At 43.6% G+C, this 114,633-nt stretch overlaps 3 protein-coding genes across 3 annotated transcripts; 2 read left to right on the top strand and 1 right to left on the bottom strand.

Moving 5' to 3' along the window:
- Window positions 1–2,379: 2,379 nt before the first annotated feature.
- On the bottom strand, window positions 2,380–19,322 carry LOC104045828 (transmembrane 4 L6 family member 1). The gene is made up of 6 exons (XM_064439733.1): window positions 19,222–19,322; window positions 16,016–16,198; window positions 11,301–11,366; window positions 5,805–5,950; window positions 4,861–5,047; window positions 2,380–4,346 (listed from the first exon to the last, which is right to left on the bottom strand). The coding sequence occupies exons 2-6, from the start codon at window positions 16,184–16,186 to the stop codon at window positions 4,326–4,328; spliced, it is 591 nt and encodes a 196-aa protein (XP_064295803.1). The 5' UTR covers window positions 16,187–16,198; window positions 19,222–19,322; the 3' UTR covers window positions 2,380–4,325.
- Window positions 19,323–36,519: 17,197 nt separating this feature from the next.
- Window positions 36,520–69,504, top strand: HEPHL1 (hephaestin like 1). The gene is made up of 20 exons (XM_009505409.2): window positions 36,520–36,689; window positions 45,830–46,074; window positions 46,873–47,085; window positions 48,923–49,102; window positions 50,108–50,362; window positions 51,395–51,563; window positions 52,287–52,426; window positions 52,594–52,725; window positions 55,396–55,607; window positions 56,049–56,199; window positions 57,410–57,622; window positions 59,286–59,499; window positions 61,108–61,247; window positions 61,962–62,102; window positions 65,430–65,536; window positions 65,984–66,206; window positions 66,941–67,080; window positions 67,700–67,859; window positions 69,143–69,223; window positions 69,302–69,504. The coding sequence occupies exons 1-20, from the start codon at window positions 36,520–36,522 to the stop codon at window positions 69,502–69,504; spliced, it is 3,489 nt and encodes a 1,162-aa protein (XP_009503704.2).
- A 3,555-nt stretch (window positions 69,505–73,059) lies between these two features.
- PANX1 (pannexin 1) lies at window positions 73,060–100,065 on the top strand. The gene is made up of 5 exons (XM_064441359.1): window positions 73,060–73,352; window positions 83,462–83,601; window positions 92,910–93,133; window positions 94,143–94,813; window positions 96,848–100,065. The coding sequence occupies exons 1-5, from the start codon at window positions 73,172–73,174 to the stop codon at window positions 96,931–96,933; spliced, it is 1,302 nt and encodes a 433-aa protein (XP_064297429.1). The 5' UTR covers window positions 73,060–73,171; the 3' UTR covers window positions 96,934–100,065.
- The last annotated feature ends 14,568 nt before the right edge of the window (window positions 100,066–114,633 follow it).

The following is a 114,633-nucleotide window of genomic DNA, read 5'->3' as shown; positions in this document are numbered from 1 at the left end:
AGACACTTTCCCTTCTGGAGAAGTAGCCAGGATATTCTAGTATATCTCCAATGGTTCTGAGTATCTACTTGGGGGATACTCAGCTGAGCTCTTACTCTCCTTATTACTTCACCTTGATGGAAAAAACTCTGACATGGATGCTTGATAAAAATAGAGGAGTACCTGGAAGAAAGTGAGGAGTGCTGTGTACCAGGCAAGTTTTCTATCTATGGTGGAAATTATCTGCACCATGGTGAGCCCATGCAGCTACCTAGCTTTGAAACTAACTGACAGGAAGAAATAAAGATGGACAAAACAGTGACCTCTGATCCTAAGATAAAGCTCTTGCCCTGCCTTTCTGGGTTAAATGTGCTACATTATTGATGACAATCTTTAGATGGCCCTCTGTGGCCCATGGGCTCAGGAGGAAAGGGGGCTGTGAGGTAAGAGAGGTCCAGCAGGGAAGGGTGCTTCTGAAGGTGGTGGTCCCCTGTCACTCCTCTGGAAAGGGACAAGCACAGTGAGCTGGTGCTCTGTAGGAAATGAAAGAAAGTACTCTGAGAATCTGGAAAGGTAGTTTTTGGTTGGTTTTGGTTTTTTTTTAAATTATTATTTCTTTTGGGATTTTTTTTAAGTTTCTTTGCAAAGAAGTGGTTGCCTGTGAGGAGCTGGGGATATGGCAGTAAAGCAGAGGCTGTGGCACAGGGAAGTCTGCGGGGACCAACCTGTCACTGGTTTGCTTTGCTCTGCTCACCAAGAAAAACCAAGCACTGGGGCCTGAGGCATCTGAGCTATTTGCATCAAAATGATCTGTCAGTTCCTCTTGAAATGAGATGGTATGAAGTAGTCTGTGGTTTCCAGCCCAGGTATTTGAATCATGTCCTTGATCCTGGCAGCTGAAACATCATGCCGTTTGTCTCCAAACATTTACAACTTTTCACATGGAGTACTTGGTCTAAAGTTTGATTTCTATTCCAAGTCAATCCCAGGAACACTTTTTCCTCACGTTGTAAGTATTATCTCTTCCAGCCAACACAGATTTGCAAGTTGCTGAGCTGCTTGAGTTTCAAATGCAGAAGAGAGAGGGATAATTTGATTAGGAAGTAACACATTTTTACTCTTAAGAGAACCTGTGTGGTGAGACTGCACAGTGAGTAACAAATATAAAATTAAACAAAGATTTTGTCATTATCCTGTGTGAGGTTTTGACCATTATTTAAGATTGGTAGATTTAGAGAAGAAAGATTGGTAGGTAGGTAGGTAGGTAGGTAGGTAGGTAGGTAGGTAGGTAGGTAGATAGATAGATAGATAGATAGATAGATAGATAGATAGATAGATAGATAGATAGATAGATAGATAGATAGATGGAGGATGGATGGATGGATGGATGGATGGATGGATGAATAGAGATAAAAGATAGGTATAGAAGAATATTATGAGTTCCTTAGTTTTACTAAATTCTTCCTGTATACAATACGTAAAACATTTCAGAGACAGATTGGCTCTTTTCCTTTGTTAGGAGATTTCACTGAATTAATTCTTCTCATTTTGGAAAAATCCAAATTAAAATCCATGGTAATACTAATTCTGAAACATGATATTTTATCTTTAGTCAAGCCAACTCTCTGTCCAAACTAAAATGATTGCTATTAGTATTATGGAGCCATTTTCTTACAAGTCTCTCTGTAGCGCTTGGTGTGAGGAGCTGCCCCTGTTGCAGTGTGCCAGCCTGCTCCCAGAGAAGGCTCTGGTGGCACCTCTGAGAGCTCAGGCTTTGATACACTTCTAAAGGCAATTCGGGGGATCAGAAAAGCCATGAGCTGAAATGATTTCACCTAATTTTAGCCACCTTTAGGTATCTTGGCTAAATGAATTTTTAGCATCCTTGTGTTCGCAGGAGACAGGTGTTTGCTTTGGTCACCCACACCTCTGTGTTTCTAGCTCCACCTGAGCTACTTGGGTGTCTAAAGATCTGTGAGGGGTTCTCAGGTGTGACACAAGACACATGGGAGATTCTTGCCACCTTGACAGGCATCTGGAGGCTGATCAGGATGCTTGTTGCACTTCAGGTGGCACCAGATGCTCCTGTCTAGGGTGGACAACTGAATCTTGCCTAGAGGAGCTATTCCTCCTGCCTGCTTTAGGCATCTCTTTCAGTATGGCCTGGGGAAAGGCTGCCCCTGTCCATGGACTATGTGGCTTGATGCCTATCCCAGAAAAGGCTTCTTTTCAGTGGTTCATATTAGAAAAGATGAGTTTCACTCCACTTTCTGTGTTAGTCCATGTCTTTTCCTACCAGAGCTAGTCTGAAGTCACAAGTCCTTTAGGTCACACAAATTGAGCCAGAAAATAACTTCAGAATAATGATATTTAATATTTACATATATCAGTGAGGCCAGTGATTGCACAGTTGACAGGACAGAGACACTAAACTTTCCCAGGGCAGGTCAGCTTGGAATGAGCAGATGGCAGCAGTACAGTGCATTTACCTCCCTTGCTGGAGGTGGTGTGTGCCAGTGGGTACCTCTCCCTCTGCTGGTGCTGGCACAGCCTAAACTGGCTTTATCATAGAGATGAGAGTCAGGGAGGCAAAACTAAGGGATGAGAGTAGGGCTTATTGATATTTAGGGGTTGCAAAGATCTCATAGAGACCCTCTGCTGATGAAGGGGTCTTGGTCTGGCTACATGCTGAATATCCTTCCTTGTAGCTGCCTCCTTGACTCTTCTTGGTTGGCTTTATTTTGATGTCCACTTTTTATAGTAGCACTGTTCAGGCTTCACTGCTGACAATGAACATGAGCTTTTGAAGCCACCTGGCAGGTTTGGATGCACCTAGTCATGATTGCAGACTTCAACAAATCTTCTGCTTTTTTTACAGAATGTACTTTTAAGTTTTATGGTAAAATTTCCTGCCTCTAGGGGTGAAGCTATGCTCCAAGGAAGTGTATATATGCTCCTCACCTCAGCACAACTGGGATTTTCTTCCCCATTTTGTATAAAGGGTTTTGTGTGCTGCATTAGAGGACAGCACAACCAACCATGTGTATCTGCAACAATTGTGTTCAAATACCTTGCTCCCATGCTACAATGCAGAAATAGGAACAACTTTTGACAGATAAAACATAAATGTTTCTCTTTGAAAAATACATTCAGATATTCATAACTGCATTCATGCCTTCAGGATGGATAAAGACTATCTTAAAGTTTGGCTGACTCAAGGAATTCAGTGGCATGTCCAAGAATTAACCTTTGAGGAAGTCACCAAAATGATGGAGTTTCTGAAATTTGCCAATCAGGGACTTTAGCGTCAAGGGCTTGATCTTGAGCGATGATGGGGAGTTATGCAGTTCCTTGCTGGGATTACTGTTGCTGTAACACTAAGACTGATGCAATTTGTTGCCTTTTAGATTACATCTCTTATTTGTTACTAAGCTGCACATAATTACTACCTTTATTTATTTAATATTTATCTTTGCCAGTTAATTGCTTGTCCATGTGATCTATTCTAGAACAGCCCTGCAAACCTGTGTGGAAATTGGTGAGACTCATATGCAGTCTTGTGAGGGAAAAACTGGTGCTGAGGTTTTTCTCCTTTTAGTTAAACTGGACATTGTTGAACTCTTGCTCCAAACCCTACTGTCTATATTGACCCAAATGGCCCTCCAGGGCTATGATGTCTCTCAGATGCACCTGAAGAACTGATGTAAAAGTGCGCTGGACTTTGTCGAACAGGATAGCAAGCTACCAAATGAGCAGAAGGGGTTTTGGCTCCAGGGTGGTTGAGGGAGGCTGAAAAGCTGTGTGCTTCTGTTGCCTCTGCAGTATCACAAATGCCGCTTGATAAACTCTCTACACATACTAATTTAAAACTGGCAGTGCCTAGGTAGCAAGTTAATAGGAACAGACAGGTGAGATCAAGGTGGTATTTGGAGGGGATGGGAGGTTATTTACATCCAGCCAGAGAGACCCTGCTTTGACCAGCTGATAAATGCATATATTAACAACAGTTCAATTTCCCATATACACAAGGGGGTAAGTGGTGAGCTTTGATCTGGGGACGTTTGTGTTTTATGCACAAGTACAGCAGTCAGGACCAGCAGAGTACTGTTTTTGCCAGTACCTGAGATTTAGTAGGAATATTTAGAGAGAAAAATTTGGAGTTTCAGATCTAAATGATCTCATCTTTTTCCACTTTGATTTCTTTATAAAATATTCATTTGCCTCATGAAACTCCTGAACATTTTGGGCTTTCTTTGTCATCGCCCCATAAATACAGCACAGCGCACTATCCTTATTGTGTATGAATCGGAAGCTTGGGGCTTGTCCTGGCATTCCCTGTAGATCATTCACATTCCAGAAATATTTGTCTGAAAGGCAATGAATGAAAGATGATTAATTAATATTCCAGAGGGATATCAGACTTACTGCAAGCATCCCATACAATGAAAATAAACAGTGAAAAGGAAGCAGTGGTGACAAATGAAACTTGAAAGAGGTTTTCTTCTATTTTGTAAAATGACATTTTTACTACTGTTGACCAACTAAAATGACCTCTACTTCTCATCTCTCTCACTTACAGATGCTGGGGAGTCATTGCACTTTATCAAAAAGACTACTTGAATGGGAACACAACCATGCAACTGAGTATGTCAGTGCATCACACTCCTCCACTGTTTTGAAACATCTAAGGACCAGGTTATCCCTGACTACAATGTCAGGGAGAGAGAGAGAGTATGCAAATGCATCTATACTGCCTCAGGTCCCTGGAGGAGCTTATTCAGGGGCAGTGCAGATCACTCTGATCATGTACCATTCCCAGATCCTGACAAATAAAAGTGGTAAGAATGTAAAGCACTCTGATATCTTTTACTGCATACCAACCTTTCTTTTCCTCATACATGAGCCACATATGAAGCTGGTGAGTCCACTGATGAGTTGAATAAAACAAAGAATAGCTTCAATCACACCAATGGCCAGGAGAATAGAAAAAAGGATGGTATTCCAAAGGACAATGTTTTCAGGTTCTTTGCAAATGCTCCACATTGTCTGGTTGAACAAATAATTGTCTCTGTGGTAGAGAAAAATATTTGGCAATGAATTAGAAAATAAAAATTCAAGAATGCTTTCTGTGTTTTCTGGTATTACCTTTTCTGAAGTTGATTGCACAAAGTGAGTCTCAAATTCTACTATAATTGGTAAAAGCTGGTGATTCTCTTCATAATTGCCATTGCAGAGGTGCAACTGATGTCTAGGGAAGAGACCCACATCTGCACTTCGTTGCATGCACAAGAATCCCCTTTTTGTTTTATGGCAGTGCTAATAACTAAAGGGAAAGAACCCTAATGGTTTTAAAATATGTCTCCATATTCTCCATTCCTGCTGTAGTATCTCAGCCTAGTCCATCCATCATCTCTGGCTCTGGCTTGAATAGTGTGGTTGCCAAGGTTAACTTTAAAGAGTTAGAAAAGATTTTTGCTTTGCTTTTCAGAATTAGGTAAAGTAGACTCAGCAGCTTTATGTGGCATACTGATTGCACATTTCCTTTTGACTCCAGTGGGAGTCACAGCTCCGCAGCCTTTTGAAGGCGTAGTGCAACTTGCACAAGGGGCTGCTGACAAGCACAACAAAAGCAACTTGGAAAGCTTGCCCAAAGATGATCCTTGGTCAAAGAGATGACCAGCCAGAGCATGCTGGCTCAGAGAAATGTGAATTTCTTTGTAGACCAGGTGGACCATCAGTTCACTTTGGAAAAATTCAAATTTCCTATAGAAAGAAGGGGGGGATTAGGAGAAGCAAAGTTGGAGGCGCCTGTAAGTCATACTCACTCCAGAGTATCATTCCTGAAAGGGTAGAGGTATTCTCCATCACCTGTGTCGCACAGAGGGCCCCCTATCAGCCCCAGTGAGGAGATGACCGCACAATACACTCCTCCTGTGAATCCCAGCACAGCCAGGACCACTGACAGCAGCATCTGAAAGGGAAAAGACCTTCAACATCATATGCACAGAGGCATTGAACAACATGTAAAGCTTACATTTAATAGGGAAGGAAACGATCTTTATTTCTTACTATATGCTGAAACTCATAATAATAGTATAATATTTGTGGGAGTAAAAAATAGTTTACTTTTTCTGACTAGTGCAGCTATCTTAGATGTGAAAGGATTTCAGACTGTATTTGTTTTGCTTTTAAAAGCAGGTAAGCCCAGAGCTTTACTTATTCAGAGTTTTATACTTGACAAATCAATTATGAAAAATCTTGTGGTCTTCTTTCAAGAAGTCAATAGGAAGCCAGTACTGGCTTCATGTGGTCCACATCATGTGCCTTGGCATTTCCACCTCTTCACCAAGAGCACCTTTCTCAGCCTTTGTATCAACAGAAACTAGCAAGCAACTACTGAACCAGGTATGAAAGCAACAGAAGATGCATTAGTTGCTTTTGCTAATTGATGAGGAATGAAATAGAGCCTTTCTTCTTGCCGCTTTCCTTCATTTTGCAACAGCATGATATGTGGTTACCACTGCTCATGTTGAGAAATGTAACTGTGCTGCATGTGGCAACAAACCAGTGGTGACTTCAAATTATATGTAATGCACCTGTACATTTTACATTGGCCACTCCCACAGAAACGTTACTTTTACTCTGTTTTGGGGTAGTTTTCTATTAATGGCTGGAATGTATCTGGTTGCTGCTTGTATATAGAAACAAGAATTTCAGGTGGGTGCTACTGGTGGTGTATCTGAGACAGGATTCCCACTAGTCTTGTTAAGTGTCCCCGCCAGTGGTTGTTCACAACTCTGCCAAGAAGGAGAAGAGAAAGGGAAACTCTGGAGCAGACTGAGAGAGCCAAGGGAAGACCTGGGCTAGGGGCAAGGCAGCAAGACTGCCTCGGAAGCAGGGCAGAGGCATGGCTGAGGAAGCACATGGGAAACACTCCCATCCAAGACTTGGGTTTGAAGCCAAATACCTCTGGCAACGTTTCCCTGTTGCCAGCAAATACCAGTGAAACCTAAGAGCCCATAAGGAAGGTAGAAACCTTCTCCTAATGCCAGCTGCTTCACAGAGTGCTGCATTACAGAGTCAAATGGAAATATCCACCATCCACATTGAAGATTTGTGACATAATCTTGAAAAATATTCACTGTCCAAACTTGTTCAAGCTGGTGAATGCAGTTTCCAACTTGCCAGCCAATTACATTACTGCTTTCCATACAACATTGCACGCTGCCAGTGTGTATGAATTGACTCATTTTGTGGATCCTTTTGCCTCTAAAGCAATCCTTGACTTAAAAGTTGCTGGGATTTCTCATGAGATTTATTTCATCATAACTGATTAATAACTCTGTCTTTTTGCAAAGCTGGACACTCTTTTTTGTCTTTATCTGCATGTTGGCTGAGTTGCCTCTCAGCAGAGCTTCATTGTCAGCAAAATGTAGGTAATTTAGTATATTGTCTCAGACCAAAGCAGTGCTGGGTTGTAGCTGATGCACTGTCTCTCAAAATAAGATCACCAGCCATGCTTCACGGTGAAGGTGAGTGACTGATACTCTGTCTGACACTCCTACCTATGCTGAACCACTTCTCCCCACCTATTTTCTCATTTACTTCAACTGTGCATTCTCCAACTTGGTTGAAGGATCTTAATTATGCTAATGATTAGTTTTAGCACAGTATGGATATCCCAAAAACAATTACAATAGGAAAAGTCAAATGGTCCTTTGCTACTACTATGCTCTATGATAGTGATTAGTACTAGTAGTACTCATCAGTGCTATCTTTGATGACTATTCTTTGACACATGATTTTCTCATTTGAAATCTGCTGGCTGTGTGGCTATCTTCATCTCAGCTATTTCCTTTACTGTGCACACGTTTATATAGACAAAGACTACTTGTCACTGAAAGGGGAGTCTGAAGTTGCTTCAGCTGTTAAACTGGCTTTCCTGGGCAGTTTCCAGACACACAGTGGCATTTCCCCATTGTATTTACTCTTCTGGAAGCTTGTCCCATATTCTATGGAAAAACAACAATTTTATTAACTATCACATAATCTCAACCTTTCAGATTTTCCCTAGCTGTACCATCTTCATGTATCACTTCTTTCTGAAATTTTTTATTTCCCGATTTGTATCTTCAGTTGCAACATGAGGTCTAAGCTGGGATGCCTGAGTTTGTTGAAATTAGTTACCCATGGTGTTGTCCTGTTTTCTACCTCTTGCAAAGGTTTAGCTGATTATTTTTGCTGATTTTCTTTTAATGTTTTCCCTGCTTTATCCTTCACACAATTGGATTGTCTCTGGTGAGCTGATGAAGACTTTTAGCATTCATTCTTTGAGAGTTTGCATCAGCTGCTTTAATGAAATTACCAAGTTCCTCCTGTCCCAGCTTGTGCTGCTCTTTATCGCTGTGGTTCTTGTTTCATGCACATTTCTTCCTTCTCTGTTTCTTTCTTTGGAGGTGTTGGTGTTTTGTTTTGTTTTGTTTTTTAAATGAATATCCTGTCTGACTATCCAGATATCTTTGCTTATCTAGGTTTGTTTGTCTGGAAAGCTGCTATGGCTATTCTTGTTCTACTAGTAACTGTTAAGGAAGGCTTAGGGATAAGTACTAGAGTCTGTTTGCTGATGCAATGACAGAAGCTGTATTTTGGGAGGTCTTTTTTTCCTCGTTGTGCCAGTGCAGTAGATACCTTCAGATGTGTACATGCTAAGCTGCAAGGCATGGAAGCTTTCTAAATCTGTTACTTTCCAAAGTCATTACCCCATAGTGCAAGGACAAGAAGCCATCTAGGTATGTTTGCAGGCAACAATTTAAAATGGATTAATCAAAAAGCTTACTCAATGCAGCACATAATCACTGTGAACTGGAGAACTCAATCAGGTGAATAAAAGGATGAGAAATTTAGTAATTATTTTTACTGTTGATACTTCAGCAGCGTGTAAAAGCCATGATGAAGGCTGAAACTATTAAACCAGGGATTGAACAAAATATAAAAGAACAGAGTCCCTACCCTGAGGAAGATGGCTATGTTCTGATTGAATAATAATTCTGAACAGTATTAGTTCTCTAGCCTTTTTTTTTTTTCCTTATGAAAAGCAATGCTGAGTATTCAGTGTAAATTATAATTTTATACCTAAGGTCCCCAAAGCAAAAAGGTAGACAAACTAACCTTTGGATTACAGAGACTCCTGAATAGCTCCAATGTGGGCTATTTCCCTGCCAGTAGGTAGAAGTTGGTGGACAAGCCACCAAGAGCTGGGGACCCCATATCAGGTCCCCCCAGACCCACTTTGCAAGGAGATCTGGGACCTTGGGAAGCTGCTGCCATCATGCATGTTTGAACCAGTCCCAGGGCTCCCCGCTATCCTCTGGGATAACATACTTAAGAAGAAGAAAAAAACACCAAACCCTGTGCAAGAGCAGCCAGGAGAGAGGAGTGAGAATATGTGAGGAACAGCTCTGCAGACACCAAGGTCAGTAGAGAAGGAGGGGGAGGAGGTGCTCCAGGCACCAGAGCAGAGATTCCCCTGCAGCCCCTGGTGAAGACCATGGTGAGGCAGGCTGTCCCCCAGCAGCCCGTGGAGGTTAGCGGTGGAACAGATATCCACCTGCAGCCCATGGGGGACCCCACGGCAGAGCAGGTGGACATGCCCCAATAGAGGCTGTGACCCCATGGGAAGCGTGTGCTGAAGCAGGGTCCTGGCGGGACCTGTGGCCTTGTGGAGGAGGAGCCCACAGTGGAGCAGGTTTGCTGGCAGGACTTGTGACCCCGTGGGGTACCTGCACTGGAGCAGTCTGTTCCTGCAGGACTGTGCCCATGGAAGGGACCACACTGGAGCAGTTAATGAAGAACTGCAGCCAGTGGGAAGGACCCACATTGGAGAAGATCCTGGAAGACTGTTTCCCATGGGAGGGACCCCATGCAGGAGCAGCGGAAGTGTGTGAGGAGTCCTCCCCCTGAGAAGGAAGGAGCAGCAGAGAGAGTGTGTGATGAACTGACCGCGACCCCATTTTCCTGTCCCCCTGTTCCACTTGGCGGGGAGGAGGTAGAGAAAATTAGGAGTGAAGTTGAGCCTGGGAAGAAGGGAGGGGTGGGGGAAGGTGTTTTAAGATTTAGTTTTTATTTCTCATTACCCTACTCTCATTTGATTGGCAATAAATTAAACTAATTTCCCCAAGTCAAATCTGTTTTGCCCATGACAGTAATTGGTGAGTGACCTCCCTGTCTTTATCTCAGCCCATGAGCCTTTTATAATATTTTGTCTCCCCTGTCCAGCTGAGGAGGGGAGTGACAGAGCGGCTTTGGTGGGCACCTGGCATCCAGCCAAGGTCAGCCCACCACACATGTCCTTTGGGATGTTGACATACTAATGAAGAATGTTATTTTGATATTATGAATAATTAACTTAAATAAAACATCTTGAAGAGGTAAAAGGCTTCTCATGGATCAAACTAAACATTAATGAAGAGTACAGAAGAGACATGCTTTATTGTATGGAAGCTCTCATTCCAGGGTGCTTCTGGGAAGGAAGATAAGTCAGTTTCTAATTCAGTTTATTCTTGCTAATAATGATAGCCACATAGAAGTCTGTGCCCAGGGCTTGAGGTTTAATGGAGATGCCTGTATTACATGTTGCTTTATAATATTCTTAATTATCAAGGGAAAAAGTCTGTCTGGCCTTTCTTTGGATGACAAAGAGCCCAAATTGCCTTTGCACCTTTCATGTGCATAATGCTTGGGCAAATGCTATGGGTCAAAGCCTTCCATGGGGAGCAGCCTCCAGGAAACGGAGCTTGGTCCTTAGTGCCAGCAGCAGCTCAGGCTTATAGCATGGGCCTGCAAAGTAGGGGACCTATCTGCCCATGCAAAGGTAAGCAGGGATGAACCTGTGGAAAAGCAAATTGCCATGGAAGGGTATGGAGGAAACAGGACCAGATGAAAGCATAAGGAATAGGGAGCTGTCTCAATCTTTAGGATAGCCTTGAGCAGGAGGAAGCTGGAGCTGCACTTTATGTTGGGTGAAGTAGCTTTGTCCCCCTCTGCCCTCAGTGATGTGGCTAAATGCTCCAGTACCTGCCCTGGCTGAGTATGATTTCCCTCATATCAGTGGCTGTAATATCATAACATTCTGGTTGGCTAACTGAGCTCTCAGCCCCAGCCCAGGGACGCTGTAGATCAAGATCTTCTTCTGCATTTCCCTGACAGGGCTGTTGATGGTGATGTGGTGGTTTGTCATTGTATGTTCCCACCTGCCGAATAGCCATTTAAGAGCTATTGTGCAAACCCTATAGTGCCATTTCAACACATAAATATCCACTTACCCCACATCTGTTAGCGCAACATCCTGCTCTGCCTGCTCCCAGCATCATGAATGCCGGCAAAATAACCTGTGAGAAAAGCACAAGCTTATTTGGTGTGCAGTACTTCTGTTGGGGTGGTTTTAAAGTCTAGGAGCTGGGGCATCATATTCCTCAAATGCAAGCCACCTTCTGCCTTTTCTCTGTGAGTTACAGCTGCTTAGATGTTGGTGCTTGCTGAAAAGTAACTCAGGAAGAAGCGTGGGATTACAGCTAGAGCTGGCTGGCAAGTTTCTGGTAGAGTAATTCTGGCTGCTGAAGCTATACTGCTTCTTTTCAGCAGGGGTTTGTTGTTTTTTTTTTCAGGAACAAACATGTCAGTTTGAGAAAACAGAATTTCTGCTCAGGAAAGAGGCATCACTGGAGTAAGAATTATGCCAGTTTAAATCTTCTGAGCATCCTGCTCTGGATTATAATTGGGAGATCAGTCTTAAACTTCCTGAAATACATCTGACACTGGCTCTTTTATGCTAAGCTTCTGGAAAACCTACAAAATAGACTTCACTCAACAGGGAACTCCCAGGACACATCAGCTTTCTCTATGGTAATTATCAGGTGGAGTTGGACTGATACGATGGAGTCAAAAATCATCTGTGTCTCAGGATATGATACCAGCTTACAGAGGCACTCTGAAGATAGGAAAAGCTGCATTTAGTTTGGTAGCTAGAGGGCAAGAAAGTTTTTGTGGGTCTAGCTGTGCAGCCAGAGCACTCCTGCTGCCTTATGTCTGCCCACCACTGCTTGTGCAGTGCACTGAAAGAGCAACACAAGAAAATGAGTATTTGAGAAAGTAGGAAATTATCCCAATGAAGTTAATGAAAGGAGAACCCCCTAAACAAACAAATAAACAAAAAATGTAAAAGCTGTAAAAACAGCCTGACTAGATGTTGGAGAGATATTGTCACATGTAGGGTAGAAAGAGCAGAATGTCCACAGTGAATGAAGCCCGGGTAATTTATGTGTGCAGTATGAATATCTCTGTTAGACTGTATAGGACAGTGTTGTGAAACCTGTTTAGATTTGCAGGCTCCTAAATATTTTTCAGCAGATTTTCTCTCCATTGCCCTTTATGTACACTCCAGAGGCAGCCTCCAGCACCTGCAGTTGTTAACGGACCACAGCTGCAGTCCTGCTGATGTAACGTATTGAGGTTAAAAAGATATTCCTTTTCCTGGAAAGAAGTCAGCTTTTAAATAATTCAGGTGGTCCCCAAGGCAGCTTCAGCCCCAGCATGCCACTCTCTGGCACTCAGAAGGAGAGCTAATACTTCTGCCCATCAAATCAACACTCCCTTTCCTCCAGGGCCATCTTTCTTCTTTGGAGGTTTCCCATCTAAGCTGTGAACACCTTTGTGTTGTTTATTAGCCTGGCTCAGGATGAAGGGTTTGCTTGGCAGCTTTCCTTATTTGCAGTGCCTGATTATTTGGGCCCAATGTTATTCAATATCTTTATAAGTGATCTGGATAACGGCATCAATTGTAGCCTGATGAAGTTTGCTGATGACACCGAGTAGGGAAGTAGACACTCCAGAAGGGAGAGCTGCTCTGCAGGAAGATCTGGATAGGCTGGAAGAGTGGGCCAGCAAGAACCTTATGAAGTTCAACAAGGACAAGTGTAAGGTCATGCACCTGGGAAAACATAATCCAGGAGTGCAGCACAGGTTGGGATCCATCTGGCTGGAGAGCAGCTCTGTGGAAAGGCACCTGGGAGTCCTGGTGGACAGGAAGCTCAACATGAGCGAACAGTGTGCTGCTGCAGCCAAGAAGGTCAACAGGATGCTGAGTTGCATCAAAAAGGGCATCGCCAGCAGAGATAAAGTCATTACCCTGCTCTACTCAGCACGTGTCAGGCCACACCTGGAGTCCTGTGTACAGTTCTGGTCCCCTCTATAAAAAAAGGATGTGGACAGGCTGGAAGGGGTCCAGAGAAGGGCCTCCAAGATGATCAGAGGACTGGGAAGCTGCCATACGAGGATAGGCTGGGAGAACTGGGTTTGTTCAGCCTTGAGAAAAGGAGGCTCAGAGGGGATCTCATCACCATGTACCAGTACTTAAGGGGCAGCTACGAAGAAGATGGAGACTCCCTTTTTGCAAAGAGTCACATGGAGAAGGACAAGGGGGAATGGACACAAGTTGCTCTTGAGGAGATTCTGACTGGACATGAGAGGGAAGTTTTTCACAGTGAGGACAGTCACCCATTGGAATAATCTCCCCAGGGAAGTGGTTGACTTGGCCACGTTGGACACTTTCAAGAGTCGTCTGGACAGGGTGCTGGGCCATCTTGCCTAGACTGTGCTCTTCCCAGAAAGGCTGGACTAGATGATCCCTGACGTCCCTTCCAACCTGGGATTCTGGAATTCTGTGATTATAAACACCTGTCTTTTGACATGGGAATGAGAATTTGCTAGATTTGGCTGTTGTCAGTAAAATGAGGGCTGCACATGAGCCATGGCTCAGTTAGGCTCTTCCCAGTGTGGCACATAGGCTTTCCATCAGGAAAGACGTTACTATGATGCACAGAGCCAGTCTTCCTCTCTTTACACCCTAAACTTTTGAAAGAAGGAAATTGAGAGGTTTTCAAGTCAAAATTCCATTAGAGAATCAGCAGAGGAGGAGGAAAGGGTGGGGTTGGCTGATCAGCCAAAATGCGCACTGATGACCTAGGTATCAGCCTATGGATGAAGTTCCAATGTAGAGGCAGGTTTTCTGGCTTGCAGAGCCAGGCCAGGCTGTTATGAAATTAATCCCACAGTCCTGGCTCCAGAGGCTATGTCTTGGCTATAGGCAGGTTCTCCAAGGTTGGGCAACCTGTTGGCATGACTTTCCTGAGTTTCCTTTGGGGAGAAGCTGGGTGTATGGGGGAACACAGTGCAGCCCAGTCTGGCCTCACTGCAGAGTCAGGGTATGGCCCAGGCTCCAGTCATGGGGCACTCTTGCTCATTGCTTAGCTCCCTAGGAGGCCAATAAGCCAGTCTCATTTTTCCATGCTTCCAGCACCTGGAAAATGGAGCTGATGATAATACTTTCTTTCCTCTTCTCTTCACCTGTGGGCATTTGTCATGCTGTTTTCTGGAAAACATGTACACCGAGCAGCATTGTTTGTGGATCAATACTTCTAATGCTGTGTTTTGAAGGTCAATGCAAACTTCTCCTCCCTCTCCATACATTTTTGATGTATGTAGTGCTGACCAGAGGCAAGCCTCTGTGGAAGCTTTAAAAGAAGGCACATTTTCAATGAGCCTGTGACATCTCATTCCTAACATCTGCCTTTCCTTTCATTGAACGCCAATGACTCCTGGGCTTGCAGTGATATGAATTTTCCATAGGTCTCTCATGCAGTTCCACTTTTTCCTTTAGGGTTCCTTCCACAAACTCATGCTTACGTTCAAGCTCAGCATGAGTAATAGGCCCAAGTGGTAGCTGGAAGAAGAAGCAGGCAAGCTGCTGGTGGAGAACAATTTATTGAATGACCTTATACCGTGTTTCTGCTTTGGGAAATATGAGTCTGAACCACATCCATTGTAGCTTTTTCATAGACATAAGTGGTAGCTGCATCATTGCCTGACTGTGAATGAGATTTGCTTTTCTCTAAGTTAATTATTCTTAAACATTCTTTTTATTGTTTTTTTTTTGACGTGCAGGTGTCCAGCTCTGTGCCAGTTTACCATCTGCCTAGGCTGCATAACAGCCAGTACTTGTCATATGCATGTTATTTGCTTGGCTTTTTATCTGCACTTGGGTGAATAATTGGAAGAGTGTAAAGGGAGCAAGATTTCTAATGAATTGGAAAGATCCATATTCCCAAACATGTTCACTTCTAGTTATGGGTATTCACATAAAAGTGATCTTTCCTGAGTAGTGGAATGGAGAACTGGCTATAGAAGAGCACATACAAACCAGATCAAACCCAAAAGGAGGTAGGTGGGTGTGTGGGAACACAGGGGCGTTTGAGATTTAAGCCATCTGCAGCTCCACACTCATTGAGTGTTAGCTGGGTCTCTAATGAACACCTACTGAAACATATTTCTATCCCCCCCCCCCCTTTTTTGTGAATTATGTGAGCACAAAATCACTTAGAGGAGTATCAAGGAGGTGCAGCCAATAGTGAAAAGTTTACCACCTCCAACTGAGATTAGGTCCTCATCTTTGCTTTGACTCATGGAGACATGAACACCCATGTGTCCCTTCTCCATAATGAGAATTCAGCCATGTTGCTTCCACCTGACTTGGAGTCCTGACATTTATTTCAGGAATAGCTCGTATTCCTATGATTAGGGACTTTTCAGTCTTGAATGTACTTTCTCAGTGCTGATCCCCAACTTCCAAGGGGAAATTTTTCACAGTGAGGACAGTCACCCATTGGAATAATCTCCCCAGGGAAGTGGTTGACTTGGCCACGTTGGACACCTTCAAGAGTCGGCTGGACAGGGTGCTGGGCCATCTTGTCTAGACTGTGCTCTTCCTAGAAAGGCTGGACTAGATGATCCCTGAGGTTCCTTTCCAACCTGGGATTCTGTGATTCTGTGATTCCATGATTCCCAGTTAAGCTGCTCACATGTTTATGCAAAAAACACTACTATGACTTTTTCTTTGTTAATAGAGGTTTTCTTAGCCCTGAATTTGAAACAAAACAAAGCAAAAAACACCTCATAAGAAACAGTAGCAACACTTCTTTCTTACCAGTATCCCAGCTCCCAGAATGCCATGGAAAAACCAGACCAGGTCGGTTATCTCACTGAGCTGCAGAACTCGTCTGTTGGGGAAGTACAGGAGGATGTTGGAGACTATGGCACATGCCGCCAGTGGGAACAGGGTGATCCCAATGCATCTCGAACACTTCCTTGTGCACATGGTAGCTCTCTGCTGAGGAAAGATGGAGGGAGGTTTGGATTACTGCAGCACAGGGAGCATGGGATTTCAGCAGTCTTCTTCTTTAATGAAAGAAGAATAGGTTTTGAAGCAAGGAATTTTCCAGTTACACAGATGTTCATGTTACACAGATAATCCTGTTCTACAGAGCCTGTTCCCTTCAGAGACTTTATTTAAAACAGAATGATTAAAAACTGGAATGTTTGACTATATTTATTTAAAATCGCCAGTACTAAACGTGTTGGTATGAAATGAACAGAGTATTTCATTTTAGTTGTTAATGGACAATTGTCTGTCTATTTGGAACATCAGTAACACAACCACAGCCACACAAACTGATACCCTGGCTGGCAGACTTCATGGTGGGACTAAGGCCTTGGGTGGAAGGGGAGGTGGCTGCACTGGGTTGTCTGGGACCACTGTCTTTGGAAGCTGATTTGAAATCTTTTGCAGTGAAGGTCGAGAAGAGCAGGAAATGACTGCCAGGAAGGCCATAGAAATATTTAACACTGCCTTGGTACTGGGGCAGACTGGGAAGCCTCACCAGGGCCCCTGCCAGCTGCATTTTCTCTATTTCAGTCTAAACTACACCGTCAGCAAGAATTGGAGAAACTTTCATTACTGTTTCCTGTGACGTGCTTATTCTGCAGATAAGGGTAGATAAGGCTGTGAGTTACAGGGCTGTTTGGCACCCATGCTAAAATATCTGAAAAACTGGAAGCACATCTAATCCTGTGGCTATTTGCTTAACAGCAGGTCACAAAACCATCCCACATAATTTTCAGAGATCTGCCATAATGTGCAAAACAGCAGCTTAATATTTCACAGTGGACAGGCCCTACTTTTAAAATCAAGGTATTGTAATTTAAAATCAAAGAATCAACATAAATGAAGCACCGGTTGAAAGGGATCTCTGCAGGTCACCAGTCCAACCTCCTGCTGAAAACAGGATGACCATCAACACTAGGTTGCTGTGTCAGCCATGGCTTTGCATTGCTGAGCCTTGAAACCCCCCAGGGATGAAGCTACCAACATCTCTGTGGGTGACCTGTTGTACGGCTGCCTCAACCTCTTGGTGAAAAGGTCTTTCCTCCCAAGCCGTAAATGTGACTATTTCTCCTCATTATATCCTCTCCCATCACTCCATCACCTCTGTCACTCCCTTACAAACTTGATGTAGGCTGCTATTAGGTCCCCCTTCAAAGTGAGCAACCCCAGCTCATAATGCACTCACGCTGTGATCTCTAGCCGAAGAGAAAAGGCTGATCAATAAAAAAGCGGATCCACAAAAATTTCTCCACGTCAGGTTGGAAATTCCAGACTATTTTAACTGAGATTATTGAACTTTCACACTGCCATTAACTTTATGGCATAAACTAACCACAGCTTCTTAATGATGTTTTATCATAGCTTCACTCCAGCTCAAGGCTTTCAAATGCATAAAAATACAAAATGTCAATCTGCAGGTTTCTGTTCTCAGAGAAAGCTGACAGTTCATGACAAAGGTGCTGTTGCTTTACCATGAGCAAATTATAAAATGTAAGAGAAGGAAGATAATCTGGATACACACCATTTCAGTACACACGCGCACCCATGCACGTGCACATGCCTACGCTTGCTACATGCAAGTAGTTTTTGTAATAACCAAGGCAGTAAACAGTGAAATGTCCCTCAATTTAGTCATGTACATTGGCTAACCTGAAAGTTTTGTGACAGAAGTTGGTCTGGAGAAGGTATTAAGCGGGCTAGGAGTACAGAAATCAGTTGAGGTTGGGCTCCCAAGCAAAAAAGCCCAGGTGAAAGACAGTATGAAGATATTTGAGAAAGCCAGAGACAGGCTGAAACCAGCTTCATTGACAGAATGAAGAGAGCAAAGACGTGAGGTAAGGCACAAAGACAGACCGATGTCCTCAGACCTCTGTAACTGAGAGGGAAAACACTGGCTTTATGGGGTGCCATATATTGCTGTGAGGTAGCTGTGACTGCCAGAGATTTCTTCTGAGTTGCATTTCAACAGCAAAAAACTTTGCATTGTTCTCTGCTGGTAAGAGTTTATTAAGGGCACTGTGTTTATATGCCTTATTTTCTGAGCACTCTACAATCATGTTATACTTTTTAATACAGGTTTAAAACAAGTTAACTGGCATTAAGTTATTCCAGAAGGGAGTGTTTTTAACGGAGGTTCTTCTTGGTTTACAGTAATTTCCTATTGTTTATATAGTGCTCAAAATTGGGCAGGGCATTTGCAAGCCCCAGCTCAAAGAGATAAAAATCTAAGCAGACTAAAAATGTGCAAATGAAAGATGAAGCTGGGAGGGAGTGGAGGGAAATGGAAAGAATATTGGCTATTTCACCCATCTTTCTCTCAAATGCCCGATGGATTTGCTATTTTTTCATGCTGTGTTCTGCCTGTCTGCTTTCCCATCCCATTCCAGCTTTTGCTTTTCCATACATTTGCCCAACTTCACCTACTTTCCCCCTCCGCTTCCCAGAGAGAGGCAAACAAGCACAGGCACAGCCTGGCCTCCTTCTATAAAAGCTAAGTCTAGTAGGTGAGTTATAAATTCTCTTCTGCATCTTTCACACATAGCTGGAGGGCCCAATTCTTGCCCGATGTGAAGGAACATGACGTTTCTTTGCCTGGAAGAACTGGGGTTTACAGCCCATTCTCTCTGACCTATCTCAATACCACTTCAAACCGCAAGGAGAACTTACCTAAACATCAATCACCAGACCTAGTGAGAGCCTCTACCATCAAAATCAATGGCACTTTGCTGCCTGTGTACATCAGAGAATCTGACTGTGTTATTACAGCTTAGGAAAACACTCTGGATTGCCAGAAACACTCAAAACACATTATTAATTCAGCAAACAAAAGCACTTTCTACAGTTTCATTAAGCAAGGCAGCCACATTATTATTTATTATTAAATTAGAGCATGCTTCTAATTTTTAACTTGGGTTTTAGAAAGTTTTGCTTTTTAATGCTGAGGGAAGCAGGTAAATACCTTTGCTTACCTTCTATTCAGGGCTAAGATCACCTCCAGTCTCCAGAGGTCCCCACAGCCAGCTTCAGGCTTTCCAGTTCCCCTCTCCTGGAGCGTGTGGACTGAGGGAGACACGACAATGTTTTCGGGCAACAGTGCCTATTAAACAAATAGCTGTTTCTCTCTGGAGAATGAGGAAATACCCCAAGTTATCCCTGGTTGGCCAGTGTGAGGTTGGCGTGCTACCCAGTGTTATTGATTATTTTAAGGCAGTGTTCCAGTGGTCAATGCCTCGCCCCCCTGGGACATACAGATCCAAGAGTTGTAGGCCTTGTTACTGCCACAACCATTTCAGCCATGCACAGTTTGGCAGAAGAGGAAAGGCAGGACACTGCAGGAGTACAAGCAAGTGAAGAGGAACAACAAGCACGTGGCACAGCAAAGTATGGCAGTCCATGTGGAGTCATCTGCACAAAAGTTGGTACTGTCTTTGCTCCAAAGCGTGCTGCTGGGAGAGCTGGGTGGGGAGACTGGGGACGAGAAGGGAAGGAAAAAAATTCTCAATAAGACCAGGGAAAAAAGAGGGAGAAGGGCAGAAAGGCTGGAGAGAAGGGAGAGGTGTGACCAAGAGAAGAAAGAAGGAAAGAAAAACAGAGTTCCAAGGATGAAAGCATGGGAATACGGAAGAGAAACTGAAGACTCACCTTGGCAAAGGAGAAGAGAAAGGTAGAAAAGACAGTAGCAATGGGCCAGAAAATGAAAAACACAGCAAAGTGTTTGAAGAAATGTTAAAATTAAGCTGGGAGAAGATTCATACTGAGGAAAGAGGGATGTAACCATGTTCTTTTGTAGAAAATGTAATAGTAATAACTGTTAAAATAGGTTGAAACACTAAAATATATAAATACATAAGTTACTCAGTAGGTTAGATTTGTCCCCAGTCATGCTGGGAATATGTTCAGCTCTCTCTTCAACCGAAAACATGTCCACTCTGGCAGGCACCTGCCGTTGCTTTGTTCTCAACATCCAGATGGAAGGGTGACGTGATCACAAAAACATCAACAAAAGGGGCATGGAGTAAAAGCAAAGATGCAAAATATTCCACCCTCCACCCCAACATTTCTCATCATCATTCACATCTTTGGAGAAAATTTTTAACTATGAAAGAATGGTTGTGTAGGGTGGAATTAATCTCACATCACTGTAGTTGTCCATGAGGTAGATGTTACCCTAGACTGCCTTTTTTCCTAGAGAGAGAAACAGACACTTTTAAGGAAAAATTAGCCAGACCTATTTTAGGAGCTTCTGTAGGGTTACAATAAATCATTAAATGGTGAAAGAATCTCAACATTTGTTCAGACCTAAATGTTGGCATCTGTGGTCAGATGAATCCCACCCATGAGGACTACCAGTGTGGCAGGGTGGCTGGAAAAGCACAAGGAAAAGCCTGGGACTTCAGTCCCCAGGTTGCATATTTAATACCACCAGCATCAGAGGACGCAGGGGAGGTTGTCTTCATCACTGACTCACAGCTAGTGAAAATCTTAAAAAGCCCATACAGCAGTCTCAGGCAAATAAACTTCATTACAGTACAAATGGCAAAAAGGAGGGAAATTGAACTGAACCCACTGAACACAACGCCCCAAACTTCGACTAACATTTCACCATGTTTTAGGTTGTGGTGCTTCAACCCCAAGAAAAAGAAACAAAGTAAGTCTCAGACAGTCTTCAGAAAGGGCAAAGGCTCAAGGTCTAATGGCATTTAAAGAATTTAAAGAAATAAATTTAGAACAACTTGAAGACTATCAGCAATTTGCACTGACAGATGGGGCACCTAGGGGGTACCTGCCAGGCACCGCCTTTCCCATCCTCACATAGCTAACTCTCTCCTTTGGGCTCAGCATCCTTGATTCTAATTCGGCTTTCCGCTGATTTTGCCCAGCTCATAGCCCTTCAGGGCAATGTGCCAGGCTCACCTCTGTAGTTTCTCATCTGTACCGTGTTCCCAGCACTACACATTCCTTTACTGACCTTTTTAAGTTTCTTCTCTTCACCTTCCAAAGCCTATCCCATAGGCCTACCATACTTGATTTATCACTTATCATTTAGTCTCTAGACCGGATACCTAGACTTGACTGTCTTTCTTAATCTCAAATACCTCTTAGTGCCCTTCTCCACTGTATGCTTAGTAGTTTTCCAAGCAAGTGCACAATGAGCAGAACTGATATTATATTAGTTTTATGCTTTTCTGTTTGCCTACAGCAATCTGTTGTCTTTTATTATACTACATAGTTTTTAAGCTGTTTGGGACAAATTCAGTGTTTCAACATAAGTTTGTGCAACACTCTGCACTCAGGGGCTTAACCAATGTCTAGTGCTTCTAGACATTACAGAAAAATAAAAATAGTGGTAAGCTATATTAAACACATTTCTCCTACTGCTTCAAGAATATGTTTAGATTTGCTGTTGCTGAGTAGGATCTAGATGCAGTTTTTGATGAGAAATGACCTAAATTCTTTTGAAGAGTGCAGAGGTCTTCAGTACTTGTGAGATTTAATGAGATTTCACAGTACTATAAAATTATGACCAAGGGAAAAACTTACTTCTCATTCCTGAACAGGATCTTGGTGGTTCATTCTGAAATGCAGACCTCTGAGTGCAAATGATGCCACTCAGTCTCTGCGATTTTGAACCAGTGCTCTGGCCTGAAATACTGCTCATCGTGGGCTACAGAGGGAATGACAAGAAGAAGAGCACAATAAAAGCCTGTATTAACTCCAGAGAGCCTGACTCCTATCTGTTTTTCTGAAGTGAAGTCCTAAAGAAATGAAAAAACCCCAGAAGCAATAAAATACTTAGGAAAACTGAATTTTGACTCTGAAGTGTTTAGTGGCTTAGTGTATACAATTGTGTACATCTATTTTTCCCCCTGCAATATCGATTCTGAAGGCAATTAAAGCATTTTGTGTTCCACTGATCAATGCCTTCTGATTATATTGACTTACTGTACATCACGTCTGGTCATCCATTTATTTCTATCTTTTTAGCCATAAACTCTTTATTAATTTTCCATTTACACATAGCAGCATGGGTACTGAGAGAATAAATGTAAATATGTGAAAAGTCCTGTTCAACATGCTAGAAATGAAAAGCATTCCAGCCTTACAATTTCCCTGGGTGGTGCAACATGTGAGTTAGAAAAATGAAGAATTACAGCCCCGTGCAGGTTTTTGAAGGGCATATCTGACTGCCCACTTACTCTATTAATAGATCTGTGCCATTTGGAGTGCAGCTGCAGCGCACTGATGAGAAAATGCCCTTTTTGCTGTTGATACTGTGTGAAAAAAAGGAGCCAGGCAGCTCTGCTCTCATTTATTCCAGTACAAATCTTAAGTGGTTCCTCTGAAGTCAAAGCTTTATTCCAGTACACAGTGATCCTCCACTCAGTTTAATTTATTCCACTTTGGCACCATGACACAAATTATCTCTTGCTGTTGTTTCATATTACACTTTGCTGTTAATGTTCTCTTCAACTGAGGGAAAGGGAGGTTGATTTTCCTAAGGAAGGATCAGGAAGCAAACTGCTGTTAAAGAGGCTTTTTCTAAGATGTGCTGGCTCTGAGAAGGTTCATGAGCTTGGGCATTGCAGATAACACTCCCTGCTCTTGCAGCAGGTACCCAGGTTAACATGCCTGCCTGTGTCCAGGAGTGTGCGGATGCCCTGTTAAGGTAGAAGCAGCAAAGTGAAAACAGCAGTACCATTGTTATTCAGGTTTTCCTTTATCCAGAGTATCCAGACCCATATAATTCCAGCCAACAAAGAGCTGATCACATGGCAAGAGCACCGAGGAAGATGAGGAACAGCTCAGTGCAAAAAAGGCTCAAGTCTTGAATCTGATCAGAGATGGCCATAAAAAATAACATTGAATAACTGAGTGGTGCAGGTTATGGTGCTTATATTAAGAATATGTATGAGTCTGAAGAGGTGGAATGGAAATTGTTCTGGATCGAGTTTGAAATAGGCTCTCTGCACTCTTTGGGGGTATGTTCACTGCATGGTACCATCACACACATGTAGTCCTAACACACAGCTTGTTCTGGATGTCCACTTCACAGAAACAACAGATTAAATATCAAATAGATGGATCTTCTCTTCTATTTTACCCATTTTTCTGATTTTTTTTCCTTCTTCCTTTCCCCTCGTATCTCCTTTTTATGCCCAACTCCTCCTACATACTTAGACTCCCTCACCTCCCTGAGATGACATCCAGAGTTTTTGCTAAGCAGTTTTCCTTTGATGATGGTGCACACATCATTGACTCTGGGACAGCAGTGCCACCAGAAATAGACAGTCCTTTACGAATAAACCCCATGGTTATCAGTGACTCTGTGAGCCCGGGGCACCCCAGGGTTGCACAGCCAACATTCTACAGAAGTACCTTCTGGGAGGAGGGTGAAGGTGCCAAAACAAGACCTAGCGAGCTCTGCCCATCCAGGAAAGTATTATCCACTGCTTGCTTGTGTGTATGTATATTAATCTGATTTATCATGAAGCTCATTTTTTAAATACCTGAGTGTCTTGTCCAGGGACAGCATTGTGCCAGCCTGTTTACTAAAATAGCAATGAACCATGACCTGTGGCCAAGGGTTGTTTGTGCTCCTAACACAGAACAATACTGTCACTACCCAATATTAAAATAATTAGAGGTTTGTGCTTTCATTTTGCTGGTCTCATGCAACACTTCTTTCTGGCTTTGGCTGAAAGGCATTTCTTGTATTTTGTCACTGGGGTTTGTCCAAGTGTGTGCTCAGGGTGCAGGTGAATTAGGAGGTAAAAGCAGCTCCCGCTGGAAAATGCCCCTATTTACCTGACCAAATGGGAGAGATGTTACTTCTTCTGGTGATCCTTCTCCTTTCCTCCTAACTTGGCTCTCAACTGCCCTAGGTCTCTCAGAATGCCTTCAGTAATGAAAAGCAAATATTGGGAATATATTGAAGAAATATGTTTGGTTTGTTTTTTTTTTAATGCTCATTGCATGTTTTAGAACTGTTTGACATTGTCAGGAGTGAAGCTTTCTGTAGTCCAGGGTGGTGGTTTTGGTCAGACTGAGAGACACATGGCTCGGCCAGGTAACTTGTGAAGGATTAAAAATTCCCATGCAAGGCTGAGGCACCTGGAGTAGTGACTCCCACTACAATGAAAGAGGACAGTAACAGCCAAGAGGCTAGAAGTGATCATTAAGTGTTTTGGTTTATAAGGGGGACCATCTCTTGTTAACCATCCCCATCTGGTTTTGTGCCAAAACAAAAACAAAAAAAAAGAAAAATCAATACTAGTTTTGTGTGTTCAGCTGTAATATTTCAAATGTGTACATGAGGCTAGGTTTGTAGCCCAAATTACTTCTTGCTAGTAAAAGTACTTGCTACTTACTTTGCCTGTATCAGAGAAATTGATATATGTGGAAAAATTGGATAACCTTAGGAGATACAGCTAGTCTTCAGCTCCTGAGGTCAGTCTGTTTTGTCTAGGTAGTGCTGGCTGGTTGAAGAAAGGACAATCCATCCCCTTGCTGACCCTGAAGTTGTTAGTTTGGGCCCACTGTGGGACAGAATAGTATTTTAAATCTCCACATATCTTATGTAGCAGAAGGGCCCAAGGCAATTAGGGCAATATTTCCCAAAATGGGAAGTGCTTTTGGAGATTTCTTAGCACTGCTTGGGTTTTCTGAAAGCTTGCACAGACAACCACATCAGAAAATTTCCCTAGAAGTGAAGCAATCTCCATCTTCAAGCTATTTACACTTTTCTGCTCATATGTTCACTGGAAGGCAGTTTCAAGGCGTTTTTTGGGGGTAGGGCGATATTGAGGAAGGTGGACTGCAAGCATTTTTGTTTGTTGTTTAAAAGTAGGTACCAAAAGGAAACATAATTAAAGGTCCTTTCTGAAAAGGTGTGAGCTGTCTGCCTCCATCCTTGGAGATATATCATCTCTGTCCTGGGAAATATTCAAAAAGCGTCTAGGCGTGGTCCTGGGCAGCCTTCTCCAGATGGCCTTTCTTGAGCGGGGGGGTTGGACAAGATAACCTCTGGAGGTCCTGTCAACCTCAGTTGCTCTGTGATTGTGTGTCTCTGTGAAGGACTGTGAATCATCAGAGAGGGATAGCAGCACAGTGCTGGTGTGGCTCAGGGCCAGCTGCACTGCCCTTTGCACTGAGCACCATGGTCACATTAGTAGAGCTGGCTTGAGTCTGCAGCTCCTCCACAGCTGGCACAAAGAAGACATCAAAAAGCTGGACTTAAAACTGTCTGGCATATGCTGCTGTCTTTCCTTGGTGGTGTAATCCATTTGTTATATTAGGGTGTGTGCCCAATTTCAGGTAAGAGCAGGATGTGCATTAACTCTGCAATGACAGCAGGTCTCCAGAGGCTGGGGAGAAAGGTAAGAATCTAGGAAAGTATTAAGAGGGAAGATACTGGGTGGAAGCAGGATCATAAAAGAACCAGGTGAGAGATGAACCCACACACATTAAAAAAAATAAAAACCTGGAGGGCCTCCTCCAGTGGGCACATCTTGTCATGTGCAACACCAGGGCTTCGTGCCTATGTCTTGCCTGGCGGACAGCACAGGGAAGCAATGAAACACGATGTCTGTGGCCATTAGAGGGAGCTTGGTGAAAGCCCAAGGATGAAATGCAGACCTGAAAAGTTGAAAAAGTGCATGGAGGACAACTGATTCAGCTTTTAAACCTATTTTCAATATCCTTATGATGCTTGTAGTACTGTATATAGTTATTATGAAATAAGGATGCACTTCCTTATGACCTGCCAGAAACATTACTGCCTTTTCCTCACAAGAATTGCTTTTTGAAGGAGGCTGATATTCTTTTAAGAGTAGTTTAATAGTTTTATATCAGCTTGCATCAGGCATCCTCATCTTACCATGAGCTCACCAAAAAATGCAACTGATGTTGTCCCAAGCCTGTTCACCAGCTGATATTGAATGAACAAGATGCTTTTACGTGGGAAAAAGCAAACAAGAAAACCATATGGATTCATATAGCAGTCAGAGGAAGGTACAGTGGCTGCTGGATTCACCGAGGACATTGTGGACCCAGATACAAACTTGTTCCACAGATGAGCTGAAACTGCCTCTACTGGAGGCGAGGGATGCAGATGCCAGATTGCTGGGCTAGCCTGGTACTCCCTGGCCCAGGATCTGCCTCCGTACCTTTCACACTCTGAAGGAAAGGTGGGATGGCTCAGACTGGTGAGTCTCACCCCAAAGCATCCTGGTCATGCCTCCCACCCGCTCCACGAAGCTGGCACCAGCCCTTTTGCAGCCACTTGTGGGAGGTTTCAGCATCTGGCTGGGAGCCACTTGGGTTTTTTGCTCCTCTGTCCATCTGCCTGTCTAGTCAGGCATCTGATAAAGGAACAAATTATTGTAGGGCATCTCATCACTTCATGTAAACTCCTCTGTGGTGTGCACCCAGCCCCTGGCACCCTGGGTAGAATGAAAACTAATTTTGAGAGACTCACTGGGCGCCTGGGAGGGAAGAGACATGAGCTGCCACAAAGCCCATGCTCACTCCTTCCTGCTAAGCAGCTGATTGACAGTGATCTGTTACCACCAGGAATTTGTCTCACATATACAAATACTTTAACTTGTTCTTTGAGAATTCTGACCTTTTTTTTAACGAGTGAAATATTTTCAGACCTCATGGCTGCAAAGAAAAACTTCAAAGCTTGATCTGCTCAAAAATCAGAGGCCAAATAAGGAGAATTAGTGTTTACCATCTTTGGTAAAAAAACTTTTCCTTTTCTGGGAGCCTGACTTGTGATTTTTAAATATGCCAGAATAGTGATATTGTGCGTTTTGGCTAACAGGGCACTTTTGAAAAGCAGCTGTGGCAAAAAAATGCTCTGTGGTAAGTCACTACATGCATCGATTTTCTCTGGGTTTGTGCTCCTTTCCTCACTCTTTGTCTGGTTTATCTGGCTGGTAAGATTAGGAGCACTGCAGGGCAGGGAGGGTCCCTGTCTGTGTATTTGCACTGTGTCTTGCCACTTGTAAAGGAAGCAAGTAATCATCACCCTTGCTGCTTTCATGTCTACTTGCACAATAGAAATAATTAATAGTAATAGTAATGTTTTGCCTATCTGCGGCTCCTTTCATCTGAAAACCTTAAAGTGCTTGACAAGCATTAACTAAATTAGCTTCTAAATACCTGGAGAGAGAGTCAGATATAATGATCCCCACTTTGCAGATGAGCACACATGAGAAGCAAATGCTAACTGAGTGCTTACAGTTAGTCAGCTGAAACCAAGTTTTCTCCACTGAGAGAGGTTGCTCAGCACTTCTTGAATCTCAAGCTCTTTTTCAGGTGCCCAAAGGTGGGTTTTGATGTCCACTTTTTTACTTCCAAATCATACAGACTGTGGACCTGCATGATCTGCCCCAGGACAGAGACAGAGAGGTAGAGTCCCTTGGTAGGCAGTCCTGAGGGGCAAAGAGGTCCAGGAAGGCTGGACATTCTTCAAGGAGGAAATCTTAAAAGTGCAGGAGCAAGCCCTCCCATGTGCCGGAAAACAAGTCGGTGGGGAGGAAGACTGGCCTGGTTGAACAAGAGAGCTTTGTCTGGTACTCAGGAGAAAAAGGAGGGTTTAAGAACTTTGGAAGAAGTGGGAGGCGAGTCAGGAAGACTACAAGGATGTCGTGAGGTTAGGCAGAGAGAAAATTAGAAGGGTCAAAGCCTGGCTAGAACTTTATCTGGCTACTGCCATAAAAGACAATTAAAAATGTTTCTGTCAGTACATTAGCAACAAACAGAGGGCCAAGGAGAATCTTCAGCCTTTACTGAATGTGGGGGGAAGCATAGTGACAAAGGATGCGGAAAAGGCTGAGGTACTTAACGCCTTTTTTTGCTCTGTCTTTAATACTAAGACCAGCAGTTCTCCAGGTACCCAGCCTGCCGAGCTGGAAGAGAGGGATGGAGAGCAGAAGGAAGCCCTCATAATCCAAGGGGAAATGGTTAGTAACCTGCTACACTACTTAGGCACACACACAATTGTATGGGGCTGGATGGGTACCCAAGTACCACCCAAGGGTACTGAGGGAGCTGGTGGCAGTACTCACCAAGCCACTTTCCATCATTTATTGGCAGTCCTGGCTAACCAGGGAGGTCCCAGTTGACTGGAGGTTAGCAAATGTGACGCCCATCTACATGGAGGATCTGGGGTACTACAGGCCTGTCAGTATGACTTTGGTGCCAGGGAAGGTTATGGAGCAGACCATCTTGAGTGTCGTCATGTGGCATGTACAGGACAACCAAGTGATCAGGCCCAGTCAGCATGGCTTCATGAAAGGCAGGTCCTTCTTGACTAACCTGATCTCCTTCTATGACAAGGTGCCCCACATAGTGGATGAGGGAAAGGCTGTAAAGATTGTCTACCTAGACTTTAGTAAAGCCTTTGACACCATTTCCCACAACATTTTCCTGGAGAAACTGGCTGCTCGTAGCTTGGACAGGTGTACTCTTTGTTGGGTAAAAGACTGGCTGGATGGCCAGGCCCAGAGAGTTGCGGTGAATGGAAATCCAGCTGGCAGCCAGTCACACGTGGTGTTCCCCAGGGCTCAGTATTGGGGCAATCCTGTTTAATATCTTTATCAACGATCTGGATGAGGGGGTTGAGTGCACCCTCAGTAAGTTTGCAGACGACACCAAGTTGGGCGGGAGTGTCGATCTCCTCGAGGGTAGGAAGGCTCTGCAGAGGGACCTGGACAGGCTGGATCGATGGGCTGAGGCCAACTGTATGAGGTTTAACAACACCAAGTGCCAGGTCCTGCACTTGGGTCACAACAACCCCATGCAGCGCTACAGGCTTGGGGAAGAGTGGCTGGAAAGTTGCCCAGCGGAGAAGGACCTGGGGGTGTTGGTTGACAGCTGGCTGAACATGAGCCAGCAGTGTGCCCAGGTGGCCAAGAAGGCCAACAGCATCCTGGCTTGTATCAGAACTAGTGTGGCCAGCAGGACTAGGGAAGTGATTGTGCCCCTGTACTCAGCACTGGTGAGGCTGCACCTCAAATAATGTGTTCAGTTTTGCGCCTCTCAGTACAGGAAGGTCATCAAGTTGATGGAGTGTGTCCAGAGAAGGGCAATGAAGTTGGTGAAGGGTCTAGAGAATGTGTCTTATAAGGAGCGGCTGAGGAAACTGGGGTTGTTTGGCCTGGAGAAAAGGAGGCTGAGGGGAGACCTTATCGCTCTCTACAACTACCATAAAGTGGGTTGTAGCAAGGTGGGTGTTGGTCTCTTTTCCCAAGTAGCAAGTGACAGGATGAGAGAAAATGGCCTGAAGTTACATCGGGGAGGTTTAGATTGGATATTAGGGAAAATTTCTTCAATGAAAGTGATGTCAAACATTGGAACAGGCTGCCAGGGAAGTGGTTGAGTCACCGTTCCTGGAGGTATTGAGAAGATGTGTAGATGTGGTGCTTAGGGACATGGTTTAGTGCTGGACTTGGCAGTGCTAGGTTAATGGTTGGACTTAAAGGATCTTAAAGGTCTTTTCCAACCTGAATGATTTTATGATTCTATGATCTTGTGAAGTCCTGTAGGAGCTGGAGGAGGCATTGCAGGCACTGTGATTCATGAAGTTTCCCATTTAAACTGCTAGTCTGGCCTGGGAAAGGAGGAAGCTCTGCTTACACCATGTTGGTATTGCTGTGAGCAGGCAAAGCCAGGGTGACTCTATCTGAGTTAGTCCTGATTTCAGGTGGACTCCAGAGCAGAAACACTCCAGCTCGGACCCAGGTGTGGTGCAGCCACATTTGCATCATGCTGCCTTTCTCTTCATAACCCTTTTGGAGAGGGAACTGCCTGTTTGGAGGCAAGTTTGGAGTTGGCAAACTTGCTCAGTCTCGTATGTATGGTGTAGGCTTACCAGGCTGCATCCCTGCCACAGTGTTCAGAAGCCTGTACTTGCAAAGAAAGATGCCAAGAGTATAGACTCAACTCCAGGGTATTAATCCACAGTCATTTCATCTCCTGCAAGTCTCTGTTAAACCAAGGGTGCTCTGGATTATACCCAGCAGGGGAAAGGAAAGACTAGGCAAGAGCTGGGCAGAGGACAGAAGAAATCCTCAGTAAGGGCTCTGTAAAACTCAGTTCTAATTTGGAATGATAGAAGGAAGGCAAATGATGTTTTGGAAGACCACAGCAAGCTCTTAAAGGTGATAACTGGGTTGGTGGAATGGACAGTGTTTTTTCCATAGACTGTGGAATTTCTAATTCTGTAGAAATTATTTTCCTTTTTAATACCAGACCTGAAAAGTTTCCGCTCCATCCAATGGTACTCTGGCTGTAACACAGACTTTTTCAAATAGGAAGCAACAGAGTCACTGAAGAGCAGTAGGGCTGCTCTTTATTACAAATCTTTGTAGACACAGATGAAAGACACTAAAAGTGTTGGCAGCCATCTGTAGATCCCATAAATCACATCATTTCACTGTGGGCAGCCATCCAGGCTTCCACAAGGTCATCACATTTTCCCCACTTGCTCCTTTTCAGGCAGAGAAACTGGACAGAAGTTGTCTGGACAGCAGGTAACTTCTGCTAGTTCCTCCACCTCACACAACACCCTCCCATTTAATCAGCAGACCCCAAGCAAAGTGTCAGAAGTCTGCTGGGAATTTGGAGGTTTATGACACTCTTGGGGATGGCTTGCAAGGCAGAGGTGAGTTTGGAAGCCACTTATGCAGACACAATAACATCACTTCTTTCTTTTCTACCCTCAATGCTTGATACCTTCCTTTCTGTTACCTGCTTTAAATAGTCCTGGTTAGTTTTCCAGTGCTGGGGTTTCTTACCACAACTCCCCTATTTACCCAGACAGAAAATGGGGCAATGAGCTCATAGGAAGAAAACAAAAGGGCCACATTTCCTCTAGAGTTAGTAAGTAGGTCAGTGCCATGAGACATAATGGGACAGGATCCCATGATTCCCACGGGGCAGATGGAGGAGGTTGGGCAGGCAGCAGAGCTGCTCAGGGGACGGCCAAGGCGGCCCTCTGCACTGGCACTCTTGCAAACAGGCAGAAAAGGTGGGTATAAAAGGGTTTCAGCAGGAAACCAGGTCACAGCATCACTCCCACAAAGAGTGAAAGTCCGATGAGACCCCAGTCTCCACCACCCTTGTGCACAGAGGGCTCTTGCTTTGCTTCCACTGCTGGATGGGAAACGAGGAGACTGACCTGCCTTCATGCATGAGTGCCTGGAAGTTACCTAGTCTTCCTCTTTCCTCATTTGTATAATAGGGTTAATGAACATGCTCTGCCCCACAGTGATGACGTAAAATTAAGCTCTTTCATGTTTGTTAGTTGCTACAATGGGCAGCACTACAGAAACCCATAAATAATGTACCTTGAAGTTCTGTTGAGGTATTAGCCTTGTTTTAACCGTGGAGATATTACATGAGTTACCACATGCAAGAAGCTTCTCTTAATTAGGATCAAAACTTGCTTTTTTTAGCCTTGCTGTAATGGCTTTTGAGGCTGAACACGTTACACTTGCCCAGTCTATTTGGCAATTTATTATAATCTCTTCAAACTTGCAGCTCCTTTCAGTACACTGTTAAACGCCTTCCTTCTCACTCTTGCATCCCTTTACAATCTTTGAATTTAAGTATCTTTTTCTCCAATGTATACTTAATTTCTCTAAATTCAGCTAAATTTGTCTAAATTCAGTCTAAGTTCAGCTACGGTATCATCCTTTGTCATCAGTGTGGCAGATACAGGATTTGGCTCAAACCCATGATAGAAAAGAAAGGCCCTGTGGGCTGTTTCTGATATAACAGGAGCCCTCTTTTCCATTTCATACCCTGGGTCAAGATTTGTCCACAGCTGGTAATGCACAAAAGCAACTGTTCTGCAAGGAGAGTGTCTGCACAGAGATGTACACAGGAAATTATTCTGCCCTAGTGGTCTCCAGACAACCATTGTGGTAAATGCCAAGTGTGACCCTGAGCTGGGTGCATGGAGTGGGCCCAAATGGCTGGAGGGCAATACTGGGAAGCCATGCGGATGCTGACATGGGAATCTGGTGGGCTGGGTTCAGTCTCTGTCCTGCCACGAAGATTTATGGGCAGACATGAGTCAGGGACACACTGGGCCACCTGTAATATGGGCTACAGCTGCCTTTCTAATATCCTCACTGTTCACAGATCCTTGTAACTATTCTTGACAGCAGCTTTTTTTGTCCGTCTCCAGCTATTTTAGTGCTCAGACTTGGAGTGCTCCTGGGAAGTGCTGTGTATGACAAGGAAACCTTTCTCACCAAATAGAAGTGGTGGAAGCCTTCAGGCCAGATGTTTTTTGAGATTTCAAATCTACCAGCGTGAACTCAAAAGATTCCACTAATTCAGATACAATTGGTGTGACAACCCAAGACTATAATATGAGGTTTACCTTCTGCTCACTACTTCTGCAACTCAGAGAATTATTAGAAAGCACAAGCGAAATTGTTTTTCACAGATATACTATGAGGCTTTTGTATTTAATATGTGTTCTTGGCTGGAGAGTGTGGGAAAACCCAGGAAGGGGAAGGATGGCTTGGTTAAAAGGGTGGTGTGAAACTTTCGAGGGTGTAACTCAGTTCCCAGCTTTACCACAGACACTCTTTGTCGCCTTGGGGTGGTCACCAGAGGCACAGAGCTCCAGGTTTGGTGGCAATAGCAGCTGAGGGTAGTCTTATGCTGGAAAGAGGGAGACTAATTCCTGAACCTGGATTGCAATGCAGACACAAGCCAACATAGCAGAGGGACCAGGAACAAGTGTGTATGAATGGGAACTCTACTGCTATCAAGAAGCAGCAGAGGGAAGAGGGTAGTCAATCTGCTTGAACATCAGCTCATTATCTGCTCAGTGAAGAATGCAAGCTGGGTTTCAGTAGTAGGCAGTCGGAATGCAGTGCTTATCTCTGAACTCCTGTCACCTAATTTCAAGGAACTGAGGTATAGTCAATGCAGAAGGTCAGCACATCCAACATTGCTCTTCATTGACCTTGTAGCCATCAGCAGGTTAACTTAGGTGTTCTAGTTAATTCACTAACATTAGTTGGCACAAGTCTGAGCTTTAGTGGATTAAATTAAACTAATTATTGCAGTCATTCCTAATGTACTCAAAAAGAAAGCTCCATTGATGATGTTTCAGGGCTCATTCACAAACTGGTGCTCAAGATGTTCGCCCTTCAGACCTGTGAACATTGTTCCTCATTACAAAACTTCGAAACCCAGCCATGCACTAATTTTAGCCTTCAGAGGGACAGAAAGTATCAGAGGAACCATGATCCAACCCTTTTGCTGAAAGGATCCTGAACAAAGGGACAAACTTAATCCCATTACCTCACTGCCAGAGGGGAGCTTCCCAGAAATTTTCCTGATGCAAGGGCAAGACAGATGTTCTTTCATCTTTTTCTGAGTCATGCCCACAGCACCTCTCCGGAATGTGAATGTGCCTGGTTTTAATGATGTGACAAGGTAATTAAGTGTTAATATGTGCATGCAAAGGGTATACAAGTTGCCAGATCTAGTAAATGCTGAAGCCAAGCTAAGGCGTTTACCAGACTTACAACACATTGCTGATATAGGGTGCTAATGCCCACACATTATTTCTGTTACACAAATAATTTTTATGGTAATAGACAAATAAATTAACTTCCTATTTGAATTTTGAATAGTTATTCTAGCAAGAAAGAAACCAGGGCCCAATCCTGGGCACATGAGAAGCAATAGAAAAACTAGGACATAGCACTCTTATTATTTAAATGACTATAGAGCTGTCAGGTGCCAGCTCAGAACTGGACACTCCCCCTTCCTATTCCCCATTAGCTCAATGCACTTGAGTTATATTAGTCCACATATATAAAGATTTATGTACACGTATAACAGAATTCTTCAGTTACAAAAAAAGCAAATAATCAGAAGGTCATAGCAAAACTATCCCTGTTCTTTAAATATGTCTAATACCATGCAAATGGCTGATTTAAGCAATTGAGCTCTACACATTCACATTCACATTCAAATCACGTTACCTCCTAAACAAACATATTTCATTTTCAAATGCAAATCTCCATATGTTATAACAATGAACGTTTGCATAACAGCCACCCAGTTCTGTAAACTCAGGTGCTTGAGTGACAGCAGATGAAGCTCCTAGTTTGCCTTGGCTCAGGACAGCTACTCTAGGCAAGGGAAGCGTTCGCTGCAGGAGGCCTCAGGATCCCAGGCATTTGCAAAGATCACAGTGGGAATCTGCTGACCTGTTAAAAAGCCACCTTGGCCTTTTTACAGCTTCATAGCCCACCAGCTGGCTTGTCAGTACCACCACAGTTGCATGTTTGATAGCTGTGCCACCGGCTGGCAGAACCTCTGCCTGTTCTGCAGTTGTTGTCTTCTTTTGCTTTCTAATTATGCCTTTTAGAATGACACTACTATTAGTTGGCATCGTCTAAGTAACTGAGTGACACAACAAAGCAATGGAAAAGGAAGATGATTTTTAACTATTGGTATTTTGGAAGGGAGGACATACATCGACATGAGATGCCAAGAGTTGGCAGCCTATGGTTTGCAGCAGGAGAATGCAGAGATGAGCAAGGTCTTCAAGGTTATCAGGAAGTCTGTGGGTGCTGCTTCTGAGGATCAGGATCTCTGTACATCATCTATATTGTCCTATCATTTCTCCTTCTCATTGTTCATCTATTAATTGACTTGAGAAAAAGAACATCAACATGTATCAGAGAACAGCTTACAGCTGAGGGACTCTTGTTTTTACAGCTATGTTAAGCTGACCATTTGCAACTGTCTGACTGTGTCCTTACCCAGGTATACTGGGCTTTCAGTCCTCGCAGCTAAAGAGATGCAATGAACAGACTAATGAAAATGGAAGCTTCTTTAGCAAAATACTCTGTGTGTCTGTGTGTTTTGTGTCTAAATTTAGATAAGACTCACCATGGTCCAGGTGGCTGGAGGTGGCAATGCTGTGAACCCCACCTGCTTTTTGAATCCTCTGTGTGACTTCAGAGCCACCTGCACACCAGTGATGGTGAGAAGCATTCAGCCCACTGACCATATGTGCAGCTGTCGCTGTCGCATGCCAGAGGGTGAACCTCGTGTAACTGCCACATAAAACCTTCACATCACTGAGCTAGGTTTTGATTGATGAAGTTAAACCTGTGGCTACAAAATTCATTTGAGAGGCCTCTTACACCCCCAGCCACGAGTAGCTATTAGCTTCAATGGGGAGAGGTCAGATGGTTCTGGACCTGAAAGGGAAATTTCACAACTGTTAAACCTGGCAATGAGTCCCAAATGTAATGCTGTATTCCAGAACTGCAACTTTTTAATGTCTTTAGTCAGTTAAAAATGAGTAAGGGAGCAGTATGATTTTGCAGAGTGTCTTGCCACGTAGGTGATGTTCCCTAATGCTTTAGAATATCGTATCAATTAATATTCATATAGGTTTACACTTTGCTTTGCCAAGATGGTAATAGAGATGTCCTCTCAGAGGAAGTTAAGCTATAAAGGGAGGGACTGATTTTCTAGAGAACTACGTAGGCACGTTAATTACCAAGTTTAATAAAAGGGTGATCTTTGCGTGCCTCAATTCCTAGGTCTCCAAATGGAAAGACTTTACAAGGGCTCTAATTTCCAGAAATGTTTGTAAAAAGGGGCCTCATTTTGGGCACTCTAAAAATGAATGCATTCAGATCACTTGCCATATTAATAAATGGGTCAGAAAATCCTAGAAATTGGAGAGGTACTGGAGAATTCTCTCTCTCTGATAATGCTGGATTGTAAACTACTGTTACGCCATTGAAAAAACCGAATGAAGGCATCAAGATGCTAGCTTTAGACATCTCAGACATGACAAAGCAGTTAAATTAAAAGTAAAATAAAAGTGCTTTGACAGGGATGGCAAAAAGACCAACAAAAAAGCTGCTCTAATATGCCATACCACCTAGTCCGGAAAAGGAAGGATAACAAAGCATCCAAGCTTCCAAACAAACACTGACTGGCTCTAGCCTGGACAGGTAAGTGAGCAATTTATGCATTCACTGAAGGACTGGCAAAAGTCCTCCCATGGCAGCAACCGCCTCCCTAGCCCTGCTCTGCATAGCCAGGCTCTCTACCTATCCCAGTCGTGACTGCTGAAAAGGAGGAGCTTTGCTCTGTCCATTCCTTATTTATAACTTGTTGAGAGCTGGGAGGGAGGGGTGAGCTCTCTGGTGCATCCTGCTGCTGCCTGCCTGGTGCCAGCCTTGCAATCACCACTACAAATGCCTCCCGCACAGCGCGGTGGCTGCCTTCATGCTCTTGGGTTCCTCTGGCTGTTTGCAGTGGTGGAAGCAAAGACCAGAACCTATTACCTAGGGATTGTGGAAGAGAACTGGGACTATGCACCATCTGGGAAAAATCTGATCACAGGACAAAGCCTCTTAGAGGACAAGTAAGTCACTGGGGTCTCTGATAAATTAGAGGTGCATTGACAGCTCCAAAGAAAATTGACTAGCATGGTTAATATTGTTGTAAATGTCTTAAGGTGTTCTTTTTCTTGTTTTTCTTCCAATGATGTTGTCATAGGCAGGATTTCAGCTTCAAGGCAAGAGTAGACTTTGCTTGACTTCTCTTCCATTGTAGTTGATTAAGCAAGGTGATAGCGTGTATTTGAATGTGACGTTAAGGGACTGATATTTCTCAAAAAGGTGTCAAGTAGTGGGTTCAAAATCCCCTGTGTATGTTTCATGGAGATGCAGGTATTTCTAGGACTTGTTGTCCAAAGGCAATTTGCAACTTTGCCATAATCAAGCACAGTTCTTTGCAATAAGACATAGAAGTCTTTTTAACTGGCAAAAGATTGTAGGTTTTCTCCCTGTGAGATGATAAAATTTGGTATGACATAGTAGAATTCAGATGTGTATAGTACCTACGAATGAGATACAAGTAGATGGTCCATATGTCCCTGCAATATATGCAACTGTGGAGACTTCCATTTAGGAAATTTATTTAGATAAGCGCTTAAATATACAATGGTGAATGGTCATGCTGAAGTCCCGGTGATCACCCGTGCTACAGCTGCAGGGCGTAGGTAAGCACTGTGATGGATTGTACCTTGGCCAGTGGAAAACAGGTGTCCATTCTCCTTCCCACACTGCTGGGGTTGGTTGTGTGTCCCTCCCACACCAGGAGAGCTGTCCTGGAAATTGGATGGGGATGGCACAGACCCTTGGTGCCTCCCTACAGTGTGGGCTTCAAACATGCGTGGGAATATTTTTAAGATTTTGTTGATATCTTTGTCACCCTGGAAATAGTTTGGGGATCCTTCCTCTGAGTCTAGGCTTGGGGTTGGTGTGGAGCTGTGAGCAAGTGAGTAGGTTCTGGTGTTCATACCAGATCTGGAGGCACTCTGGGAGCTGGATGCTGTGTCCTAGCAGTTAGAAATAGAAATGCCCTTTCTGACTTTTCAGGAAATCCCAAGCAATGATGGACTTTTCTTTAGTGGCTGGTAATTTCAGAATCACTTTCAGTTGGATTTCATAATGGAAATTATTTTGCCACAAGCAGAAGGCAAGAAAAAGTTTTATTTTTCCACACAAACTTATGCTTATACTTTTAACAACTGGAGGTCCCAGAGAGCATCCAAGTCAATAGGTGTGACTTTTATAGGTAAAATTCAGGGTAACAGTTTGTTCCCAGCCCATGAAAACAGGCTTTGCTGGGAAGGTTATTCTTCATTTGTGTTAAACACTTGAATTTCTCACTTCCCTTTTCTTTTTAGCAGAGGATAACTTCCTCCACTCCCTAAACTGGAAGACCTCTCACTAAAAATAGTTCAGCTTTAAGTGAAGGGCAAGTGCCTGTAAATCCACCCTGATATCACAGAGATTTGGAATCTGTTCTGTAAATTGTACTTTTAAGGCTGTTTGCACTTTGTGTTCCCTGAACATCAAGTGGCACATTTACTTTAAAGTCTGTGACATAAATGTGATGCATTTTACATGGCATGACAGGGAAGGATGATAGCTTCTGTCTTCAGTCATTGCTGTAATGTAATAATTGCAAATTGTTAATAATTCCAAAGGGTTTACCAACAGAGGAAATGTAATTTGGATTTTGAGGTAGACTATACATTCAAAGCTGGGGAGCTGTTTGTAATCAGCTCCCTGCATGAAGGCCTCTACTGCAGAATAATGAAGTGATTTACTCTATTTTCAAACTGTAGTGGACTAAATAGTGAACTAGTAATAGCTATTTTGACTATTTAGCTCTTCAGGATAAGCTCTAATGTAAATTTTAAGCAGCACACTAATGGGTTACTTTTCAACTAATTAATTGTTTTTCATGGATATTATAAAAAACATAGTTCCATAATATAAGTTTAAGGATTCCTAGGTAGACACAGGAATGCATTTTGAGCCAGCTGTGTTCTGCAAGCAGCAACGCTCGGGCTCGCTGAGCCTAGCACTTCCCCCCTTGTGATGCATCCTCACAGCACCTGTCTGATGGGGCATTATCCCAGTTTTATTGATAGGGAAGTAGAGATAAAGACGTTGCAGACAAACTGATTATCTTTAAAAGAGTTGGTGCATACATGTAAAGGAATGCTCCCTTTGATTCCAGCTAGCCCACAGAGATATAATCAAAACCACTTATTCTTCACAACTTAATAAAAATGCTGAATTAGCAAGTGTGTAATGGAGAGTGTTACAGTACCTGGATCAGATAGTGGGATTTAAGAGATGATTTTCAACGTGCTGTGCCAAAGTCAATAATACCTTCCTCTACCTTTAGTTTTTAACAGTAAAGAGGCGAAAGGAGACTTTGGTAGCTGAAGCATAGGGCTGGAAATCAGGTGAGCTGGTTCTGGCACCAGGCGCTGCTACGCTGCTCAGTTCGCGCTGTGCTGGTGCTGAGTGTGCTGCCTCCCGAGCCAGGAGCTGTGGAGCTGCATCAGCACCTCCCTGGGTGTGAGCTAAAAAGGCTGCCTCTTGTCAGAGCTGATTAACCCAAACACAGCCCTGTATTAACATAGCTATTCTGCTTGGATGCTAATTTTTATTACACCTTGTGCTGCTGCAGTGCTCAAGGGCCAGCCTGCTGCTTGCACAGAGCAAGTATCTTGCTGTGCGTCAGTGTTTCTTATATAAAGAGAGTAATGAGGCTGTTCACCTCTGCCATTTGTCTTGTCTACTTGAAGCCTTGAGCTGTTCCACTAATTCTCATAATCTGGAGTGTTATGAGTGAAACCAAGATATTTCACTCTCAATTCTCCCTTCAAAAATTAAGCTGACATTTTCTGAAGCACACAGGACTTTGGAAATCACAGATCCAAATTATGGCCACTGAGTATAGGTGAGCTGGGAAGGTGTTCAGCATCCCCTCCCACCTGATATAACTAGTGAAAGAGTTGACATCATTAAACCATGGTGGACTGGACACACAGGGTGCCAGGTGTTGTCAGTGCTGCTGGACTTGCTGCAGATTCCAGTGAGATTTTGTGGGTTAGGGGATTAATATTGCTGCAGTAAGCAGGTGAGCTCAGACATTGCTGCTCCCTTTAATGGTCACATAGGCCTTTCAAGAGAAAAATACACCTAGGTGTTGTGGTTTGACACACATCAGTCTTTCCCTCCCTACTGTGGCTCAGCCCTCAGGATTAGAATTTGGTTGAGAATGTGTTTAAATTAATTTGGTACTAGTTTATATGATGGACACTTAAATCTTGCTCTGCTGGTGGCAGGTGTTATTAAGTTTTGCCTGATATAACAGCTCATCCCTTCTCTTTAGACCACCAATCCTACATTTATCTGGGCCAAGTCTTGCACCAACCAACACTAACGGGTGTTTTTTGTTACCACAGGATCAAACACAGTTTGTGCAATTTGCTTATGAAGAGATCCCACCCAGATAAATGACAGTGAAACTGTCGTCACAGATGCTAAACTAGTGGCTGAGTCATCATGTGGCCAAATGACCCAATTGCATCAGTGGAGATGATCATTGTGAGAAGGGTCAACACCAAAAGGTCATTTGAGGTGAAATCCTGGCTCTAATGAAGCCTGAGAGGAGTTTTGTTATTGACTTCAGGGGAAGCAGAAGTTTATTCTGGGAGAGAAACCATTATAGCCACACTTAACCATTGACACCTCAGAGCTTCATTTAAGATTTTATGGGTTTGATTGACCTCTTCCATGGCTCATGTGGGTCAGTAAAGGCCTATGACATCCTTTGACGACATTCTTTCCCTCTTTTTTTGAGGACACGCAACTTTGTTGTTTGATGCTTTGTGGTCAGGGCCCCATCTACAAATGTGAGCTGGCCCCACAGATCCCCCTCCACTGGCCATCCCTCTAACGCAAACATTGCATTGGCCTTAGCACGAGTCACAGTTTGCCACAGGGTCACCCTGAACATGTTACATGACCCAGGGGTTCGAATGATTGGGGCAGCCTGGAGCCATGGGCACTGTCCTGGCTTACTCCAGCCACAGGAAAAATGGGGAACTCTGAGGAAAATATCTGTCATAAACCCAACCAGAGAGTGTGTGAAGAGGGTAGAGAGTAAGGAAGGTTTCACCACCAACAGATTTGGGGGAACAAACCCATAAAGATAATTGTGTAAATGGTTGTCAGTGTAAAATCTCTGGGACTTCGGTGGAACAATGGTGATAAAAGAAAGTCTGCATTTGCCTACAGTTGTACCCAGGAGTGTACAGAGGCTATTGGGCATGTTAACCGCTGGAGAAAATTTGGGACTCCACGTCTGGTAGTTATTCAATGTGCTGACATTTCATTGGTGATTACAGTGGCAAACAAACTCAGCAAACTTCAAAATTGTAATAGCCAGGAATCCGGCTCCAGTCCACTGAGGAGCTGTTTGTTTGGCCATGTACAATGTGTAGCTCCTTCCATTTCTTACTGCACGCTGTAGCGTAGTACTCATGTACGCACCTTTTGAAAAAAATAACCGCTGTTAGGTTGTAGCTCTGTTTAAGATCAAAGGTAACATAAACATGATAAAAATGTTGGCAAAATACTGTTTGTGTTTGATAAAAGAAATAGGTGTAGAAATTGCACTTAACTCATGGTCCTACCCTAACTTGTGGCCCTACCCTGAGATGGCAAATTATCTACATGTCTAGTCTTCATCTGAAGTAGAATCTATACAACACACTTCTTTTACTCTTTCCCTCATTTAGAAAAGTTGTAGTGCTCATCATTGCAGGGGATGGGTGTCGATAATTATGTTAATACTTATTTTAAGGAATTAGAATTATTTCCCTATTAATAACTCCCTGTCCCACTCAAGTGCATTGCCAAATTTTCTTGGAGCTTAAGGACTGCTGAGAGTGGTCAACTGGCAAATGAAATCAGGCACAGAAATAAAGGCAGGATTTGCATGGTTTTCTTGGTCTAAGCAAGATTTTTTATGCCCTGATTCACAAGCCTGCTTACCTCTATATGTAATCTCAAATTGGCCTTACTGGAGGAATGTGAGGGAGGGAATTTAGGAAGTTTTCACGGGGACACCTCTAGAGGATGGAGTATTTCCCTGTTCTTTAAGAAGTGGATCATGATTTTCCGCACATGAAGTGCAGGCTGACAACTGAGTTGGAGGAAGATAGTCAAGATTTAGAAGAGCAGCTCTTACATCTGCACAAGACCAGAAAGATGGAAGAGGTTCAGGCAGTGATATCACAAAGCCACCAGGAGGATGAAGCAGTTTGAAGTGAGCAGGGGAGCATGAAGGAGCAGGGAGAAAGTTTGTCTTCTTGTGACAAGAGAGGAATGACAGATAGGAGACATTTTGGCAGGCAGGTGCCCAGTAGAATAGGTACATTATGACCACTGGAAGAAAGAGGCAAAGGCAGATTCAGAGAACTGGATGTGTTTAACCATTACAGCATTTGGAGAAGCCGCTGCTGCAATAACATATTGGAAAGTCAGTGGGTGGGAAAGAACAAAACAAAAGATGCAGCTGAAGGGGATGTTTGACTCTGAAAATGCAGAGTGTTTCCCAAGGAAGCAGATACCATCAAAAGAAGACAGGGAATGCTGTTTGATAACTGTTGTCAAAGGCAGGAGATTAAAAGTTAGCAGGACGCTCTCCTGAAGCCAAGAAAATATCCAAGGCACTCTGGAGATGGGTGGTAAGAAACTGCTGGATGAGGGATGCACTGGTACGAATGGCACTGGCAGCAGAGACTTCAGGGAGCACTGAGAAGATCTCACTGAAAGAAGAGGGTTGGGGGAAACCTCTGTGTCCCACTGATGGAGCAGCAGGGGCTGTGGCACTGAGCCTGTGCCACCTCCCTCTGACACATCCACTGGCTGCACTGTGGCACTAGGTAGAGGTACCAGCCCCAGAGTGTGGCCACATGCCCATGATCCAGGCATCTGGGAGTGCAGAGAAGTCACTTATACCCATGAATCCTTTCTATGAGTTTCCTATAGCTGATACTACTAGTTCCAGTGTGGGTAGGTTTTCTGCAAAGAGCTTCAAGCACTGTAATGTGCAGCACAGCAACACCTGTAAAGAGGCACAGAGCTACCAGCTACTTGCAAGGCTGAGCTGGGCACCCAAGCATCCTCCTGGAGGAAATGGGGCAGCCTGGACACCTAGAGTGGAACAACCAGTGTGGTCCCTTCTCATGTACAGAGGGCAACCAAAAGGACATGCTGAAAAAACATGTCTCTGTATAGGTAGAAGAACTGGACTCTACCCCTCCCAGACAGAAGAAGGAGTGAGGCTGAAGTCTGCACTCCAAGATACTTCCAAACATCAGAGAATTTTGGGTAGGAAGCTCTTCTTCTCATTGGAGAGTGTGGATCTAGAACGAAAGAGCCTGAGCCTGTAACACAACAGCAAGAGCATCAATGGCATGTAGGATTTGTCTCCCAGAGTTGATTGGTTGTTTTCTTTTGGACAATGATTAAACAAACTCCATAATTAACCAGTGCGAGGAAGCCAGGATGCTCCTTTCATGCTGTGATCCCCTTCTGGCTCCATGATTCTTACATTGCGTGATGTCCTGCATAGAAGAGCATCACTTACATTGTGTCTGGCTGCAGCTGATACCGATTGCACTGAAAGTGGGCTCTGCAGCTCTGAATGGGTGGAGGATTTGAATGGGCCTCCTTTCAGAAAGCTGGCACTAAAAAGACTTATTTTCCTGGCTCCTAGATGACTTTAAATAGGAGACAGGAACAGATCTAGCCCACAGAGAAGCTACAGCATGACTTTAGGCACTGAGGAGATCTCTGGTGCCCAAATCTACAAGGTTTCCTCCAGGTGATTTCTTGAACCTCAGTACATAGCTGGATTTTGGGATCCCTGACCTATTCATTTAAAGGAGATGGGCTCATGTCAAACATTTGACAAAGCATGATCAAGGAGCGCATTCTTCTGGGGAGAGTGTACAATGTTGGCTAGTCAGAAAGCCAAGGGTGTAAGGACACTGTCATCATGGCAAAAGTACAGGCAGCACCTCATTTAAAATATTTGGTGGCTGATGAAAATGGAAAAAGTTCTGCAGAAAAATAATCTCCTGAGAATAAGTAACTTCTGAAAAAAAAGTTTTTATTTTTTTCCTAGAGAAAATGTCTTATAAACCAATTTAAAAATAAGTTTATAATTCATATGAGGGCATAACCACATGAATAAATTGCCATGAGATAAAGAAGCATGTGCATTTACACTGCACATCTACTGACACCACCTACTACTCTGTGGTAAGGGCTCTTGTAGCAGCTCTTCCCCCCAGGCAGTGGAAGGTATCTTCTCTTCAGTGAGCATGGTGTGACTTGCCAGGTCTTGCTGTGCACACAGACAGTTACTGCAGACCTGATAATTCACTGAAAATCCAGACTTCTTGGCAACTCCTTCCTTAACCACACTTTTGGGGTATATTTATCTGACATATGTTATTCTGTGAAGAAGCATACTGAGAAGCTTCTGTCCTTGCCCCTTCATCCTAGCCAACTGTTTCTGCCACAGCAGTATCATTGGCAGTGTTTTCATTTGTGCCAAAATAGCTCTTGGCTTGTTATAAAGCACAATTTTCAAATAAAAGTGCATTCTTTTTGGCAGCTTTTATATTTGGATCACTTCAGAGGTCTGGTTTAGACAGTGGCCATGGAGGTGTAATGACCACAGATGGGGGATGTTCTGAGATATGGTGTCAAGCAGAGATGGCTTGAAAATGGGGAGTAGTGGATCTTACGGTGAAGAAATTATAGCAAATCACACCTTTCAACTCATGAAATCCAACACTTAGGTTTCTGGCACTGCACAAAAACACCTAAACAAAATGGGTTTAAGCAGGTAAACTGGCCAGTCACAAAAACTCTAAATATTAAATTGCTATATTTCTGTCTGTGATACTTCAGGAAAATTTAGCTCAGCTTTTTTATGAGTTTATTAGGTAGCATGAAAGTTCAAACAATCTTCAGGGGATGCAAAAACTCATGAAACAGTCAACCATGGTGGAGTTGGTCATACAGTCCACTGCTGGTTGTGTAGCAAAGGGGTTCATTTTTACCCATTTTGTGTGGGATATTTAGGGATGAAGAACAGGTATTATACTTGTCAGCAGTAACCTGGAGAGAAGTAAAAAAATATTTTATATCATAACGGATGGGATGAACATGGGTTGCCAGTATGATGTTGTAGTTAAAAAGGCAAAACTAGTTCCCAGTTGTGTAAGAAATATTGACTGGAGCACCTCTGGCTTTAGCTGGAATATTACTTGCCTATTGTGTGAAGTTCTTGTGTTCAGACTTCAAAAGATATAGAGAAATATTGGAAGGCTTTCAGAAAAGAGCTTTGGGAAAGATTTGTGGCATAAAGAATGTCAGTGTACTTAGTTTGTCCAGAGGAAGGGTAGGAGGCAATTTAGTCAATTAATTAAAACTTATGCAAGTGCCTGCATAGAAAAGCAGCTTTTGATGGTATGTGGCTTCTTTGATCTGAGAGAGGGCTTGATGGGAACCAGTGGCTGGAGTGTGGAGCTAGGTGATATTAGACTACAAATGCAGTTCAGAATTTGAAGGGAGCAGGTATTTAATAGCTATAATATGTCAACCACTGACCATATGGTGGGTTCTCCATCACTTGAAGTTACTATAAACATAAACTGGAATGTAGAAATTATGCATTTCATGCAAAGAATATTTCGTACTTCTCTTCTGGGGTGTCAAACTAGACAATTAGAATTGTTTTTATTGGCTTTTGAAAAAACTTTGTTTGGTTTTCTTTTTCTTTTGAACAGACACACTTTCACATGTGAGGTTCCAAACCTTCAGAAGTGGGAGAAGCTGCTAAAACTGTATAGAAAGGCCTAAGTGGCTGGTCCTAAAGTAAAGACTTGTGGTGACCATGCTAAAGACCAGAACTGCAAGTGGGATGACTTACTGTACAGAAAGGGGCTTGGACCCTGCTAGCACTGTCCAGGTTTACTCCTCAGCTTTTACTCCACCAGCTATGTGATATGTCCCAGAGAACTATTTATCTGCACTGCAAGCACCAGTTATTTGATCAACTCTTAAAGGAGTTTTTTGTCTCTAAATTACATTTCCATCCCAACACTAGGTTTGCAAGTGTGTATGCAACAAGAGGAGCCAACCGGATAGGACGTGTGTACAAAAAGGCTATTTTTAGGCAATACACAGATGACACTTACTCCCAGGAGATCCCCAAAGCAGCCTGGCTGGGGTTCCTCGGGCCAGTCCTGAAGGCAGAAGAAGAGGATGTGTTCATCATCCATCTGAAAAACTTTGCTTCCCGCCCATACTCTGTGCATCCGCATGGTGTATTCTATGACAAGGACTCTGAAGGTAGAAGCTGGTTTGCCCTTTCTCTTTTCTCTTTTCCTCTCCTTTTCCCCTGGAGTAGCTAATATCATGACTAAAATTTTGCCCAAGTATTTATTGTTCTGGCCATTGGCATCAGAGGACTTTAGATCACCCTCTCATAAACCCATCAGTAATTGCAGCTGATGACTAAAGCCAGGAATAGCCTCATCTCTTAAAACTTTTTGCCACAAACCTTCAACGCCTAGGATAAATCCAGTACTGAAACAGGTTGGGTGGGGTTTTTTTCCTGAACTATTTTCCTGAATTATAAGTCACTGAAGCATCTTGCCTCCTTCCTTCTACTTCTAGCCTGTTTGAATGGATGGAATTCTTGTAAGTATATATTTTCCTTTCTATAAGGCTATAACAGTCATGATTAAATTTTTAGAATTCCAAACCTATGCATGTGTATTTTGGTTAGAGGACTATATGGATTTGCCTACATTAATTACTCTCATCAGTTTTGTGTGAGAAGATACACAGTGTTAGCTGACAAACTGTGTAGATGGCTGATGAAAGTAAAGAGCCAAGGAAAAATGAGAGCCTGTTAATGCATTTTTAAAGCTTTGTCCACTGATAAATAATGGATTTTAACTCTCAATGTTTTTGATGGTTTTAGCAGAACTTCTGAATTTTTTCACAATTTCTCAGTGATTCTGTGTTTGTGAGTGCTGTTGTTATTTTTATAAATTTGTGATAAAATAGAAGAAATTACACATTTATTTAAGGAAAACAGTTAAGGGGAGGCTAAAACCTTCCTTTTTCCTTTTAATGTATTAGGAGCACTTTATCCTGATGGAACTGGCGGTAAAAGCAAAGAGGACGACTTTGTTGTTCCCGGTGGAAATTACACGTACACATGGCCAGTAAGGAAAGATTATTCCCCAACTTTGGCAGACTCAAACTGCTTGACTTGGATTTACCATTCTCACATTGACACACCAAGAGATATTGCATCTGGTTTAATTGGGCCACTGCTGGTTTGTAAAAAAGGTACTGAGCTAGAAACACTGATAGAGCAAGCCCCTCTGCCAAGCTTGGCATCTTAACAGTCATTTTTGCTTACAGGTATAAACATGATGGTCTAGAGTCTATCCCTACATAGCCCATAAAAGGGGCAAGGAATAGCTGGGCCATTCCAGGAGCATCCCAGGGTAGGTATTGTAGCTCTGGGACAACCCCCTTCCTGCTCCCCTTTGGTTTCATGAGAGATTTCCCTTGGCTGGTGGAGGGACTGCACCATGCTGCATGCTCTATGGCCAGCCAGCTGTGGCCAAGACCAAAAATAAATGTCCCCAAACTGGGATCATTTCAGGGTGAGCAAAGGACAGGACTCATTGCCCAGGAAATAAAATTAGGGCTGGGTGGGTGACTCCAGCACTGCCATTTACATATTTGAAACTTCAGTGTTCTTTGTCATTTTTTCCCCTATATGGATTATAAATTTATTTTTGCTCACAAGTTGTATATCACAACCATACGGGAATGTGCACTGAGCAGCTGAGGTGACAGTCTGTCCCATGTACTTCATAGACTGCTAATTTTGTACTGGTTCCCCATCAAGGACCATGTACCAGCCCTCTCCCCTCTGCCAGCTGAGCCGTCACCCCCACTCCCCCTAAGACATGTGTAACTCTGCCACCTCATCCCAGCACCTCCTGCAGTACAAAACCAGCCCTGATTTTATATAGAGAACATAAAAGAGAAGCAGGTTCTATATATGAAGAAGAGAAAGACTTCAACACGGAAAGGACAGGCCTGGTCTCCAGCTGAGCTCACACAATTAAAATGTCTCAGACTTTTATCCTTCTGGAGAGCTTTTGTAATCTGCAGAACTCCCTGAATATGTGAATCCAAGCTGATAGCTATGGAATAATACATGAAGCTAGGAGACAGCACGTTCAAAACAATCCTAGCCTGGAAGGCCAGGTTATCTGCATGTTTGATCTTGAATTCATCAAGGTGGATATCCGCATGATGCTACTGCTGTAGTCCTCTGTCCAACGGTGGTGGGTGGCTCCTTACAGGACTGACAGCAAGGCTCTGGGGCTCCCTCCCATAGGATACAGGGGAAACAAAAGTTTTCATGGGTTCAGAAGTAGACTGTACAATTAGATGAAGTCTAAACATGCTAACAGTTAATAAAAGACTACTTGATATTGTCACTCCTGTAGTCTCAGGTTGTTCCCTAAATGGTTACTCAGATAATGATACTGAACCTAGCCTGAATACATTACATCCATCCTGCCTTCAGCCTTTTTATATTTAAGTATCCAGGCCTAGGTAATTGTCAAGGCTTCCCTGTTAGTCCGTGGAGAGTGAGTGGCATTTAGATGGCCGTTCTGAGGGTATGGTTCACCAGTTGCTTCAATGCAATAGAAATGCAGGCTCCCACTTGCCTGTCCTTAATTCCTGGTCACAGAAAAGTCACTGGTGTCTGGCTGGATCAGGCCCATGACCTGGCTTACTGTGTAGGCACACTGATGCTAACACTGACTAAAAGGCAGGGCTGGGTGCAGTAAGCTGAAGATGGGGAAAATGGGACCACAGATAGTGGCAGGTACTTGTGCATATGTCAAATCAAAGAGATCCTGAAATATCAGCTTGACTTAGATGAGATGAACTGCCTTCTGGAGGCACTCATACATTCAAAAGCTGTTGGAGGGGGATCAAGATGTCTTAGAAGAGCAAGATTAGGTGAGATTTATCCTGCCCTATAGATCACGGGCAGAGCACTGTATTTCCTCGAGTGCTCCAAAGTTACTGTCACTTTTAAATTCTATCCCCTCCAAGGCTTTTTTTATCACTTTCCTTTTCGTTTGCAATTTAGGAACTGCAGATGAGACTTCAATAGAAGGGACTGGTGCTGCTAATGCTTTTGCCCTGATGTTTAGCATTGTAGATGAAAACTTCAGCTGGTACCTCGACGAGAATATAAACACCTTCTGCTTAGAACCCGCCACAGTTGACAAAGAGGATGCAGGTTTCCAGACCAGCAACAGAATGCATGGTGAGCAAGACTCTTGAGCAAATGATAGCCTAGAGCAGCGACCAGGCTCTTTTCATTTCAGTAGCACTTTCTGTCCCTTGGGATGTCTTCGCTTTATCTGCATCAGCATGGATGGGTCAGGATGTTGAAGTACCGTGTTGATAAAAAGCCTCTCCCTAAATACAGCACAATGCACTGGTTTGCAGAAAAGAGAGTTGGCTTTCACGCCCAGCTGTGCCACTTGTTTAGCATTTTTTCTTAGGCAACAGATTTAAGCCATTTGGTAACTGTTTGACCAGCTGTGAAAAGAGAAAAGCAAGCTGCAGAGCGCTTTGAGATGTGTGTATTGGAAAAGTCCAGCATTTCTCAAAGGGCCTTATGGATGATGGTCTGGCTGGTACAACCACTCCTACCCTTCAGAAATCCATTGGCCAACAGTACTTTGTGCCATTTGGAGATCCAGTGTAAGAAGTTAAATCCAGATATTTTTCTGTATTTCGGTTGTTCCATGGAGCCTAGGAGATAAAATACTTTGCAAAATATGAGTCTTATTCTCCTAGTGTCCTGATACATTATTAGGTGTGGAAACTGAGGAAGAGATAGATGACTAGACTGATTTGATGGATATCATAATTTTCAAATCTAAATTGCTTAAGCTTGGCATATAATGGTATATTTATGACTCAGAATAAGACGAAATAGATTTCAGACATGCTAAATAGCTGCAGGACAAGTGAACTTCATTATCAGGCCTTTTTTGGTGATCACTTGGCCTTTGATAAATTCTGGTATCACCCAGGAAGTTTTTCACAGACCCAGCCAGAGAATTTGTGCCATTTGATAATCCAAAGCTGTAAGCCATATGTTCAAAATTTTACTCTTCATCAAGGAGCCCATGAGGGCCTTATTCAGTGTGGATATTCAGTTTCTTTTCTGAGCCTGGAAAGGATCATCCTTAGGAATGGGGTCAGAGGGACTTGATACTTCTCTTTCACCTCTCATGAAGTCTCATACTTTTGTTTTTAGCTATTAATGGTTATATCTATGGCAATCTCCCTGGATTGGAGATGTGTGCTGACACTTCCATGTCCTGGCATTTGTTTGGCATGGGGAGTGAGATAGATATCCACGCTGCGTATTTCTACGGCCACACGTTCACTAGCAGAGACCAGAGGGCAGATGTCATCGGTCTGTTCCCAGCAACGTTCATCACAGCAGAGATGATACCTGGGAACCCCGGAAGGTGGCTGATAACGTGCCAGGTTAACGAGCACTTACGAGGTAGGCTGCTATAGAACTCCCTGATCCTTTCAGAAGTTCCAGCCTCTGTTATGCTTGGAAAAGAAAGCTGAGAGATATTTCCAGGGGAAGCAGGTTTTGACACTTTTTTGATGACTAACTGAACACTTTGGAACTATTTCACTAGATAAACATCATGAATATGAGTTTAGTCAGCACTGGAAATTATACATGTTGGGCCAAATCTTCAGCTCATATGAATGACTTAGCTCTCATATAAAGAAGGCTTCCTAGACCCAGTGCTGACACCACACTTTCTATGTAAACCAGAGATTTTGATAAACAATGAGAGAGGTCTTCATCATCACTTTTTGTTGTAGATAAGTACTTACACATAAAGAAAAATCATGCCAGCTGAACACTTCATAGCTTTTTCCTTCACAGAAATCAGACAAAAATTGGCAGTGTTTTCAGAAACCTTTACGTGAAGGATTTTGATGGTGATGTTGTGATATTTGTGTGGTGCCAGAGCCTGAAAGCACATATCATAAACTAGGTCTCATGACAGCAGGTAATGTATAATTATCATATCAGAGACAAGTTGGGAGAATTTTTACTTTTAAGCACTTGCACATTGATTTCAGTGGGATTTGCATCAGGCAAACTAGACTTGATTCTGGCAAGCAACAAATACCTTTAGTGCGGTAATAACCAGCCTCTCTATTTCAATGAAAGTCAAAGGGAGACAATGCCATTTTACACACTTCAGGAGGCACTCCAGCCCCCAAAATCATTCTACCATCCTTACCCAGATTGAGGAGTTGAGCAAATAATCCCACTAAAGAGTGTAATTGATGTCAGTGGGTTTCACCTGTGGCATAAAGTACCACCTTGCAAAAGGTGCTAGCATCTGGCCCTGTTTAGGCAGAGGAAGTTTTTAAAAAAAGAAATTTACTCCAGTAATTGTTTCCAATCCATGTAGCTCCTAGAGAGTTTTGAATGTGCATTTGTATCCATAAGATTGCTGACTCTGCAGCTCGCCAAGGACTGTGTCCAGACTCTTTCTCCTCCCAGGTGGCATGGAGGCACTGTATGATGTTCAGATCTGCCAAAAAAAACTGTCTCGGCCTTCACCACTCAGTCACAAGAGAAGATATTATATTGCTGCTGAAGAAGTGCTCTGGAATTATGGACCTGACGGTTATGATAAATTCACTGGGCAGGGTTTAAATGCCACTGGCAGGTAAGCTTTCTTGTCCTCTCCTGTTGTGTTTTAATTTCAAGAGTCTCTGTGAGACTTCCCTAGTGATTCACCAGGGCTGGGCCCTGCACTCTTATTAATTTTAATTGAAAGGAGCAGGGAGGAATGCATTTAAACAACCTTGTTGGGAAGTTAGATTAGTAACTGCAATACTTGGAGTTACCTTCTGGAAGCACTTATCTTGCTCCATTAAGTTGATGGAGAAAGTGAGCCCAGGTGAGGTATGCAAAGTTCAGCAGAGTTAATGACCCTACATTGAGACTCCTTGGGTAGCTTTCACCCTTAAAATCGGCGTACCTCAGAGGTGCCATAGTGGTAGATTTTTTTCCCCTGTTATTACTGATGAAGATGAATTGTATTACAGTATCTCCCAGGAAAGCTAATGAGGATTAGAGACACATTGTGCACAGGTAATGGCACATGTCTTGCCCTAAGGTAGTTAGAGGTAAGTTGACATAGATGTCTCCCTAAGTAAATTGGCATTAAGCACATGAAAGTGTAATGCACAATGAATGCCCATTTGTTAACTAAGTTATAACTGTAATTCAAACCAGTAATATCTCCCTTTGTCTGCTAGAAAAGTGTAAGCAACCTAGTAACTTGGGGGGTCATTTCTCCTGTGTCTGGAGTAATAACTTTAGCCGAAATGAAGGGTTCTGCCTGAACCTCCAATTATTTAATCAGTCAAATTTTTTAATTCCACAGTGAATCTGCAATTTATTTCACACAAGGGACTGACAGAATAGGAGGGCAATATTGGAAAGTTCGTTATGTGGAATATACTGATGCAACATTCAGTAAGAAGAAGATTTTGTCAGAGGACATGAAGCACCTGGGAATACTTGGTATAGTGAATATTTCCCCCTCCTGTCATTACATCAAGTTTGAATGCAGATCCTCTTGGATCCAGAGGGGCATTTTGTGCATGCAGCTGCCAGTCAGCCCTCTCTTGTTTAGATGGAAATATGTTAGAGGGTAGTTTTTCTAATCCTTCCCTCACTCTTTTTTTAAGGCCCTGTTATAAAAGCTGAAGTGGGAGATACAGTGCTAGTTACTTTTGCCAACAAAGCCAAAAGAAGCTATAGCATTATGGCCCATGGCGTAAGCTTCAGCAAGCTGTCAGAAGGTGCTCCCTACTTAGATGGTAAGTTTTGACTGTACTACTGTATCATCACATCCAGAATACCTGAGAGTGAAGATCTTCTGTTGCTCTGCAGGTTTGCCTTTCATGGATGCTAAGGCACAGAAGGGATGATTCGATTAGTTTGTATCCACCCTACATGTCACAACTAATGGGACTCCCCAGCCTGCCAATGTGCTTGTTCGGAAGATGTTGGAGATGTGCCAGACAAGGCGTCTAAAACTAGCTGAGGTCCATGTTGAGCAAAAGTCACAAGCACAATCCAATTTATATTAGTTCTAATCTAATATTGCTTAACTGCAGGCAGTGGATCTCCTCTGGACATGCTCCAGAATTATGAAGCTTAGGATCTGGCATGATGCCCCTGCTGAGTCTTTGGATATAGCTATCGACATGGTCTGGGTTGTTCCATTCTCTAATCCAAGTTGGGCATTGCCCTTGCTTCGTTGTCAGGATAGTCAGTGTTAGAGGCAGCTTTCATTTGATTGACCAGGAATGTGAAGCAGCCATAATCCTTATTAATCCTCATAAATATGTAAATGCTGAAACAGAGTATTTACCAAAGGCTTCCTCTCATTTTGTGAAAGGACAGGATCTTTATCACCTAAGTTTAACCATTAAATGTTATGTTTAATTAGTGGGCACCTTTTTCAGTCAGTGACAAGAAATAAACCCTTCAGAAGGTGAGAAGTCCCATTTACTTTGAACACTTATTTTAGGAGGCAGTAGGTCACCCTCTGGAGATGTGTTTCCGTCTCCATCAACTACAGAAGCAGCCTAGAGTTTGGGTTAGGGAGTAAGTTTTGTATGGCTCACGTAAGGTGAGCTGAATCCCATACACAGTGTCTACAGGGAAAATATTGTGGTGTCTGGAAAAGTTTTTGCTGCATTTGCAGCACTGAAAAGAAAGGTAGGTTTCTTGTTGTCTAAATTGCTTTGTTTCTGCTACAACACATCAGAAAGAAACCCATGGGACATAATCCCTCTTTTGAGAACTGTTCTAAGAGAATTAGGTCAACGTGTAAAACTCAAAACATCATACAATAAAATCAATACAAAAGACTTTAATAAAGTCTGTTGTCTCTAGTTGCTGACCTTGCAACACAATAAATTTGCCAGCAGGCCCCAATGCATGAAACAACTGGCTTGAGTTCAGCCTTCAAGTTATCTGCATGCACCGTAATGCCACCCATGTCAGATGTAGTTCCTTGATGGAAGAGCACCTTCCCTCTTCTCCCAGTCCTGTCATGCTTTCATTTAATGCTCCCCAGTAATAGCACCCATCAGCATTGCACGCTTTGGTGTGGAGCAAAATCAAACCAAATCCTACAATTCAGCTGGAGCGTGCACTGCGCACCTCTGGGTCTTTGGAGAGAAACCTGACTCCATACTCATCATCAGTCTTTCTGCCCCTTGTCTTCTTGTAACTCTTCTGTCTTGGATTTCCGTCATATCTATCTACAGGTATATACATGCAGAGGCCCTACAGGGGCATTGTCTGAATGCAGCTTATTCATGTGAAAATAAACATACCTGCAGACATCTTTTTTCAATTGTGCCTTCAGGAAATACTCTTCCATGTTGTGTTTGATAGTTGTCCAATCTCAGATGGTTTTTAACTCCAAATCAATGTTCTCCTTATTGAGCACTGTTGCAGGATTAATCTCATAGTATCAGGCACTGTTGAAGCAATTTTCTGCTTTGTATTGCAGTTTGCAGCAAAAAACCTGTGTTCATATGTAATACTGATATTTTCACTTGTGTCTAAGTTTTCAAGAGGGTTCTTTTGGACTGTTAGAGAGAAGTATTAGATCAGTGCTGTCTGCTGCTGCCAGATACATCTGACTGTGCTGAGAAAATCCAGCCAATGGATGCCTAAGCATTAAACAAAATTTCTGATTTGATCTTCCTCATAGCAAAGACCAGAAAGGCTACTTAGCACTTTTTTCTAAAAATGGTGCAGGGCCGACTCCTTTTCCCAACTTTCCTTTCAAGTCCCTTTTGTAAGTCCTCTCTGAGTGGATACCAACACTCTTTTACAGTGGCTAAATTACACGGGTGGTGCTACATCTACCCTGTGCAGACAATGGCCCAAATCCTTTAAAGGTGGCTTCCAAAAAAAGTAATAACAACTGCCCTCTGGAGACTCTGGCAGAGGTTCCTGTGAATTGCTACAAAATCAAACAGAAACAATTACCAGGATCAGATTTGGTTTGAATTTCTCAAAAGCCACAGCTGCAGCTCCACTTACTGATATAATTGCCTTGTTGGTGCTTAATGAAAAGCCAGAGCCTGCATTTGAGCCACAGATGAATTTCACGATAGGGCAGGTAAGTTACAAACATCAGAGGAAGCCATTTAAGCACAAGAATAAGCTCTGCATATCTTGTCTGACTGAATCCAGCTACTCTGGATAGCGTTGGAAGGTGTCTGGGGGAAGCAGCTAAACTTGTTCTACAGAGAATGGGCTTGGTTGCCTCCATGGCACAGGACTCCAGTGAGATGTCTCCATGGCATAAGTGCCCAGACTATGGGAAGGTGTGCAAGATTGTGGCTACAAGAGGGAGCTTGTCCACAGAAATCAGCAACTATGTCTGACTGCCAGCTAATGCTTGTATTCAGGAAGACGAAACTTTCCTGTAACCTTGGTGCTTCTCAATTTTCTCTCTGCAGGCTATCTGAAGCCAGGAGCCCATGTTAAGCCAGGTGAAACTTTCACATACAAATGGAGGGTGCCTGAAAATGGAGGTCCAACAGAGAGCGACACCCCATGCCTGACCTATCTGTACTATTCAGCCACTGATGCAGTGAAGGACACCAACTCTGGCCTTGTGGGGCCTTTGCTGGTCTGTCGGAAGAACACACTGAATCACGATGGGTCGCAGGTGCTCAACGTGGACATTTGCTTGTCCTTAACAGCAGGCTGGTGTTCTGAGGGGGAGGTCCCATATGGGCCAATTTGCCCAGTTCCCAGCTCAGTTTTAAGGGATTAGATAAATGTCATTTCTCAGGGTAAAAGCTGACCCAAGGGGATGGTTAGGAAGATAAAACTGTCATTGCCCAGTATTCTGGCTCACCCCTATGTTTTCCATCTTTTCGATACACTTATTAACAATAAATGCATTTTTCTACCCTAAGTAATTAATGAACACTTTATTTATCCTTCTGGCTGATGGAAGAGAGCCAATCCCTGTCTCTAGAAGAACACAGTAAGAAGGCAGCTGCAATTTTTTGGGGAAAGAAAACTTTGTTAAAAAAAATAATTTTTACTCAGGTAATTCTGCACACACTTTTTAAAAATATCTTGGCTTCCTTCTTGACTACAGAAAGGAATAGACAGAGAATTTTACCTCCTCTTTTCAATCTTTGATGAGAATGACAGCTGGTATCTGAACAAGAATATTGAAGCATTTACTGGAGACCCTTCAAAAGTAGATGAAAATGATGCAGATTTCAAGGAATCCAACAAAATGCATGGTATGAAATATCTAATATCTGTTAATGATACCTTTTCTTCAATCATAATAGGAAGATGAGTTGGCAGATTTGATCATAATTCATAGCCAACTACACTGCACTGGAGGATGAGGTGGAAAGCTGTCAGTCAGCTTATGGCCAGCTCCTGATGCCCTCAGAGTGCACGTTGAAACCCCAGTCATATTAACAATGAATGCAGCCCCCTACCAACTACATCTGGAGAAAAGGAACAGTGTAGCTTTTAGATACAACACTTGGGTCTATAAACAGGCATAATGCCAGAGTCAGGCACCAATTGCAGAAGAGGCCAATGTTCGCTGGTGATTTAAATTTCACTGATGGCCTTGGCACTGACTGAGACAATGAAGGTCCACCTGCTCTACTAGCTCCCACTTGGGCAGTGACCACCTCTGGAAGAGGAGGGGCAAAGACTAGGGGAATGGCTGGTGATATTTGAGAACATCACTTCTGGATGTAAGTATCTGACTTCAGCATGGACCTTCTTCAGGATATTCCTGTCATGACAGACTTGAGCAAATCACATAACTTCTCTTTGCTTTAGTTTTCTGAAGGGCACTGAGAATATATATTGTTAGAGAACCTCTGGGCTTCCTGGACCCATCTATTTTACTGTTCTGTTATGAGGTGGTATCTCATAATAAAGTTTTCTTGTGCCACAATATCTTTCACCCAGTGATCACAGAGAGCATTTGAGGATTAGGGAATATAGCCTCATAACACCTATGTGAAAGGAAGAGATGCATTTTGGAAGTAAAAGTGGAAATCAAATGTCAAAATCACATAAAAAAGCCCCATCAGAACTGAATTTATAACTTGCACTCTTTATGGCCCACTCCATGGCCTTAATGATCCAGTTAGACATTCTCCAGGCTGAAAGGAGGGACCTAATTTATACACTTAACTGGTGTCTGTGAGGCACCCTGAAAAGCTCAGAGAAGTGCTACATCATTGCAAAGGGCTACTGCAAGATTTTGCAGGTTAAAAAAATAGGTAGAAGCTCAGAGTTTATAGGAATAGCATTTAGATATTAATTTGATGTCAGCCAGTGCTACCTTTGCATCACAAAATGCTCTTTTAATTAATGCCCTGACTTGCTGAGTCACTAGTCTCTTGCCAGGAAGGAGGCAGGAAGCTCTGTGATGAGTTTCCATTGACCTGCTGCCAACCAGGCTCTTTCCTTCTCCTCCAGCTGTCAACGGCTACTTGTTTGGTAATCTGCCTGGCCTGGCCATGTGCAAGGATGACAAAGTCTCCTGGCACCTCATCGGGCTGGGCAGTCACTACGACATGCACGGGATTCATTTTCAAGGAAACACCATTGACCTGAGAGGGACAACGAGGGATGGGCTGGCGTTGTTTCCTCATCTATCGGCGACAGCGCTGATGCAGCCAGACCGCATAGGTATGTTCATTAAGTTATCTTGGTGGTGTGGCATGCACAGAGATTAGGCAGCCAAAAGAACAGTTGATGAGATGCTCTGCTTTGCACAAGGGAGCCTGAAACCATGGAAACCTTGTGGACCTGGTGTAGCTGAGAATTCAGGCTGGGCTACTTTTCTAGGAAGGTGCTATAAATCAAATATGTATGTGCACCGAAAAGTGGAGGCTTCAATGATCCTGAGATAGGCAGAGCAGCAAGCAGAGAGATATCTCACAGAATTTCCATAACTCTCAAAACAGACTTTTTTAGCAAAGATAAAATTCACTCTATGTAGATGGTCAGCATCATGTAAGGTACTTTAGGACTTCAATAACAGATTGTCAATAATAATCTTTAGGAGTTTCTTCAGAAGCTTATACATTAAAGATACTTTTAATTCTCATGTATAAGCCAGTGATACATTCTTCAAACTCAGAGGAGGTGAATTGTTTGTTGGAGACATCAGATAAGCTTCATGACAAAGAGAGCAACGTTACTTTTCTTTACATTGGTGCAATTCTGTTTTAATTAACAGAGTCATCAGAATTGTACAAGGCTATGTCAAGGGCCATTCTTAACCAGAGCATCTGGTGGAAATATCTGTTGGCCTTGTGTACAAGCCAGGTTAAACCTCTGGCACTGGTGTCTTTAAGACAGCAGATTCTTTTCTTGTGGATATCCCATATATTCCCACCATCTGTCGTGAAACTGCACTGCAGGACTCACACTAAACAATATATTCTGGGAGATTATTAATTTTTGCCAGCTAATCTTCTCTGGCAATAGGGGAAATTGAATGAATTATCAGATCTTTTCAATCACCAACACATGTGATTTTCCGTTCTCCATTAGCCTGATTACACCGGAAAACTGCAGGGTCTCAGTGGACAGCCTCATGCACCCAAGGCTGGCACAGTGGCTCTGTGCTCAGGGACAAGGAAACAGCATCTCTGAAACACACACCCTGTTTCTCTATGCCTTTATCAGTGTTTGCAGTGCACACTCCTCCTATGTCTTCTCCTGCTCCCTGTGGGCGTACCTGCAGCGTTGGCAGCACTGGTGGAGGCTTACTGGCAAGTTTGTTTCTGCTGCCAAACATCTAATTGCTTTTCAGAGCTCCCTTGGCTAAGCTAATCTAGCTCAAATAGTTAGAAGTATTTTATGGAGATTTCTGAGTGAAGATAGAGCAGGCTAGTGTTTCCTATGGAGCAAAAAGTTACTTGCTGACTTATGGATCTCCATTTGTGTCTGTATTCACATTTTGCTTTTAGTTAAGAGCCTGTTGTAATGTAGGAGTTATAGGCCACAACCCTGCAGTGTCTTATGTGCATGTTTACTCTTGAGTGTGTGAAGGTCAGCCTGAATGCACATCCTCTTACATCTCAGGACCACAGAGCACGTGGTGACTAAAGATGAGTGGTGCATATCCATTTCGTCAACTAGTTTCTCCTTCAATCCCCTTCATTTTTCAAAGCCAGTGAGCTCTATGTGATATAAGAATCCCCTCTCTTGGCCTTCCATACAGCATCATGGATTAGGTTTGTTTCAGGACAGACGAGAGATGTACAAGGCACAGGACCTAATTTGCCAAGCTTCTTTTAAAATTTTTTTGAATTGCCTAATTCTCATATGCTTTCCTTTCCAGGCACATTCAAAGTGGTTTGCAGGACTTTTGATCACTTTGTCGGTGGAATGAAACACCTCTACGAGGTCAGCAGCTGCCGTAATAACACCCGAGCCCAGCAGTGGCATGGAGCCATGAGGCTGTACTACATCGCTGCTGAGGAGGTGGAGTGGGATTATGCCTCAAATAAGAGCTCAGTACCGAAGATTTATAACATCAGCAGCAATGAGGAAAGGTACCCACAACAAAAAATGCTTGTGTGCCTGGGTCAAACTCATAGCAGAGGGGGGACTTTGAAGCATCCTTTCACGAAGCCAGCCTCAAACATTTTAGGAGGCATTCTTCACCAAACAAAATAAGAGGAAATGTATTTATAAAGTGACAGCCTCTCAGACTAGACTAGTTCACAGGCAGTATTTTCAAATGCCTTCATCTCAGAGTGTCTTGTGGTACTGTTGAGCCCAAGAAGGCTTCCAAATCCCTAAACCCATGTGTACATTCCCACCTGTGGCTTAACCCTAAAATGATGTTCCTCAACCCCCTCCTCTCCCTTCCTCACTCTCCCCAGTCTCTCCCTCCCAGTGCTCTGGTTTTCACCGAGAAGAAACCCAGGTACCTGACCCAGATGTGAGACCCTGCAAGCAGGCAGATGTATTAGAGAGGAGCAGAGCCTGCTTCACTTCAGTGTGGTAGCCCCTGGCAACCCCAGGAAAAGTCTACACTGTGCTGTGCTAAGGAATAAAAAGCACGTGCAGAGGATATGTGTTCCAGATCATATTGCTTAGGGATGTCTCTGGGACCACTTTGGTGAACACAGAAAGGAACAAGGAACATATTTCAAAAATAAACCTTAGAAAAGTGGCTGGGAAACTGCACCCTGTAAAAATGAGGAGTATGGTGAAGTCAGTAGAAAATATACCTGAAAAGTCACAGGTGATGAAGCATGTTTAAAGAAAATATTAACTCCAGTATTGTCACAGGCTGCTGTTGCACACAGAGTATATTATACAGTAAGCAGTATTCCTGGGGCACTTTTTGTTTTTATGTAGTACGGTGTGAGCCAACCTGGAAACTCCCCTGCCAGAGGCACCTTGGAGATGAGCTGCCAGGAGACAGAGCTGCTCTCAGAAGAGGGTGAATGCTCTCCTCCAGAGCTGGTGGCGAGTGTCCTCTGCTGGTGACTCAGCCCTCTGGGATCCCACAGGAGCAGCAGCAAACTGTGGGTGACTGCATCAACCTGGAGGCCACAAAAAAGCATCCTCTGCCAGATGCAGAACGGGAAATAAATTTCTCACTTCATGCTGTGAAAGCATCCAGCCCTGTGCAGTAGACAGCAGCAGGAGGGCAGGATAAAGCAGCCCCCTCTTATCTCAGACGATGGCATTTTCTTTTGCAAGGTTAGGCTTTGGTTATCATCTCCCTGTGGCTGATTAATAGCCAAGATAGTGAAAGCAGCCATTGTGATGAAGGATTCAGGTTTTCAGGGACAGACAGTATCTTTTATTGGAGCAGAGGATGCAGCTGGAGAAAGTGGCGAACCCGCTCTTAGCTTGAACTTTATCTCTGCTCCAACAGGTCTGGTGAAGGATTTGTGTTCCCAAAAGTTTGTGGTGAGTGCAACATATACTCAGCTTTACCTGCCTGGAGGGTGTGCATTTAGTCAGGATTATCAGTGTTGTTATTTGCCGTTTAAAATCTCTTGCAGCATGCAGGGCTTCACATCAATCAGCACATTGGACCAAGCCATATATTCTTATAATGTCTATAATGAATTAAACGACAGTTACTAGCCTTTAGATGTGCAAGGTTTAGAGCTTTTCATTTTTGCCTTTTTATTTTGCAGCTATGGGCATGTTTTCCTGAGCCAAGCAGAAGATCTGATCGGTTCAAAATACAAGAAGGTGGTTTACAGGGAGTACACAAACAGCAACTTCACTCAGCGCAAAGTGAGGACAGAGGAGGAGGAACACTTGGAAATCCTGGGCAAGTATCTCTCATGGCTCACAGACCGAGCCTGATAAGTGAGAAGATTGCTTTCCAAAACCAGACTCCAAAAGAGTTTTCCCAGCTTTGTTAAAATGGAATAAGGAGTTCCTTAAGGAGTAATAACAGGGAGGATGCAAAACTGACAATTCCAGGATTTGCCTTAACATCAGAGCCATGTAACATGGTAGAGGCTCTTGTATGTAAAGTCAATATTAAGGGGATGGATTTATATCTGAAATTGGGCAAGACAAAATGTTGCACCTGTCATAAAATAACCATCAACTCGTGTTTTTTATGTGATGAGAAGTGAGCAACAACTAGCCATAAAGTAGTCAACACTCTAGGAATTTCCTTTTTCGCAGTGCAAAATTAAAATAGTAAAAAAAAAAAAAAAAGCCCTTACTAGTTTAAGAAATAAAATTTTGAGATACAAAAAACATCCACAAAAGTTTTCCTTAAAAACAAGCTGTCCAAAGACCTGTCTCCAAAGTGAACGTTTCTTCTCTTTGACTGAAAAGAAAAAGATTATTTATATATATGGAGCTTCCCATCAGCTGACAAAGCAGGCCAGTTTTGAAGGCTTCACTGAAAGAACAGAAATGCCTGAGGATTTTGAGAAAGACCATGGCTCCTTTCCTGGCACAAGCTACTGGAAGTCTGTAAAATTCAGAAAAGCAACATTAATCACCAACATTTTCTGTTTTAATTTAGGGCCATTGCTCCATGCTGAGGTTGGTGACTCTGTTCTGATCATATTTAAGAACAAAGCCAACAGGCCTTATTCAATAAGTGCACATGGTGTAGAAGAAGTGGGTTGTGAAGAGCAACCTGAGACACCAATTACCCTCCCTGGTAAGGATGTTTGGGGTTTTGTGGTGGTTGTTTGTTTTTGGGTTTTTTTTTAATATGTGCTACAAAGGCCATATAGAAAAGCATTTTAACACATGAATGCTAATCCCTCTTTCAAGCTAACGCATACCTATATGTTCTTCCAGACATAATATGGTTAGCATTTATTCGGATACCATTCTGTGTTGTTATACATGTAGGTTCTTCATCAACTGAGCATGTCTGGGCAGAGAACTAACCCTTGATCTATCAGGGATAGAAACAGGAATGTAATATCACTGGACAACCTCCAAAAAAGGCAGAAGCAGACCCACAAACATGGCAAGAGAAGTGTAAGCCAGCGCTGCATTTGCTCCAGATTGACACTCTAACAACATTTTAAAAACAGAGAAATTCAGTGGTAGAGTTACAGTTGGCAATGTTAACTCTGCCTCTCTCTTAATGTATGCAGAATTGGCATGTGCATTCAAAGCTGACCCATAACATACAAAATATCACTGTCATGTGATTTGAAGAAGTGTACCAAAATGCCTCAGTTTCTAGTGAGGAAATAGTAGAAAATAGTACACACAGCATTGAAATTTTTCATATAGAACAATATCTGTTAAAATTCTTGTACTTCAATTTTTATCTTGGGTCTTATGTTCTAGTAGGAAGCCAAACTCAAAACCGGGCGTTATAGTCAATCCAAAATGTACATACCTTTTTTGTTTTTACTCATGCAACCTTTTTCACAGTATTTGTGAACTTCAGTGTGAAAATAAATGAAAAGAAGTTCTGATGTACTAAACCTTTCTGGAAGCTGAAATCTCTTTCCTGTAGGTACCTGTATCGATACAGTCCAATCGCACACTAATTCATGGCCAAATGTGAGCCAGGGTCTGCCTGCTTGATTTTGATGAATGAATACCTGTGGTTAATATATTAGAAAAACCCTAAACCTGGAGCTGATTTATATGATTCCCTTGTTTTGTTATTTGCTCCATGAGGTTGATGCGATTTTGTCGTCAGTTGAGGTGTAACTGGAAACTTTACTGTCATGTCTCCTGTGTCCACATGGGAGCAGGCTCGGTATGAGTTAGATGGGGGAAGATGCCTGCATTTGACAGCAAATCAAAGGAAAGGGCTCTTCAGCAAGATCTAAGGAAAGCCCTTTCCTTAGGAGTTTGGAAGCAGCAATTAACACGGAAAACAAGTCCCTCAAAACAAGAATAATTCCTGGGCACTCCCCATCTAGGAAATTCCAAGATAATTAGCAGACAGTATGACAGTATGCTCCTGATTTTAAACTACTTAGTAAATTTCATTTCGATTGATGTGGCGTTTCAGACAGAAAACTGCATGAAAAAGTTGAGGTAGTGCAAAAAAGAGCACTTTAAGCAGAGTAAATTACCTCTGATGGAAGCCACCAGTATCATCTTGAAATCCTCGTTGTCTGTCTTCCTAGGTCAGGCTGGACTGCTCACCCCAAGTTCCTCAGAGCCCATCTAGTTCTACTAAATCCTGAAACAGTCATCAGGCAGATTTATGTCCTGCTAAATTTTGCTCCTGACAGCACTTCCAGCTCCTAAAGAGACTGTGGGTGGCATGGTAAACACATGCCGGGAGCATATCCATAGCAGCCTGAGCCAAAACAGCTCTCAGTTGCCACAGCCTTGCCCTCTCCCTGCCCATTCCTCCATTTACCAGGCAGCAAAGAGGAGAAAATATTCATTCTTCTTTTGTTTATCAGCCTTCTCAGGGGTTATGCTTTTTTGCACTTCAAAGATGGGTCTTTGATGCCATCTGAAGTGTCTCAGGTTTTAAGTAGAGTGGAGATTTTTCCAACTACAGCCTCCAATCATCCTGAAGTGAGGAGTAAAAAAAGCAAGGAAGTAGTGAAGGACCATGGCCAGGCTTTCTTCTCACATCACTCATACATCACAGGTGATGATATGTAGGTGAGATAAAGGTGGATGACAAACTGTTCACTGGTGTATATCTCCAAGGCATGAATACCTGTGAGATTGATGGGCTTCTCATCAATGTTTTCTGCCCTATTAGTGTAGTGTTGTGTCTTGAATGCCTTTCTGATCTCTGCTGAAGGACATAAACCCATGCTACAATGAACAGAAGGTGCTTATCCTGTAAGATTAAATGATATTGCAACGTTTACATGAGACTCAAATCATTAAGTATGATATTTGAGAGTCACCATTTCTTTTTTTGTAGTTACTGCCATAAAGTAAAACCCACTACTGCATGATCCATCAAACCGGTGTAGTGGCTCAGTGACATAAAACTAGGCTCAGTCACTTCATAACTATTTAAGCTTGAAAATTCTCCTTTGCCCTGATGCCCATGGCTGTTGACAGCTGTTGGGCTGTGGCTGTACTAAGACCATGGCCAAGAGTTCTTTGATTTCCTTGTTTTCTCCTGACTCATAGCGTGTCCCCAGCTGTTCTTGGCTTTTGTCACCCTGGAAGACTTTTGGGCCAGAGACGGCCTAGTTCAAATTTTCTTCACCGCTGAAAACGGCAAGCTGTTGACCACATCTTGGTCTCCTACACTCCCCTGCAGTACCAACAAAAAAACAAAGCAGGGAAACACAGCACAGGCCATTCATCTGAACGTGTGTTTGTGTTCAGTGTAGAGAACTGATCTTCACCCAAATAGACAATTTCCTCATCAGACTGTTTTTTTAAAATCAAATCAGAGGTCAGGAAATCTCTGCTCAGGGAGGACATGGCAGAAGTGATGGCTTTCAGGAAGGGACAGGGGTTCTCCAGTAACTGCTGAGGAGAGGGGGCTTAGCTGGAGGAGGGAAAGACTCCCTTGTTGCTCTCAGTCAGAAGGTTGGTACATTCTCACCTCTCCTGGCCCAGAGCTGATACACTGCTGCAGCACCGTCTGCAAAATCCCAGGGGCAACTGCAACAATTCGGTGCCCTTTTCAACCAAGAAAGTCCAGGAAATATTTTCTGGAGCTTGGCTCCTTACTCCTTCAACTGACCTCAAGCATTGGCATCCAAGATCATTGATCTGCTACAAGTTTTGCCCATGGAGAAAGATGAAAAGTCGTATCTCCAAACTTCCCTCTGGGGGATGCCACTGTTGCCAGCATCATTTGCAGACCTCCTTTCCTGGGGGCTATCTGCCTTTGTTTACACCATTGGACCCTCACTGACCTCCTGGAAGGCGGAATCATGTCTGCATTCCCATTGCTGCATGCTTACACAGATAGTTTTGATACAGATCATTTTCTGATGAGGAGGGAGCAGATCTCGGTTACATACTATTCAAAGCCGCTAATACCCAGCTGCCCTTGGTAAAATTGTTCTCTCTGTTTCAGGGGAAATAAACACCTACAGGTGGAACGTTCCAGAACGATCTGGCCCTGGTAAAACAGACCCAAACTGTATCACATGGGTTTATTATTCAACAGTGAATTTTGTAAAGGTAACCAAGGAATGGTCATTAAAGATTACATTGCTCTGGATAAAGCATGCTGCCTTGCATAATGTTTCTGAAAGGATCCTGCTTCTCATTTATGTGAGGACCACAGGGTAGAGGAATGATTTAGAGTTAGATGCTTTGTCATCTTTGGTAACAGTTGCACATGCCTGGGTAATCTAATCCACTGAAATCCCCAGGGATGCACCATGGTAATGTGATTCCCGCCCTAAAGAATAGTTGAAGGGATTTTGGGTGAAGGCAAAACATTGGTTTGTACATTAACACAGGGGCATGTAGAGAAAGATACCTCTAATCAGACAGAATCACAATTTTTTTCTCATCTGATAGGAAAATGGAATTTCATCTTTCTTTAATCTGTAGTTCATCTGTACCTATTTCATAGCTGAATGAACTAGAATATTTGTAACACATATATTTGTTTTATTTCAGGATACATACAGCGGTCTGATTGGGCCTCTTGTAGTCTGCAGAAAAGGAATTCTAGATGAAAGAGGTCTAAGAAAAGACATTGATCGTGAATTTACCCTTCTGTTTATGGTGTTCGATGAAAATGAATCCTGGTATTTGAAAGAAAATATTGAAACATACCTTCATAAGAATCCTGATGATTTTAATTCCACTGAGAACTTTGTAGAAGGCAACAGCATGCATGGTATGTAGGACTCAGTAGCAGCAGCCAAGAGGACAGAGGTTTCTTTTTCACAGCCCTTTTAGGAAGGCATTGGGCTTAGCCTGCAATTACCCAACTTCATATGCTGCAACTCTGGAAACAAAAAGATTTAATGAGGCCCAGCCAACACATTTTTCTAACAAGATAGTTTAATCTTATACTCATGGGAAGAGGCTGCCCTGCCAGACTTCCCTTGTCATTTGGGACCTGCGTTCCTTGTGAGCTTGTTTAGTAGGAGCATAAGGATGACATTTCAAAATAGTGGCTGTAGTAGCAGCCAGACCAGGAGCCGGGCAGAACAGACTGGATGGGGCAGAAACAGCACTGGCAAAGTAAACTTCTCTTTCTACAGCTGGTACCCATTTTAGGCAACAATTCTGTTGCCTCTTTTTCCATGTAGCTTCTCAGCATAAATCCTGTTTGGTAAGGAGTTTGATCTCAGCCTGTAAAAAACCTACCTGATGTTTTTCAAGGCAGAAAAATGGTTGCTGCTGGGCACTTAGATGATTTGAAAACTGAAACAAAAACGTGACTGTCTCCCTGCAGTCGCAGTGGTCACTATGGAGAGCCCTTGCCCAGGCCACACATGCCTGTCCCCTCTCTGCCTGGGCAGCTGGTCGCCCTAGAGAGAAAGTGTAAAATGTGCCTGAAGTGGAGGTTATCATCACCCACACCACGGCCAGTTATTAATCCGTCCTATTTTGTCATTCTTCCAGCAATCAATGGGAAGATTTATAACAGCCTCCTGGGTCTAACAATGAATGAAGGTGACAGGACAAACTGGTATTTGATAGGAATGGGCAACGAAGTGGATATACATACAGTTCATTTCCACGCACAGACCTTCATCTTTAAGGTTGGTAAAATTATTCAAAGTAAAACCTTTACAGTGTGATGAGAAATTTCTGCAAAAAAGTCCGTGTTCTAGCCTGTTTTTTCAGCTTTGGCACGGAGCCCTGGGCTGATGATGAAGTCAGCGAGAGTTTTGCATGTGAAGGAAAGAGAAAATGAATGTGATCCTTGCAAAGCTTCTACCATTCTGAACCTGTTATGAAATATGAATAGAGGTTACTATTAGAGGAAATTATTAGGTGGGTAAAAATATATATTTACCCACAAGTGTAAGGGAAGATACAGGGAGGAAATCAGGGAGAGTTATGCCTGCTTACATTATTGTTTTATGTTGTGATACCTTGACACTGGCAGGACTATCTGAAAAATTTGTCTTTCAAAGAAACACCTGTGCTCAGCCAGCACTTGAAGTCCTCAGGAGGAGTGTCCTGTTGTTAATTAATTAATTGATTAAACGAGGGCTGTACACAGACCTCAGTTTCCCTGCACGGGGCATACTAGAAACATAAAACAAGAAGCATTTGGTCTGTGTTGAGGAGCTGAAAGTCTAACTGGAATATTTCAGTACCCATTGGGGGTCTTCGAGGCAAGACTTTTACGATGCTGGTTTTGCCTTCCCACAGACAGATAAGGACCACAGAGGAGACGTGTATGACCTTTTTCCTGGGACCTTCCAGACAGTCGAACTTGTAGCAGAAAACCCTGGAACATGGCTTCTGCACTGCCATGTAGCTGATCACATCCACGCTGGCATGGAGACAACCTACACCATCAATAAATCGGGTGCAGTATCAGAAACATGTCCTAGGACTTGGAGGTGGTATTGCAGTGGATTGGATGGAAGGCAGGGAGGAAAGGAAGAGAACTAATGTCAATGCTGCACCCTGGATGCTGGTGGGAAACACCTGTATGTTACTGCCATTTAGCAGTTAGCATTGCCTAGGGACAGGACAAACACCCCTAACAACATGACACTCCGCAACTTAAAACAGTTGGTGCTTCACAAGAGCCCTTCTAAGACAGTGGCAGCCATCAGTCACCCGCAGCTGGTGCAGAAAACAACTGCAAACATATTTTTTAGCCTTGCTGCCACGTGATGTGCAGGAGGGCCCGCAGACTGGCGTGGTGCTGTTCCTCCCTGCAATCGCTGCTGGGTCATGGGGCTATTCAACCTTTCTGCTCCAGCAGAGACCAGCTGAAATAGATGCAAGATGCTCCAGAAAATGATTGTTCATCCTGTCCGTCCTTACGTGATCCTAGGAAAATTTTTTGAGTGGTGCTGGTCCCTTCCACCACTTGTGAGTGAACTCGGAAGTGCTTTGTGAGCCTCTCCACGTCACATAATATCATTCAACATCTGGGTCCAGCATCTCCTGCCTGGGTCCCCACTGGGCTTGCTAAACTCCTCCGCAGGGGCTGCAATAGCACCAGCAGGCACACCTTGTACCTGTAACTGTGTAGCAGCAGAATGACAAATGTAGTGCCAAACATAGCCAAAATACTCCTTCCTTGGACATGGTGAATTTATTTTATAACACATAATTGTTCAGGCCATGAAAATTCAAATGAACAAGTAAATGCAAAACTGAATCATAGAATGGTTTGGGTTGGAAGGGACCTTTAAAGATCATCTAGTCCAACCCCCCCTACCATGGGCAGGGACACCTTCCATTAGATCAGGTTGCTCAGAGCCCTGTCCAGCCTGGCCTTGAACACTTCCAATGGTGGGACATCCACAACTGCTCTGGACAACCTGTTCCAAAGTTTCACCACCCGCATCATAAAAAATTTCTTCCTTATGTCTAATCTAAATCTACCCTCTTACAGTTTAAAACCATTACCCCTTGTCCTGTCACTACAGTAAGTAGTGAAGTAACAAAGATGCCTATAGAGAAGGGGGACGTTGCCACGGAGCTGCCCAGAACAATAGCTGTGCTGATCTAATAATGATTTCTGTCCAGATCAACAAGGTAGAAGTAATTAAATTAAGTCAAGGCTACTTTTCCAGAAGACAGAAAAGTGTTTAAGGTTTTCAACTTAACTATGGTTTCTCTCTCTTCTCACAGAGTGGGAAGCTCCTTCAGAAGGCAGACTCACAACTGGAGCAGACAATACAACTACTGCAAAAAATAAGACCACTGTAAAGGGTAAGGTTTTCTTAAAATGTCATTTAAAACTCTTCAGATTAACGCATAGATTTCTAATAACTACTTGTCTTCTAACAGATTATGACAGCAAAGAGGGCAATTTTTTTGGCAAAACTTTGAGTCCTGGAGAAGCCAGCCTGATACTCGCAGCCTTTTTGTTCATTGGACTTGTTCTGCTGTCAACAGTATTAACCTTCTTCTGCCTCGTCACCCGCCAAGGAAGCAGGATCCATTACACGGCTCTGCATGACAAAAGTGCACTTCTAAGAGATTCCCTGTAAATCCGTGCTTTTAGCATTGTTCACAGAGCTGCACTGGATTTCATGATGTGCTGCTAATATAACTGGAGCAAGACATATGCTGATAGTCCTACCCCATAGCCAGCGCTCACAGGAATGAACATAGCTGTAGGGTTCAGCTCCGAGAGGCATATACCACCCATCACCGTTGCCACTCCTCTGGAGTTCAGATGAGCTTTGCCCAAGATCAAATTTGGCAGACGAGCCGAGCAGCACACCTCTCAGCATCCACACCAGCTGTAAAGAATTTATCCACAGGAGTAAGGAGCACGCAGCATGGCATCCATGCACTCTGTGCAGAAACACAGGGTTCATGCTAGGGAATAAAAATCACCAGGGGCTGTTTTAAGCATGCCAGCTTCGGAAGGAGCAGGTGTCGATGTGGAAGTCCCTGCAGTTTCCCAAAGTCTGGCTCAGTTAATTCACTGTCTTTTAAGCAATTATTATTTTGCCCTGTTAAATTAGGAAACTGTGCACTGGGGACAGATTTTTAAAGGCATTTAGGGACCCTCCAATATATTTTAGCACCTGATGGATTTCAGCAGTGCCCCTGCTGTTAGTTTCTAACAGTTTTTTGCTAATCCCTTTAAAAATCTAGCCCCAAGCAACCTCCAAAAAAGTTAGTTGACTTTGTAATTACTGCTTGTTGTGTTCCTGATTCTGTGCCTCATCTTTGCACGGAGTAGCACCTCACTCAGCTGTAATGAAGCCATCAGGAGGCTGATCTCTGTGCTTGCAAGGAAGACAGGCAGAATCGGGTCATGTTTAGTGATACTTTAATGTTCATAGCTCATTTTGAATTAGACAGTGCTCACTCTTGCCCGCTCACATCAGCTACAGCTCTTGCAGAGCTGTAACAGAACACACACATCTGTGAAACTGTTTATCCAAATTTGATTTTGAATGTAAATTCAAGTTGCTGGTGTTCTCAAAATTTTATTTTTTCCACTTCTGTATTTTGAAGTACATTCAAATGTAGGAAACTTTGCTGCCCATCACTCTCATTGTAGCTTAATTGTCCTGGGCTGATGTCCGGTTAACTGATATGTTGAAGTTTCTTGGATGTTTCTCAGTTATTTCTTGATTCTTTGTTTTCCCCAGTCATTTAAGAGTATACATGTGAGCTAGAACTGCAGGACTGAGCCCACATAGGGGTTATACCATAGCAATAAACACTTCCAGACTCCTCTAAATCTTCCCTTTGAGCTGACAAAAACAAATACTCTAAGCCTTCTGTGTTGTAAACATTAAAACTGAGGTCTCCTGTTCTGTGCAAAACCCCTGCCTGTGCAGAACATTTGCTTTCTGTATACATAAAAATTAAAGCCTTTCACCTAAACATACACCATTAATAAAGGAAATTATTTGGTACTTCCCTTTTAGAGTAGCTAACGCATCTGACCTTTTAGGAACAGAATCATCAGTATATTTTGACCATAGAATCTAGCCAGCCAAAGTGATTACAACAATAATAAAAATGTAGTTATTTGTATGAACCTTCTGGCACAGTTCTTTTCATCTGGCATGCTTCTCAGCTGCATGGCGGCTGGGAAACAGGAATGAAGCCTCCAAAGGTCCTCGGGGCCTCAGGACGTCACCGCTGCTTGCCCAGGTGACACAGCCTGCCACAGAGAGCGAGATGCACCACGGAAAGTGTAAAGCATGGCATTTAACATTGCCTGCCTGGTGCAGGCAGCCCCGTGGCCAGCTGTGCCCCGACACCTGCGCTGAAGCACAGCATCTGCATTGGGCTGAGAGCAAAGCAACGAAATGAACAAAGGAAGAAAATGAAAAAGTCACCAGGACAGGTGTGCTCTCCAGAGCGTGCTACAGGCCATCAGGGGTGAATAATCTGGATTATGAATTTGGGTAGCAGTTGGTACCTGTCCTAGCACCAAAAGCTCACAAGGTAATAAATGCAAGATCAACATTTCAAAACTTTCCAGAGTAGTAAGCAGCTCTGACATCCACACAACACAAGCTGGTAGAAACTGTTCTAAAAAAAAACCCCAGAAAAGTGGTCAGAGGAACACAATAGATCACGGAAGAATCAATACTGTTTTTTTTTTCTTAAAGAATATTGTGCCTCAGGGGGGTTTTGAAGGATCTAGATAAGAGACCTGGATGAAGATAGCCTGCTTACATTTCCATAAGACTTTTGAGAAGGTCCTTAATTAAAGCTTCTTAAAGAAATGAAGTCATGATGGGATGAGAGGAAGGGTCCACAGAGACTAAATAACTGGTCAAAAGACAGAAATAAGTGGCCAGGTTTCACAGTGGAAGCCACTCATGGGGTGCTGCAAGGACCCTTGCTCTTCACTGTTTTCTGTAAGTGGTGTGAAAAAGGGTGACCAAGTTGAGTGACAACCATAAGTACTTGTAGCACAAGAAAATGAGTGATAAAAAGATAAAATTTAGTACTGACACATTTACGGTAATACTTGTGGAAAAAATCAATCCTAGCCCTATGTGCATCATACTCTGTAAGCAACCCAGAATTGGGATCTTATTTGTAATAGTTTAATGACAACGTTAGCTCAAGGGCTTTTTAGCTGGCAGAAAGGCACCTGAATATTAGGAATCAGTAGGCATTAAGGACAGAGCAAACCAGAAACAGCTTAGTACTACTACACAGATGTCTGGGGCACCTGGATCTTGAATGCAGCGTGAGTCACATCCCCCAGCCCCAGCCAGGAGAGGGGACAGAAACACAAGAACAGCACAGAAAAAGCGAGAAAGGGAATCAGTATTGTAGAACAGTTTCCATATGAGGAAGGATTTCCTTGGATGGGGGCTTGTAAAAATATACAGGACAATTGAAAGCAGGTAGGATACAGGTTTAATAAAGGGAGAGTTGAGTGGAGAAGGGAACAATTTGTCCCTCTTGGCAGAAGCAGTATGAGCTAGGGGAGTGCTACGTGCACAGCGCAGCACATGGGGTGGCTCTTTGCGGGGTGGTCACCTCTGTAACTCCTGGTCTGAGGATGCTCTGAGCTTACAGGGATTCAGAAAGCAACTGGAAGAATATAAAGGGGAAAATGAATTAAGGGTTATTAAAGGTGAAGGCACCCCACTGACTCCCACAAAAAGTGACTTGAGATGTGGCGGTGGCTACCAAACACTTTGAAATGCCACAGCACGTGGTGTTAGGTAGATCAAAGGCTTGGAGCATCTGCCAGACAAGGTGTGGGGGGGAGAGGGCTGGGGCTGTTCTGCCTGGAGACGAGATGACTCAGGTGGATTTTAGCCATGGGTGCAAACACCTGATGGGGGTGCAGCACCCACGGAGCCAGGCTCTCCTCAGCGGGGCCCAGAGGCGGCGGGCGCAGACGGCACTACAAGAAGTCTCCATCCTTGGGGACACCCCCGGGCGCCCGGCGCGGCCCAGAGCCCCCTCCTCCGGGCGGGGGGGGGGAGGGTGCACGACCCCACCTCCTGCTCTCCCGCTCCGTGCTGGGAGGGGGGAGAGGCCCAGCCCCCGCCCCCGCCCCGCACAGCCCCCACGCCCCGCCGGGCGGGCGGAGCCGCGCGGGGCCGGGCCGGGCTGCGGGGGCGCTGCTGAGCCGCGCCGGGCGGAGCCGAGCCGAGCCGAGCCCAGCCCAACCGAGCTGAGCTCAGCCGAGCCGAGCTCAGCGGAGCCGGGCCCGCCATGGCCATCGCGCACATCGCCACTGAGTACGTGTTCTCCGACTTCTTGCTGAAGGAGCCGCCGGAGACGCGGTACAAGGGGCTGCGGCTGGAGCTGGCGCTGGACAAGATCGTCACTTGCATCGTCGTGGGGCTGCCGCTGCTCCTCATCTCCCTCGCTTTCGCCCAGGAGGTCTCCATCGGTAACCGGCCGCCCCGAAGTCGTCCGTGTGTCTCCCCCCGGCGCCTCCCGCGGCGGACAAAGGGCTCGGCGGGGCGGGGGCGGGAGCGGTGCGGAGCTCCGGCGGGGGGGGGGGGGCAGCGCTCCGTGGGGGCTCAGCTGGGAGCTGCCCGGAGGGGTTTCCACTCGGGGGTAGGGAGAAAGGCGCCTTGGGGCCGCGGGGGGGGGGCGCAGGAGGGAGAGCAGCTTCCCCGGAGAGCATCCCTGGCAGCAGGCGGGGCCGCCGTGCAATCTTGCCCAGGTATGCTGGGCATCCTGGCTGGCCTTCCCGCTCTTGCCCACGCCTCCTTGGGATATTCCCTAACCGCTGTCATTCTCTCAATGTCAGTCTCAACCTTCTGAGCAAGAGCCCTCCCAGCTCAGCTGCTGCATCTTCTCCTGTGGGTGTGATTTAAGGAGAGCAGTGGAGCCATGCCGCTGCTCTTTTGTTTCCCAACGCCTTGAGCATGAGCGACCTGCCGAGCTCTGCCTCAAAAACCGCCCGTGTGTGGCGATTCCCGGCGCCTGGAGTGTTCTGCAGTAAGATCTCGCTATCATTCAGCAGGTGTCAGGGATCTGTGACAAGGAAAGGGGCTCTCGGACCTCAGCATTTGGACTGTGGGTGGCTCAGTTGCATATTGAGGCTGGTCACCCGCTCCTCGGATGCGAGGCAGGATGGGCAGTGGAAGTGCTCTCCAAAGCTTTCCCCTGCTTTGCTTTTGCAGCTCTTCCAGTTCAACTTCTGGTGTGACGCAGTAGGTGAAGCTGTGCTTTACCGGAGAAGGGCCAAGTTCCCTAATTATTTTGCTATCTTCTTTTTTCCCCATCCCCAAGTTACAGCAGTGCTTGTGCAGCAGTCTAGTAGTCAGCCCCTCTCAGAGTCTGAAACGGTGAGGAGACTTTTAAATCCAAAAACAAGGACTTGTAACTCGGGGGCTCACTTATAAAATCTGTGTGCTTATAAGAATTGTTCTGCATTTAAATAGCACTATGTGAATGAGGGTTTCAAAGATAAATAAGCAGGACTGACCATTTTGAGACAGGAGTGAATCACAGGACTTCAACCCTTTCAGAAACAGTTTGATTTACTGCATGTACCTGTTTATTGGCATTCAGTATTGTATACCTGAGATACATCACCTATAGGTTTGAGTCAAGTGAATGTCAAGAGAGTGGAAGCTGGAATGGGACTGTGAATTAGTGGTGAATCTGTGCAAAAACGTCATGCATAGCATTAATCAGATAGCAGACTGCTTAAGAGAGAAGGTGCCCCAGACTGCTGTATTCACATCTAGCTACACACCTATTGCAGCAGATGTGGTTTTGACCCAAAGCGCTGTGGCCTGCAATACTCGTGCAGAGGAGTCAAGGGCGATGGGGCTGGGAATACCAAGACCAGATCCAAGCCCTGTGGCAGCTCTGGTCAATCAGAGCCTGGATGGATACAGCAGTATTTCTGTCATCTAACCTGCTGCTTTTTGTTTTAGATCTACTGATATGTGCACATTGCTTCCTCTTAAAGCAATGAAAAAGAGGGCTTGCACTTACTAGCTTGTATATGGGCCCCTTAGTACTTCTTCCTTCTGCTTCTCCTCTAAAAGTGCTGGATCCAGTTTGAAACAGCATCTGTGTATCAAGGTCTCTTTTATGAGCTCTACCAGGAGTATTTCTTTCATTTTTCTTCTTTACATAAAGCTCCAACATGCAGTTGAATTGCAGTGTCTGGTAAAGTGTGCCTTTCTTTTGGATGACTTAAGTTCTCATCTTTGCTAATCAAACATCTGGGCCTCAGTGCATGCTATATATAACATATTTAAGTACTAAACTAATTCAAACTGAATCAGTGACTGCAGTAGATTCATAAAGCAAGAACTAGAATGCATGCTACATCTTGCATGTGCTTTATTTTGGTATGATCCTGAGACCTTTTAGAAGAAATCATGTGGTTTAAAACCAAGCTTTTTTATTTGAAAAACAAATATGAAAATAACTATGAGAAATATGCCAGGCCCCCGGCATGAGTAAAACTACACCACGTGGTTTGAATACAGAAAGTGATACTATATCAGCTGTGCTGCTGTTATGGCTGTCACCTATTTGCTGCACAGTCCTGCAGTTAGCAGGCTGGCAGTTTATGGGAGATCCTGATTTCCTGTTTTCATTAGGGCTTTTGGGGGGATAGAAAGGGTCTTGGGGGCTGGATATGCCTGGTTCTGTGAGCACTAATGTTCAGCCAGTGATATCAGATAGAAAGCAAGTATTGTTTTCAAACACTTCCTGTTACAATTGTGCCTGGAAAAAGCTCAGGAGTGCTAAACGGAGAGAAAATGGTAGGGTCCCTTTTTGGACTGAAGAGGAACAACACGGAATCAGAAGTGGTTGTGAAAGTGGTAGGTGAGTCACAACATGGAAATATTTCTGCCTCCAGGTATGAAAATTGAACACTGTTTCCAAAAATGAATGGGAAGATCCTATTTCTGTTGGGAAAATTGCATTCTTCCCACCTGAAATTCTCTTGGCTCCTTGGGCTGTCACCTTCCTTCCCTTCCCACTCTGCTTTGCTGGTTCATTGCAGCGCGGTGTCAGATAACTGCAGTTTTCCTCCTACATGCGGTTGCTTTAATTGTGCAAAATTATGAAGATGTTTATGAAGGCCATGGAGGTTTTCTGAAGCTGCCAAATAACTTTTACTTTTGATAAAAGTTTCAGGAAATAAATGATATTCCAGTTGGGTATCACAGAGGATTTGTCTGCAGGAGGCATGGAAAACACAGCTGCTGTGCTCAGCCAGCGATCACTGCTGAAACTCTCGGGGTTAGTGTCTGCAACACAGCTCGGCATCCTTCAGAGGCAAGAGGACAACTAATCTAAGTTTCTTCTTGGTTATATTCTTGGTTATTCATGGTCAGCTGCAGGTTTGTGATGATTTTAGGCTGGTTCTGATAGTGCTTAGCTGTGATTGAGCTGTTCTCTGCCAGCCCTGGGAAGTTTTGCTGCTTGAAATCCTGCACCTGTTATCTCTTTACAGCTAGACCTTGCTATATGTATTTTTTTTATCATTTTATACTGGGAAGTTGAAAATGGAAATAACAACAGGTTTGTGAGGATTTGAACAGTGTTGTGTATGGTTCTATTACTTATATTATGGCCTTGTTTTATTTCCCAGTATTACTTAGCAGTTCTTAGGGTAAAGGTAGTACAGTAAGAGAAACCATACAAATAAGGCTATATCACCCATCCCTCTTAGAAAAAGGGAAAAAAAAAAAAAAGATAGGGGCACCCTCAGCACTGTATGAACCACAGAATCAGTAGAAGTTTATCTGTGTCATTTTTCCATAACCATGTTTTTAATAAAAGTAGCTTTGAGCCAGGATTGAGGTTCCAGTTTTTAAAGTCTGTGTGTATATATTATGAGATATGCTTTCTTATCATAAACAGCTGAAAACATAAATATTTTTTACCAAGACACTGCTTGTTGCAGGATACTGGACCCCTAAGCAGGTACAGACAGTTGAGCAGAGATGAAATCAAAACAAGCTGCTTAATTTTTGCGGAGGCTTGTTTCCAAGTTAGTTCTGGGAAATAGTGGCTGCCTTGGGCTGCAGCTGAAAGAACAGCAGATGTGAGACCTGTCCAGTCGACATTAAGTATTTGCATCTTTTCCCATAGGAAGGGAACAGGGAATTGCTCATACATGCTTGAGCCCAGCGGCTGCTTGTCACCAAATGGTATTGTTTGACCTTCTCTATACCGCAGGCTTTCCGGCACCGCTGTGCAGCGGGCAGCGTGTGCCAGCTGCATTTACCACGGCTTCGCGTGGGAGGTGATGGCTGGGAAGGGAGACGGTGACAAAGGGAGAGAGCTGGAGTGGGAAGAAGGCAATCATGTGGTGGTGACCAACAGTCCTTACTACAGGCTAGGTCTGGGCACTGGCTGTATATGGCTCAGACGTTGCTAGTATAGAATCATGGAATGATGGAATGGTTTGGGTTGGAAGGGACCTTCAAAGATCTTGTAGTTCCAACCCCCTGCCATGGGCAGGGACACCTTCCACTAGATCAGGTTGCTCAAATCTCTATCCAGCCTGGCCTTGAACACTTCCAGGGAGGGGGCATCCAGAACTTCTCGGGGCAACCTGTTCCAGTATCTCACCACCCTCACAGTAAAGAATTTCTTCCTAATATCTAATCTAAATCTACCCTTTCTCAGTTTAAAATTGTTACCCCTTGTCCTATCAGTACACTCCCTGATAAAGATGAATTAATTAATCTTGTTTTAGCATCTCTGTTTATTTTGTGATATTACAAATCACCTTGGAAACCAGAAACCATCATGTGTTAAGTAAAGACACCTAAGAAACTTGGGTGTAATCAACGTGAAGGTCTGGGTAGTGCTATTGGCTTGTCAGTTGTGGCAGGATGGTGGGTTAGGAAGTGCCTGATCATGGACCAACCCACAGCATCTGCATGAATCTGTCAAAATGAAGATTTGCTGCACTAAAAAAGTCTTATTTCCCTCTGATGGTCTCTGATGCATCTTACCTCCTTGCTAGAGGGTGCACGAAGATGGGAAAGTAGAGTCTTGCCCTATGTTCTACACACCATGGGGTTAATGTCCCCATTGACTACTTTGGGCTTTCCCAGTGGTGACAATCCTCCCCTGCCCTGCTCAATTTCCACCTAATTCCTGGGAGGGCTTTTCCCCAATTTGTTTGTTTTAGTTCCCACCCTGAGCGGGCTGCCTGTGGGATTGGAGGTGCTTTGGCCAGCAGAAAACACAGGGCGAAGGGTGTTAGTGGGGAACTCTGGGTGCTGCACCCCAATAGCTTCTGTGGGTGCCACGGGGGCAGCAGTACCTACCTGCAGCATACCTTATTTTACATCCAGCTGGGCCCATATCTCTCTGTACAGGTTAATCATGTTTCTCAGTCATGAGAATCAAATGGGGGAATAAAACCCAATTGTGAGACTAAATAATAACAAATATACCAAGAAATAGTTTTAACTCTTGGATAATGGGCTTTTCCTCTCCTGCTACGCTGTTGCTGGCCCTCCCTGCTGATGTCCCTCTCCCTTCGCATTCACAAGTTGCTGGGGAGGCTTTTGGGAAATAATCCTGTCTTGTGACTTCCGCAAGGCTGGGGGCTAAAGTTAAGTTGGGTGTAATTAGGCCAAAGACTATTACTATGGCAGCTGCTAGCTGAGAGCTTGAAAAGCATCTCCAAGGTCTGCTGAAGCAGGCAGTGTGCTAATAGTTGATGTTTGCACATATTACATGGTACTCTGAAAAACGGGGCATTAATGACAGGATAGGATCAGTCTGGAGCAGCCAGACAAGCTGAGAACTTCAAAGCATCTTTCGTTAGGGGTGCAGACCCTGGAGAACAGCACGTATGATGTGCTGCTCTTTGGCATATAAGGAGTACTCAGTAAATAGCAGAAATTACCAGCATCAGGAACAGGCCTGCCTGGGGAGCCAGGACAAACTTGTAAAAACACTTTAATGTCAAGTCTAAATTGTCTTTGGGTGAACAACTTTAGCTGTTGGTGAAGAGATTTTTTTCCATTTAACTTCTACAGAGCCTACAAACGTAGGTTTACATTTCCTACAGAAATGATGGTAGGCTGCTTTTGGTGCCAGAATTAATTTTAAAAGCATCATGGCCCTCTGGTGTTGCCTGAGATTTGGGGTACCATCAACCTCGGCAGTGGAGCCAGATGGTCATCGCCACTGTCTTGAGATGTTTCTTCTTCAGGTGAAGGGAAACTTTTTTTTTGTTTTCCTTAAATCTCACTGGTGGGAATTTCATTTACAAGATTTTTTCCTGTGAATCAAAAACCCTATTCCTCTGAAGGCAATGCTTGATAAATATCCAGCTGTTTTCCCGCTGCATGATTTTGAGACTTCTCTGAGGGATAACTGGCAGCCCCATGGAGAGGGAAAGATACTTGCTGGCTTCTCTGACCCACTCCATTTAAACATTGCATCACCTGAGCTTTACACTCTGCTACTACTCCATTGCCAAAGTAAACCTCAGGAAACAGGTTTTCTCCAGTGCACCCATTTGTGCCTCTCCATACCTCCTTCTTAAACATAGTGTTTATTCTGTTTCACCCAACCTGCAATTTTGGTCCATGAGAAGCATCCATAAATCTCATAATATCACTCCTTCTGGTCTGCTCTTAATGCATGTTTGCACACCCACACATACAGTTGCTTCTTCTTTGGCATGCATTGAGACATCTTTTTTCATATTTTAAAGTCTCTTTTAATGTTGGGGTGGAGGATGCGCATTGGATGGTGCCTGGCAGTCTGTATATTGTGTATGTGTGCCTTGATTTTCTTGTTTGTGGGTTTTTCTTTAGTGACTGCTAGTGTGGATAATTCTTGCTAGATAAAATCAGGTGTTTGGGTAGTGTGGCTAGTTCATTTTTCCCTGTGGAAAATTATAGTAGTAATTAATGGCTAAGTTTTCATCCAAGCTTATGCAAATCTTTTTCCAGCTATTGCAGTGTATTAGAAACCAAATAATTACTTACTGAAGGTTTAATCCTGTCAACTTCAACCACCTGATCCTGGTTAAGGAAAAATCGTTCAGCGTATGATTAACATTGATTTGTGAAGTACTCTCTGTTAGTTGTTGTTTCTTAATTAGATGTTTAAGTCAGAAAAGGGGTGTTAAGCCACTGGGGAGGAAACCAGTCCAGCTTGCTGGGTTTATGCTCTATCTGGTAAGGGATGCAGCCAGAGGATGCTGAGCCCTCTGCTTGTCCCACCTTGTGCCCCAGCAAAGCAGCTGGGTACTGAACAGGGACTCTCTCCTTCAGACTTGAGGTTTTCCTTGGGATTCTGGGAGTTTATTTTTGTAGGTAGGCTTCTTTTTTGGAAGGCATCTACAGGGGCACTAGGGTGGGAATCGCAGAAGTGACTTGTATCTTGCTCATTTAGCATCAATACCAAAATTTCTACTTCCGTTCGGGCAAAATGAGCTGGAGTAGGCCCACTGCTTGTATCTCAACCCTGAGAAGTCCCAGCTGGGATTGGGGCATCTTCTTTTAGATACCTGATGACAGATCCTTCCTAAAAGAGCTTGCAAGACGTAGGCAAAGTCAGTGAAAAGGTGTTACCAGGGCACAGGATCTCCACCTGTGGGCAGCCCCATGCCAGTTTTTACAGTGCTGTATAGTAGCTGCAGAGAAGCCAGTTGCAGAAGAAAAGGATTTTCCTGGTACAGACATGGAGGAGATAGCTGGGGGCTTGTTGGCAGAGCATGCATGAAGACATGCCGCAGCTGGGTGGGGTGACAGCTCAGCCTTGCTGCTTGGTGGCTGTGGTGACTTGGGCTTTACTCTTCAATCGGTTGCATACCTGCAAGTAATTCCTGCCATCAGTGACCAACTCCATCTGATAATCTTAATTCACTTGCAAAAGTGAGTTTTTATCATACATACACACCTGTTGCTGCCTTAAGTTTCTGCAGCTCTTTTGGGTGGTCTCTCTTTAGGGCAACCACAGTAAGTAACATTTTTTTAATCCTTATTTGTATGCAAAAGTATAAGTCAAATCCCCATCGCTCCCCCTCCGAAGTTGATGTAATACCAGGGAATGTTTTAAAAAAAAATGCATTGCCAAGTGTAATGATAACTTGGCCAAAGACTGTTGTGGCAACTGCTTAATGAATACAGTAGTTTATTTTTCCTCATCTTCTCACTGTCTATTTTATCTCCCTGTTGTTATGGGCTTGGCTGATGCTTGTCTTTCCCCTTCTATTACTTGTGGGAGCAAAGGAAGAGGAATGGTTTCATGTCATGAGAGGCTGTTCCTTTGATACAAGAAAACTATTAGGCTTTCATAAACTAGACATGTTCATGTATGTGTGCACAGTGGGTCTGTGGAAGGTGTTTGGCCCTTTGCCTAATTTCTCCTCTAATAGAAATTACAGATATTCTTTTTAACTTCCTCCAGAATAGCCCAACATAAAGTAAATTATCTATATAGATTTATTACCATTACTTCTTTGGAGGGGGGAAGGAAGAAACCACGGAAAATTGTGACCGTTTTCAGATGCATTTAATAATCTGTGTTCTGTGTAGATTATGCACAAAACCAACCTCTCCATTTAAGCCTTAACATTACCACGGTTAGTGAAGAGTTGTGATTTACATTAACAAGGGTTTAAAACCAAGACTGCAAAAAGCTAATTAAAAAGCAGTGCAATAACCTGAGCATCCTCAGCTTCTGCTTGATGTCAAGTTCTATCTGCTTGGCTCCCAAGTCAAGTTGTCAAAGGTTTCCAACATCCCTGCTGAAACCCCGGGGGTAAGAAGAGCCAGGTTCACTGCTCTGCTGCCCCACTGGCATTGCTGTAGCTATTCTGGTATGCAGTTGTGCACGTAACTGTTTGGAGAAGGAGACTGACTGTCTTTTTCCTCACGAATTTAAACACTTCACCTTCAGTGTTTTCCCACCTGTTAGCAAGAATGAACACATGGAATGTGTTTCTTGTTGCAGACCCACAGTTATCAATAGGACAAAGCATCTTTCTGAACACTCCTATTGCTCACCCTTTGAGAGGGTTGTTTGTTTGCTGCTTCACACTGGGCATAGCCAGCAGCAGATTTGTTAAGTGATGAGAGCAGAGCATAAATGGTCCCTATCCAGTGGAGAACAGACACTCCAATTGCCTGCTCTCTCTTTTTTTTCCTGCAGTGTATTATTTCTTGAGCTTCCACAGCTAATGGAAATTCTCTAGAGAGCAGAAATTCCCAAAGCTTTGGGAGAGAGCAAGTGCTTGTCTGGTGCCAACTTTGCTAAATCATGTGAGCTCTCGTTTGATAAACAGTAATTTGTTTTCCATAAGGGAGGCTTGTGAGAGGTCAAACCATGTATTTATGATACTAGCCTTAGAAATAATTATAATAGTGACTCATAAGGAAAGGCTTTTATTCATAATGCTCCTTGACTATGCTATGTTGTTGAAAGGCTATACAAGTTACAAGGCAAAGGTGTTCGACTCCTTTTACAAAGGTTACAAAGGAAGTTTTTCTCTAAAAGCTAAACCAGCAAAAAGGCATGAATGATACAATCTTATACAAAATACTTTTTCCCCTGTAAAGCACACAGCGATGCCATTAGCACTACTTTTGATTAGCATATTATGAAAAAAAAAAGTAGCAATATTTTGTCCCTCTTGCTATTTTGATATCGGTGTTGTGTTGGAGGAAGTGTTGGAGGTTGCTCGTGGAAGAGGGATGTTCATGGAAGAGCCATCTCCACTTTGTGTAATCATTTGGTGAAACAGCTAACCTGTTTCAAATTTAGGAAATGTTGAAACACTGGAAATGTGTGGGGTTTTTTTGCTTTCACTACCAAAGCTTCAGAAAGAAAATCAAAACCCCTTGTCGTGTTTTAGTAGCTTTCATCCAAGGAGCCACTGATAATCCACATCCAAAAACCACTCTTTGTCATTGAGGTGTGCTGCAGAAAGACTCAACTGGTGCCTGTAGAGCAGGATATTACTAAAAGCTCATGTGCAGTCTCAGAGGCAGATGAAACAGCAGTACCAAACTGAGCCAAACTTGCACTTTCATCACTGTAAGGGCTGCAGGAATGGTGTCTGGGTCTTGTTTCAATAAGTGTGTAAGTGGTAGGTTGTGCATTTGGGAAACACAGCAGCATGACGGTATGTGATGGTAGATGTTTCCTTGGGAAACCAGACTTATCTGATCACACTTTATATCTGCTGGTTCCCGTTTGGCCAACCTGAATCAAGTGCAAGCAAGAGAGACAGGTCTTGGAGGTCATGTTTCCCCCAAAAACTTAAGAAAATTGGCCTAAAAGACAGGTGCTTCTAATACACTGTCTCAACTCTTAGGAGACATCAGAGAATCCCTGTGGGAGATTAACTGTTTGAGTGCAGTGGGAATTCTGTGACTCTCCTCCTGCAGAGCTACTGTGTCTCATTTGTTTGCTTAACCTAATAGCTTTGGATACCACGAAATCCCAAGTGTAAGCTCTTCTTCCTAAACTTGATTTCTTTTTTTTTTTTCCTAATCTTCTGAGGACATGATAACTTTTGCTTTGTTTTCCCAGGTGCTCAGATTAGCTGTTTTGCACCCAGCTCCTTCTCCTGGCGACAGGCTGCTTACGTGGAGTCCTACTGCTGGGCGGCTGTGCAGCAGAAGCAACCATCCCAGAGCAACTTAGAAAATATTCCCCTGTGGCTGCATAAAGTATGTACAAATCTGCAGAAATTATCCCCATGTAGAAGCCTGCCTTTGCCTTGCTTTTCTTGCTGCTCTCCTCTGTTATAGTCTTTGGCTTTGACTTAACTCTCTATTTTTAAAGAGAATGTTTTCTTTCCTTTATTTCCAAAGAGGGTAGTACTAGAGAAGGTATTTTCTGCTTTTAAATAAAGGGTCTGTTGTACTATAACAACAAATAACACCAGTTATCTGATACAAGAGGAATGTTAATGTTGCTGTGTTGCCCTGGAGCTGAGTGCCTCACCTGGCTTTAGCCAGGAACTATTTTAAAATCAGGATACAAGACAGAACAACTGCCCTAAAGCTTGTATCAAAAGATTACTTTAGGAAAACAGGATAGTAAAAATATTTCGGTTTTTTATTGTATTGCACTTGGCCAATTTTGCATGGAGAGGAAATCACGGCAGATAGGCATTTTGGGAGAGATGAAATTCATTGCTGGTACCAACAGGTTTCCCATGTCTTCAGTGTGCTCTTCTGAGCTTCCAGAGGCAGAAGATTTGCTCCCTTGCAAACTGTGAGCTGGCTTTCACTGCTCCAGGTAAAGCATCATCATACTGAATGCACAGTGAGAGGCTTATTTTATGGTTAAAAAAATGCAGTAGGTACTAAGATACTTGAGCTGTCTCAAAACAGTTAGCTGAGCTTTGGCAGGAGTTACAAACTCTGAGTAAATGCCATGCCAGTGCCTCAAGCTGACTCAACACAAGAGGCAGCATCACCCTGCTTGGGCAGTGCTGATACCAAAGAAAGAAATGTTGTTGGAGTGCTGCAGATTTAGGGTGTTGTGTGCTGCCTTCCCCAGCCCTTTTACTACTTGCCCCAGCAAATAAGCCCCCTGGCACCTGGGAGCAGAGGAGAACCTGGTATTAGAGGGAGCTCAGGTCTGGGACCTGCAGCATCTGTATTTCTGAGTTTTGCTGGTGTATCCCATATCCTCAGCTTTTATTATTCAGTCAGCTTGTGGTATCTCCTCTGAAAGACTATTCAGGGCTGTCTTTGATTCACTTGCTGACTCAAATCACTAACAGTAAGTATTTACTGCTGCCTTCTCCAGTTAGCTCCACTCATAACCTTGAGCCAACAGTCTTGCGTTTCATGAATATTAAAGCCAGACTTGTTGGTTTCTAGCCTGAACTCTTCCATGCTCAGTTAGTGCTCCACTCCACTTCAGCCAGACCTTCTACAGAGGCCAGTCGAAGCTGCTGGGACATTTCGCAATGCAGGCAGCTTGCATGCGTGGAAACTCCACCTGCAAACCTGGATACGTTGCTGCCCTTTTCTCTTGAGGGAATAAGTTCTTCTTACCCTGTTTCTTTATGTTGAGTTTTATGCCATAGTCACCTGCTGATAGCTGTAAGTCTCCTAGTTTGCCAGCCATGACTAATAGCTTAAGTAGTCATGCTTTTATGATGCAACCCATGTTAATTTGCTGACTGGTGCTGTCTCAGGAACTGATACAGGGCCCTTCTTCCCACAGTTCCTCTATGATAGCTTAATGGCATGTGATATTTCCTTGTAAATGCCCTGCAGACTGGCTGCAAGAAGTGTGTCTGAACAGTTGAGTCAGAGCTTGTAGCAAAGGCTGCGTGCCTCGTCTTAACCTCCTAAATCCATGCTTAAGTTTCCTGCCCTTCCACTGAGCTGGGCACTAGGAGCTGCAGATGCTGTTTGGAGGCCAGATTAATTAATATCCTTCTGCTGGTTGTTCATCAACTTCCATGTTAACAAGTTTCCAGGACAAGGAGCGGTGTTACAGCTATTAACACTGACCATTGGTTCCCACTGTGGTGGGAACACCTGAAGGTGTTTCGCTGCTGTTTGCAGGTGGGGCCAACAGCTGTTGGCTGCACTGCTGGGTCCCTTGCCATGGGGGCTGATTGCTTCTGCAGGAACCAGGCTTCGTTGTCTCTCTGTTCAGGCTGTGTGCTGCAAGGTACGTACAACCTCATTGCTCTGCAGGTTTTGGCTAGATAACAGTTTTTAAAATGGGCAGAGCAGAGCCTTTGTGTGAGCACACTGAAGTTAATGAGACAAGGGAGCCTTCCTGAGCTCAGGTGAGAGAAGACCTGACTCTGTAGTGCAGAGGCAGTGATGCATGTAGAGGGACAGCAGGGATCGTTAGGCCCAGTTTTTCTTAAGACAGCATTTGAGGCTTTTTTTCCTGCTTTCTGAGCAGCAGTACATTTATTTGCAAAGCATCTCAGGCGCTTTCTTACACTGTGACTTAGTATCTCACTATATTGGCATGCTAGGATGCTCCATAAGAAATGCTTAAGTTGGCATTAGGTTATGATTTTGGGGGGATTGAAGTTGTAGGCCCCAGTTCCTGATTGAAATGGATGGATTTCCTTATGGCATGTTTCCCATGCTCTGTCAGAAGTGCTGACAAAGATTTGTATCCTAGGACAGTGGTATAGAGTGGAAGTAGGACTGTGTAGCTCTTGGTGAAAAAGCCAACTTGAAGCAACTTGCCCTGGTTTTGTTCTAGGCATCTGTTTGCTCTGAAGGATTATCAAATCCAGGTTGCATTACAGAAGAACTGAAACCTTCCAATTTCCCTCCTATTTCTGAGTACAAGTTTGCACTGGGACTTTTGGTTTTTTGATCAAGTACAGTGTATGTTTAATTTTGGGCAACCCCAGAAGTTTGAGCACCTTTGCCTGTTGTCCTTTCTGCTCTGGGAAATCTCTCCCAACACTTGAATTTCTCAGTTTGGAAACTTTTTTTGGAGTGGAGAGGAGGAGCGTGCTTCAACTTTCTGGGTTCCCCGCCTCTCTAGTGGTCTTTGCACTCTGAGAGGGTGCCCAGGGCCTCGCTCCTTGGGGAACAGGATTTCTGAAATTTCCAGTGATCCTGGAATAACTCTTCACACCCTTAGCAGAAAGCAAAGTGAGTTGTGTACTCAAGTGCACAATTCAAAAAACAAACTACCTGCAGATAGATAAATGGAAAGAAACGACATTGGTATGTCCTGCATATATTCTTAGTTTAATGCTAAGATTTCCTCTTTGTCAGTGAAAAAGCTAACAAAATGCTTATATGGTTGAGTCCTCTGACAAGACTTGTCTTCAAGTTTGTCATTGATGAAACGTAGTCTGGTTGGGCTTTGCTCTTCTGTTGTCTCTGTTTTCTTCTGGGGTTTTCCATTCAGGCTTAATTCCTTCAAGAGGTTTCTTGTATCTGAAGTGTCAGATCAAAGATATTGGTTTCTAAAGATGAGTGGGAAAGAGAGGCAAACAGTGCTGCTGTGGGATGGAAGTGTCATATATGTGCTTACTCTGTGCAGACAGTTTGCTGCTTGTCCCTAAAGATGAGTGTTCCACCTGACCACTTATTTTGACAAAAACTTAGCTTGATCCTTAACTGGAATAGAAACAGTCTTTTGGCCATTGTGAGTGGGCAGTTCTTGCAGTCCACTGGAAGAAGAGACTGCACTGCAAAGCCTTTTTAATCCATAGTGCAGAGAAATTTTTTAAGCTGTATCAAACCAAAGTAACAGGTGGGGTAAAAAAGGTCACATATGGTTTGAGATTCACTTTCAGATCTGGAGGCAGGATAATTTCTCAACTACATGGCAACCTTCAGAATGATGAGTCATTTATAGCTCACGTTTCTGCTCTGAAAACCAATGAAACATCTCCCGTCAACAAAAACAGGAATAGGATCATATCCAGAGGGAGCTTAATACCTTTGCTTCTGGAAACATGTCATTGCTGTCATTAGCCTGTTTGGGGGCTGGTGCCTTTGCTTAGGCTCTTCATGGTGCCGTATAGAAATTTGGAACTGAAGTAGTAGTTACATGATCTTACTTTGTAATGAGAAACATTTTCATCCCGAGTGAAGACACTTCAGTGCTTCCTTCTTTGTTGACTACTGTATGCCACTGAATTTTTTATCTGAATGTAGATGTTTACAAATTCTGATAAGATGGAGTTGTTTTGGAAAATACACATTCAGTTTGTGCTAGTAATCTTCATGAGGGAAGCAAATGCAGGGGCTTGAATAAATGTTCATGACTTCCAAAGAGTTCAGTGTGTTAAATAGCTTTCTAGAGTTTGGATTGCATGCATGCAGGTTATTTTTCTGGTCCTCTTTTCATCTTTGACTGCCCTATGGGATGGTTTTGGCTGGGATAGTTATTTTCTTCACTGTAGCTGGTATACTGTATTTTGGATTTTAGTATGAGAATGTTTTTCATTCTATTATTGTTGTTATTATTATTATTACTACTATTACTGGTTTGTTGCTTGTTGTTTGTTTTTTTTTTTTTTTTAATTATTGGACTGTTCTTATCTCAACCCACGTGCTTTCTTGCTTTTGCTCTTCTGACTCTCTCCCCCATCCCACTGGGGTGGGGAGAGTGAGCGCGCGGCTTTGCGGTGCTTAGTTGCTGACTGAGGCTAAACCATGACAGGAGTACAGCCGTGAGATACAGAGAAGCACTAATTCTACAGTTCCCATTTCAGTTACTTGTTGCAGAGCAGTGGTGTTGAACACCCACATCTTTAGCCTGGAGGAAGGAATCCTTCTCTGCACAGACTTCTGCTCAGATAAGGCGTGGATCTCAGTGCCTCATCAATACTTGTTAACATGGGCTTCAGCAGTTTCTCATGTTGAGTTGTCAGACATACCCTGCTGAGGAATCAGGTGCTCTTGGCTCTCAGGAGTAAGAGTATAGCCTGTAACGCCTGTCAAGCGAAATGACCTGCAGGAGTATAGAACAAGGGGCAGTTGACCTCTTGGATTCCTAGTGCTCTGTTTCCTTGGGAGCTTGCTGTCCCACCCAGTGTGCCATCAGACTAAGGGACAAGTGAACCTGCTACTATCATCTTTAGCTTTCAGGACCTCAGCAATACTTAGCAGAAAACATACAGGGGACTCTAGTTTGAGTCCCTGGTACGTATGCTACTAGTTTGTCTGTCTCATGCTGAATACTAATCTTACCTAGATACCTATGCCTAGTACCTTCCAAAAACTTGGATTAGCCTAGCTGAAGCTTTGCTATTCTGTTTTTGAGTGGGAGACTCATTGGGTCTTTGTCCTTTTCTCCTTGTAGCTGGGTGGAAATGAAGACATCCAGGTTGAAGCATGGTATTATAGCCCTGAATGGATTTTCACTAATAAAGTTCAGAAAGAAGCATTTTGCACCGTAGGATTTTCTATCTGTTCTAATATATCTGTTCTAATCTGCTTTCAGAGGACCTTTCTTCAGTTACGTAGTCTCACACCATCTTAAATCCAACATTATGAACTTGCTCTTGAAAAAGAACTTGATAACTAGACAGCAAAGGAAAAACTGAGTTTTACTTGTAGGGCAGTATCTTCCTCTGGCTTATCTTTGACAGTATAGTTCTTGAAGTCAGTGACACTTCCCATTTAACTTAAATACTACTAACTATCCAAGACTGAAGTAGCATTTCCTCCTTGTGTATGTGGTGCCTTGGAAGTAAATACATAAACAATAAAAGAAAGGCGCATGGCACATGCTCATCTGTGTATGAATACCATGGAGTCCTCTTCTTAGAATGGGAAATCATTATGTGTGACTGTAAAATGTAGTCAGATGAGCTGGATAATCCGAGTCTATTGCTCAGAAACCTAGGACTCATGCCAGATGACTTTGCATTTTCACTTCTGCCTGTTGGTTCAAGGCCTTAAATTTTAGTGATTCAGAACAATCTGCTAGTTATCTAAGCCTACTGTTAACAAATAGAACAAGCGTATCTTTCATTTTTAAAAAAGCCAGAATCCGAGAAGGATGGAGTCGTGCATCAAGTGCTGTGGAAGGGCTGACAAATACAGGCTTTTGTTTCCAAACAAAAAGAGCTGGACTAATGGTCACGCTGCTGCTCTGGTTTTGAGACCATTCAGAAAAGAGCTGCATAGTGTTTTCTCATGCTGCTATAAGCTACAGCTTTGGGAGTGATGAGAGCTTGGTGAGGGCAAGCCCAGTAAACCCATGGCAAATGTGCCTTTGCCCCAGAGTTGTGATGCTGCTGGGTGAAAAGGCAGTGGTAAAGGAGTCGGGGAGAGGAGAAAGGTGGAAGGAAAGATGGCAGAGTCTGGTCTTCATAAGACAATGGTCTTTAATGAGGCAGGGGAGGTGGCTGGGATTGGAGGAGGTCTGGGGCAGAGCAACAGGGCTGATGCTAATGTGCTACACAAATGCAGAACATGCCCACAGAGTCTTTTTCTAGGTATAAAGGAAGAGATGGGGACTGGGACAACGGAGTTTTTGGGCTGTGACTTCAGTGTGTCAACTTGTCTCTTGCCACATGTCTTGTAGGCCTCAGGGTAAAGAGATCTGAAGGATTAATTGGATACTGCTGGTGGTGTTTCCAGTTTTGAGGGTCAGAAAGGGAATTAATAAATCCTCTGACGCCTGTAAAATTTCAAATGAGTGAGTAGTAAAGCCAAATGGTATAAACCAACGTAAGAATCTTTGGCCGCTCCTTACTAAATCAGATGTTTCTTTGTTGATCTTTCTGATCCTGGCATCAGTGGAAAGGTGCTAAGAGGTGTATGACACAGAAGGATGTGAGGTCAAACAGGCTTTGCCGCAATCTTGTACAAGCTGGCATTTGTTAAGGCCTATGGAAAAGGTGTTGCAGCAGCTTAGAGGAGCTTAGATAAATTTAAGCTGTGTTTGTAGATAGGTAATTTCTGCATAGTACAGAATTCGGAGGACTGAAAGGGCGTGGCTGTGAAACATAAAGCTTTGGGTAGACCAAGGCATCCAGGACTTTGACCTGAGAGACTCAGTGGCATTGTCCACGGAGATAAATACGAAGGGCAGGTTCTTGAGCTGTTGGGTTTGAATTGATGAGATGTCTATGAAAACACATGGGACATACCAGAGCTGTATATCTCAATTGGAAAGGATAGATCTGGAAAAAACCCAGATAATGTGAGGTTTGCTGCTGTGTAGAAAGAGGGAAGAGAGGAGGTAGCAAAGGCGGAGCTCTGCACAGTTTCTACAGACTGCTGGGGGTAGAGGAAAGATCATATCAAGGGTGCAGCAAGTAGAGCTGAGAGCTGGGAGGTGACAGCCATTAAGGGAGTGTGTTTGAGAGAATCGACTTGCTCAATTTGGTCAAAAGCAGTTAGCAGTTCAGAGGGAAGAGCATCACCCATACTGAAGGGATGTCTTGGCAGCTGGCGTAGGTAAGAGTTCTGGAAGGAAGGAATTCCTGGTGGTGACTATAGACAATCCATTTGGTGAGCATGGTTTAGTGGTGCAGAAGTTAGATTTGGTGGCACAAGAGCAGTCCCCAGCAATTCCAGGAGATCAGAAGGAATCCCCTGGATCCCTCTGGCTTGTGAAGTCAGTCCCCCACAGTTGAGAGGGGACAGGCCACAGCTATGACACAGCAACAGGGGTTGACGCTTGTTCCTTGCTGGTGAGGAAGAGCTACCTCTAGTGGGATGTACGGTATAATTACAGTCAACTCTGTTAACTAGGTTTATGAAACAATCTTGTTACTGGTTAGCCCATTCCTGCAGGATTTGTTTCAGTTTTAAAGGTGAGCCTTTCTTGAAGTTTTCTTCCTTGAGGACTTACCTAGAGATTGAAGTGATTTTGGCCAAGTTTGGTTGTGTTGCTACTGAGCAGAAATGGTTAAAGTATGAAATTATAAGAAGGGTTGCAAGGGAAAGCTGACATTTAAATACAGCATTCTCTGTCTTCTGTAGCTATTTAGTGCTTTTCATGGCTGTCTTACTGTGTGTTCGCAAATTTCTGCTGTGACTCCTATGTAGAGAATGTGCACATCCAGAATTATGGTTTGTATCACATCAATTACTGATGCAGTTCCTTTAAGAAATCAGATTTTTTATTATGTGTTAATACGTCATATGCATTCCTAGTATTAAAAATAATGTAGGATTTGCTTTAATGGTAGGTGACCTTTAGAAGCAGCTTTCCAAATGAAATGTTCAATAACATCAAATTATTTATTTTGTGCATACAAAACTTAAGTCTCCCTTCATTAATGCAAACACAGGTTAACATGTTAATATTGGGTCCAAACTGTCATCTTGTTCAATACCTACAGATGTAAGTGGAGCTGTTCCACTTGCATTGATTAATGACTTCAGTCCAAGTTTCCTCTAAAATTCTCCATTGGGTTTTTCGAAGAATGTGCACGTGTGCATGGCTGTAACATTTAAGATGCTTTAAATCTGTTTCAAGTTTGTTCACCACAACTAATTTAAACTTCCATAGGAACTGATGCTGGATTTAAGTGTGCTTACTATCAGAAGTTGAATGTAATGAGTTAGAGATCAGCCAAATTTGCAGTACATTTTGTTAACTAGTTGCTTGTCTAACTAGATCTTACATCGTGTGTCTGTAAGGGTAATGTTATGTATGAATGTACACCTTGAATATAATGTCACAGTAGATAGAAAATGCATTCTTTCCAGCAGCAGAGGGAATCAGAGATTAAATCTCATCGTGAAAAAATCCTACTCGTCGATGACTAGAAGATGGATGGAAAGGGTTCAAGCTGTTGTGTTTTATACCTGCTTCAGCCCTTTCCCTAAGCAACTGGGCCTGTGTAAGGACTCACTCCTCAGCGCTGCATTAATACCAGACCATCCTGATGTCACGTGTTGGTTTCCATTTAGGAGTTATCTAAAAATATTTAAATACCCTTAAATATTACATCCCTTACAGTCTCTGTATGTCAGGTACTCTGAACACATGTGTGTCTTTGCAGGCAGATGCAGTGCTATAAAAGGTCTATTCATTAACCTCCTGACAACTAATGGAGAGCAGGAGAGATTTTGCTGGTGTTTGGAACATTTTAGTTGCTATAACCAGTGTTGACATATTTGGGAGGGAAAGTAATATGACACTATCCTCTTCTTCCACTCAGCCACTCAGATAGCTGCTTTGGTTGCCTTTGCCATTTGTTGTTCCCCAGGTTAATGCTGCTTCTCTCAATTCCAGCTCCAGCAGTACGGTTTTGAATATGCAATGAAAATGTTATCAGGATCCTGGTAACTTTAGCCCGCTTTTGTTTTGTTGCTGTTGTTGCAAAGCTCGAAGCAGTAGCAAGGTTACTGGGGCTGTCTGAAAAGAGAATTTGCTTCCCTGCATATCCCCAATAACCACAAAAGTGGGTTTTCCTAAAAGCCAGATTTATAAATAAAATTATATGGAATTTAATAGGCTTATAGGGAACCTAACAGTCTATAGGGAACAACGGTGACTGGCAGCACATTTTATATACAGGTAGAGCCTAATCTGAATTTTTTTCTTCCTTCAGTTCTTCCCATACATCCTTCTGCTCGTCGCTATCCTGCTGTATCTACCATGTTTGTTCTGGCGCTTCACTGCAGCACCTCACCTTTCTTCAGACCTGAAATTTATTATGGAAGAACTTGACAAAGCCTATAACAGGGCAATCAAAGCTGCTAATAGCATCCGCAGTGGAGACCCCAAGGACCCTACTGACCTGGTTCCAGCTGTTAATGAGAACTTCACACAGAGGTAAGATGCTGGGTCTTGGCTTTCTTTGCTCTTTTCCTTAAGCTGTTGACAGTTGTGACACCTGCACTCTCTTACAAATTTATTGCAAAGGTTTGAATGGTGACCTGACACACTTTTAAATTCGGTTAAAAAAAAGAAGACATGGAAATCATTATTGTGGGCACTTGGAGCTGGAACTTATAACTTTCTTTTTTTGAAGAAAACGTTTGATGAGCTCTTCAGATTACTAATTACCTGAGATGTCCTGATTACTTTAGTTTTAGTAGGTGTTAATTAGTTTTACCCACCACAGCATAAGAAAATGGTGGTGGCTACAGTCTTCATTTCTCAATGTTCTTGACAGTTGCTTGCATGCTGTGAGCAAAGCCTGTTACTTGTCTTCTCCTGTCCTTTCAGATCTAGGTCTGCAAAGCTTCTGTTTAAAGAAAAACCCAATAAAAACCAAACGCCAAACCCAACAAAAACAAAAGCCCTTTCTCTCATCAAATTGGTGCACTGTTCTAAACAGATCCAGTTTCTGCTTCATCTAGGTCAGGGTGACTTTCTCCTTGCACATGAGGTTACAAACAATGCAATGGGGATTTAGGTCTGTTCTTTAAAATGCAGAGCTAGGTCTTGACAACTAAAAATCCTTCCAGTGTGCTGTTACTGAACAAATCATTGGGAAGTCTGCTTTTCCTCATGGATTTGCTTACTATACCTGTTTTGTATTGGAAAATAACAACTTTTTTTTTTTGCTGCAAGGGCAATACTTTTTTTTCCATTTTCCAGTGTTTGAGCTCTTTTGTCTCTTGAGTGGCTTTTCTGTATTTAAGCGTCAATATTCCTCATTTATCTGCTATTCTGTTGATTTTCTATTCCCTTCAGTAAAACTACCCTTAATTTACCCCAGTAATAGCAAGTCCAATCTTGTGTCTATTTTAGAGTACTAAGTTTCTTTGAAATTTGTGGTAGGTGAGTGCTGCAGCATCTGCTTTATGTGATTTGGGGTTTATTTTTTCTCTTTCAGTTTGTGGGAAATATCTGAAAGCTACTTTAAATACCCAATTGTGGAGCAGTACCTGAAGACAAAGAAGAATTCCAAATGCCTAATAATGAAATACATTATCTGCCGTTTAGTCACTCTAGTAATTATTTTCATTGCATGCCTCTACCTGGGCTACTACATTAGCCTCTCATCTTTGAGTGATGAGTTTCTCTGCACTATCAAAACTGGGATCTTAAAGAATGACACAACTGTTCCAGAAGTGGTTCAGTGCAAGCTTATTGCTGTTGGTGTCTTCAAGGTACTCAGCTATATTAACCTGCTGGTCTATCTTCTAGTGATGCCGCCAGTAGTGTATGCAATGTTTGTTCCGTGGAGATGGAATTCAGGTATTCTCAAAGTGTATGAAATCCTGCCAACTTTTGATGTTCTGAAACTCAAGTCAAAGTGTTTTGATGACTTAAGCCTTTACCTCCTCTTTCTTGAGGAAAACGTGAGTGAACTTAAATCATTTAAATGCCTCAAAGTGCTGGAGAATATTGCAGCTTCTGAGAAGTTTGATGTCATGCAACTTTTGGTTAACCTTGGTACTATTAAGACAGATACTGTGGATGGGAAGCCAGGGACAGCTGTGTTGAAGAAACCTGTAGAAACAACTACAGAAGACCCGGAAAATAACGCAACAGAGCTACAAGGTAAGGTAACCTGCTCTTTCTTTAAAAATAAGTGAAGGAATAAACACCACAACAGCACCACATCCAAACCTGCTGGTACAGAAAGATAAGGAATCCATTAAGTCAAAACTTCTTTCATGCAAAACAAACCACATTTCATCTAGATGTGTATTCCTACCAAAAACATTTAATATATTCTACAAGAAAATGGACCTGCTTAGACCTTGCTATGTTGTCTGCAGTATAACTGCTATAACTTCACATATGTGCCAGAAGATTGTGATGTTGGAAGTCAGTAGCACAGGCTAGACACTGAAGTGTCTTAAGTTGGTGGTCCTTGCTGACGCCTCTGCTCCAGCAGTAAGAGGCTTCAGCTGTCTGAACTTGAACTCCTGAAGACCACATGCACAGTAGAAGAGCACTAGATTGGTCTACAGCAGGTTGTGCTTGAAGGAGCTCCAGTGAGAAAGCAGTGATTTCAGGACATTTGTTTTTCAGAGATTAGCTCAAGAGTGTAGTAACTGCTGCTTCTGCTTTTCATTCAGGCTTTGGCAGAAATCTCAGATGAATGTAAAAATAAGTCTGATGCTCAGAAATGCTGCAGGTGGAGGAACAGAAAATGACAGAAGAAGGGAAGTGGGACTGGGACAGTGAATATGCTCCTGTTCCTTCTTAGACAGAGAGAAAGGAAGATTGACTGTGAAATCATTTTTGCCAAAATGGTCTGAATTGATCTGGATTGGTGCACCTGTTCTCTGAATATTCCCATCAGTTCCTGGACATGGTTGGCTCTGAGGAATTGCTGTTATATGAGATGTAGTCTTAGATTCTGTGCCAAAAAAAAGTGGTATATCTTAAATGATTCCAATTCCCTCCTCAAGCACAGAATTAGAGAAAAGAAGCCAAATATCCAGGGAGAGGCATAAAGGGATGGAAAAGCTTCCTTCCCATTTGATGTGGGCGTGGCTGCTGTCATCGCTGTCCCCAAGAAGCAGCAGGACACCAGTGCCTACATTCCCTGAGTGAAGTAGTTGAGACTCTGTGAGCTGCCTCTTCACAAAGTCCTTCACTCATGGAAGTGAAGATGCTTTAAAACTTTTAGCAGCTGACCTGATTAGGCAAGCACAATGCTGAGGGCAAGTTAAAGAACTGTTTCAAAGGCAGGAAAAAAATTAAATCTACTTCCTCTTCAGAAAGCTATGTCCTTCAGAAAGCTCAATAAAAAAGAAGTAGCAGCAACCAGAGGGTAACTGTTCCTCTGTACTTTGGTCAAGCAGTTCTGGTAGGCTGAGGTTTGGGGGAAAAGTCAATTTATACAACAAGGGAATTCAGAACAAACAAGCAGAATTATTTTCAAACTAGAAGAAGCACTTCTGGCAGCCAGCTCTAGTACAGTGGTTTGGAGTAATTCTGACAGAAAATAGTTTTGCTCTTAAATGTGTCCCTTTTTGAAATGACAGGTGGGTGGGTTTTGGTAGGAGAATTTAAGAGCCCAACGTGGAGGTCTGTGCTCAAGGAGCTGAAAAAAACTAATAGAAAATTTGACTAACTTTCATCTGAAAGCAGAACTTTTGAGACTGTTTTCATCTCACAAAAACACTTCAATGACTTGTTTTCCTCCAGAGCAGAACAAACTCATGCTTGAAGCTCTGTTAAAATGCACTGCAGAAAGAAACTGGCGTTTCATGACGAGCTCCAGCTGGTGCAGCCCTCTCCTCCTGCCTGGGTGCAGCTGCAGACTTCACTGCCCATCAGCAAAGCTTCGCCCGTGTCTCATTGTCTTTTCTTCTGTCTCTAGTGGCATCAGCATGTTTTAATTAGTAACCATGTTAACAAACCAGGGGCAGATGCTGACTCTGGACTGTAAGGGCAGGAGAGGCTGCAGGGCATCCTGCTGCTGGGTGCTGCATCGGGACTGGAGGCTGCTCAGCTCCTCCAGCACAGCACAGGATGGCCAGACTTGCAGCACTGTCTTGGTGGCAGTTCCTTTGTAAACAAGAATATGTCGAGTGGTTTGACGGCCTTTTCACTTCTAAAGGTTTACTTTCTCTTTAGTTTTGACAGACCATGATGCAAGTGGCAGTGCGAGTCAGGGAGAAGATAAAAAACTTCGCCAAAGACTTATAGATTCTTCATGCTGATGCTTCCCTGCTGCAGCAGACAGGAGCTTCATACTGCAGCAGGGCTTCTCCTCTGCCTTCACTGAGGTCAACGCAAGGTGCTGCTCTTCAAATGCAACTATCTCAATAGCCTGACAATTCTGCAGAGGCCAAACTGGTTTACAGACTACTTGTATTATCATCAGCGATCATGTACCTGAAAAAGCTTGTTGTAGACTTTCATTATTTATTAACAAAAAAAAACCCACAAGGAACAGCAAGAACAAAACATTTCTATCGTGAGTAACACATGCCATGCATTGGATGCAATCAAAGCTGGCAGCAGCAAAGAGCTAGCACTATACTATACAGGGATGGGAAACATAACCCATGGGTAACATAAAGAGATGGCCATGTTGCATTCTGAAGTGTTGCTCTGCTGGGAGCGGCCATCTCAGTTCTGGGGTTTAAGTGAGGCATCTTGGCATTCTCCCCTGGAGGAGTGTGTTGGGGTGGGTGGGTGTTGGTTTTTTTAATGAGTCTGGTTAATCTGTATCAGGTCGTGGCTGGCCACTGATATTGGCTGTGTCTTCACAGGAAAGATATGTTCAGCCTGATGTGTCTTGGTTAGACATCTCAACATTGATGTCTGGGGTTAATTACTTGGCACTAGTGGAACAGAAACTACAAACAGGCTTAGTATAAGGGGGTACTGTAAATGTTAAGGAATTTGGATTTTCTATGTATTCATAAATTAATAATGTCTTAACACTTCTTTTTACAAAATGTAATGATATGTAAGCTAAATGTTAGTTTAATTTTTATTTCTCAACTGTTTTGGTCTTGGACTAACAAATCCGCCTTGGAGTTTGGACTGAAAATCAGTGACGTTTTTGTAATAGTTTGTAGAAGTTGTATTGTAGTGTTTGCATGTGTGGCATTTGTTTCAAGATGTTTGTAGCATCAAATGCAATATTAGTTGCACTGTTTTCTAAACCCCACTTGAGAAGACAGTCTTATTTGTATTACAGTAGCACCTGAGTGCCTCGGCAGAGCCAAGCACCGAATAGCCAAAGTGAGGTAGATATAAACACCGTGAAAGGTTGTTCCCCTCACACACCCCGTGACATAGTTTTAATTAAAGATAAGATGCTGAAGTGGATTAGAACCAACAAAAGAAAGGGGAGCATTTGTAAATTGGAAAACTGTCCTGGTTTGTTATTGGACTGTTGTGGGAGAGTAGCATTCAGCTTTAATGTCGTCCCTCCTGCCCAGGAGCTCTACCTTCAACGAACATTAAAATGACCTTTGTCTTGACTTTCAGATAGAAGGTGAGGTGGGTGGGGGTTTAAGCACCCCAATGGCAGTGTGTATCTTTCACAAACATTATATGCTCACTTGTTTTTCCATATTGTCAATATAACTGAAATGTTTTGCTTGTCACCTCTTCTAAGTTGTCTTTTTAGACAAAGTAGGGCCTCTGTGATAGGTAGGTAGGACTTCCATTTTCCTATTCTTCTGTGTCACCCACTGTTGTGTTCTTGACTGTTAGCATTCTCCATATGGCTGAGGATGAGGGGGGAAAAAAGAAGTCATTGGTGTTACCATCTTTGCACAGAACTGTTTATGTGCTGCAGCAGATTTCAAAGAGATAGTGCACCTACTTGAATTTGTCACGTGTTGTTAAACAAGTGGATCCCGAAGTGCTGCCATACTATACTTTGGGCTAGTATTACAAGAACTCTTCAGTTATTACATGGCTTTCAGCTAAGACAAGCCTTATTTAAAAGAAAGTCTTTAAAGCCATAGTATTATGCTACCTCTGCATAGGACAGTAGCACAGCTGCAGTCCTAACATCTGTTGCGTTACCAGCAAGAAACAGGGTTTGTGTTGGATACTGGTGATCCAAACGGCTCAATTTTACTGCCAAACTTCTCCCAGCAAACCTACAACCCCTCTGACCTTTTCTAGATTGTTTCTGTCTGGCTGTGATGATGTGTTGCTGATGGCCCTTTATCTGTGGGTACTGCAGATGCACTTTGTGCATTGTGTTTCGAACAAGGAGCTATAGTGCAATACTAAGATTTTGTGATGTGGATGTGTTTGAACTGTTTGATGTAAGTAGAGTTCCCAGTCTTTAAAACTCAAAGTTCCTGAAAGCAACACGTTCATGTTTCATGTTGGATCTGAACCCAACTTTTTACTAATTCCCCTTCTGTATTTAAAAATATGACCTGATGCAGTAAATGTCTCGTATTCTAAAGTGCTCAACAAAATATGTATCAATTCTTCTTAGTTATTTAAATAAAATCAATTTTGTGAACTACGGCAGCGTAAGTGACTGAAGGTTCTAGGAGCAGTTGCATGTCGCCATCTGAAAATCTGTAGTGCAATACATGAGGTTTGGTGCTAAACCCTGAGGAAACTTTTTGGAAAGTAGTTAAAATTGTGCTCTTTTAACTTTTGTTAATTGTGTTTCTTTTATTTTTTTATCATAAAATCGTAACAGGAACATGAATTAGTTAAAAAAAATCTATTTAATCTTTAAAAACTGTTGAGAAAACATCAGCACATGATAAATGGCCTATTTTGTGAGTCACTATCTAAAAATTGGCCACAGTCTCAGCACGTTTGAGCTCTTCAGCTGTATCTTGCTGTTTTAAGATGTGTTTCTGCAACTGCCCAGCTCAGTTCTACTTATATTTTAGTGGCCCTGCTCCTGATGTATTTTGCCATTTTCAAAAGATGGGTTAAATTCTAATTTAAGGAAGAGAGTTCATCTTCAGCCTCTTCATCACTACACTCACTCTAGAAAAAGCTACATCCACCTGTCTTTTTTCAAATACCACAGAAAGTAAAATGGCAATGTTAAGATTCAGGTTTAGCCCATGCCTTACTTTGTCTGACCCTTCTCTCTCCATCACTTGAGTGTTTGTAGTTGTCCAAATGCAGGAGAGTTGCAGCTGGCTCCTCTGCATGCTCTTTGCCTTCTAACACTGTTCAATGGCTCTTACCTACCTTGTGAGATTTAAAACTTGTGATATAAACTGCATTACACAGAGAGAGTAAAAATATTCCAGTAGAAGATGGGCTGACTCTAAAAGCAGCTGTACCCCACTGCTTTTCCTCCTCTGGATGTTGTCAGTCCCTTTCAGAATAAAGAGTATATTTTAGGTCCGTGTTTTGTTTCTCTTACTGGGAGTGGTGGGTGGTTGTTTTTTAGTAGGAGTTTTGATGACAAGTGTAGTGCCCAAGCCTAGGGCCCCATTTAATGTGCCTATGAGCAAAGGATGTTCTGGCTGCACTTTGTGAACATGAAGTTAGAAATCAGGTGGTGAGTGGTTTTCTGAAGATGGAGGTGGTAACAGAGTTTTAACCCCCACCTCCACCACCACCACCCTCTATGGTGGCTTCTGTCTGTCTGAGTTAAAGCTTTCTAAGCCACTTGGTGGAAGGGTTGGACTAGATGGTCCCTGAGGTCCCTTCCAACCTGGGATTCTGTGAAATCTTTATTTTTCAATAATGAGTGTCATGTTGCTGATATGAACAATCAAAATTATACTATTTTGCCCAATGAACTAATTAGTTATATCATCAAGATTAACCAAACACCTTCATGTAAACAAAATTCCTTACCTGTGAACAAACTCCCACCCCACTCAGATGTCTGCTGAATTAGTTCTCTAAAGTCAGAGCCTTGCTTCCCCACATAGTCCAGGAAAATTAGTAGGTGCCTTTGAAGGCATTTGAATGGGTAACCAGTCCAGGGACAAAAATAGCCTGGACTCACTGTATTTGAGCAACATTTGTAATTTCTTTAGCTCTTGCACACTTAAAAACTTCATGTACCTAAAGCAAAGGAAGTGAAATCTCTCAAGCAGCAACAACAAAATTGAGGGGTTTTTTGTTTGCTTTTTCCCTCTTGTGCTAAAATGGGATGAGAGACTTATGTGATGCTGCAGAGTTCAGAGCAACGCCTCTGTGCCAGGACTTTGAGCTGCGGGATGACAAACAGACCCAAGGCCTACTTGTCTTTTTGACATCTAGGAATGTGTTTGCACTGCTGAATAGGAGTGCCAGGAACCCAGCTGAAGGTTTTGGTCCCTGCTGTCCTCATTGTTAAAATGTTAGCTCATTCCTGAGCCCTGTCTTGGGCTGTCTCCAAGACAAATTCTGGGCAAGCCTCCTGGAACAGTTCACTTCAAAAGCAGCTCCCAAAAGGCAGAAGGGATGAGACCATACCAATGTGGTTCCCACCACCCTACATGTCCCTCCAACGTATCCCACCAGGTTTTGCAACTTCAGAGACCCTGTTGGCATGCTTTTAGGACATCCAATACAGGTCCTTAGCTTCACATTTTAAAAAATTATTCTGGTGGCCTCTGGCAAACCCGTCACATTACAGTGCCCTCAGCTGAAAAGCATACAAAAAATGTAATTATATCTTAATACCCCTATATCCCTGTGACCCTACAGGCTCAGAGTCAAGGACTGTGCACCATGACACAATGGTCTGCTCTAGATGGAGCTAGCCCTACACATTGTGAAAACAAGAGAGTTGGCACCTTAGAGCCAGGAATGATTTGTAGACCTTCAGTTATTTAGTTGGATAGGCACACCTGTCTCATCCTAAAAAGCCCTGCCTGCCAGATACAGCCTGTGGGGAAAAGGTACGCCTAAGATGTGGCTGAGAGACTGAGCTGAACAAGGTGGAAATCTCCATGCATTTGTTTCGTAGATAAAGGCAATTTTTCTTCTGGTCAGGACGTTGCAGTGTTGACTGGATTCATCCCTGCCTCTCTAAGTATCATTAAAAGGCTGTGAGCCTAAGGCAAGAGGTGGGAGTTTGACCCCACGGTGACTCACAGTGGCTCACAGAAATCCCTTCAAGCCTGCAAACCAGAGGACAGGTTGTGTGGGACATGGTTCCCAGAAGAAGAAAGAACAGGCCAAACAATTTCCCTGTTTCTGTTTCTCCAATGCCGGCCCAAACCTGCTCCCCAGCCCACCATGTTGCCCCCAGGAAGGAGGAGGGGCTGCCCTTCTGCTGGGCTGTGCAAGATGGAGAAAGCAGGGGAGAATCCCATCCTCATCTCCCTTTGGTGGTGTAAGGAAGATCAGGAAATAAGACAGCAAGATACCCAGTCATGACGTACCATACAAGCAGAGGCTGTGGGAAGGTACGAGCTCTCTCAGCCAAGCCTCCAAGAGCTGTTATAACATGTGGGTGCCTCTGTGGATGCAGCTTGTCACAGCCCACTGGTTTCAATGCAAGGCTGGCAGACTGCGTCAGCAGAGCTGGCTATGTTCTTGCACCAGTACTCAAGAGATTTATAAGGCAGTTGTGAATAATAGTTAGTCTCCTGGGAAACTGCTATTTAAAGCTCTGTCTGTGTGTCCACACACAGTTTCTGGGTCAGTCTCTTTAGAGGGATAAGACATCTCTGAAACTCTTAAAACACTTTTTTCCACTACCTGACACTTTATAGTAGCTGTTTATTACTTCTTTTGAAGTCTGTGAAGGTCTAACAGTGGGGATACCTACCCATGGCCCTGTGACAGCTGTGTTTGCAGCACACAAGTACAGAAAACAGAGCTGAAACTTATCTGGTAAGTCCATGCAAGGGTCATAGCTCAGCGTTGTGCAGATGTATCCAACTGTTGCTGAGCTCAGCATGAGCTCCTAGCTCAGTAGGTTCACTGCACAAATGTAGCCTGCGTTTGGAGCAAGCTGGGGAGTCTCTGCTTTCACAGAGCAGATGAGTCCATAGCTGGCAAAGACATTAGGGTATTGCACTGCAGTCCGTTAATGACTTCTATGCAGGACACAGCCAGACTATTTTAAACGTGGTCTATTCAAAATACATAAAAAACCACCTCGAAGTTTCACATTTGATATGCAAATGTTTAAGATTCTCAGTAATTGAATGATGGGGATGAGTAACTGCTCTTTCTTTGTAGTACCAAATGTAGACAATGGTATCAACCTTTGTTAAGTGCTTTGGTACTTTGAGCCTCAGAGATAAAAATCACATTTGTATTAGTAGTGGTTAGTTAAATACATTCATGAAGGAAATAAGGAGGAGATTTATGCTTATCAGAAAACTGTGATTTTGAAATCTTTGGAACCTCTCAGTATTTCTCCCATAAAAGCAGTGGAAGTAAAGATAGTTTGGAGATGGTACCTATACCCTTGGAAAACGCCTGTGAGACAGTGGCATTACTATTCCTGAAGTTCCAGGAAATTGCTATATTTTTAGCAGCCCTCTTCTCATCTCCATCAACTGAGAGGAGAACACATTCATCTCATGCTGACAGGAGAAGCGGTGAGCTGCCCTGCAGTCAGAGACAATCCCAACCAAAGCTGAGGTTCAGTTCTTTTGTGCAGGAGAAATCTCTCCTCTTTTCCTTGGGTAATGATTTCAGCATGCTTCAAGGAGTCTTGGCTTAGAGTCATAGAATCATAGAATCATTTACATTGGAAAAGACCTTTAAGATCATCAAGTCCAACCGTTAGCCAAACACCACCAAGTCCACCACTAAATCATGTCCCTAAGCACCACATCTACACATCTTCTCAATACTTCCATGGACGGTGACTCAACTACTTCCCTCTGCATCCTGTTCCAATGTTTGACAACCCTTTTGCTGAAGAAATTTTTCCTAATGTCTAATCTAAATCTCCCCTAATGTAACTTGAGGCTGTTTCCTCTTGTCCTATCAGTTGTTACTTGGGAGAAGAAACCAACACCCACCTCACTACAGCCTACTTTCAGGCAGTTGTAGAGAGCGATAAGGTCTCCCATCAGCTTCCTTTTCTCCAGGCTAAAAAACCCCAGCTCCCTCAGCCACTCCTCATAAGACTTGTGCTGTAGACCCTTCACCATCTTTGTTGCCCTTCTTTTTGCTTTGTTTTACATGTTATAGCAAGAGGCTTTGACTGTGTTATGTGCTGTCAGTTTTGCCTGTACTCTATGAAATATCCCTCTAATGGATGCAGGTACAATGCTTCAGCTATTTGTTGTTTTCCTTTGGATGAGACAGTCTCTGACTTGGCTTACTGCTAATTACAGCAGACATAGCAAAGCATGCATGAAGAAAAAAAAACCTCCATTTATCTCTACTAAGGAGCTGGCACTTGCTATTTTTCCGGCTGTGACAGGAATTTCTCTGTCACAGAAAAAACCCATGTGGTGGAATAAAGCAAGCTGTGGATTTTTCCTGCTGAGCACCAGTGTCTGATGGCAGGGGTAGCTGAGGCTCTGCTGCTAAACACTTTGAGATTGACATAGAACTGGCCAGCTCCCCATGAGACTATTGCTAGTGCACATTAAATACTATGATGAAGAGTCTGGAGAAGGTTTGAATTGAAAGATGTAATTGGGAAGATGCTGTCAGTGGGGCCTTGCAGGCTTGCTCTGTTCAGTACTGATGTGGGTGATGGACTACTAAGCACAAGTCATTTGAGGAGTGGCCTGAACGCGGGTAGGTGAAATTAAAAAAAGGCAAATGCAAAATAACAACTACACTTAAGAGGGAGAAAATAAATGGGGAATAGTCAGCTAGGCCTTAGAAGGAGATTTAAGATCACCAAATTATCTGTGAAGCTTTTGCAGTAAAACCCCCCAACTCCCCCATCCAAATCCCCCCATCACTCTGGACAACCACAGGTGGAATGCCAAGTGCAAGGCACGGGAGATGACTCTCCTGTTCCACTTGAGACAGGACAGTGAGTATCACTTTTGGGCATCACTTTTCAGGAAAAATGTGTGCAGAAAGTCATAGAATCGTGGAAAGGTTTGGGTTAGGAGGTACCTTTAAAGATCATCTAGGCCAAATTCCCTGCTATGAGCAGGGACATCTTTCACTAGACCAGGTTGCTCAAAGCCCCATCCAGCCTGACCCCGAACATTTCCAAAGATGGGGCATCCACAGCTTCTCTGGGCAACCTGCTCCAGTGCCTCACTGTCCTCAGCATAAAAAATTTCTTCCTTATGTCTAATCTAAATTAACGCTCTTTCAGTTTAAAACCATTACCCTTTGTCCATCACTACAGGTCCTGGTAATAAGTCTCTGTCAGTGTTTCTTATAAGCCCCTTTTAAGTACTGAAAGGCTGCAGTAAGGTATCCCTGGAGCCTTCGCTTCTCCAGGCTGAACAACCCCAACTCTCAGGATGGAGAGGTGCTCCATCCTGATCATTTTCATGACCCTCCTCTGGACCTGCCTTAACAGGTCAGTGTCTTTCTTGTGCTGGGAGCTCCAGAGCTGGACGCAGCACTGCAGGTGGGGTCTCATGAGAGCGGAGTAGAGGGGCAGAATCATCTACTTTGACCTGATGGCCATGCTTCTTTTGATGCAGCCCAGGATACATTTGGCTTTCTGGGCTGTGAGCACATGTTGCCAGCTCAGGTCTAATTTTACATGCATTGGTACCCCCAAGTCCTTCTCGGCAGGGCTTCTCTCAATCCCTTCATCTCTCAGCCTGTATTCATACTATGGGTTGCCCTGACCCTTGTGCAGGACCTTGCTCTTGGCCTTATCGATGGGCCTCATGAAGTTCACATGGCCCCACTTCTCGAGCTTGTCCAGGTCCCTTTGGATGGCATCCTGTCCATTGGGTGTGTCAGCTGCACCACTCAGATTGGTGTTGTCTGCAAGCTTGCTGAGGGTGCACTCAATCCTACTGTCTATGTCATTGATGAAGATATTAAATAGCACTGGTCCCAGAACCAATTCTTGTGGCATCTGCTGAATGCTTAGAAGATACATGTCAGTATCGTATTATTACCTACTTGTTCATTCCATGTTGAAAATTGGTGGCATTTGAGTTTCTAAATCAGCTTTTTTGCTTTTGAAAATCCTACACTTCTCTGTTCCCAGGTGGCAAAAACACAAGGGTGGTTGTTACTTAACAGAATTGTATTCAACATTTTATTCAGCCTAAACTTTAGGTTTAAAATGGCCCTGCGAGTTCCTTTTAATATCCATACTTTTCTTTTCTGATTAAATGCTTAGTTATTGCACCTCAGTCTTTCTCAGTCTTGAAATGATGGCAACTAATTCCTCTCTGCATTTTCTAGCTACTCTTCTACCATAACACCTTTTTAAAGAGATTTTCCCTACCTGCAAAGAATCTGTAAGCAAAGTGCTGGTGTAAAAAACACAGCACCAGCTGCATTTTCACTGGACCAATATTTGGAGGAAAGCTGCCTGAGAAGAAGATCCAACATTCAGTCTGTGGTAGGAGCTGCTTCTGCAGAGGAGAACAATCCTTCTGCAGCAGCTCCACAGGAGGACAATCTGCACCCACTAAGTCCACACCTATTGAGCCATTTGCCAAAGCAACTACCCAGATCAGAATTGCCCGTGCACCTTTGTCACCACAGCCGCAGCCTGGCTGGCATCCAGAAGGCTGCTTCTGCTCCATCTACTACATCACACACCATGTTATACCTCCGGTACCAAACATTCTACACCAGGGCTAGGACTTCCCTCCTTTCCATTCATACATCTAGATTCATCAGCTATGCAGGCTCCCTGGATGAGTGTGCTTCACATCTGTGACCCACAGCTTGCAATGGGTCACAGATGCTGTGACCTCTGCTGCTGCTCTGCCAAGGCTGCCTCACTGCCAAGCTCCAACATATGGTCATTGCCCTACTTGAACCTACCTTCCAAACAGTGCAGCTGCACGTGAATCAGTTGAACCCCAACATAAGGTATACTAGAGGAGGTATAAATGCTAGGTACCAAGAAAATAGAGTGTAACAGAGATAAAAGTAAATTATTATATAAATAAATAATAATAAATTATATATTATTCTCAATAATAAATCTTTTCCAATTGTCTTGTCCTGTCTTTACAGTGTCACAGTTACTGTATCTATGCTCCAGGGAGGTTGTCTTCAGGAAGACAACTTCCAGCCCAGGAAAGCCAAAGGTCCCAGATGCTAGTGGTGCATGCAACAAAACCTGGCAAAAGGGCAATGTATGGCTAATCCAGAAGCTGCACCAGCACCAAGGGCTTCTCAGACAACACCAATCATTCATAAGTCTTGGTGAGCCATTGCCCCCTTCCTCCCCTCAGGCCAGACATAAAGCAAGGGGTTGTGGGCTGCAGGGAACAGACTTGTGGTTCCTCTGTCCATCTTACATTTACATCTGGGGATAACTGCAGCATTTCATCTAGCAAATTTATAGATCTGTTCTACAGGAGTCACACATTGTACTTTCAGTCTCCATCATGACTAGATACGCTTTTATGACACACTGGAAATGACACATAAGAGGCCAGCACTGAGTGATCACTGTATGCTTGACACTGGCATCAACTGGTGCCCCTGGGATTCATAGGAAAGAGTAGTGTCAGCAAGCAATTCCCTTTCTCTTCCTTCCCTCCCTGTCCTGTTTTTTGAGTGGAATCCCAGATGGAGTTTATATTTCATCAGTCAAAACCAAAGTAGAAGCAACTGATCTACAGGTAATTCAGTGATTTTTTCATAATGATTAAGCTTAGAAGGCTTAGAAGGCTTAGCGAATGCAAGGGAAAATTGGAAGAGCTCTGATTTTTGTAGAAGAGAGTGGGGAGAAGTACGAAAAGTCTTCTCAAAAGAAAAAAATAGTGAAAGACCACTCTTCACAAAGGACATGAAAAAGAAACCACCAAATTAATTTGTAAAAGGGATGATTTAGCTTAAGTGCTTAGAAAAGGCTTTACTTGTGAAGTTGCAAAACCCTGGACTAAGGCTACATTTTATCTAGCACTGATGCTAGAAAGTGTCACAATACCAGTAGTGGTGCCATGGACCACAGGCCTAGGGACGAGAGCCTCAAAGGAGGGAGGGAGGGAAAAAGGGAGGGAATGAAAGCTGGAAGCTAAAAACCTCATCTTGCATCAACGAGTGCAAGAAAGGCTTCAAGGATTTGTTTTTTCCCATGGGCTATTCAGAACAGCACAAACTCCCAAATACAGCCTGGCATCGTCTTTGTTCCCTCTCAAGGCCTCTGCTTAATTCTACATGGAGAAAATCAATAAAACACTAGGAACATTGTTAGAAACAGAGAATCAACATTCATAAATTCATAGAACTTGTAAGTTAATTTTCATAGGACTGTTATGATATTTTTCAAGGAAATAGAAAAATAAGAAAACACTATTTTCAATACAAATAATTTCACTTTTGAATACAAAACCCACATCACTCTTTAAATCATGAAAGTTACAGAGCCAACCACTCAAGGTTTTGGAGACGCCAGCATTAACTTTAGCTATGTGACCTTGATTGAGTTCCCTTATTCATATGCCAGATGATACATTCTCTACATGCAGTTCAATTTTCCACAAAACGCCTGTGCTCAGGCTATGTGGATCTCCTACAATGAGCAGCTTTACAGTGCCTTGTGTACTTTTTGTTATCCGGTAGATACCGCACTGCCGCGTCCGCAGTCTGCTCCAGAGGCACGTGTGTGAAAGCTCCAGAGGAAACAACTGAGCCAGATTTAAAAGAATGACCTACGCTGATAACCAAGGACATGACCGATAGAGGTCAAACTGGTGAGCTCTGGGGAACACACTACCCCAGGTCCAGACAGCTATGCTCTGGTAAAGCTGTGAGCGGGCCTGTGGTGTGATGACAGGAGGATGGCCACAAGGTCACAGCACATCACCTGTAGCATTGCTCTTCCTTCACCCCAACAGGAGAGTCTCTACCTATAAAGACACTGAAAAGGAAGGAAAAAAACAGTGACCTTACTAAGATTTATGGAAGCATAAGCAGGCCAGATTTTGAGGGAAAAGATAACAATAACGATTGTTGACTCTTAAAGAGTATAAGACAAGCATCCAAAATCTAGTTAATTGTTGTCAACAAAAAGGAACCCAAAAGGCATAACAAGGAGTCAGCAGCCAGCATCCCCTGAGCTCTGTGTCACACAGGAGTCAGCCTGGTCAGGTCACTCAGACACACACATACAGGTCTTGGTGCTTCTAAGGACATGGGTATGAGGGTGGGAGTGGGGACAGTTGACTTTCTTAGAAAGTCAGATAAAACAAAATTACCTTTCTTTCCCATAATGCCTCACATTTAGCTCTGATTCACTATATTGCCAGAGGGGAAAGAAAGGTCTCCCAACAGCATGATCCTTACCATGCTCCATAGCAGCCAGTCCCTTCTCACACAAAAGTCACGCACAGGCTCGTTCTTGCAGATGTATTTTTCTAAGGCTAGCTACTAAACCACCTGTTTCAAAGCACTGCACAAGACCAAAATTCAAAAGGTAGCAAAAAGTCCAGCTGCAGAGGCAAACACACACATTTTCCATTCCTCAGGCCAGGTAAACCCAACCATAGCCCTGCTAATTGGTTTCCCTGAGTGAAGAAAGGATGCTTTTGGGAAGGGTCCCGTGATCTCTCACTCTTCTCCTTTTACCCTAGACAGGGAATCTGCTCTGTTCATTACAAGCTTAAGCTGAGTAAAGACATTCTGAAATCCAAGCAAAGATTTTTATTAGTGAATACAAAATAACAAATATGTAGCCATCAAAACAGGTTTGCTCAACATTTACAAAATATGTGACAAAATTAGGGTAGGAAGAAGATGGTGTGGGCTCCCTGCATCTCCTTTCCTCACACCATCTCCTTGCTTTATGTCCTGTCTCTGAGTCTCCTCTTCCTCCTGCTGCCATGACATGTCCCCTCCCCTCCCAGCTTCCTCCTCATTGCTCTTCTCCCTCCTCTTTGCTACCAGTGAGTGAACATTTGCTGCTAGACACTGCATGTAAACACACATTGGTTTTCTTTCACCCAAAGGAACCAAATGTGGCAGCTAATTTGTTGCTTTATTCCTTGCATATATGTGTACACGCACATCTTTCATCTCCTGGGAAAATATTTTAGTACCTGGCAGAAAATTTTCAATAGTTAAAATGTTATAAGGATGACTACAGGGGGTTATGAGGGACTCTGAAATTAAATCAGAGCTGCATAATTACCAGAAAGGAAGAGGTAAAGTGAAAAATTAAAAGATGATGTGCACTGAATGGAAATTGGAAGGGTTGGGCTAACCTCCCAGACCCTCATGAAGAGGGCTCTCCAACATTACTATACCTCTTTCTCTTATAAAGCAGAAATGGGCTGAGGTCCCTGCTTCTCTCACATGCTTTGGCATGTTAATTTAAAATTTATTCTACTGAACATATAGGTCAGATCTTGACGAACAGAAATCAGGGAATAAGTCTGATTTCCTGCAGTTCAGAGTATGTCCAATGTTACAGTGATTCTAAAAAGACTCCATCACTGCTTTCCTCTTTTAAGAGCATAGTATTAGATTTTTAGGGACTCAGCATTCCCAAAGGTTTCTTTGCTGGTAAAGAGTTGGGATCAGCTGTCACTGGACTGGGGAGTGTGGTTCTTGGGCTCTTGCACATTTGGCATCTCCAGCTGAATAGAATATAGAATAGAATACAGAGTAGGATATAGAATAATTTCAGTTGGAAAGGTCCTACAACTATCACGTAGTCTAACTGCCTGGCCACTTCAGGGCTGATGTTGCAAATGTTAAGGGAGGAAATGGGACTTGGCTTAAGGGGCCAAAGCAGGCAGGAGGAAAGGTTCGATTCTGTACATCAGAATATGAAGTACTCTGTCTTGTAGGGCCTTGATAAAAGTAGTAAAATAGCACTGGACTGAAAGTGAGAGACTGATAACACCTTGTGAAAGGACAGGCTAGTTGCAAGGAGTGGGTAGGCATTTCAGTCTCTTCAACTACTCAGGTGTGGAAGACCTGAACAAGACTTAAAATTATTTCAGAAATGTAAGTTTATTACAGGAAAGTGGGAAAAAAAGTTTCTCTCTTTTTTGCCATTTATAGTCATTTATAAAAAGACTTTTCTCACTTTGCTGGCGGCTGCAAGCTGAATGTGGGATGGGGCACCCTGGTCTGACATTCAAGCTGATTTCCACAGCAGAGGGAGAGTTGTTGCTTTCCTGTGCAATACAAGGTACAGGTTTTAGAATGCCCATTTTTTTCATTGTTCAGAATCAGATTTGATCACAGAGGCGATCAGCTCCAGTTCAGGCGTGTTCTGCAGTGGAGTGGAGGATTGCTGCGTACAGGAAGGTTTCCTGAGCTGGGGAAATCCCAGGGCAGCGCAGAGACCTGCCAGGAGCCAACAGCTCGCACGAGAATGAGAGCAGCTGGCGAGGCATGGGCAGGGCCAGGAGTAACGGCAGCCACCCCCCTCTCCCACGAAAGGCAGCCCCAGGGAGATCGAGCGACCAGGAGCTCTGCGACCACGACATGCAGCAGCAGTTTGTGCACGAGGGTGCACAGGGAAGGTGCCTCTTCGAAGGAGGGGTGTTCCACTGGCCAAATGGGAGACCTGAAGTACACGTAACCCAACAACCAGGCACAGGCCAAGGGCACTCATCCTGCCCGACCCTCAAGGCAGGATGGTGGGCACTCATCTGAGAGCAGAGGCTGCAGCTCCAGCTGGGGGATCTGCACCATCTACCCCAGCGGTGGCCGATGTCTCTGCCCACATGGAGCTGCTGAAGGGGGAGGCTGCAGTGCAGACCTCAGACTGCAGGGAGTGCCCAGACCTTTCTCCTGCGGCAAGGACAGGCAGCAGACCTGCCTGCAAACGGTGTGCCCAGGCGGAGGACACCAGGAGCAATGTGAGGAGTATCAAGGATTACAGATCCCTGGGAGTGGCTCTGAGCACAACTAGTTTTTCCATCAATCCTCCCGGCCAAAGGGAAGGGATTTGAAAGGGCCAGTCGAATCTAGCGAATCAACAAATGGTGACAGGACTAGTGCTACAGCCAGGGGTTCGGCTACTTAGACCATGGGACTCACTTTGAGAAACCTGGCCTACCAGGGGCTGATGGGGTCCAACTGCCAGAGAAGGGGGAGAGCACCTTCAGTCGTAGGCTTGCCAAGCTGGTGAAGAGGGCTTTAAACTAAAGTTGCCAGAGGAGGGAACCTCAATCCATCTCACTTCTACCAGTTTGATGCCATTGCCAGCAAGAGATGACCAAAGCCTGGAGAAGGATCACAGGTCAGCAGGAGAGCACCTGATGAGCAGCACAAAGGAATTCCAGCCACTCTAGCCAGTAAGGCAGCTTCATCGGGGCCCAGCTTAAATGCCTCTATGCAAATGCACGTAGCATGGGGAATAAACAAGAGGAGTTAGAGATGGGCACACACCTGAAGGGCTGTAATCTTACTGGCATCAGGGAGACATAGTGGGATGGTGCTGTGGCTTAGCTGGCAACTCAGCCCCACGCAGTCACTCTCTCACTCCCCCACCAGTGGGATGGGGGAGAGAATCAGAAGGGTAAAGCTCATGGGTTGAGATAGGAACAGTTTAATAATTAAAATAAAACAATAACAACAGCAACAATAACGCAAGGGAAAGGAAACAATGAGAGAGGTGCAAAACCTGGGCCGGCGTGGAAGGGGGAATGAACAACCAAAACAAACCGCATGTGATACAGCTGCTCACCACCCACCAACCCAACGCCACCAGTCCCGAGCCAGAACCACCCCCATGCACCAACTGCCCCCGTTAATGTACTGGTCATGGCATCACATGGTATGGAGTGAACATCCCACTGGCCAGTCGGGGTCAGCTGTCTTGGCTGTGGCCCCGCCTCTCCCAGCCTTTTGCCCACGTGGCAGAGCGTGGGAAGCTGGAAAGGCCCCTGACTACTACAGGTGCTAGAGTGATGAGAATTAACCCTTTCTCAGCCAAAACCAGCACATTCTCCACCCCTTATTCCATACCATTTACACCATGCCCAGGTCCCATACACCCCTCCCCTTCCCATCCTTTGACATAATACACAGACATCATTCCCTTAGTTCATGGGCCTTCCCTGTAAAATGTCCATAAAAATGTCCATTCAGTTCACCCAGCCCATGACTCCAGGCTCCATCTGTCGTATCAGTCTTTCAGGGCAGGAGAGATGGTGCGTGTGGTGTTGGGTTGCTGCATATCAAGTCAGTCTTCGTTCCATCACTGCTGCACTTTGCTTGTTTCATCAAAGTTCATCTTCCATGGATTGGGAGGCTTGTACTATGATATAATTGATATGGCATATAGCAACCACAGAAGAGATGACACACAGTATTATATAGCAGGTTGCATTGTGCCATTCAGTTCATTGGCTGTTTTCACCCAAGATCAAATCCCCTTGAGGCACACATTGGATTTCTCCATCCTCCTGCATCACCCACCAAGTGCACCCAGGTCCTCGAGCAAAAGCAATCCCATGAATGGTTTTGCCTTTGCCCAAGGCAGGAATAACCCAGACTGTTTTGCCCAGTATATTTTTTACGTGCACTACAGGGACTCTATCCCTTTCCACAGTATGTAGGGTTTCTGACTGGGCAGGGCCAGCTCAATTGGCAGATCCCCTCGTGTTGACTAACCACGTGGCTTTTGCTAAATGTGTATCCCAGTGTTTGAATGTTCCACCCTCCGTTGCTCTTAGCATAGCTTTTAACAGTCCATTGTACCATTCAATTTTCCCAGAGGCTGGTGCGTGATGGGGGATGTGATACACCCACTCAATGCCGTACTCTTTGGCCCAGCTGTCTATGAGGCTAGTTTGGAAGTGAGTCCTGTTGTGTGACTCTGAGGTGCCATGTTGCCACAGGACTTGTTTTTCAAGACCCAGGATCTGGGCAGTGGCGTGGGGGACGGGATATGTTTCCAGCCAGCCAGTCATTGCTTCCACCATTCTAAACACATGGCACCTGCCTTGGCGGGTTTGTGGGAGTGTGACAGTCAATTTGCCAGGCCTCCACATTTCAGCCATCGTCCCCCATACCACAGAGGCTTTACCCGCTTTGCTTGCTTGATTGCAGCACATTTCACATTTGTGGATAACCTGTGCAATAGCGTCCATGGTCAAGTCCACCCCTCGATCACGAGCCCACCTGTATGTTGCATCTCTCCCTTGATGGCCTGAGGTGTCATGGGCCCACCGAGCTAGAAATAGCTCACCCTTATGTTGCCAGTCCAGATCCACCTCAGCCACTTCAATCTTTGCAGCCTGATCTACCTGCTGGTTGTTCCGATGTTCTTCAGTGACCCGACTCCTGGGGACACGAGCATCCACATGCCGTACCTTTACAACCAGTTTCTCTACCCGGGCAGCAATATCTTGCCACAATGTGGCAGCCCAGAAGGGTTTGCCTCTGCGCTGCCAGTTGCTTTGCTTCCACTGCTGCAGCCAGCCCCACAGGGCATTTGCCACCATCCAGGAGTCAGTATAGAGATAGAGCACTGGCCACTTTTCCCGTTCAGCGATGTCTAAGGCCAGCTGGATGGCCTTTACCTCTGCAAACTGTCTCAATTCACCTTCTCCTTCAGCAGTTTCTGCTACTTGTCGTGTAGGACTCCATACAGCAGCCTTCCATCTATAGTGCTTTCCCACAAGGCAACAGGACCCATCAGTGAACAGGGCGTACTGCTTTTCATCTTCTGGCAGTTTGTTATACAGTGGGGCTTCTTCAGCACGTGTCACCTCCTCCTCTGGTGATATTCACAGAATCATAGAATCACAGGTTGGAAGGGACCTCAAGGATCATCTAGTCCAACTTTTCTGGGAAGAGCAAGATTCCAAAATCTTTGCCTTCTGGCCAGTCCATGATCACTTCCAAGATTCCTGGGCGACTGGGGTTTCCTACTCGAGCTCTCTGGGTGATCAGTACAACCCATTTACTCCATGTAG

This window comes from Phalacrocorax carbo, chromosome 1 (genome assembly GCF_963921805.1).
Source record: "Phalacrocorax carbo chromosome 1, bPhaCar2.1, whole genome shotgun sequence".
Lineage (NCBI taxonomy): Eukaryota > Metazoa > Chordata > Aves > Suliformes > Phalacrocoracidae > Phalacrocorax > Phalacrocorax carbo.
This window is presented reverse-complemented; position numbering and strand designations above follow the sequence as displayed.

What these genes read in the sequence shown, in the direction of transcription:
- PANX1 (XM_064441359.1), top strand. Translation starts at nt 73,172, where the DNA reads ATGGCCATCGCGCACATCGCCACTGAGTACGTGTTCTCCGACTTCTTG. An exon ending in CGCCCAGGAGGTCTCCATCG is followed by an intron (nt 73,353 to 83,461) that starts GTAACCGGCCGC and finishes TTGTTTTCCCAG; the next exon opens with GTGCTCAGATTAGCTGTTTT. An exon ending in TTCCCCTGTGGCTGCATAAA is followed by an intron (nt 83,602 to 92,909) that starts GTATGTACAAAT and finishes TTCTTCCTTCAG; the next exon opens with TTCTTCCCATACATCCTTCT.
- HEPHL1 (XM_009505409.2), top strand. Translation starts at nt 36,520, where the DNA reads ATGCCTCCCGCACAGCGCGGTGGCTGCCTTCATGCTCTTGGGTTCCTC. An exon ending in GGTTAACGAGCACTTACGAG is followed by an intron (nt 50,363 to 51,394) that starts GTAGGCTGCTAT and finishes TTCTCCTCCCAG; the next exon opens with GTGGCATGGAGGCACTGTAT. An exon ending in ATCAGCAGCAATGAGGAAAG is followed by an intron (nt 59,500 to 61,107) that starts GTACCCACAACA and finishes TTTATTTTGCAG; the next exon opens with CTATGGGCATGTTTTCCTGA.
- LOC104045828 (XM_064439733.1), bottom strand. Translation starts at nt 16,186, where the DNA reads ATGTGCACAAGGAAGTGTTCGAGATGCATTGGGATCACCCTGTTCCCA. An exon ending in TTCTGGGAGCTGGGATACTG is followed by an intron (nt 11,367 to 16,015) that starts GTAAGAAAGAAG and finishes CTTTTCTCACAG; the next exon opens with GTTATTTTGCCGGCATTCAT. An exon ending in TTCAGGAATGATACTCTGGA is followed by an intron (nt 5,048 to 5,804) that starts GTGAGTATGACT and finishes TCTCTACCACAG; the next exon opens with AGACAATTATTTGTTCAACC.